Genomic DNA, 144,179 nt, shown 5'->3' on the forward strand with positions numbered 1-144,179 from the left:
AGATCATTTTATGGCTTGATACCAAAAATGAGAGGTATATAAATCACAGGTGGACCACACCACATGAAAACAATAGTGATTGGATATCCACCATTAAAATCCTCCTAAGGCCCACTGTACTGTTTATTTGACATCCAATATGTTGATTAGGTCATACAGGCTCAGATGAAGGGAAAAAAACAAAAATCAGCTTGATCCAAAGCTTTTATGGCCCCAGAATGTTTTTTAATGGTCGACGCTCATTGAACACTGTTTCCTGCAATGTGGTCCACTTAAGATTTTGGTATACCACATTTTTGGTATCATACTGTAAAATGATACGTAAAAATGGATGAATGGAACGGATGAAACACATACATCATGGTGGTCCCCACAGAGCACCAACCACCAGCCCTGTCAGCGGGTAGCCAACCCGTTTCCATAACGGGGGGGGGGGGCCATAGTGCCTGCCACCAGGGATATCCCTGCTGGTGACTGGGGTCACGAGGCGATCCGCTCCCACTTCTGCGCCCAGACCCCATACCATCCCGCCTTTTTTGTTTTCATCGTTTGAAAAGAGGCTCATCGCTTTCCATGGCTTCTGACTCTGTAAAAACTTCAAAGCCCTTTGCCCTAATTCCTTCATCTCTGCTCATTCCAAATCCTAATCCTTCTCAAATATCTCCTCCAAAACTCTAACATCTCTCTCTATGAATTGATGGAAATCACGGAAGAGCAGAGAAAGAGAGCGGAAACGAACCGCCTCGCTGCTCTTGCCAAGCTTAACCGCCCCTCTGCCAAAGCTTCCGCGAATCAAGACGTGTGGAGGCTTTTCAGATGCCGCAAGATCTCGGATCGGTTATCCGAAGCCATCCCTGTGGTTCCTTTGGAGCCTAAAAATCTCGCATCCGATATGTTCCTCATCATTCTCGAGATCTGCGCCCCCGATGCATTCTCTATCATGCCGGAGCCGTTGGAGGGTTTTGCTTACCCTGGAGAAATTGAGTGCTTGCAGAAGATCGGTGCTTGCCTTTCGTCTGTAAGCAACCTTCTCTGTTATGTGATTTTCATCGATGGTTGAAATTAGGGGTTTTTTGAATGTTCCAACAGCTTATAGACGATTAGGAGCAGTTGTTTTCTCCTGTTAGCTATTAGGACCAGTTGTTTTCACCTGTTAGCTACTGACGCAATGGAAACGGTCAGCATGTCTGGTTGGAATTTGGTGTTAAGGCCCAAGAAACAGAAGAAGTGCAGTTGACCGTGCTACCAAATGGTCGCAACTCAGAGCCATTAATGTAGCATTAATATACATCAGGCCAGATCGTCCAAATTGTGGTCCTCACCATGGATGAAGAATAACTAGGAAATCAGATTGAACGGATGTTCTTAACAACATCATTTCACTTCACCACTGAATTTTGACTGATATAATTTTATTTTTGTTGTTTAGGGAAAAATGAGATTAGAGAGCAATTGGCTCTCTAACCCAAATCTTATTAATGTAGAGTAGAAAAGCCTTGAATGAAGGGAAAGACAAGTAGGGTTAGATGTCCCCATTGTATCTCTAAGACAAAATATGCCAAATTAAACCTTAAAAAAAGCCAAATTACATAGAATATCCCTAAGTAAAGGGCAAGGGCAAAATAGGAAACATGAAAAAAAAACCCTACGAAATAACATAAAACTAATAGGCCCAGAGGCCCACGGCCCAAGCCAAGGGGCCCCAACAGCCCATATATATACATACTAGCGAAGGCATAGATACCAGCCATGGCCAACTTACCGTGAATGTGTCTTCTCACTTCGATTGAGAGGACCTTTGTGAAGATATCAATGAGTTCATTTGTAGACTTGACAAAGGGAGTAAAAAATAATGCCAGTAGTAACATCTTGAGAAAAAATGACAATCAACTTCCAAATATTTTGTGGGACAATCAACTTCCAAATATTTTGTGCGCTCATGAAAAAGAGGATTGAAAGTGAATTGCACCTTTATTGTCACGGTACATGCCTAGGAGTAGTCACCAGAAAACCTAATTCAGTGACAAAGCTTTACAACCACAAGATTTCATATGCAATATTCGCCATAACTCAATATTTAGCCTCAACATTGGATCTTGCGACAACGATTTGCTTTTTATTCTTCCATGTAACAAGATTTCCTCCAAAAAAGTACAATACCTTGTCGTAGGACAACGATCATCAGGAGAGCTTGCCTAGTTTGCATTTGGATAACCTTCAATATTCAAATGATTATTACAACTAAATAGATTGCCATGTCCTGGAGAAGTTGATGTAGCAAAGTATGTGACAAACATCTTCTAGATGTTTGGAGAGAGGTGCATGCATAGAGTGGCTTACAAGATTGATTGCATGAGATAGGTCAGGACGATTCGTAGTTAAATATATCAATCAACCAACCATTCGCTGATACATGCGAGGATCATCAAGGAGCTCCTCATTGTCAGCACTAAGTTTATTTTTATTTTTATTTTATATATATAAAAATTTATTAAGCTCTAATGTGGAATCAAGGGGTTCAACACCAAGATTGCCAGTTGAAGTCAAAAGATCAAGAGCATATTTTTGCTGAGACAAAATAATAACTTTCTTTGAACTAGAAACTTCAATGCCAAGAAAATATTTGGGCAGCCTTAAATCCTCGATGTAAAAAAGCTTGCACAGATAGAGCTTGAAGTCAGAAATCCCACTACCATCATCACTTATAACAATAATATCATTCACATACACACTGATAATACCTTGCATACGTTGTTTCATGAACACTGAGTAATCTGATTGAGTATGAGTAAATTCAATACCAATCAAGGCTCCACTAAATTGATCAAACTAAGCTTGAGGGACCGACTTCAATTCATATTTTACCTTTTGAACAACATTTCTTATTTTCCTCCCCATTTCGAGTAAAACTAGGAGGAAGCATATAAATTTCCTCAATCGAATTACCATTTAATAAGGCATTTCTTAACATCAAACTAGTGCAACGACAATTCAGATTAGCAGTAAGAGAAATGATATCATGAACTAAGTTCATCTTAGCAACATGAGGAAAAGTTTCAAAATAATCCTTATCATACGTCTATGTAGATCCTCTAACAACTAGATGAGCTTTATATCCGGCTATACTACCATTAGGATGGTATTTAAGAGCATATACCCAGCAACAACCCATCAAGGTCTTACCAACAAGTAAATTAGTAATCTCCCATGTATGAATCTTTTCAAGCGAAATCCTCTCCTCTGTGGCCTGACGCCACAAAGGAGAAGTTAGAGCCCCTTTATAATTTTTAGGAATAGCAGAAGAACACTCAAGAGTAGAAACAAAGGAATTGTGTTCAGGAGACAAGGAATGATAGGAAACAAAATGTTGAATAGGATGAATAGTACACTATCTTTTAGCTTTTCTAATAGCAATAGGCAAATTAAGAGACAAATCTAAATATGGATCAAAATAAATGGGCAATCGAGTAGGAATACAATCAGTACATGGATTTAAAGAAGTATGCCCTGTGTGGACTATGGGAAGACTGCTATTTGAACGTACCTTCTTTCATGCACCTTCGAACTAGGTCTATTTGAATTTGATCGAAGTCAAGAATAGGTACATGAAGAACCATTGACTGGTTCTCTTCATGATCTTTCAAAAAATATGGAACATTTTCAAGAAACTTGTCATCTATAGAAATATAAGGTTTTTTACTTACCAGATCAAGGCACTTATACCCTTTTTGGGAAGTTGAATATCCTAAGAAAACACATTTAATAGCCCGATATGACAATTTATCTCAATGAGGATTCGTATTGAATTTATAACAAACACACCAAAAAGCTCGTAATGAAATTTAAGGAATCGGTCATAATGCTGAGAAATATTGAATATGAGTTTGACCCTCTAGAACCGTAGTAGGCAAATGATTAATAACATGCAGTGAGGACAACATCCGACCACTGTTGTAAATAGCGTAACGTTCAATCCTCTATAGCGTGTAGCGTAAGCTACACGATACTTTATTTTTAATTAAAATAATAGAAAAATAAGGTAAATAATATAAAACAATGTCTATAGTCAGGCCATTTCCATGCAATATGCTAAAACAATGTCTTGTATGCAACAAATATATCTGAAACATGCTTATTTTATAGAGCTAACATCCCCAAGAGGGAAAAATGATAAAAAAATTGACTTTCATGCAAAAAAAAAAAAGGTCAAATAGGCAACCCAAAAAGGGAAAAAATGAAAAAAACAAAAACAAAATATACCCTAAATAAATCATTTTATCAATAAAACCGAAATAAATATAACTAATTGAAGTGAATAGTTACAAACCTTTAGTTTCTTCCAAAACAAGTAGAAATAAATAAATTTGAAGGCCCATAACCACACAAATGCAAATTGGGGGAGTTTTGATTTCTTCTCTGTTTTGGGTCCATTGGCTATGAAAATCTAGCTATAGGATCCTTTGGTCTACCCGATCCAAACCCTAAAATCTTTCTCCAGATGGATTTGTGGATTGAGAGAATTGAGCGCTCAAATTTTTTAGGGCCGGAAGCTCAAATGCTGGAGTTAGGTAGGGTTTTTGGAAACCCCGTCGAATGGCTTTTGTTTTATAAAGAGTGGATGCATTGTGATTTGTGAGTCTCATATCATTTAGAACATGTAAAAACCCCCCGCCGTACAATTCAATGCACAAACTCAGATGGTTAGGACTATCTGATGGTTGTAATAATCAAGATATAATTTATCAATGATAGGGACCACATTTTGGATGGTCCAAATTGACCCGATATAATGCGACATGGAAAGGAGATGAGTCACCACCATTTCCACACTCTTTATAGATTCGCATGTTAAAAACAACTTAAATAAAAAGTATAAGGTAGCGTATGCTACCAGGCTACATGCGACACCATTGTAGCCTACGCTATCAGCCCTATAGCGTACGTTACCAAAGAAATACGCTACCAGCATACGCTATGTAGCGTTTTAGCTATGCTATGCTACGTAGCGTGTGCTATTGAAAACACTACATCTGACTGAAGATACTTGGGAACATACATATTGATGAGAAGAGCACGAGTAATTTTTAGAAGATGACTATTTTTTCTTTTTGGTTTCAACAATACCATTTTGTTGGGGGTATATGCACAAGTGGTTTGAAAATTTATACCATGCTCATGAATATTAGAAAACATAGAATTAGAAAGATATTCTTTTACATTATCAGTATGATGGGTTTCGATATTTATATTAGATTAATTTTTAATCCAAGCATGAAACACTTTGAAGATTGAACCAGCTTCGTTGATATTTTTCATTAAATAAATCCATGTTATACGAGAAGCATTATTAATGAAGGAAATAAAATATTTAAATCCATTAGAATTATTTGGAATTGGCCCCCATACAACATCAGAATGAACCAACGAAAATTTTTTTATTTCACTTTTTTCCATAGAGGGATAAATAGACCTATAATGTTTAGCCAAAACACAGGCCTTATATTGAAAATTCTTGATATGATTAGACTTAACTGACTGATGCAACAAAAGTCGTAGGATTGAATTAGAAGAATCACCAAAACAACAATGCCAAAGATAAAGATCCTTATTATTATTATTATTTAATTTTTTTTTTAAAAATTTTTTTTTTTAATAGCAAGACACTAAATTGATTTGAAGAATTCAAATGAAGAATGTATAACCCATCCTTCTCAAGTCCACCTCTAAACTTCTTTGCCTTCAGATCCTAAAAGACACCATGATCAGGAAAAAATGTCACACTACAATTTAGATTCTTTGTAATCTGACTCATAAACAATAAATTAGAAGCAATGTTAGGGACCAATAAGACAAAAGATAAGGAGAACAATGGTGAAGCCGAAACAATATGCTTTCAATTAATAGGTGTTAAGGTACCATCTGCTAACTTCACATGACCTAAATGAGGATTTGAGGTAAACGAAGAAAAAGAAACAACTATACCTGTCATATGATCAGTACCCCCTAATCAATTATTCAAGGATTGGACTCAAAAGCAGTGTGAAGAGTAGTGAATGCATTGCCTTTTTGAGCTAAAGATGTAGATGAAGAGATCTTATTTTGGGTGGCGTTCTTTAATAAAGCATCATATTCACTTTTTGAGAGATGAACCACATCCCTTGCTGGTTGAACCATGCATGATTTTGCCAATGGAGCCATTTCACCAACAATATTTGGAAAGTCTTTATTTGTAGTAGCTGAATTAACAGAATGGCTTTGAGGTGGTCTACCATGAAGTACCCAATAATAATCAACAATATGGCTATATCGGCCACAATGAGTACACAACAATTTGCACCACGACCACACCCATGGCTTGCATCTTGACCTCCTCGACCAGTGCCTCTACCTCGTCCAGTATTGGCTTTATTAAAATTTCTAAACCCGATCACAAAAGCAGATTTCTCAAACATGGCTAGTCCCATAGTTGTATGGTGCGACACTATTTAGGGAAGGGAGAGTAGGTAAACAATCAAAACTAAGACCCGTTAACAACCCAAAGATCCTCCCCCCTCAATACTCTGTTTATACACCTCTGCATTGGTTATACAAGAAAATTGGAGATCATCTAGGAAAAATAATTCTTGGCACAAACCACACATCTTAGTATAATAATAAAAAAATTTAACACTCCCCGTGTCTCATAGTCTTAATCTCCTGGTAAATATTTTAAATCTGAGCCATACATGGTTTTGAATATCAATATCGACAAGCGTATCGGCTTGACAAAAAAATGATACGATACTACATCATGTATCGGTATCGGGCTTGTATTGGACATGATTTTTGAAGGCAAAAAAGTGCAATAAAATATTAGAAAAATAAGAAAAAATGAGATATCCAAGAATTTATCTTTTTTTTTTTTTTGGTTTTGATAATGTATTCAATGGTGTATTAGACCATTCTTCGGTAAGAATGTTGCATGTCAGGTTGACCTCTTGTAAGGTGTGATGTTGATTTTGTAGGGTATATATTGTTGATATATATCAATATATGTCACAAATTGATATCATATATTGCTAATATGACCATCTATCGACTATTGGGCTATTAACTATCAAATATCAACCATGAAGTATGAATTAAATCATAATGATAAAAGTGTAAAACAAATTTAAGACCTCAAGACTATTAGTATGAGTATATAGGGATTTTGTTGCAAAATTCCTCAAGGAATTGGATTTTACCAAATAATGCCTCTAGTAACCGATATTCTAGGGCAGTGCTTTTAAAGAGGAGAAATTACATTATTGCCCTCTACTTTTTCATTACAACAAAATATAAAATCGAAAGTTATTGGGCCTATGTGGTATGTGTCTCACATTATTATTATAGGAACCAAAAAATATGGTGGATCCAATTGTAAGTTGGGCCAATCCATAAAACATAATGTACACCATTCAAAATATCACAATTTAAGTGTAGCCCATCTGATGATCTGATTGACTTGATGTTTTGTTTGTGTTATGACCATTGTGTGGCGCATATGTTTAATGGATTGGATGTCATGAACATACCACATGGGCTCCACGAGTTTCGATCTTCACTACTTTTTAAAGAAAAAAAATAAACGAGGCCATTTTTGTATACTCATCCCACAAAAAGCACTTTCACGTAATTTCTTATCTTGGAGGCATAATTTGGTAACATATAGATTGCTCAGGAATTTTGTGGTAAATCCGAAGTATATGACATATATTGATAGTTTGATATATACTATCAACAGTATCAATTATCATGTATTCTTTTGTTGAAGACTAAGTCCAAGTATTTTACAAAAAAATCATAAAAAAATTGGTAGATCTATGTTCAAAACAAAAAGATTTACCTAGATCAAATCTATCATTCACATTATTTTCGATTTTTTTGAAGAAAATTCCCAAAAAAATAATCCTAAAATAGAAAAAGAATGTTGAAAAGTAAAAGTTTAATCAATTCATGCCCTGAATTTGTAGATCTATAGATTTAAAACACTGATCAAGCATCATTAAAGCTTCCATTTGGAAAAGTAAAAGAGAAAAAAAATCCGAAAAATACAGAAAAATCCAACGAAAATAAAAAAATAATAAAAGAAAAAACCAAATCGAGATGAAATCATGCAACATTTCATCGATTCGGTGTTATTGCACCAAATTGATCAAATTCCAGTGAAAGAAGGTTTTTAAATTATTTTTAGAAAATGCCCAAAAATTCCAACAAAAATAAAAAATAAAAATGTAAAAACACCAAATTGAGATAAAATCATGCAACATTTCGTTGATTTGGTGTTATAGCTCCAAAACTATCAAATTACAGTAAAAAAACTAACAAGTTTTTTTTTTTTTTTTTTTGAAAAATTATTTCTAGAAAATGCTGAAAAATTCTAGTAAAAATAGAAACAAATTTAAAAAAAAATGGAAAAACACCAAAATGAGATGAAATTATGCAACGTTTCATCTATTCGGTGTTATAGCACCAAATCGATCAGATTCCAGTAAAAAAACAAAAAAAAGTTTTTTATTTTTCAAAATATTTCAAAAAAATGCCCAAAAATAGAAAAATAAAAATTGCACAAAAAAAAAAATCGAGATGAAATCATGCATTATTACATCGATTTGGTCTTATATAACCAAATCAATCACATTCTAATAAAAAACATAAACGAAAAGGTTTTTAGTTATTTTCAGAAAATGCCCAAAAAGTCCAACGAAAATAGAAAAAATAAATAATGGGAAAAGCACAAAATCGAGATGAAATCACGCAACATTTCATCGAATTGGTGTTACAACACTATATTGATAAGGTTCTAGTAAAAAAACTATATATATATATATATATATATATATTTAAAAGTTATTGCCAAACAATGCCAAAAAAATACAGGGCAAATAGAACAGAATAAAAAATTTGAGAAAAACACCAATTTGAGATGAAATCGTGCAACATTTCATTGATTCGGTGTTATGGCACCAACTCAACCAAATTTTGGTAAAAAAAAACTTTTTATTTTTTTAAACTTTTCTTTTCAATTTTCCTAAAATTGGATACCAAGCTTCAAATCTTCGAATCGATGCTTTAAATGTTGTTTTGATATTTGCAAATGCTGTGGTTGTGGTCGGAAATGGGCCTTAAACAATTCCTTGCGGAAGAAATTTTGAAAGGAGAAGCAAGAAATGGAAAGGTGGAGAAAATAGTGTGATTTTGAGCCTTTTATGCCTAACACCACACTGTTTTCTCCACCTTTGTACATAAATATTGCTATCGATACGAGCAGTAATGGTTAATTAATAAGGGCCGATGCACACCGATACATTGCAGATTTTTCATAATGGGCCGATACACACCCGTATCGAGCCGACATGGATATAAGTCTACCAAATCTCATGGAGCCATATTATTCTAATTGGCATATAATTCATGAGCAGTTAACCAAATCTCATGGGCAATAGATAATAAGAAAAGGCCTTCATTAACTTTTGGTTCTATAGAATTTAGAAGTCAGGACATGACGAGAGGTTATTTGATTTCCAAGCTCCATAAGAAGGATCTAACGTTGCAGGTTCTGGTATACTATTTCTGCCATCTATATAATCTAACTTTTGTTTTCCTCCAATAAACATCTTAACTGCTTTCAACAATTGAAGATTATTAGTAGACTTAAGTTTATGAGTTGTAATACCTAGGATTTTTAGAATGAACAATAAATCTCTCAATCTTAGAGTTGATTGAATCAACTGTCTCAGACCTTGACGAAGAGGCTGTATGGAATCCAAACGATATGGATCAAAACAAAGTTAAAAATAATAGTCGAATCCCAATTCACGAAAAACCAATAAGGGAGAGGGAAGACCTTACTGCTGGATTAACAAATTTGATAAGGGTTATCATACACAAATTTCAATAATGTAGGTTGAAAGATTCAATCAACTTGCAGAGGTTTTGCTCAAAAGATTCAGAATCTTGATTGGAGAAGATTGTTCATCAAATTCTTCTCTCAAATTATGCAAGGCTCAATCAACTTGCAAATGTTCTTGAATTATGAAAGGCTCAATCAACTTGCAGAGGTTCTTGAATTATGAAAGGCTCAATCAACTTGCAGAGGTTCTTGAATTATGAAAGGCTCAATCAAATTATGAAAGGCTTAGTCAAATTATGAAGGCATCGATTTCTTCTCCTTGTAAGAAATTGATTCAACGAGATTTGAATTCTCAGGTACATATTGGTGGTGATCTATCTATTATGTCTTGAGTCTTATGCATGTCTTAGTTAGCAACGTGGTGAGTTGTGCTTTCATTCGTAAGTCTGATTTAGAAGGTGAGTAGGACCCCTTGACCGATTTGTGCATAGCTGAGTTGATTCATGCAGGAACAAAAGTTCTTTCAGATCTAGAGCTGGAAAGGACCACCTACTAAACCTATTTAATAGTTTGCCGGGCAAATATGATCAGAGTGTTTACCCTAGTAATGACTTCAATGGTGGCAGTAGATGGAAATAGCTATGGAGGTACTTATTGATGAAAGCAATAGGATTATGTGCTCCTATTCATTTGAGCCAAGACTATGAAGATAGCTACTTCTGCGTGTTCTCGAAGGCGGAGGATCGTCAATACAAGGATCTAGGGCACAATGAAGTCAATTCTTCAAAGAAAGAGCAGGAGGCTGACTAGGAATGGCCATTTATCTAGTCTCTGGTGGTTAAGCGAATTTGATCCGAGCTGGTACTTTGGGCCCAACATTGGATTAACATTCCCCTATTGGTAGTTGCCATAAAAAAATGGTGGTTGTGTTGATATTTAAGTTACTATTACGATTTCTATTGTTAAATTTCTGACTTATTTTATTTGCATAATGAAAGCATGTGAGTTTCACTTATTTAGTTATTTTATGCAATGTATGGCAAAGATTTTGTTGTTGTATGGCACAAATCTACATTCTTTTTCGGTAAGCTTCAATTTCGTCTCTTGCATTCTTAAAGAGTATTTTCTATTTTGTGGTGTGACATGGTTGTTATTGTTATTGTTTTTTTTTTTTTTTTTTTTTTGGTTGTTGATGGTGTATCTTATTTATATGTTTTGAAATTTTATTAGGTTGGGCTATTTTGCTCTATGGAAAGTCAATCCGGTGGAAGGGCTTCTGTTTATGCACTCAAGGATTATGATGTGGTGTTGAAGTGTCTAAAAAAGTTCCCAGGAATTCAATTGCAAGAGATTCCTTGGAAAACACTTGCAGTTGTCAAAAAATTTTCACATTCCTTTATGGTGAATCATTGGATACCCTGTATTCCAAGCCATTTAGCTGATGATGAAGTTGATGTATTGTATGAAAAGCTGCCTACCATGCTTCGCAATGCGTTGCTACCATTTCAACTAGATGGATTGAGATTTGGTCTACGTCGGGGTGGGCGCTGTCTCATTGCAGATGAAATGGGATTAGGAAAAACTATCCAGGTAAGGCTTAATGCAATTGAATTCTGTGTTGTTTTTGTGTAGCTTTAATAATTCTAATTATAGGTTCATGTTCCTGCCTCCTGGTTTATATGCTATGAGTTTCCGTGAGTTGTATTCATTCAAGCCTTTGATATTCTTGTTGTCTAGACTCTAGTCTTGTATTTAATGCTAATTGGTAACTTTTATGCACTTTCTATTAGACGTGTTTAGACATTTTTGTACTTCAAAGGGTTAATAAAACGATTTCTGCTATTTTGATTATTGAAGGGCCATTTGACTCATGCCCTGCGGACATTTGTCCAAATCATCGCATATGAATGGAGATAAGTTAGTACTAAATTTATTTGGTAAGAAAGGAGGTTTTGACTTGAAAAAAGATCCTGACCTCTCAACATTGAACAACCGAGAAGAAGATTCTTCCATTTTGTAAATCCATATTTCTTCACGTACAAGGTTACCGCGACTTGCCCTTTTATATGCGCTAACCTGTGCAGATCAGTTTTTGTTCCTATGCAAATTCTTTCCCGCACTTGCACAAAGTTGTAGTTTCTGCAACTTCTGGACTTTGTTTTAAGTGCAGATTGCCAGATTCACATCATTGTTCATGAGTAGATCTTGATTTGTCTCTAAGCTCTATGTATATCCATGTCTAGGTACAGATTTGTTGCTGCCCTGAACCAATATCTTTATCCAATGGCTTTTGCACAAATTAATAATAATAATAATAATAATATTATTATTATTATTATTGTTATGGGTAAAAATGGACTGACTAGATACATAGAGTTGAAGACTTTGGATTGCTTAAGGGTTGAAAAATCACTTCGGCCTCAGATACTGACCTCGGCCTCAGAAGTCGGCCTCAGATATCGACCACCACCTCGGAATATAGATATACTTATAATATATTGAGATAAGATCTTCCCGATATCTTCGCCATGGATATTGGGGAGATAACCACGGCGCATCCGGAAGAAGATCCCTTCTGTAATACGCATTCACCTTCCAAGAGGCATTGCCATATATGCCACTACCCCCAAAAACCTATAAATACACGCGTTGCCATGAGTACAGGTACACAACAATCTCGATTCTTCTACTCCTACGAAACTACCTGACTTAGGCATCGGAGGGTCCCCGGCCTTAATCGATGCCCCCAATGTCTTCTCTTGTTTTCCAATAAATCACAAGTACTCCGGCTAGCAAGAGGTAAAGAAGGATCGACCGGATTTTTGCATCACTAGTTTGGCGCCGTTTGTGGGAATGACATCAAAGCCGTTCCCATCTTATTGAGTTTCTATAATGGCGAAAGGAAGAAAGAGAGCTCTGGCCGCCATCGCTGCAACTGCTCCTGCGCCAGTGGAACAGTCCGCAGACCAAGGAGATCTGACTTCCCAACTTTAGGCTGATTCCACACCTAGAAGCCCTGTGTAGTGGTCCCGAAACCGAGGAGGTCGGCTCATCTCTCCAGAATATCAAGTTGAAGCATTGATCGGTAACATTAACTGGATAATGCAGATCTTGGAGAGACAAAACCCACCTCTCGACCATGGGATAATGCACGAGCAGCCACCGAGGTCTCTGCACCACCTCAAGCATCGGTCGACTCGTAGAGAACCAAGCAACATCCTAGGCAGCCAAGCCACGCGCTCTCCCACACCTCGGGAATTGCCACGCCCGTCGACTCCGAGTTGCGTCACACTTTGGAGAAGACGAGGCGTGGAAAGGCTCCCGAGGTGGTAGCCAAGAACGGGGGCCCCTGGAAGGCAGAACTCAAGCAATCGCGAGGTCAGATCGGTGATATCCGCCAAGCCTACCACACATAAATACCGACCTCGGTCGAGGCAATGATGGAGGAGACTGAGCCGCCTTTTACCGAAGACATTATGGGAGCCCAACCCCTGCCCAAATTCTGAATGTCGCAAATCGCCCCCTACTCCAGGTCCGGCGATCCGGCTGAGCATTTGGAATCGTTTAGGGAAAATTGTTTTGGCAATTAAAACCGAAATCCATCAGTTCGTTTGCGCAGCTCAGCAAGGCCTTCATCACTAAGTTCATCTGTGGGAAAGCCAAAAGAAAACCATCAACTTATCTTCTCACAATCACTTAGAGAGAGGATGAGCTGCTAAAAGGCTACGTAATCCATTTTAACGTTGAAGCTGTCCAAGTCGATGATTATTCCGACCGGATATCTTTGACCACCATGGTAGCCGGCTTTAAATGAGGAAAGTTCCTATTCTCTATTGGTAAGAACCCCCCGACTACCTTCGCCGACCTACTCAACCGAGCTAAAAACTATTTCAATGCCGATGAGTTCTTTAGTTCACGAAAAGCTGCTCGAGAAGGAAACAACTCGGCTAAGGATAGGAAGCGAAGGGAAGAAGGGGAGCTCTTTGCCGTTAACGCCAAAAGAAGGAAAGAGGACGACCAAGACCGAGACCATCGTACCAATCGACATCCGGAAATGCACTTCCATCGGTACACTCCCTTGAACACCAAGCCGGAGTAAGTACTTGAGGAAGTTGGGCTGGTCAAGGAAACCTGACAATCGAGCTGAACCAATCAACCGAGCTCAGTAATAAGACTCGTCGAACAACCCTGACCTACTCGACTAAGAACGACCTCCCTTTTTAAAAGGGAAAAAGGTGCTCATGATTATACTATAGTGTTTTTACTGCTTTATGGGTTCTACAATAAAAGAACTTTTCTAGGTTAGGGGGAGAAAATTCTTTTAAATGATTTCTTGACTATTCGAACTACACGACCGACTACGAGGACTTCCCTTAATGTAAGGGAAGAAAGTTCTCCACTGTGAATTCTACTATGAAAGAATCTCCCCAGGTAAGGGGAGGAGAATTTCTTTCAAATTCCGACTATCCGAGCTACGTGATTGACGACTGGGACTTCCCTTAGTTGAAGGGAAGATAAGTCCCTCCTATTAGTTCTACATCGGCCGACAACTGGGACTTCCCTCAGTTGAAGGGAAAAGAAGTCCATCTTATTAATTCTACCGTGCGCGATCTACCACTGAACAATTGATTTATCGATCTTACGATTGCTCAACCCACTAGCTTTACTCCGTCAGACCTCTCGACCTCCCGATCTCTTCGGCGCAAGGCATCATACAGTTTTAGTCGACACTAACTTCCTGAGCTCCTGAAGAATGCTCGGAAGTAGGGGGGCTACTGTTATGGGTAAAAATGGACTGAGTAATCACCATCTAAGAGGCATTGCCATATACGCCACCGCTCCAAAAGCCTATAATTACACCCGCTGCCATGAGTAAAGGTACACACAACAATCTCGATTCTTCTACTCCTGCGAAACTACCTGACTTAAGCATCGGAGGGTCCTCGGCCTTAACCGGCGCCCCCAATGTCTTCTCTTGTTTTCTAATAAATCACAGGTACTTCGGCTAGTAGGAGGTGAGGAAGGATCGACCGGATTTTTGCATCAACAATTGTTATTATGATTATGATTATGATTATGACGACGACGACGATCATGATTTGATGATGATGATGATGATTATGATTATGATTATTATTATTATTATTATTATTATTATTTGCTCCTGAGAAAATATAGAAGTCTGTCCTTGCACTAGTTGGTTAGGTTCTTGATTTTGATTTGTTTTGAAGCTAGTTCTGATCGAGTGTGAGACATATTTTGAATGAATAATTTGGGAAATGCAGTACACATCTAGTTGCCATTTACTAGATTAGCAAAGGGGTTTCATGTTTGTGTGGTGTTCTTCATGTTGTGCCTGTGACTAAATATGTTATCTTCGCAAACCATTTATGCCTTTGTTCATTACCATCGAATTTGAGGTTCATTTTCATCCTATGGAATGGATAAGCTTGAATGTCAAATCCAAGGTATTCAAAATTGCTTACATTTTGGCCGTAATGACCGATACGTAACGGTAACGGTATCAACTGTTACACGATACAGCCCCGAAACGGGGCACCTCTATTTTTTGGGTTCGTAACGGCCGTTACGAACCCAGAAAATAGAGGTGCTCCATTTCGGGGCCGTATCGCAAGACGGTTGATATCATTATCATTACGTATCGGCCATAACGGCCGTTACGGTACCGTAACAAGCGTTACAGGCCGTAACCTTAAAGTAAAATGGAAAAAAAGAAAAAAAAAACATACCTTTTTTTTTTCTTCCTTTTTCTTATTATTATTATTATTATTATTGGGCTGTGACGCTGCTGCGACTGCAGCTGCGGCGGCAGCAGTTGCTGCCCTTCTCTCTCTCTCTCTCTCTCTCTCTCTCTCTCTCTCTCTCGTTTCGGTCCCCTCTCTCTTCTTCCCTCTTTTCTTTTCATTTCCCTCTCTCTTCTTTTCTTTTTCCAGAAAAAACGAATGGACTGGCGTGGTTCACATCCATGCAGTTTTTTTTTTACTCTGTAGTGCACGCTGCATAGCCCACTTGCACTATTTTATTACATGGGGGTGGAGCCCACCTTGATTTATGTATAGTAAATCCATGCCATCCATAATTTTTCAGGTTCATTTTAAGGCATTATCCTTGAAATGTAGGGATCAAAATCTCAATTGGACTACGTAATTGGGATTGAATGCCCACAGTTAAAATCTTCTTAGGGCCCATTATAATGTTTATTTTTCATCTAACCTGTCACCTTGATGAAGGGAGAACATAAATAATAGCTTGATCCCAAAATAAAATGTGTTAAGAAATTTTTAATGGTGGGAATTAAATCCTTATTTTGTGATCCACCTAAGATTTGGATCAGCCTCATTTTTTGGTCCGTGCCCTGAAATAAGTAGGCAAAAAGGATGGACCACATGGATATACAACAAATGCATTGAGGCGGGCCCCACTTTTAAAGGCATGCTCACTAGTGGTCCACCGAAGATTTAGATCTACCTGAATTTTTGGACCATGCCTTAAAATGAGTTGGCAAAATGGATTGACGACATGGATATACAAATACATCGAGGTGGCCCACCTAGCCCGCTGGTGGTCCCCCTGAGATCTGGATTTACCTCATTTTTTCAAACGGATGGATGACATGTATATATAATACATAATCAAGTGAACCCCACATACATGGCCCTAAAAATTTATACATGAGGTATATATCAACTCAAAATTAACCTCACATTGCATGCAACGTAGCTCATGCTACATGCTATGGAGGGTTGAGCTTTACACAAACCCTACCTGATATTTAAAATGGTGAGACATTAATGGTTCCAACACAATAAGAGCATGAGTGTGGGAACCATCCACAATTTGTACATGACCTTTGGATGCAGGAAATCATGAATCAAAGTGAACTGGGAAGTCGTACTAGTCATATGATCCGAGGGATAGGTTCAATGATATAGGATCGACTGACAATAGAGGTAGACACAGTGTGTGGATGCGGATATACCTGACGGAGTAGGATTTTGTTGACGAGAGAAGTCCGAGGTTCCTTCCAAAAGAGCCAAACAATGGTGTAAAGCAGCACTTTCTTCCTTTGGAGACTGATGAGGGCCACTCAAAGACAACTGACTGTGGGACTCGTCATGGACTCCATCTAAATAGTCAATAGAAGTTGCCTAGTCCTTTCGTGGTGGTTGACCAACAAAGTTCCAACTCATGTTTTAAATATCGTTATCGCGTAATGTATCGCACCCTTGGGATACGGATACATATCAGTTATTGCATGGAATATATCGGTTGTATCGCGTAATGTATTGTCGTTGTTGGGAAATATGAGAACATTGGGAAATTGGTTGAATTTTTCAATGAAACTTGAGGGATTATTGAAAAAGACATCAATACACACTTAGAAATAAAAAATTAAAATGAAAAAAAGTGCACATAATAGGGGTTTCCTTTGTATATGTGCTTTCCAACTGAACTGATGCAAGTATATTCAAAGTCTATTCATGTAATTTATAAACGTAAGAAGACATGTATGGAAACACAAGCAATACATTCAAAAGCAAAAGAAGAATCACTAGATCATGTTACATATATGTTTATTTTTTGTGTTTGGATACAAAAAGTGCAACTGATTTGTGAAAAATTGAGAAATTTCAATTTTTCTCAATTTTCTGCAACTTGACCAATCTCCCTTAAATCTTGAAATTGAAGTTCCAAATCCATGATTTTTCATGAAAAATATGAAGAATCATAGATTTGTAACCATTTGACATTGGACGTGATTTACAACAAAAACATGGATCGAAAATCGAAAATGCTCATTGGATCGAATAGGTGGGATATATCGGCACTACCTGTGTATGTCATATCGCATAGGTGGGATACAAGATATATCATGGGATATATCGGTTGATATCGTCGATATTTAAAACAATGGTTCCAACAAGTAGCTCTTGTATGCGGGGGGGCAACCACAATGTGTATAGACTAGCATGTTACGCTCATCACTCAATACAATACTTAGGTCTTGCCTAAAAGTACAACCATGACCCCTCATATCCGCAACTATGTCTAAAATCACTAGGGCCAACACCTTAATCAGACCTCCCTTTGCCATTATCACCACAACCTTGTCCGTTGCGACTACCAGTTACTAAACTAAGAAGCGCCAATCGATCATGAAAATTGGAGGCAATATCTAACATCACTTTTTAATCACTTTCTTCTTATTGAAGCAATGCAAAGACTATCTCAATAGGAGGAAGCGGCTCCCATCCGAGAATCTGAGCGCAAATGGTCTCATATCGAGGATTGAGCTTGGCAAGATGGTAAGGATTGTCACGCCCTGAATCCGGCGCCCGGATACACATGTGACCTCGACATTGAGCTTGAAAGCGTGACTCGGGAGATTTTTTTTTTCTTTTCTTTTGTGTTGAGTACCAAGTACACAACTACTCATTTAATCGTTACAACATCAACTAATAGTAACCAACATCAACCTCATTTGATAACCATTCGCGTTTGCAAAACAATACTTGTTCCCAATGCAAATATTACAACAAATGCTTTAAAAAACAACTACGTAAAATATCCTTAGGTCCATGCTAAGCTATCGCTGCAGGTTAACTTTTCTGGAAGATTAAAAACAACAACTTGGGTGAGCTTAATAAGCCAAGTGAGTACATCTCCATGCATATGAGACAATTAAACACATCTTATTACAATTAATAACAATTAACATGTTGATTTAGGAAATGTGTATAAAGTTATGCATGTGACATTATTATGAATGCGATGTTTAAGAATGCAATAGGTCACACATCTCAGTACAATTAACTTCATCAAACAATTGGGGCCATTTTACCCTATTTGGCCAAAACTTTCCCAGCCACTATCCAACCTCGGCTGTGAGAATCTATTGCACACCCAACATGCTCACCCAACTCGGCTCGACGATAGGGAACCCCTTTCATCACAACATATGCTGTAGGCTTGTTACACCTCTTCTCCATCTAACCTCGGCAGTGGGGACCTCTTGTAACATGTGCTCACCTCACCTTGCCTGACAATAGATGTCATGACCCTAAATCTAGTGTTGCTAATCCATGATTACTATATGCTAAATTTTGGTTGATAGCCTCCGTAGAACTCCGATTTTGGGACTTCCAACTATCACATACTAAGTCCCATAAGTGGGGCTCCACAAGGAGGATTTTTGAAAGTAAAGACGACAAACACGTATCATTTCTCAAAATTTCATCATATTCAACACATATTACTGTGTACAACTGAGCACATCAAGGCAAAACCAAAACATAAACTTTGTCATATTTACTATACCTGATGTACATATTCAGGGTATTACAAAAAAATATATACATTGATATGTACAAAACAAAAAGGACAACTGGAGTCTGTAGCCTCTACTCCTGCAGCTTCCTACTCACCTGTAAAAAAATAGAAAGGAAAGCTTGAGCTACTAAGCTCAGTAAGTGCGTGTGTGCAGTGAAAATGCATGTTTCATGTCATGCTTATATAATGCACAGGAATGCACAGGCTTTCTGGATCGATAACAATAAAATAAAGATACAATACATTATGCTACTTTTTATGTTCCAAATCATTTTTATATACAGAGGTGGGACTTCTACCCACTTGTAACATACATACTCTTTCAACGTTTCCACAACTTTCCATATTTCCCAATTGGATCACCAAAGTCTGAAACAGAGATGGGACTCGCATATGATTGTTACCCACTTGCATAGACTTTTCCACTGTGGTCAACTACAGAGGTGGGACTACATAGTTCACGGGCAGAACTAGTCTAACCCACTTGTGTTTAACCTCACTATCTGCCTAACAACGAGAAGTCATAGGTCGCCTGACAAAACGATAGCGGACAATTTATGAGCTCGTCACACACAGCCTATCTTTGCGTGCCCATAAGCAGGTTAGGTCAAACCTCTCAACCAATCGACACGCGTTGGTGGGAGTCACTGCCTACTTTGGTATTCAGCATTCCAGCGCTCTGTTCTTCCACCCAGTCTAGGCATTGGTTGCTCCCAATGGTACCAATCGGGGTTTAAGGACTTTCACTTACGGACCTTTTAATCATGTCCTGTCGAATTACACATTTCCGGTGTGGTGTCCAACTCAAGTCATAACAAAGTATGTTTCATCGCATTTACAATCACCATATGCATTAGTCTACACACAAGCACAATATGTCATGGTTTTCAAGGCAAGCATATGACGACCTTCCTCATGTGGTCTCCTCATACATTTAAGTTCCTCATAAGAGTCTCATGTAATACATCCTGTATCTAGACGGTTTACATACTCATCATAGACACATCGTGTGTCGCAACACAACCCACTATGATCACCGTATCACCATATCATGATATGAATCATTCACTCTCAATCATACAATGATACAACAACTATGAATCATGCATATGATATGCACATGACTTAGCCAATCTAAATCCAATCCAGGATTTATTCTGCTAGAAGACTTCATGCCACCAGCATGCTTTTTCTCAAGAATTAATTACATCAAAAAGATGAAGGATATTTCTTTCAAACGTTTTATCAGACAAGTAGCGGGCGGACTTTGTAAGGGACAAAGAGAGAAACTGTTAGAAATACGTATGACTTTAAGCAAAACTAAATCATCTCTATCATCTAATCTTCCATTAATAACCTAATCAATTAACTCAGAAAATCCAGCCATAACCTTAAGAAAATCCAGCAATAACCTAACTAATTTAAATCAGAAAAGCTAGTCTTCTATAGGACTTTGAAAGAAAATCCAACAATAAATTAACCAACTCCATCAGAAATTCTAGCAATAACCTAACCCTAAATCAGAAAAGCTTGTCTTTTATAGGGCTTTCAAGGAAAATCCAGCAATACCTAACCCGAAATCAGAAAATTTAGCAATACCTAACCTGAAATCAGAAAATTCAGCAATACCTAACCCGAAATCAGGAAATTCAGCAATGGGGTTTTGAAGGAAACCCCAACGCATGTATATGCGTGCTCCTAATCGATGCACTCACTTGTAACTATCAGAGGATTGGCTCTCAACCTCAGCTTCTATTTTCTTTTCTTCTTCTTCTTCTTCTCAACTTCACACTCAACAAGAAAGAGTGCTGGAAAATGGAATGTTGCAAGAGGGTTTTCATATGTATGGACTTGAAAATGGTTTTAAATTGGCTTTTGTCTAAAAAAAGGAGGGTTATGGGATGTTTTGTGATGATTTTGAAAAGTTAAGCCTATAGTAGCAATATAACAATGTTATTTAAGTAATTTGAACTAACGTATTCCAAGGAGTTTAAAAACATCGAGGTCATTTGAATATATTTTCTCAAAATAGACTTGTACATATCTATGCATAACTTACAATCCAGGTGTCCTATTGACATGCCGTTTTCGCCAGTAACTCCGTAACTTGATTACGGCCACAACGGTTAGGCTCTCGGACCTAACGGATTTTGAAAACTCGATGGTGGGGCTCCGCCAGATAAAATAAGGACATAGTTGTCATTTCTCATATTGTTTAATTTTAAGTCCGTATCTTAAAATTCTGACATTGGGTTGAAATACGGCTTGCGGATCGATAACAGAACAACACGATGATCAAGTCAAAACATTCTCAGGGCCCACGGACTTACAGCCAATGGCTATCCAGTGTACGAAACAGATTTCGGGGCCTCGGGTCTTACAATGGACGTCCCAATTGGTAACAATTGGGGTTTAGGGCCTCTCGCCTGAAGTTTTTTGTAGAGAATGTAAAAAAATTGTAGAGAGAGAGAGATGGGAAATTTAGGAGCTAAAAAATATGAGAGCCCTATTCTGCCTTATTACCTTTTTATATGTACGGTTTCCCTTCTTTATAAATAACATCCTAATAAACACAAAATTATACATAAGACTGTACTTTGCGTATTTATAGATAAACCCCCACATAATGAGAAAAATATTCCAACACTCCCCCTCAAGTTGGTGTATGAATATCTGTCATACCCAATTTGCCAGACACGCAGGGTGTGCCGAATCGGTTACGTATCGGCCGTATCGGCCGATACGTAACGGTAACGGTGCGAACCGTTACCCGTTTCGGGGCCGTATCGGCCGATACGATTTTTTGTACCCGTATCGGCCGATACGGGCCCGTTACGGGGTGTAACGGCCGTAACGGGCCGTTACGGGCCCGTAACGGGCCTGTAACGGTAACTTTTTTTTTTTTTCATTTTTAGCTCATTTTTTGCTGTTTTTTTGAAACCTTTTGCTTCCAAACTGTTTTTCACTCCTTCTACTACTAATTTCGACCAACCTTAGCTAGGTATTTGAGATAAAAACACATTATATCACAGATTTTTTTGAATCAAAGCTCGGTGGGCCATTTTTCAGAAATTCGTCAAAAATAGGTATTTATAATTTTTTAATATGTTTTGCTGTTTTAATCATGTCATATGTTGTGTTAATCATAGTAGAACATGTTAATGTACATTTTACAGATTTGGGGTGCCATATCATACTTTCTTCATATATTTTTCTATTTACGCATGAATTTTGGCCCCTTTTTTTAAAATTCGAAAAATCAAATTTTAATGGTTGTTTTGCTGTTTTAATCATGCCATTTGATGTGTTAATCATAGTAGAACATGTTAATGTGCATTTTACAGATTTGGGGTGCCATTTTATATTTTTTTAATATTTTTTTCTATTTACGCATTTATTTTGGCCCTTTTTTTGAAAATTCGAAAAATCATTTTTTAATGATTCTTTTGCTGTTTTAATGACATCATATGATGTGTTAATCATAGTAGAACATGTTAATGTGCATTTTACAGATTTGGGGTGCCATTTTATATTTTTTTATATTTTTTTCTATTTACGCATTTATTTTGGCCCTTTTTTTGAAAATTCGAAAAATCATTTTTAATGATTCTTTTCCTGTTTTAATGACATCATATGATGTGTTAATCATAGTAGAACATGTTAATGTGCATTTTACAGATTTGGGGTGCCATTTTATATATTTTTATATTTTTTTCTATTTACGCATTTATTTTGGCCCTTTTTTGAAAATTCGAAAAATCATTTTTAATGATTCTTTTGCTGTTTTAATGACATCATATGATGTGCTAATCATAGTAGAAGATGTTAATGTGCATTTTACAGATTTGGGAAGCCATTTTATATATTTTTATATATAATTATATTAACGCATTTATTTCAGCAATTTTTTTGAAAATTCGAAAAATCATTTTTTAATGATTGTTTGGCTGTTTTAATGATGTCATTTGATGTGTTAATCATAGTAGAACATGTTAATGTGCAATTTACATATTTGGGGTGCCATTTTATATTTTTTTATATTTTTTTCTATTTACGCATTTATTTCGCCCGTTTTTTGAAAATTCAAAAAATCATTTTTAATGATTCTTTTGCTGTTTTAATGATGTCATATGATGTGTTAATCATAGTAGAACATGTTAATGTGCATTTTACATATTTGGGGTGCCATTTTATATTTTTTTTATATATTTTTTTCTATTTACGCATGAATTTTGGCCCTCAAAAATAATTGCAAACACTTAAATGTAAGATATTTTCATATTACATTCATTCTAATATATCTATCATTGATAGTAGATAGTTAGAAAATTAAATATATGAATTTTGTAGTCAAATTCAGGTTATCTGGTTCATAAATTCATCAGATAGTCCGATACAACTTCTCACCAAAGAGTGGACCGTTACACCACCATAAACATGTTCCAATTTATAAATGAATGCATATTTGAAATGCTTAGAATATTCCGGATTTAATCCATATTTTTTCATATTTTTTTGACAAAAAAAAAATTTTGCACCGTTACGGGCCGTTACGCCCCCGTATCACCGTTACGCCCCCGTATCCGTATCGGTTTTGGAGGTCACCGTTACGCCAACCGATACCGATACGGGACACCTTGCAGACACGTCATGTAGCATAGGAGAACTGAGAGCCTTTGTAAAGATATATGCTAGTTGTTTTGTTGATTTGACAAATAGTGTACTCAATACGCCAAAAGAAATCTTCTCTTGAATGAAGTGAATATCGACCTCAATATGCTTGGTCATCTCATGGAGAATTGAATCAAAGGCAATATGTATAACAACATGATTGTCATAATTAAGTGGGCTAACAGAGGAAATGGAGAATCCAAGTTCTACCATTATGGGTCTCAACCACAAAATTTCACATGCCCCATGGGCCATAGCCCGATATTCTGCTTCTGAACTTGATCTAGATACAACAGACTGCTTTTTTGCTTTTCCAAGTCACCAAGTTCCCTCCAACGAATGTATAATAGCTAGAGGTAGATTTTTTATCTGTTGGGCAACCTGCCCGGTCAGCATCAAAGTACCCAATAATATCAACATGTCCATAATTAGCATAGATAATGCAACGTCCTAGACATCACTTCAAATATATCAGAATACGATACACTGCATCTAGATGAGATGACCTTGGTGAATGCATGAATCTTTGTTTGAGTAATGTCTGGTCTTATGATAGTTAAATAGATCAACTTGCCAACTAACCTCTGGTACATACTCGGATCAGTCAGAATATTACCTTTAGATGCATGTAATGAGTGCTTCTGATCCATTGGAGATGAAGCAGGACGGGCTCCAAGTTTGCCAGTCTCACTCAGTAGATCAAGAGTGCTTCCTTTAAGATATGAAGATGCCCTTGGACGAACGAGCAACTTCAATCCCTAAGAAGTATTAAAGAGGACCAAGATCCTTAATGTCAAACTCCTTGCCCAACATCTGCTTGGTATGTTCAATAAATTACAAGTCATCCCCAGTGATGACAATATCATCCACATACACGAGTATGATGGTGCGACCCTCTTGCCAAGTATGAATAAACACAGTGTGATCTGACTGACATTGCTTGAATCTAAAGGAGAGAACTGCATAACTAAACCATGCAAGCCATGCTCCTAGAGATTGCTTGAGGCCATAAAGGGCCTTTTTCATCTTATACACTTTCCCTGTCTCCCCCTTAAGCTGAAAACCAGACGGAAGATCGATATACTCCTCTTTAGTACGGTCACCATGAAGAAAGACATTCTTGATGTCTAGCCAAAATAACGGCCATGAGAGATTCACCACCAAGGAAATGATTAGACGAACAAAATTTAACTTGGCAACGGGAGAGAATGTCTCAGTATAATCCATGCCATAGTTCTGAGTGTAACCCTTAGCAACCAGGCAAGCCTTGTACCTTTCAATTGAACCATCTACCCCGATAATTTATAGAGTACACCCATTTGCATCCAATGGTATGCTTTTCCACAGGTAAGGGGACAAGGTCCTAGGTGCCATTCTTATCCAACGTAGCCATTTCCGCCTCCATTGTATGCTTCCACTCAGGGACTGCAAAATAGCAGCAAGAAAGCATGATACGATGGAGAAACAGTGGCATAAGAAAGAAAATTAGAGATAGGATGCAAGGTTGGATGATGACTACGAGTGCGAGAAGCCACAAGTGATGATGGAGAAATAAGAATGAGCGAGTTACCTGAGGTAGGAAGAGAACAACCGGTGGTGGCCTCGACTTCTGGCGGACATAGGTAAGTATGTGCTTAGGTGCCGCTGCAAAAGTAACAGGGGGAGCATTAACCAAAGGCATAGGCAAAGAGACTTGTATGTCAACAACATCCACATAATCAAATACTGAAAAGAGCGGACGTTCTTAAAAAAAAGGTGATGTTCTTAGAACGTGGATCATAACACCTATAGCCTTTGTTCTGAAGAGAGTACCTAAGAAATAAACGATTGACCGGTTATCAAACTTGTCTCTCTTGGGGCCTAGTGAGTGAACGAAACAAACACAACCAAAAACCTTAGCAGGAATAAGAAAGAGAGGACAATCAGGTTTGAGTGTATAAAACAAAGTTTTACCATTTAAAACACGTGAAGGCATATGATTAATTAAGTAGCGTGATGTCAAAAGGGCAGCAAACTAGTATGACTTAGGAACCTTCATACCAATCAAAAGTGAGCGAGTCTCTTCAAGAAGATGGTGATTCTTGTGCTCAGCTACCCCATTTTGCTGGGGTGTGTAAGCACAAGAGAACTGATGAAGAATGCCATGTTCTTGAAGATAAGAGGTAAAAATTTTCGATACATACTCATCCCCATTATCAGAACGAATTGTTTGAATATTACAATCATACCGTGTTTTGATCATTTGATGGAATGATCGAAACAAGTGTGGAAGTTCATCGTGCCACTTCATCAAGTATACCCAAGTAACATGGGGAAAATCATCAATAAAGGTAACAAAATAAGAAAAGCCATCAAGAGAAATAACTAGACTAGGACCTTAAACATCAGAATGTATTAAAGCAAACATTTTATTATTACGTTGTGCAACAATAGGAAAAGTAGTTCGAACGTGTTTATTAAACTGACATTCTTCACATCGAAGAGACATCATTCAACTTATTAAATGCAGGAACTAAAAAACGTATAGTCCGAAAGGACACATGACCAAGACGTGCATGCCACAATGCAGCAGACGCCTTTCGAGACTTGAAAGTACTAGAAGCAAAAACACTATTAGCAGAAAGCTCCCCCTGATGCAAAAAGTAGAGACCACCACGCTCATAGCCTACACCGATAGTCTTTCTCATACTCAAGTCTTGAAAGAGACAATACGATGGAATGAAAATCACACAATAGTTTAAGGCTTTAGTGAGACCACTAACAAAGATTGCACTAAATTTAGGAACATAGAGGACATTGGAAAAGGTGAGAGAAGTAGAAAAAGAGGAAGAACCAATATATTCCACTGGTGTGGAGGTTCCGTCAGCAAGATGAACTAGACGATGGCAATCTGCTGAACTAGAAGGGATATGACAACTATGCTCACCAGTCAAATGATCTGAAGCTCCCTAATCAATAATCTAGGTCACAGGAGATGAAGAGGCATGAAATGCAATTCTGTGGTTGCAATGAAGGAGGAGGCAGAAGGCTATGAGGCAGAAGGTGTTGACTGGGCCTGTAGTGTCCAGAGTTGCTGAAGATCGAGAACATCAGCCCAAGTCATGGTGACAATATCTCTCTGATCTGAAGCAGGAGATGGATCAAGAGAAAGGCCACTAAGAGTATCAGATGTGGCTCCAACCTCATTAGAAGTCGCAACATGAGCAGCAAGGCGACCATGTAATTTAAAACACTTGTCCCAAGTGTGTCCATACGATTGCAATAAGTGCACATAAATCTCCTGCGGCCACGACCACGTCCTCTGCTTGAGGCCCCTCGAGTGCCCAAGCCACCACTGCGACTATCAGATGGAATAGTGGTAGATGTAAAGGCGGTCCAATCCTAGGCGAGAATTGGGGCTGTCATCACCCGTCTGCATCCCATCTCAGTATGAACAAGGTAATAGGCTGTCTGGAGTGAAGGAAATGGATGTGTAGCAACCAACTGAGTTCGCAATGCCTCGTACTCACTACTCAAGCCTGCTAAGAACTTATAAGTTTTGGCTTCATCTTCCCGTGTCTTCACGATTTTTCCACGACGATTGTCTGGTAGTTAACTTAGAGGCTGTAGGTGACTCAACTCCTCCCAATGGCCTTTCGAGGCTCCAAAATACTCAGTAACAAACATATTCTCCTGAGTGAGAGAGTAAAGTTCTGTAGTCAACTGAAAGATGCAAGGCTTATTGGAAACAGTCCCATAAGCTTCATTCAGAGACTTCCACAGATCAAATGCAGTCTCATAAAAGAAGTAAGCAGAAGCAATACTAGGCTCCATAGAATTGAGAATCCAGCCCATCACGATTGCATTCGAAGAATCCCATGCATCTATCTTTGTAGAATCAACAAATGGTGAAGTGGAAGGTCATTTGGAAGTTCCAGTGAGAAATCCAAGCGTTTCCTTCCCAACAACATACATTCGGACAGCCCGGGACCATAAAAGGAAGTTACTCCCTTTGAACTTGGTGGAAGTAATGGAGAGAGGTCCCTCATAATCATGTCCAACATCACCCGAGGGACCCCTCGATGTTCCTTTTTATTTGCTTTAGGCATTTTCAACCTAGGGGACTCAATTGTCCCTCTGAAAATTTTCCATTATTCCCAAAACATTCTTGTGATTCTAACCATCCACATGCATGGGGTACATGAGTTCACCATTCCAAACCATCTCAAGGTTCTAACTATCCACATTAGCTCACAAATCCGAACCATCTCAAGGTTCTAACTATCCACATGAGCTCACAAATCTGAACCATCTCAAGGTTCTAACTATTCACATGAGCTTACAATCCGAACCATCTCAAGGTTCTAACTATCCACATGAGTTCATGATTTCCCACCATTCCATGGTGCACATGCATGAGTTCTTATGCATGATTCAAGAGGAAGTTCTTTCAAGTTAACAAGTTATCAATAGGTTTACACTTTACACATGATTTGCTACTCTAGTAAAGGGCTAGTCTACAGATGATTCCCCATTCAATAAGAGGTCTAATTTGCACACACTTGTGGACGCACCATTGTCTAGTTTCTTGCACTTGTACACTTAGAGTCTTAACTTGTACACACACTGACACACATAATGTGCACCTCATGGGTTTAACTTGCCACACTAATACACTTAAACGTTGGCCTATCTTGCACATATGTCACATTCGAATAGTGGACTGTTTTATTCACCACCATACAGGATTGAGTGGGCTGGTATGTGCACTACTAACCAATGGTCAATTGGACCAACATAGGCACCATACACCCATGCTCAAGTGAACCAAGTCAAGCATCATTTACACATGTTCAAGTGAACTAAATCAAGCATCATTCACACATGTTCAAGTGGATTGATTTAAGCAAAATAAACACATGTTCTAGTGGACTGAATTAAGCATAGTAAACACATGTCCAAGTGGACTGATTTAAGCATCATCAACACATGTTCAAGTGGGCTGATCTTAGCATCATTACCATTTACCACACATCCGAGTGGACTGATTTAAGCATCATAAACACATGTCCAAGTGGACTGGTTTAAGCATCATAAACACATGTTCTAGTGGACTGATTTAAGCATCATAAACACATGTCCAAGTGGACTGATTTAAGCATCGTAAGCACATGTCCAAATGGACTGATTTAAGCATCGCAAACACATGTCCAAGTGGACTGATTTAAGCATCATATGCACATGTCCAAGTGGACTGATTTAAGCATCATAAGCACATGTCCAAGTGGACTGATTTAAGCATCATAAGCACATGTTCGGCTAATCTTAGCATCATTACCACACATCCAAGTGGACTGAATTAAGCATCATAAACACATGTCCAGATGGACTGATTTAAGCATTATAAATGCATGTTCTAGTGGATTGATTTAAGCATCATAAACACATGTTCTTGTGGATTGATTTAAGCATCATAAATGCATGCTCAAGTGGACTGGTTTAAGCATCATAAACACATGTTCTAGTGGGCTAATCTTAACATCATTATCACAAATCTAAGTGGACTGATTTAAGCATCACAAACACATGTTCTAGTGGATTGATTTAAATATTGTAAACACGTGTTCTTGTGGATCGATTTAAGAATCATAAAAACATGTTCTAGTGGGTTGATCTTAGCATCATTACCACACATCCGAGGAGGCTTATTTAAGCATTATAAACATAGGTTCTAGTGGACTGATTTCAGCATCATAAACGCATGTTCTGGTGGACCGATTTAAGCATCATAAACACGTTCTAGTGGGCTGATCTTAGCATCATTACCACACATCCAAGTGGACTGATTTAAGAATCATAAACATACAATGTCCAAGTGGACTGATTTGGGCCCACTAGGCCATCCTAGGTGGCTTGCCACCACTTGCCTTGGATAATGCCTTGAGAAGAAGAAAAAATGGGGAAGAGAGAGTAAGATGTGCTCACTTGTTTCCTCTTGTGCCGTGCCCCTTTGATGAATGGTTTGGGTGGCTCGAAGTGTGGCTCCTCCTCTCTCTCTTTTTTCTCTTCTTCTTCTTCTTCTTCTTCTTCTTTTTCTTCTTCTTCTTCTTCTTCTCTCTCTCTCTCTCTCTCTCTCTCTGTTTTCTCTTTTCCAAGCTTGGGTCTATGAAGGGCTAGTAATGGGGGAGTGGGCCTTGCTTATATGGAGAGAGAGGGATGAGAGGTAAGGTGTGATGTGGTAAGAGAGAGGAGAGGGATGGAGAGAGGGATGGGAGGTAAGGTGTGATGAGGTAAGAGAGGGGAGTGTTGGAGAGAGAGAGATGGGAGCTAAGGTGTGATTAGGTAAGAGATGGGGGAGATGGAGAGAGCATGGGAGAGGGATGTGAGCGGAGATGAGATAACATGGAAGGGGAGAGGGGAGCCATGGGGGTAGGTAGGAGTGGTTGGGGGTGTGAGAGGCCTTGGCCTTGTTTGGTCAAGGTCAAGGACAAGGTCAAGGGGTGAGGTGTAAAGGGGGTGATGTAGAGGTATATGTGGTATGTGGGTCCCATGGTCAAAGTCAATGGAAGACTGTATAGGTTTAGAGTGTGGGTAGTATTGTGTAATGGGGGTGTGTGTGTGTGAGTATGTGTGTTTGGCACATGGGTGAGAGTAGGTGTGTGTGGGTTGATGTACATGTGTGTGGGCAGATGCACATGTGTGGGTGAATGCACATGTGCGAAGTTATTCATGCATGGTAAAATTAAAAGTTATTAGAAAGTCATGTTGTTCTTCAATCTCGAACGGATATGGTGTTCCAACTCATACCATATCCCTCTAAGGGCTGTGTAGAAGTCTCCCAAAAGCCTCTCCCCTAGATGAAAATTTGTGATCTCCTTCGTCAATTGAAAAACACAAGAAACATTCTTTGTCTGAGAATAGGCAGCCGCAATAGACTCCCAAAACTCTTTGGCTGTCTCGTGATACATGAATGAAGCAACCTCACCATTATCATAATGTTATCTGCTTTCGAATCAACATAAGTAGGATTAGGTTTTTCAGGTTCTGGATAATCCCATCAAGGTATCCAAGCTTTTTAAAGCCTCCAATGAACATACAAGTACTTGAACTAAGCTAGATAGTTTCTACTATCAAACTTGGTGGTAGTAATTTGCCAACTACGATTATCATTCATGCCAGGTACATTTACTGCACTCAACATCATTGAGGAACTAGAGATATCACTTGCTGGTGAAGAGATGGCCTCCATAATGAATGGCAAAGCACTCCAACCATAGCACAAGTACTCAAATACACAGATAGGAGCACATGACCCCAAAGACACTCCATAATATCTCTAGATGATGGATTCAAGTAAAAAACACTGACCAAAAAGGCCTAAAAGAAGCATTGACAATCATCTCCTCCAAAAAACATCACAACTCTCTCAAATCACAACGAAATGTGACGATGTTTGTTCATAGAGGTTGTAATTAGGCAACTAGACCAAATTCAAGCAACGAATCCTAGGAAAACTCCTTAAAAAAAGGTCCAAGCAAAAAATCTAACCTTACCCTTTTTACAATTTTTTTTTCAATTTTTATAACAACACCTTTGAAAGTGTACTAGAAAATTATGAACAAATCACCATTATTTTCTAAAATCACGCTCTTTGAGATCCCATACTTTCATTCAACCATATATTAAGAGAGACCATAGGTGTAAAATGGTAGGGAGGGAGGGAGTCCATGGGTGTAAAATGGTACTCCATGGGTGTATGTAAAATAACACACACAAACATGGGGAGAGAATTGTAACTGCCAAACCCCACTTTCATGCTTATGTTCTGATTACCCATCCCATGACCAAATAAAAAAAATCAACTCATCACATGACCCTCAGGTTTGGCCTAGCATACCAAAACCCTACATATTTAACTTTGCATTGACAAAACATAACCTGAACCCGACCCATATGGGTAATGGGTCGATCGAACCCTGACTTTCTGGGTTGGGTTCAGGTTGGGTTGGCAGGCTGGGTCAAGTTTTGCCATCCGTTTTGCTGGTTAGGGCTGTCTGTGCAGTAGGTGGTACCAGCTAATGTTGCCGGTTCACTTGGTGGGCCTGGAGGTGGTTGATAACCTTTGTAATGCAGCTGGCAAGGCCAATTGGGACTACTAGTGTAGCTGGGGAGCCCGATTGTTGCTGCTGGTAGTGCCGGTGGGCCTGGATGGCCCTGTAGATGGGTGGTGTGGCTGGTAGAGGAAAAGGGAAAAGAAGAAAAAGTAAAACGAAGAGAAGACGATAAAAGCTTGAGGGAATCAAACCCTCTTTCTTTCTACACTTCTTGAACTGCTTTTACATGCTTTCTAATGCTAGTAAGTCCTCATTGATCCACAATACTCAATGGTGAATACTATTTTTGACGTTTTTAGAACCTTGACACTAATATGGCTGAAAATCGGTACCAGAGTATGGTTTTGAGAACATTTGCACACTTCAAGAGTACTTGAAGGATATTGAACATTGAATCAATGATCTTATTCCAATAAATTTTGTTTAGGTTATAGCAATCTGCAGTCTGTCCAATGTCACCAGTTCTGTTCTCCCTTTCATTTCGTCATCGTGATCAATATTCTTTGGTATATTTATGCTCCTGAATCTCTATTTAACCGTGGAATTAGTTTCTTCGATCCCTTCTCGTTGTTTTCGATTAGTTTATATTAGTTCCATTGTTAAATTATCTGTAAATTGAAATGATCTGTTGCCGGACCTCCTCTTGGTATTTATTTATCATTTTCATCTTTTGCTTTTTGTGTCAAAATCAGTATATTGTTGTATTTATGAAACTTTGCTAGCTTTATGTTTCTTTGTTTGTTGGTTTGTTCTTTTCTTTGTTTTTTCTTGGCATAGGCACTGAATTTAATTTTTGGGTTCTATTTTTCTCCTAGATATCTGAATAAATGCTATTAATGACTGAATTCCATTTGTTTTAGGCTATTGCAATTGCGAGCTGTTTTATGAATGAAGGTCCTATACTTGTTGTATGTCCTGCCATTCTGCGGTTTTCATGGGCTGAAGAATTGGAGCGGTGGCTTCCTTTCTGTTTGCCAACAGATATACATCTTGGTAGTCTAAACTGTCACCATGCTTTTATTCTGTGTGGTATTAAGGATTACTTTTTCACAGACATCATGACTTTCATTGTTTTGCCTTGTAATGTTTGAAACTCTGGGTCATTAAGTTGCTGTGACACTTCTGAAAGATGAAATTGAGTATTTTGAATTCTTTTCATAGTTTGTAGTTCGTTTTGTTGATTTGTTGTTTCCTAAAGATGTGATTATTGTCATTAAAACATTTTCCATCAATTTTTCCTATGTTTTTTAAAGAACAAACAGAGGTCGGTTTTGCATTTTTTTGACATATTATCTACTCTTGCCTAATGTTGTCAAACTAGCTATCGTATCGTAAATCGTAATCAAGGTATCCCATATCGGTATCGGTTGGCGTAACGGTGCCCTCCGATACCGATACGGATACGGGGGTGTAACGGCGATACGGGGGTGTAACGGCCCGTAACGGTACAAATTTTTTTTTTTTTAAAATATGGATTAAATCCGGAATATTTTAAGCATTCCAAATATGCATTTATTTATAAATTGGAACATGTTTATGGTGGTGTAACGGTCCACTCTTTGGTGAGAAGTTGTATTGGACTGTCTGATGAATTTATGAACTAGACAACCTGGATTTGACTGCAAAACTCATATACTTAATTTTCTAACTATCTACTATCAATGATAGATATATTAGAATGAATGTAATATGAAAATATCTTACATGTGTAGGTGTTTGCAATTATTTTTCATAATTTATTCTATATTAAGTTATTAACAATTTAACATACCTATGGCTGTGACTGTGATTCCTGTCCTGTGACCTGTCATCCTCAAGTCAAGAATATAAAAATAAAATAAAATTAGTAGTGTCTGATATACTCCCCTGCAACTTGATTAAGGATTACTTGATTGGTTGTCAGGGGGGCTATTTTAAATACAAGTTCGGCAGTGTCAAGTGTGTGCTTGGCTGCTTGCAATAATACTGCTGTGAGCTGTCTGCTGCAAATACTTACCTTAATACAAATATATACTTACAATCACAAGTCACTACAAAAATGATTTTTTTTTTTTTTTTTTTTGTGGTTGCTCGACCTCCACATCATAGTCATCATCAAGCTAAGGCTGTCCAATAGGTGGAGGCGCTGCATATCCATAATATCCAGTGCCATAAGGAAATAGTACATCAACGAAACCAGAGGATGACTGATCTTGACTAGGCAATGACTCCGACCCCGAGTAAGGATATCCACCAGTGCCCTTCGAATAGCCATACTGGTGCCCGTACTCAGGCTGTTGAGAATCTTGAGATTGAGAGTGCATCTGTTGTGATGAGTAACTTGGATTTGGTTCTGGATATCTATAATCATATGGATATGGATCGGGAGGACTACTCCAACATAAATGTGATGGAACAGGCTCAGTATAACTATAATCATAATCCGATTGGCCATAAGAATATCCATCATAATAACCAGGACCATGAGCCTACTGATGTTCCGGACCTTCCGGACCCGGTGCACCACTAGACCTACCCTCCTTCTGCTGGCTGTATCGTGACTCGGTATACTCATAAGTCCAACCTCGTGTACTACCTTGTCGATGTTTATCGGCATCGTGATCTGTAGACGGCTGTATGGTGTGTTGAGCAACAACAGAAGTGTCAACACCAGGGGCAGGGGGTCATCATCACCATCATCCGACACGGTCACGCTACCACTGCTCGTACTCTTTTGTTGATCTTGAGCCGTACTTGGCATAAAAGCTGCCCCTCTTACTGGGTCCAACACATCTGCACGACTCTCTTGTTACGTTGTGCGTATTACTGGGTCATCAATTTCCAATTCTTCACTATCCTCTTCAATTTGCTTTTCTTTTGTTTCCAACCAAGGTAGAAGCGGGTCATCCTCATCATAAATATTGTCCAAGTTTATTGGACAGTAGTCTGTGACATCGGCGGTTGTAATGCTCTTATGATGTCGTCGCATTCTTAGCTTTATATTGTAGTGCATGAAGACAAGTCTATCCAATGTCCTAGTCTGCAATCTATTCCTATTCTTTGAATGAATAAGCGCAAAATAACTCCAATTCCTTTCGCAGCTAGAAGAAGATGTTGTCTGGCTCAAAACTTTTATTGCAATTTTTTGGAGAGCCTTCGTACTCTCTCCGAAATTAATCCACCATTTGGCCGGTTGTAACCTAGATACTGCATGCTGTGCAAGAGCATCTCCAAAGCTACTTAGGCGTTTTCCAAATGATTCAATGCCTTTATTTGCATATCTAAGTCAGGCTCTAATCTCTTTATCACATTCTTTAACCCGACACGAACTTTATCATCTGCAACAAATGATTGAGCATATCTGTACTTAGGATTTAGGTAGTAACCTACTGCATGAAGATCGTGATGGAGTTGTCTTGTCCATCTCTTGTCGATCATCCTCCAATAAGACTCTTAACTTCTACAATCACGTTGAATTGCCAACCTTGCCTTATCCATAACATCGTATAGGAAGCCCATGGTAGGTGCTTCGTCGGTTTCAACAAGACGAAGTTCTCTCATTAGTGGCTCCATCACTTTTAGGATCGACTTGACCCTCTTCCAATATTTGTTGTCCCGTATGGTGTTCGCAACTCTAACCGGTGTTCCTGATGTCTTCTGCCCATGTTTTGTGTCGAGCCAACCTCGGGAAGCGAACATTTCATTCAAATCTCCCCTATGCTGGTATAAACTCTCTAATGTTATAAAGTTTGTTGCGAATCTAGTCGCCGCAGGCCTCAACAACCTCGTCCTTTCGTGAACTTCCTCATTATTGCGACTACTTGATTATGGTTGTAAATAAACGTCATCACTTCTTTTGCCGTTTCGACCATTTCCTTAACATTCTTCTTTTTCCCAATATCTTCTAATATAAGATCAATACAATGGGTAGCACATGGTGACCAAAAAAGATGTGGTCTCTTTTTCATCAACTTATGTCTTGCAAGCTTATATGATGTTTCATTATCTGTCACAATCTGCATTACATTCTCCTCTCTACTCTCTTCCACAACTTTATCCATTAGTCCAGTAATGTAATTAGAATCTTTCGTTACCTCTGAGGCATCAATTGACTTGTGGTATATAGTTCCTAAGTGCCAATACACCATGAAGTTGATTATGCTGCGTCTGGTTGGGCCAATTCAACTATCACACATGATCGTGCATCCTCTAACCTGCCATACAGGTTTAAAGGTAGCCACATATGCTTTCACATCTGCATAGTCTGCATCTGTCCATTTCCCCCTAATCTCCTTAGCCGTGGGAGCTTTAATTCCTTCACCTGCTTCTGCTGCTGCATCAATTACCACCTGCCAATATGGAGAATTGGCCGTGTTAGGAGGTATATTGGCATGTATAAATAACTTTGCTGCTGCCCTACCTAGCTTCTCAACGGAAGTTCTACTCCACATTTGTTTTATCTTCTTTTGTTTAGTTGATTCTTTCCTAAACAGGATTGGATCAATAGAGGGTCTCCTAGGTTCATTTACTTCTTCATCAAAATGTATGGGGGCATCACGTGAAAATGTCTGTCGTCGGCTCCCAATCACACGTTGTAACCCACTAAACCTACCCCCACCTTTAGAAGCAGTTGCACTCCCCCTCTCCTCCGTATCACGTATTGACCCATTCACGCCAAACATGTGGCGACGTTCTTCCTCTTCACGAGCTAGACGCAAGCTCTCTCTCCTAGCTATAGTTAATTCTCAATCTGAATCTTCGACAGAATCAATAATATCTTCATCACGAACGCTCATATATTCAGGAACAAACACCTCCTGTCGAGCTGCATCCAAAATCTCATCTTTCTTCTTTTGTCCAGCAGCACGTTTACCCTTCGACTCATCTAGATTGGCTTGCATTAAAATCATTATCTTTTTCGGTACTCTAGTACATCCCGCAACTTGACCCTTTTGATGTGCCAAATGTTGTTTGAGACGGGTAATTCCACCAGTTATTAGTCTATCACAATAGTTGCACTTCATTTGGTGCCTAGTACCACCAACACTCTGACAATGTTGCCATCTAATATCCTCACTTACTTGTTGGCCAGACCTAGACATTTCCTTAGGTGGATACTAGATATAGATTAGATATGACATATGTCTATGTAAGATTGTGAGTCTACTTGCTATTCTAAATTTATATACAGTTTTCAGAATCTAATCAATAAAGATGATTTTATCTTCTAAACCCTAAGAAGCTCCAAAACCTGTCCAATATAAGAAAATATAAACATAAAGTCACTAATTTGAAAATTGAGAAAAATATAAAATTACAACAACAATCTGTAACATGTTCTATTATGATTAACACATCATATTCTACTATTAAAACAACAAAACATTCAATAAAAAATGATTTTTCGAATTAAAAAAGGGCCGAAAATAGTGCATAAATAAAAAATGATTTTTCAAATTAAAAAAAAGGCCCCATTACGGCCCCGTATTGCGTAACAGCCACTGCCGTTACGTATCGGCCGATACGTAACCGATACGGGCTACCTTGATCGTAATAGGGGTTGAATTGTATCGTAAATTGTAAGATTTTCTTAAAAAATGGAAAATATAAATAAATCAGAAAAAAATTAAAAACTTTAACACTATCATGACACGGTATTACTTAAAAATTAAATGATTCTTATCTTTCCCTTTTCCTTTTGCTGTTCACGAAAATTTCCTTAAAAGAATACTAGGATCATTTAATAATTTATGTTCTTGTTACCTTTCGTGGATGTAGAATCGCATTGGAAAAGCGGCATTTGATTCCGTAGATTGATGAAAAAAGATATTTTGATTTCTAACCATCATTCCACAATACATACAAGACCACATGATCGTAACCATCCATAAAAACATTTCAGATGAGTCATACATCGATTTGGTTTTTTGACTAGTTAAGAAGTAAGAAATCATTAAAAAAAAAGCTCTATGGTTTAACATTGAAGAGAATATATATCATTTAATCTCTTATAAAAATAAAATAAAATAATTTACATTTTCTAAACGACTCTTTTTTTTTTTTTTTTTCTAAAAGGTTTTTTTTTTTTTCCTTTCTAAAAGGTTTTTTTTTTTTTTTTTTTTTTTCTAAAAGGTTTTTTTTTTTCTCTTCTAAATGATTCTTAAAGCCCCCACCAATTTAAAAACATAAAATGAAAGCCAAGCGAAGCTTAAAATAGCAGAAAAGAAGTATAATTTGAATCGTAAATTGCAGAATTCAAATCATGAAATCGTAGGATTCATATAAAAAGGGATTGAAAGGTGGGATTCAAATTGTTTTTGCTTAAGATTCGACTCAAATCATAAATTGTGAATTGTAAATCATAGGATTTTTGACAACATGACTTTTGCCAAATATAATATTGAATTCAGGCTTTGCAGTAACCAAATGATGCAGTTGGTGCATGATAATCAAATTGCAGGTGGTCAATGCTAGTCAACCCCAATAAATCATTGTCAACCCACTGTCAATACATGTTTGTGGACTCCACGTGTCTTAAGAAAAGGTTTGAGGATTTTAAGGTTCGAATTGAAGCATCTGGATTGTGACCAAAAACTATGGGTGGCCCAATCAAACTTGTCGCGCTCAAGTACATACCCAACTAGAGATGATGATGTGCAATACCTTGATTTTCATTACAAAAGCTCTAGGTCCTTTTGTCTGCTGAACAGTGTTAGAATGCCAAAAAAATTGGTAAGGTTAGTTAAATTGTTTTCTTTCTAGTAAGCCCAAGAGTTTGCAATCCCACAAGAATTCTGCCAGGTGTGGCCAAATGGATAGTGTACAGTGTTATAGTGAGAATTGGGGTGCCTTCATAAAATGGGAGATGCATCCAGTTGCATGTTGCATGTTACATATCACATTGGGAGACTCAGTCAATCTTGACCACAGATGTGACAGACTGACAGGTCTTGTTTTAGATGGAATCTGGTTGGACTGTGGGGTCCACATGTCTAGCACTTAATCTTTATTTGGACTTTGTACACAACTGCATGCATCTCTTGGAGTGCTTGCACAGATGTACAGTTCCATAACTCCATATGGTTGTGTACAGGATGGTATTTTATGACCTATATGTCAACTGGATGCTTTGTTGAGGCTTGCATATGCAACTGATAAGATTGTACAGGCTATACAGCCAATTGCGTAGCAACAGCAGGCCCTATGATTTAGGTCTTATATGACTGATATGGAGTTAAATGTAATTTTCGACTCTTATCTCACTTGTTTATATCTATTGGCCAGCAATTGTTTTTATGTTGATAAATTCACTATTGGGTAGCAAATTAATTGGCTGTATATACCAACTGGCTCTATATTTTGGGAATCATAGACAGCCATACAGTGTATACAGTTGTTAGAACATGTAGCAAATGTACTCTGCTTTTTTCTTTACCCCATACTGAAGCTTTGTTTATTAATTCTTTTCAGTTTTTGGCCATCAAAATAATCTCATCTATTTGACAAAATGTCCAAAAGTAGTTGTAATCTCATACACAATGCTTCATCGTCTGCGGAAGACTATGCTTGAGCGAGAATGGGCACTTATGATAGTTGATGAATCTCACAACATGAGATGTACGAAGAAAATACAAGAATCACAAGAGGTATGAAGTGCACCTATTATTTGCAAGCAAGAAACAAAAGTCATATCAATAAATTTGTTCTGCTAAAGAACTCATGCTTGTTACATTTCCAATTCAAGATCCAGTAATTTGTTTAGGCACTGTTTCATTGATGCTTCTATCGTATGGTGGAAAATTCTTGTTACTGTTATCTTATTGTCATGCTTAGGCTTTAATTATTTCACCCATTCTTACTTACAGTCTCTATTGTTTTCCCTTCCCCTTTCTTCCTTTGTTACAACTTGTCATGAAGCTGTAAAGGGCTCTCTCTGACCAGCATATCTAATGGCCTCTTTAGATATGCCTTGAAACAAAACCAACCCCGTTCTGTAGTAGTAGCAACTGGAAGCACTACCAGAGCATCATCTAGCCATCGGAAGTGTTGCCAGAATGTCATCCAGCCCACAGAAGTGCTGCCATAATGTCATCCAACCAGCAGAAGTGCTGCCATAATGTTATCTAGCCAGCAGCAGAAGTGCTGCGAGAACATCATTCAACCTTTGGAATGGTTGCCAAAATGTCCTCAGGCCACCAAAGTGCTTTTGATTCAAATCCCAATCACTGCAATCATCAGCAATGCAATCAACCTCTCCCGAAGTCTTTTGAACTAACGAAGTGCTTGGTATGTATGATATATATGCTCCAGCTCAAGTGGGAGTGTTAGAGTACATAGACTTGTGAGCACACGCGACAGTTCACAGTGTCTCCATGCTATGTAATGCACCATATATTGGTGAATATCTTGTAAGATTTGGTAGTTTCTTTGATTGGGCTTATCAATTGTAACAAATTGTCTACAAATAAAAGCTAGTAGAGGGAGAAAGACACGGAGAAAATATTCTCTTTTCTTTGATCATTTCTTCCTTTCCACATCTTACAAAATGTAGTCTCTTGAGTTTAACATTGACCAAAAGGCAAAAGCCTAATTAAAAGCTATAATGGTTGTAGAAGTTCCCAATGGGGCTACATTGTAGAGAATTCTCAGTAGTATTTCAGAAATGGAAATAATCTAAATTTAACCTAATAAGGAAATGCCATAATATACTTTAACATTCTCCGCAAACTCAATGTGTTTGGAAAAGAAGAACTTGAATTTGGTAGTGCATAAATATTTATTCCTAATAAGGGAAAAGCATACATTTATTTGTCGATATTTGATGGATAGACATTGTTTAAACAAAAACAAATGGATCAAAATGGAAAATATCTCACTGATTGAGAAATGGCCCCAAATCCAAGAAGATGTTGATTCCGGCTTGAAATTTTCGTTTTTCTCCCAAATCCTTGCACAAGATGGACTAGAATCCACCCATGACTAAGTTAGAAGGAAGAATTTTGAGGGGAAATGGGAAATTTGGGTTTTGGGGATTTTTTTAATAAAGCAAGGAAGTTTCCTGGTCGATATCATCGATATTTGATGGATATTGATGATATCGCGTGTAAAAATAAAGGAAAAACTCACGATACAATGTGATATTGCCTATATTGCATGATAAATTGCTACATCGTGGGATATATCGCACGATACGTTGGAATCCTTAAAATTTTTATGTATTCCGAGGGGGTTTTCTGCCTCTCACTTGCGATATTCATAATATTGGCTGATATTATCGACATCGTGACACTGCCGACAACAATGAAAGTAATGGGGTAGGACATGCTGTCCCTAACTCAGACACATGGTTTGAAGTGTTTTTTGCTACTATAACAAAAGAAATACATGGCGACTTGACTGACTAAGACAATACATTTTGTTTACAAGTCATGTGTTCAGAGGCTCTCAAGTTAGACCCAAGGAGCACTATCAGTCAACACAAGACAAACGGTACCTATCTGAGTAATAGAGGTTGTGGAGGATGATGCAAGAGTGGAACAGTCCTTTAGAAGTCTGGCATATCCTTCCTTGAATAGTGTAACTGTCTCACTTGAAGTATTTAGCTCAGGAATAGAGGAGTTCGGCTTGGGAACATAACCCATGGTGCCACCATCAAAGTGAACTTGATTCGTCAAAGAAGGTTTACAAACCAGATCCCAACATGTATCCACCGTGTGGTTATTGAGACCACAATGATAACACCACCGACCAAGGTATTCTGTAACAGTAACGGTGGCTGTAATGGCTACCACCATTACCTTTACTGTAAGGGTTCTAATAGCCGTTACAGTCTCTCTCTCTCTCTCTCTCTCTCTCTCTCTTAATTGAAAAGAAACTGAAAAACTTGTATTGACCTCGTAATGGACTGTTACGAGGGCCGTTATGGCATACCTTGTCTTCGACTACTCCGACCACGACCACGACTAGGGGTGCACATTTAACCGGTAGAACCGTAGAATCGGACCGGAACCGACCAAACGGTCCGGTTTGGTCCGGTTCTAGAGTGCACCGGTTCCGGTTCCGGTTCCAAAAATCAAAGAACCGGTGACATCGGTTCGGTTCTTGGTTTGGGGGTATGTAGAACCGAACCGAACCGTAAACCGATCCGTAGAACCAAACCGTGGATCCGATCCGTAGAACCGAACCGTGGAACCGAACCTTGAACCGAATCGAAATATTTTTGCATATCTTATAATTATTTTCTCTAGAATAATTATTTTCATAAATGTATTTTTGAACACCTTATACAACATCTAAACCATTCATCAAATGGACCACAACATGGATGGACATGGGCTTGCATTTGGGTTGGATTATAAAAAGCTAAGAACCGTGGAACCGATCCAGAACCGAACCGGTTTTAACGGTTCGGTTCCGGTTCGGTTCTAGGGTGCCAACGGTTCGGTTCCGGTTCCAAATTTCCTAAAACCGTTAGGAACGGTTCGGTTCCGGTTTCACCCCAAAACCGGACCAAACCGAACCGTGTGCACCCCTAACCACGACTGCCATTGAAATCTATACCGCAGCCTCTACAATTATTTCTTCCTCCCCTTGAATCTTTACCACCAAAATGGCCACCACAACCACAACCTTGACTTCCCCAATCTTCTCTACCATACGTAGAAACCAGTGTTTTAAATAGCAGTAGCGTGATGTGTAGCGCTCAGCCCTCTATAGCGTGTAGCGTAAATACGTAGCGTGTAGCGTAAGCTACACGATATTTCTATTTTTTAATTTAAAAATAGGACAAATATAATAAATAGTGGAAAAAAAATATAAAAATGCCTAAAAGATGATTCATTTTATCAATTATAAGCATGTTCAAAAAAGTTATTAGTTATCATTTATCAAAAGCCAATCCACATTCATAAGCCAAATCAAATAATTATCACATCAACAACTTCCTAAGCAAACCACTTTAATTAATAATGTCTAATTGAAACCACAAGTCACAATTATGAAAAGAAATAAAAATCCCATAGGTTAAAAGTATCAAGTACAATACAAGTGTCACATTCCTCAACATTAGAAACAAAGAAAACGTGAAAAAATAATAAAAAAACTAAAATAGTAAAAAAAAATACATTGTAGCTTATGGTACGGACGCTACGTGCTACGTAGCTGTAGCATACGCTACGACCCCTGTAGCGTGCGCTATAGGGGATTTACGCTATTTGGGACTCTACGTAGCGCTACGGCCACGCTACGCTATGTAGTGTACGCTACCGCTACGCTATGGGCGCTATTTGAAACACTGGTAGAAACAAATGCCGAATGATTTGACGAAGATGAACTCTAGACACTTATTGCGCATTGAGTATGAGCAAATGTCTCAATAGTGGAAGGAATCTCACTACCACCAACAATCTGAGCTCGGATAGGCTCGAAATCGGGGCTATGTCCAGAGAGGAATTTAGCAAGGCAAAATTCCTCTCTCTGATGTCTCATGGTTTCATAATTAGTAGTCAAAGGCTGGTATACATTTAATTATTTTCACATGCCTCGTTAGGCCGAATAATACTCTTTAATGCTCGTCTCCTTGTTGAAGAGTGAATATACTTTGAAATAACTTGTAAATTCAAATTCTTTTTACCGAATACGTTTCTCTTAGATTTTCCCACACTTCCACTACTCTTAAAAAAAGATGACATTTGTGCTAATAGGGGGCTCCATAGTATTCCATAGGAACGCTCTTATCTATGCATCCATAGCCACCCAATGTTAGCTTTCTTTTGCCTGTGAGGAATACTTTCGCCGATGTGGCCCATTGTAAGTAATTTTCTCCATTGAGTTTAATTGTTGTAATTTGAAAGCTCATCGACTTTGATGGAGACAAAATACTTGACTTCATTCTTTGTATCCATAGATTTAGAAGAAAGAAATAAATACCCAAGGGGAGGAAAATTGACTTGAACTTATGCAACATGTATATGAGAAACCGATGTATATCAATGGCGTGATCGCTTGATGTCGTTTCTTGTCTCAACTCGTCAACACACATATCGCTTCTTTAACATTTGTCATACACACTTTTAACACATACCAAACTCTTCAAATCTGATCATAGATTTGGCTACAAATGCACGGTGCTCCACTTTTATCTATCACATTGGACTTATGAGAAAACAAGGTATCCCGTATCGGTATCGGTTGGTGTAACGGTGCCCTCCGATACCGATACGGCGATACAGGGGCATAACGGTCCATAACGGTGCAAAATATTTTTTTTGCCAAAAAAATATGAAAAAATATAGATTAAATCTGGAATATTCTAAGCATTCCAAATATGCATTCATTTATAAATTGGAACATGTTTATGGTGGTGTAACGGTCCACTCTTTGGTGAGAAGTTGTATCGGACTGTCTGATGAATTTATGACCCATATAACCTGAATTTGACTACAAAATTCATATATTTAATTATTTACCTATCTACTATCAATAATAGATATATTAGAATTAATGTAATATGAAAATATCTTACATGTGTAGGTGTTTGCGATTATTTTTAAGGAATTTCTGGAACATACCTGTGGCTGTGATTGTGATTCTTGTCTATGACCTGTCATTCTACTATGATTAACACATCATATTCTACCATTAAAACAACATAACATTCAATAAAAAATGATTTTTCGAATTTAAAAAAAAGGGCCGAAAATAGTGCGTAAATAGAAAAAATTTATAAAAAAATATAAAATGAAAACAATAATTTGTAAAATGCACAGTAACATGTTCTACTATGATTAGCACATCATATTCTACCATTAAAACAGCAAAACATTCAATAAAAATTGATTTTTCGAAATTTTTAAAAAATGGCCGAAAATAGTGCGTAAATAGAAAAAAATTAAAAAAAAATATAAAATGACATCAACAATCTATAAAATGCACATTAACATGTTCTACTATGATTAACACATCATATTCTATCATTAAAACAACAAAACATTTTATAAAAATTGATTTTTCGAATTAAAAAAAGGGCCAAAAATAGTGCGTAAATAGAAAAAAATTATAAAAAGATATAAAATGACATCAACAATTTGTAAAATGCACATTAACATGTTCTACTATGATTAACACATCATATTCTACCATTAAAACAACAAAACATTCAATAAAAATTGATTTTTCAAATTTAAAAAAAAGGCCCAAAAATAGTGCGTAAATAGAAAAAAAATATAAAATGACATCAACAATCTGTAAAATTGACATTAATATCTTCTATTATGATTAACACATCATATTCTACCATTAAAACAGTAAAACATTCAATAAAAAGTATAAATACCTATTTTTGAGGAATTTCTGGAAAATGGCCCATGGAGCTTTGAATCAAGAAAATCCTTAATATAAGTTGTTTTTATTTGAAATATCAAGCTAAGAGTGGTCGAAAATAGCAATAGAATGATTTAGGAAGGGTTTGAAAGAAAGAAGTTTCAAAAAAAGTGAAAAAATAGACTTTAAAAAGCCAAAAAAAAGTGACCGTTTTCCGACTGTTACGCCCTGACCGTTACTGGGCAGTAACGGCCATTACGGCTACAAAATTGGTGGGGTGCCCGTTACGGCCCCGTATCGCGTAACGGACACGGCCGTTACTGATACGTAATGGCCGATACGCCTGTATCGTAATCGATACGGGACACCCCGTGAGAAAATGAGCATCCCACACATTTACGGAACTTGATTACACAACCCACCATATGATGGGTAAGAGGGATTCGTGTTGGTCAGCCACTGACGGTCTTAGGTTTCCTCCTCAAACTAAAAGAAAAGAAAAGGTGATGAAAACGTTGAAGATGAAGAAAATACTGATCCCAGATCCGCACACTTTGATACTAATACTATGTGCATTTGAGAGAGAGAGAGAGAGAGAGAGAGAGAGAGAGAGAGAGAGAGAGAGAGAGAGAGAGAGAGAGAGAGAGAGAGAGAGAGAGAGAGAGAGAGAGAGATTGCTATGAGTAGCAAAAGAAAAAAATCCCAAACATTTGCTACGCAAACTTATAGAGAAAAGAGTAGGTGAGTTTGGCATTGAAGAAATGTACACTAGCTGATTTGTTTTGGTAATTGTTTCTTTGTAAATAGAAGATTAGCTTTGTAATCAAGAGATTATAAATGAAGGACTCATAAGTAGGCTGTTTCTCTTTCAGTTTCAAACTGTGAACTCTGGCAGTAGGCTTTGTTCCATGAACTTGCTTGGTCACAATTCATGAGCTATGATTGTGTTGTTTCTTGGGCAAATATTCTGCATTTTACAGATTGTTAGTTTTTTTTTTTTTTTTTTTTTCATGTACTAGTCCAGTTGATTTTGTTATGCATAAATTTATTTTGTTTGTTAACCTTTCATATGCTTACGGTTTCTTGTAACTTTTTTTAAAAAAATTTTTAATTTTATTTTTCACTTTTATGAATGGTTATTAAGTTGCATAATTCCCTCTGTAAAAAAGAAATGTCTTTTTTGGTTGTCTGTCACAGACACAAGCTGTCTTGGATGTGGCTGCAAAAGTTAAACGCATAACTCTACTCTCTGGGACACCATCTTTGTCAAGGTTGTATTGGAATAGCCCCTAGAACAAATAATGATTTTTTTTTTTTTCCTTTGATGTTATTTTGGATTTGAATATCCTTTTTATAATTACTGAATTATCTCTTATGGCAGCATAATTCTTTGATGCGTTATTTGCGTTTGGGCTTTTAGCATCTCAACTTGTCTTAGGGCATGTTTGGATAACTGCTTGATGTGTTATTTGCGATTGGGTTCTATTTTCGGCCTTTAGCATCTCAGCTAGTCTTAGGCAATGTTTTAAATATCGACAATATCGACTGATATATCTTGTATCCCACCTGTGCGATACGAAACACACAAGTAGCGCCGATATATCCAGCATGTTCGCTCTGGTCGCGTTTTCAATTTTCGATCTTTTTTTTTTTTTTTTTTTGTTGAAATTATGTGAAATCAATGTCAAATGGTTATAAATCTATTGGTTATTCGTGTTTTGCATGAAAAATCACGGAATTAGAGATTTTGATATCCATTGGTTCTTCACGTTCTCCATGTTTTTTTCCAAAATTTTCCTTCAACCAGCTGTCAATTGAGACTAATTTTGAAGTATTTAGGAGTATATGATGAAATAATCATCATATACACTCAAAATTTGAAATTTGAGTGTAGGTGATCCGATTTGGGAAAAGTTGAGAAAAAATCAAAATTTCCCCAATTTCTCCCAAATTTCTTGCAATGTTACACTCCAAACATGAAATCATGCATGTATGAGGGCTGATCTACCGATTTGTTAAGTCCTTGTCAATTTTCAAAAAAATGAAAATTATTTTTTAATTCAAAATTTAATATAAAAATTATTAAAATATTAAAAAATAATAAATTGAAATTCCCTTCAACCAGCTGTCTATTGAGACTAATTTCGAAGTATTTAGAAGTGTTCGATGAAATAATCATCACATATACTCTAAATTTTATGCATTCAATTTGAATATAGTTGCATTAGTTCAGTCAGGCAACACATAACTTAGGACCCTATACAAAGAAGACCTATTATGTGCACTTCTTTTTCGAGATGTTATGATTTAAAAGTGTGTATTAAGGTCTTTTTTAACAATCTCGGAAGTTTCATTAAAAATTTCAACCATTTTCCCAATGTTTCCCTATGTTTCCCAAAAAGTGCGATAAATTACCCGATACAAATGATATATCCTTTACGATAACTGATATGTATATGTATCCCAAGGATGCGATACGTAACGCGATACCGATATTTCGAACACTGGTCTTAGGGCATGTTTGGATAACTGTTTGATGTGTTATTTGTGATTGGGTTCTATTTTGGGTTTTTAGCGTCTCAGCTTGTCTTAGGGCATGTTTGGATAACTGTTTGATGTGTTATTTGTGATTGGGTTCTATTTTGGGCTTTTAGCATCTCAGCTAGTCTTAGGGTATGTTTGGATAACTGTTTGATGTGTTATTTGTGATTGGGTTCTATTTTGGGCTTTTAGCATCTCAGCTAGTCTTAGGGCATGTTCGATATGTGGAAAGGCAAAAAGGAATTAATAATAATTATCCGATGATGGTTTCCATGAAAATTATTGAAACACATATTCCAATTTTGAGTTCTTGTCCGGGTAGTAAGTGGAATCTCATGTTTCTCTCACAATACTGGACTAGTTTCTTGTGCTAAGGATCCAAATTATAGAAAAGTGTAATGATTTCTTGGTGGAATTCACCCTTTTCTTTGCTACTGCCACATTAAAGGAAAACCCTTTTCCTTTTCCACTGTTTGGCATGGAATCCATGTTTTCCAAACATGACCTTAAATATGTTGTCTCCATTTATTTTTGACTGCACTGCTTTTGTCTTTCTTTGTTCTTGATTTGATGTTTTTGGCAAGTTAATGTGGCATTCTAATATCTTGGGTTTTCTCCTAGGTGATCATAGGCCGTATGATATTTTTCATCAGATAAATATGTTATGGCAAGTAGCTTTTCTCATTACCTTTTGATTTTTCATTCTAAAGGGTCCACAATATTGATTTAGTTATGGTATTTTATTCCTTGCTACTGTTGTCACCTTACATGACAATAAAGTTTTCTTTAGGCCTGGTTTGTTGGGGAAGGACAAATATGAATTTGCCAAGAGTTACTGCAAAGTAAAATTTTCTCGAGGGTCTCAAGGGAAGATTTTTAAGGTATCTTTGAAGAGTTTCATCAGAGATAATTTCCAAATTTGTGGTGATGCATTTCTATTATTAACTTTCCATGCATTTTTTCTAGTCATTGCAGATTGGAATCTCGGACCACAGTTTGAATTTTTCCCTTCGGGACTCATATTCATGTGATTCTGACTTTCTTTATATTGGATACTGGTGCTTGTATGTTTTCAAGTATGATGAACTGTTCGAGTCTCTGGCAATGATATTTATTTCTGCTAGGATTTCGAGCTCCTTTTGGCAACTAGGTGTCCTTTGTTTTTTCTTAGGGGTCTTACCGGAAAAATCCTATGAATTTATGATTTCCCTAAAAAAGCTATGACTTTGCATATTTACAAAATTCTCTAATTTTACAGTCATGTTTTGAAAAGACCTATTTTCTCCTATTTTAGAATGAAGAAGAACAATAAGAGGAAGGCTGGGTTTCATATAGAAATCGGTAGTCAGGACAGAAGAAATAAATGGAAGAGAACTAGCAAGAAGAATGAAAGAGGTAGAAACAGAGAAAAAGAGAGTTTTGGAGAGCTTAACCCTATAGCGCCGCCCGCCCCCCCCCACACACACACACACACACACAAACACACACACACACACACAAAATCATTCAGATAAGTAACTTTGGAAAAATTACAAATAACACCCTGCTTTCTAACCTCATTTCTCATCAAGAACAAAAAATGGAAAGTGGGATAAGCCATTCCACTTATCATATAATTACATGTAGATGAAATCTGATCATTTTATTTCCCATAAACAGAGGAGAAATGTAATCAACTTATCTCCCAAAGGTCTTCCACCGGACCCTTTTGATGGAGGGGAAGATAACTAAAGGGAGACAAAGTCCTAATGCTTCATGACACTATTAGGCAAAGTTTTAAATATCGTTATCGCGTAATGTATCGCACCCTTGGGATAAAGATACATATCGGTTATCGCATGGAATATATTGGTTGTATCGCGTAATGTATCGTTGTTGTTGGGAAACATGAGAACATTGGGAAATTGGTCAAATTTTTCAATGAAACTTGAGGGATTATTAAAAAGACATCAATACACACTTAGAAATAAAAAAATAAAATGAAAAAAAGTGCACATAATAGGGGTTTCCTTTGTATGGGGTCCTAATATATGTGCTTTCCAACTGAACTGATGCAAGTATATTCAAAGTCTATTCATGTAATTTATAAACGTAACTAAGAAGACATGTATGGAAACACAAGCAATAAATTCAAAAGCAAAAGAAGAATCATTGGATCATGTTACATATATGTTTATTTTTGTGTTTGGATACAAAAAGTGCAATTGATATGCGAGAAATTGAGAAATTTCAAATTTTCTCAATTTTCCACAACTTGACCAATCTCCCCTAAATCTCGAAATTGAAGTTCCAAATCTATGATTTTTCATGAAAAATATGAAGAATCATAGATTTGTAACCATTTGACACTGGTTTAACGTGATTTACAACAAAACATGGATCGAAAATGCTCACTGGATCGAATAGGGGGATATATCGGCACTACCTGTGTATTTCATATCACATAGGTGGGATACAAGATATATCGTGGGATATATTGGCTGATATCGTCGATATTTAAAACAATGCTATTAGGAGTGAGATTGCGTCTCCTTGACCAGTTCCTGTCATCCCATCCTCTTGTTGAAGTCCACCCTGTCCTCCCTCATCCTCTAGGATTGAATATCCACCCTTTGCTGAAGCATCAACGCTGCAAGTGAGGAAAGTAGTTGTTTGGTTAAACAGTGGGGAAAAAGAGGATGAATATGTTCCACCCTCTTCTGAGGCCTCAGAATATGTGATAAAAACAAATTAAATTGTAAAAAGAAAGTCAAGCTTTGCTAAAAGAACATGCACCATTACACACATGCTAACATGCTATGTGAGGGATGAATCTTACTTGTCCATTGGCAGGAATTCAGTTTTAACACGACTTGGCCAAAGGATCAGGTTCATTCACTCATCAAAAGGCAACACTTGAACATCATAGGGAACCGTTGGCAAGTTTTGTAACATTGTGCGTGTGGCGCACAACTGAAGTTCAACAAACTGGAGAAAGACATCGACACAGTACTAACCATCTGATGCACGACTCAGATGTATGGTACAAACTTATTGTTGGAAAGGGTGACCTTATGTAGAATTGCATGCGGATTGTGGAGATGTAGGGACTTGTGTAGACTTAGCAATTTTTGTTTTCTCACCAGTTGTATTTTGTGAATGTGAAGCTCATGATTGATGATAGAAAAAGTGTTTGTATTATAGCTTCACCATGGATGGGACAACCATTACATATAAAAAACTTGAAGATCTTGACCCTTTGATATTCTTGCCTACAAATACTCGGTTGATATAAACAAATACAACAACGATCCATATTATCGAACACCTACCCTCAAATCTCGAAATTAGAGTGTGATGATGAGTTCCTCAAACACTCCTACATGATCTAAAATTGGGGCTAATTGACCGCTGATAGAAGTGAAATTTTGAACAAAAATATTTTTTAATTAATTAATTATTATTATTATTATTTTTTCGAAACATTGCAAAAACTGCATGAATCAGTAGATCAGGCCTCATACATGTGTGATTTCGAGTTTGGACAGTAAGATTGCAACTAATTTAGGAGAAATTAGGGAAAATTTGAAATTTCTCCAATTAAGCCCACATCGGATCACCTACCCTCAGCTCTCGAAATCGAAGGCTCAAATAATTGATTTTCCATGCAAAACATGAAGACTCAAGTATTTCTAATAGTTTAGCACTGATTTGGTATGATTTAGACAACAAAAATTGGATTGAGATGCAAAAACACTCACTTAACGAAAATTGGCCCCAAATCTACAAAAATGTTGATTTCCGGCTCCAAATGTTTGTTTTTCTCCCAATAGATTGAAAAGGAAGGACCGAAATCCACCTTAAATGTGAGGTAGAGGATAAAGAATCAAAGAAAATGAGAAAAAAAATAAAATTGATTTTTGGGTTTTTTTTTTTTTCACTTAGCAACAGACTCCTTGTCGCTATTGATACATTATGTTGATATCCTTGGGTGTCGACGATACCTAGGAAAAGTTCAACAACGAAAAGTGAAAAATATCGTGATATCGCATGATATTTGTGGTACATAGCGATATTTGATGATACGTTATGATATTTTTGGCGATACGAAGGAAAACAAATACTACATATCCGTTTCGTATCGTAAGTGTACAACCGATAATAATGGCCGATCTTATCGTTACTATAATCAATGATCACTCACTTGGGAACATGCCACTACATTTTCTGGGTTCGAGCTCGGTGATGTTTCGCTCAAAACACACCTCCCCAATATGCCTTCCTACAAAAATTACATTTTAGATGGAGATTATTGTTCTAATCCATATTTAAACAATAATCCCATGTAAGGTAATTATCCTTGGACTCCTACTTCTTTCCCATTTCCAAGGCCTCTACAAGAATCAATACACAAGCTTACATATTGAGAAAAAAGAACTATTTAAGCTAATATAAACATAAAAGATTATAAATAATTACAAAAATGATAAAACTCTTGAAATAAATGAAAAACAAATGGAAGACATACAAAATGCATATTTTACCAAAAAAATGGAAGAAAAGAAAAATAAAAGATTAAAGAATTATTTTATATTTGTTCTTGCCTATTTTGATGTAGAAATCAAATGAAACAAGTGGTGTTCGATTCCGTTGACCGGCAAAAAAGATATGACAACTTCTTTCTCTAAGTTTTTTGTGTGCCACAAACTCCAAATCTCTCCACTCTCTCTCGAAAGAAGAAAAAGATGTGATATTCTAATGTGGGTGGGCTCTAAATGAGTTTTAGAAGAAAAAGCCCAAAAAAAATTCAGAAAAATCAGCAAAAAAAATGCAAATATAGATTTCTTTTGTTCGAAAAATGCATATTGTAACCTAAAAATGAAATAGAAAAGATTAAAGGACTATGTTTTATGTATTCATACGTATTTTGATGTAGAAATCAAATGAAACAAGTGGCATTCAATTCTGTTGAGCGATGTAAAAGATATATCAACTCTCTCTAAGTTTTCTTGATCCCTATAGGGCGTGGTCAGCGAGAATTAATTATGGCCCATGATCTCCAAAAGTCTCCATACTCTCTCGAAAGAAGAAAATGAAGTGATATTCTAATGTATGTGGGCCCTAAATAGGCTTTAAAAACAAAAGCCCTAAAAAAATGTGAAAAACTGAAAAAAATAAAAAAAAATGGATTTTTTATCGGAAAATTTCGGTTTTCTGCGCAAAAACTCAAATCGTAAAATTCAATCCGATTCACGATTAATTATATGATTCAGATTTGAATTGTACAATTATCCCCAATTTGCGATTCAGCCGTATGATTTGTATTGCATGACCGTACAATACGATTCAAATTGTACGATTTGAATCGTATATCGTATACGCTTTATTTACTTCAGGCTGCATTTGTAAGTATCCCTGGCCGTGTTTCCAGCGAAAACACTTTTGAGGGCATCCACAGATGAAAAGGCTTTGTCTCTAGAGCATGGAAAACAGATCCAGCATTGAGTAGGCTATTTGTTTTGTCAAACTAACCTGAAACATGGATTGTCTGTTTCTACAAAGAGTAGAAGCAATCAGGTCCTCTGGTTTATTTATGTCAGATTTTGTATTAAATCAGTCCCACCCAACCTTAATTTCAAGACACAGCTTTTGTTTTTTCATTTCCATGACTCGAAATCTAAAACGAAAATTTCTTTGTTGCAGGATTTCTCAAGTGGCATTCGATTGGAGGAGTTAAATGTGCTACTGAAGCAAACTGTGATGGTCTGCTCTTGACTTTTCTATTAAGTTTGACACAATTATAAACACTAAAGATTTTGTCTAATGCATTACACCTTGAACAATGAGATATCCATTCTGATTCTTTCCCTACTGTTTCCTGATGAATGAGTTGCATGGACTTCCCTACATCCAATTGACTCGTACCTCCAAGCACCGCCTCCAAGATCACATTCAATAGATCCAACCAATTTCTAGACTAGATAGGGTTTGTACCCCACTTATATTGCTCCACTAGCATCAGAGGTCAAGAATTCAATATAGAATGGCATCATAGCTCTCCCATATTGTACAAACAATGAAGTGGGTGAGTGTATGGTAGAGTGACTGCCCGATGTATGGAACTAAAGCACAGGGCTTCCCATAAGGACAAGCTTGAGCGTGAGTTTCTCAGGACCAAAAGAGCTACTATTTACCTCACCCCTCTTGATTGCAACATGTTCAATTAATTAAGCTTTGGTTGATTCCATTCATTGGCCTTTTGAAATCTATCTTTTCATGATTGTGGTGTGTGCTAATCAAACCTATATCATTCCATGCACTTTTAAAACTTTGTTGCATAAATACGATTTAAAAGATTATTATTCTGTTACAAGAACATGATAAATACTACTCTTGTACCTGTATCTCAATGCACCTGTTATATCTACAGCACAAGATGGACTATTTTCTCAATTTTTATTAGTCAAATTTAAATAATCATTTGGAAGGTCTCATGATGACAAGCCATATATGAAAGTGTCTTTCGAGAGATGCTTTAATACTTGGTTTACAGTTTTTGGTTGAAATTTTCTCTTTTCTCTTGGGAAGATGACAACAATTTTACGTGAAAAAGAAAAAAACAGTAAACAAAGGGAAGGAATTCAAAATAAAAGGAGAAGGAATTCAAAATAAAAGGAGAAGGCTGACGAACACCCTCCGTGGCCTACACATCTGCTACATCTTTTGTCTCTTCCCACATGGTGAAACACAATTTTTGGCCTTTGGGAGATGTAACAAGTTTTGAGGATATGAATGGTACCTTCCATTCCCAACAGTGCCTTTTGGACACCCATGAGAGGACAATTGTTAGTGGTTGGTCCTCCTTAAATGATCAATGGTCTTAAGAGACTATTGGGAAATTTTCTTTTAAGGATTTTGTCATTTTCTGATTTAGCCACATATCAAATATAGTTGATTTAGCTACATATTAAATGCAGTTTGAGGTTGAATTTGTTCATATCTTAATTTTGCTACATGTTAAATGCATAAAGAAACATCTCGATAGTTAGAATGAAGAGTACACAATTTAGTTCTTCCATTTTCTTCTGAAAGTAGTAAAATATCAACGTTTCAATGCACATAATTGTTCTATATTTAAACCTTATATTTATAGAAAAACACTAAATGCCATGCTGGTGTTTCTTATGTTAGATAAGACGTTTAAAGGAGCACGTGTTAGTACAATTGCCCCCTAAACGTCGTCAGGTCATAAGGTTGATGCTGAATGCTATAGATATTACCTTAGCAACAACTATGTCTGGGGCGCTTGGCGTTCTTTGCATGGATAGAGGACGCAAGAGAAGATCCCTGATGAATCCTTGCAATTGCCAAAATGACTTTTGTGGAGATGGGGAGGATTTCCATGATACCAATGGTATGTTCTAGCTTCATAATGCATAACTCATGTGCTTAACGTTGCATATCTAAAAAGGTTTACATGCATTTTTTGTTGGGGGACTGTGGAAGGACACAAGATGAATCAAGCAAAGTATTCCAATCGCACAACCAAGTCTAATCACAAATACTCCGAATTTAACGTTGAAAAGCCCTTGTCGGAAAAAACCACGGCACAAAGCGACAATAATGCACTACGAAAGCATAAAATTACAAGAGATAGAGATTACCTGATTCGAACAAGCCTCGAATCTCCCTTGCAAGCCCTGGAAACCCTTTGGAACAAATTAGAAAACCTAGAATACCTCTATATATCTCCCAAATCCCGATTACACCCACCCACCCACACACACACACACACACACACACACATGTATATATAGTCTCTATGAGAATCACAATTAAAATAGGAAACAAATTCTGCACTTACGCAACTCTGCACGATTGTTCGATGGCACTTCAATGTCAGTTTGATGGCATCGAACAACCTTCGATGCCATTGAACTAAATACCAAAACGTTCCAGCGACTAAATATGTATTTTTTCGGATTTTTCCGATGGCATCGAGTAGCCTTTGATGGCATCGAAGTTTGCTCGATGGCATCGAGCTTTCATTGACATGTTGATTTACAGATTTAAGACATCAATCAACAATCTCCACCATGTCTTCAATCGCCATTCTTCATAGCTCATTTTTCCTCATCTCTAATTCCGCCTTGCATCACAGCTCCATCATCGCTTCTCGTGCACACTCTGTCTTCCATTTATGTCTTCACCAGGCCTAGAGAAGTTGCATATAACTTGAACTTCTTTATGGGAACCACCATAGTAAGCATGTCTGCCGGATTGATGCTGGTGTGAATCTTCTCTAGAGTCGCCTCCTTCCTCAAGCATCCGTCGTATAAAAGGTGACGAACACCAATGTGCTTAGTACGTGAGTGATAAACAAAGGTTTTAGCCAAATTGATAGCGCTTTCGTTATCACAACTAACCGGCACAAACTCCTGCTGAAGTCTCAACTGATTTATCATCCCTCTCAACCAAACACCTTTCTTGAATGCCTCCATCACTGCCATTTACTTAGTTTCGGTTGTGGAAAGAGCCACCACAGACTGAAGCTTCGACATCCAACTGATTGCTCCACTCGCGAGCACAAACGAGTAACCAGAAGTCGACCTTCTAGTATCCACACTGCCTGCGTAATTAGAATCCACGTAACCTACTAACTTGACCCCTAATTTTTCAAATGATAAAACGTAGTCTTACGTACCTCGAATGTATCGAAGTAGCCATTTCACTGTTTCCTAATGTTGCTTTCTGGGGTTAGACATTTATCTGCTAACAACACCCATCACATGTGAAATATCTGGTTTCATACAGATCATGACATACATCAAGCTGCCAACCGCATTCGAATAAGGTATATGAGACATATCCTGCTTTTCTTCATTGGTTTTAGGACACTGGTCAGAAGAAAACTAAAAATGAGTCGCGTGAAGAACGCTGACAGGCTTTGCCTTGCCCATCCTGTACTTTACTAATACCTTCTCAAGGTATTCCTTTTGAGATAACCAAAGTCAGCTTCTTTTCCTATCTTTATGTATATCAATGCCAAGAACCCTCTTTGCAGCCCCTAGATTTTTCATCTTAAATGTCCCTGATAATTGAGTCTTCAGTAAGTTGATCTCAGACATGCTATGACTGACGATCAACATGTCATCAACATACAAAACCAGGATAATGAACTCTCCATCACTCAGTGTCTTGAAATAGACACAATGATCATATTCACTCCTGATAAATTTTTAGCTCACCATGAAAGAATCAAACTTTTTATACCACTGCCTAGGCGACTGTTTTAGGTCGAATAATGACCTCTTTAACCTGTAAACCTTGTTCTCTATCCCTTTTATTTCAAAGTCTTCTGGTTGCTTCATGTAGATCTGGTCTTCTAATTCCCCATGTAGAAAGGCAGTCTTTATATCCATTTGCTCCAGCTCGAGATCGTATTGGGCAACCAACGCCAACACGAATCTGATAGATACTTGCTTCACAATCGGCGCGAATATCTCAGTGTAATTGACACCTTCCCTCTGAGCATATCCCTTCGCTACCAATCTTGCCTTGTACCTATCCTGTTTCTTCTTGAAGATCCACTTGCACCTGATCGCTTTTCGGCTAACGGGAAGCTCCACCAACTCCCACGTCTCGTTCTTGTACAAGGAGCCCATCTCATCATCCGTTACAACTTTCCACCTTTCGGCATCTGGCTCATCAAGAGCTTCCTGAAGAGTAGACGGATCTCCCTTATTTGTAATGAGGGCATATGTGATATTAGATTCATCCCTGTATCTCGCAGGTAACCTGCGATCCCGTGGCGGATTCCTTCTCACAGGTGGCTGCTCCACCTGCTCCTGTACTTCTGTCTACGTCTTTGTCTCAACATGTGTCTCGTCTCTGTCTAACTGAACGTCCAACACAACTTTTCCGGTTCTTCGTGCTCATCCTTATGGAATGAGGATCCTTCGTCGAATTTGACGTCACGGCTAATGATGATTTTTCATGTGACCCGGTCATACAACCTGTACCCCTTCACACCACCACCATAGCCAACAAAGATGTATTTCTTGGCTCTTTGGTCCAACTTATCTCTCTCAACTAACGGTATATGAGAGTAAGCGTTACAACTAAATACATGCAGTTCTGAGTAGTCTACTTGCTGACCACTCTACACTTCCTCTTGAATTTTAAATTTAATGGCTGTAAAAGGGGATTGATTCACTAAGTAACAAGCCGTGTTAACGGCCTCAGTCCGCTTGTCATTGCCCAACCCAACATTACTGATCATGCTGGGGCCCTCTCCAAGAGAGTCTGATTCATCCGCTTAACCACACTGTTTTGCTTTGGTTTGTGGCGCATTGTGTGTGCCTCACGATCCCTTAATCTTTGTAATACTGATTGAATTCCCTAGAAGTGAATTCCCCACCATTATCTGTCCTCGATACCTTCACCTTTCGCCTTGACTGTTTTTCCACCATCATATTCCACTACTTGAAGTTGGTGAAAACATTGGATTTATTTTTCATAAAATAAACTCATACTTTCCTGTAATAGTCGTCAATGAACATAACGAACCATAACGACCCTCTACCAGAAATCACGGGCGATGGCCCCCATACATCAAAATGCACATAATCAAGAATACCCTTACATGTTTTCTAGATTTAAAAGATAATTTACCATATATACAATGCTCGTATATACTTAAATCAAACCTTTTAAAAGCTGGAATTAAACAACCGTCAGAAAGTACCTTCATTCATCGCTTGCTCATGTGGCCTAAGTGTGCATGCCACATACGTGCAGACGTGGAATCTGCTACAGAAACTGTAGCTCCACTCGATGAAGTGCTCCTGATCAACCTGTAGATGTTCCTGTTCCTCTATGCCTTTATGACTATGAGTGCTCCCTTTAAAACTTTAAGGACACGATCAAAACCGATGAATTTGCACTTAAGTGTCTTGAGTGCTCCAATAGATATCAAGCTCTTCCTCATATTAGGAACGTGTCTCACCTCGGTTAAGGTACACTCCATGCCATCAAACATCTTGATGCGCACCGATCCAACACCCACCATAGTATAGGCATTGCCATTGCCCATAGATTCTTGGCCACCATTGCATTCTCTATAACTGGTGAATTGACTTTGATGGGGAGTCATGTGATATGATGCCCCAATATCTAAAATCCACTCGTCGTTATGTTCATCGTATTAGTGTCCAACCATGGACACTGACAACACATCATAACCACTTGTACCTACATCAGACTATGCAGTGTTGGCCTCCTTGGAAGAAGCCTCTGAGTTCTCTTTTCTTGCCTCAGGATTTGTGCAATCCTTCTTCATGTGCCCAAACATCCCACAATTCTAGCACTTTAACTTCCCTTTGCCCTTCCCCTTGGATTTGGACCTCGATCGAGAAGATCCACTGTCCAGCTCAAAATTCCGTCCCCTCATAACCAATGCATCAGTAGAGTTACCCACGGCACCGCTTTTCTTTCTCATTACCTTTCCTTGAAGGGCTGAGATAATGGTATTGACACCAATGGTCAATCTATCGGTGCACAACGAGTCCTTGAATGACTTATACGAAGCCAGGAGAGAGTTCAACAGGATACATGCATGATCCTCATCTTTCATCGTTTCCTCCACATCCAGCAATTTGCAAATTATCTTGTTTAAGTTACTAATGTGGGCCTCAACGTTGGCCCCCTCTTTCATATTCAGATCGAACAATCGAAGCTTCAAGTACTGGCGATTCTCAAGAGATTTCTTCGTTGTGATATATTCTAATTTCGCCCATGTACTTGCTGCAGTTTTCTCTCTCATGACATTGTAGAGGACCTCATCCGTTAGACACAATTGGATAGAGGTTTTCGCTTTCTTATCCATTTTGTTCCATTCATCATCTGTCATAGATTCCAGCCATTTCTCAAGGAGTGCATCATCCAATCCTTGCTAAACTAGGAGACCGATCATCTTGACCTTTCATAGTTCAAAATTATTTTTCCTGGAATATTTCTCAACATCGAACTTAGGATTAGGAGCCATTGATACTATGCTTTCAGATTCAATCTACGCCCCAACGTTATCTTTAATACCACTTGTTGGGGGACCACGAAAGCACACAGAGATGAATCAAGCAAAGTATTCCAATTGCACAAATAAGTTCAATCACAAACACTCCGAATTTAACATAGAAAAACCCTTGCTGATAAAAACCACGCACAAAGCGACAATAATGCACATGAAAGCAAAAAATTACAAGAGATAGAGATTACCCGATTTGAACAAGCCTCAAATCTCCCTTACAAGCCCTTAAAACCCTTTGGAACAAATTAGAAAGCCTAGAACACCTCTATGTATCTACCAAATCCCGATTACACCCATATATATATATACAGTCCTTATGAGAATCACAATCGAAATAGGAAACAAATCCCGCACTTACGCAACTCTGCATAACCTTGCGCGATCGTTTGATGATGCTTCGATGTCAGTTCGATGTCATCGAACTAAACACCAAAAGGTTCCAGCGACTAAACATGTATTTTTCGGATTTTTCCGATGACATTGAGCAGCCTTCGATGACATCGAAGTCTACTCAATGGCATCAAGCTGTCATGGACAGACATGTTGATTTACAAATTTAAGACATCAATCAACATTTTCTTGATCACTAATGCTACTGTGTGCAACTGAAGATGACTCCTCAATGTCACTCATCTTTTGGATCTTGGTCATTTTTATGGTAATTAGATGATGCTATAATGTACCAAAGTATCTGCTCCCCTGAACTGATTATTTAAAAACATTCTGTCCTCACTCCTCAATAGTGTTTATGTGGTCCAATTAATGATTATATTGTTTATAGAGTTGCCAAATGTAGATGGCCAAAGGATTCATGTAACAGAAGGATCTATCTTGGCTATTTTTGCTATTCCTGCATGTACATGGTCTTTCATGTTCACCTTTATTTCGTGTTTCCCTTGTTTTCAGATAACAAGGGTTGTCATCGAACTGCAAGGCAGCTTTCCTATCAAGAACTTGGTATTGCAAAGCTTTCTGGATTTCGTGAGTGGCTCTCCAATCATTCGATCATTACAGAGTCGGAAAGCGGAAAAGATTTGGATGCAAATATTAGCTCCAAGAAAATGATAATTTTTGCTCATCACCTAAAGGTTCTCGATGGAGTTCAGGTAGTCAAATATTTTATTATCTTTCTACGTTGGTACGATTTTCTACTTTTGGTCTTCATAATTCTAATCAAGTGCCAGATTTCTATACATTTTCTTCGAGAAAGGCTTGCATTGCCCTCAGCATAACTTTTGATGTTAATTTTTATTATTATTATTTTTCTTTCCTGTGGTTAAATTATGAAAATTGAATCTTGCTTGACCTGAACATGATTCCATGCACATCATGATTTTGAGTACCTGATTTTGTATGTTACTTCTTCTCATTTACGAAATACTTAGGAGTTCGCATCCGAGAAAGGAATTGGATTTGTCCGCATTGATGGGAGCACACTTCCCAGAGATAGGCAAGCTGCTGTCCAAACTTTCAAATCATCAACGGAGGTTCATGTCTTTTTTAGTCCTCCAATGCCTTCATTTAGTTGATTTGGTTATGAGCATGTATGAATTGTAAAGATTGTGTCATGGTTTTTCTATCACATGAATTTAGACCAATCAGTGTCATAGTCCACAGAACTTGATTGCCTCAAGTTCTGTGTAGAAGGTCATAACTTGCTTCTTTTGGACACATTCATCATTGCAACACATTAATCTGTTATGTTGATAGCTGACTGTGATTGCTTGACTTATTTTTATACATTAACATCTTCAGGTTAGTATCGCAATAATTGGAATAACTGCTGGGGGTGTTGGGCTTGACTTTTCATCAGCTCAAAGTGTTGTGTTCTTGGAGCTGCCTAAATCTGCGTCAGAAATGCTTCAGGTGATTGATTTCTTGTTTATTATGTCTAGAGTTGAAGCCCAACATAGTATAAATGTTTCTTCTGGTCTCCAACCTGATCATTTACTTTATCTCTAAAGAATGTAAGAAAATTAAGGGGAACATAATGGATGAATGAACATGTCGGTCAAGGCTCATTGAGTCAAACTACATTGCAAGGTTCTGAAAATTGGTTTCAGGAGCATATCACCAGGCCCAAAACCTATACAATACGGGTCTACTTATACCTATATTGGTTCATTTTTTTTTTCTAAAACAATTTCAAAAAATATATAAAAGGAAAAAAATGTGAGAACATGCCACTATTCAGGGGAAAAATGTTTTATATTCCCACAAAATCCACGTAATCAAACAACCCCTGAAGTACAACAAAAAGAATAAACAAAAAATGAAAAAGAGTTGATGACTAATCAAAATGGTCCATTCCCCTTTGATTTGTTGAATCCTACTCAAACTTGTGTTTAGATCTACAAAATAGAGCTAGATGCCTAGATCTAGTCAAAAGTGGGTTCCAAGATGTTTCGAAGGTTGAAATGATGAAAAAGGGAAAAAAATGTAATGGGCCTTTATAACCGTACTTGCCCGCAACCAATCCGAGGTGGCTACATTGGTGCCGATATGGTCCATATCTCAGTTGATCTGGCTGCTGATTTTTGGACCAAGCCATTTCAGATTCGTATCATGTTTCGAAGCTTACCTATATAGATATGATAAGGCCATATTGGTTGATCTAGTATGGATATTCAATACCCTGAGCACACAACTTATGAAGTTGTACTCAAGGTCACAATGATGCTTAAGTTAGTACAGGATTTGATCTTGTTTGAGAGTGTCCTTAGGCTATATATGACTTAGGCTATATATGACTAGTGGACCTTAGTCAATTCAAAACTAGCTTGCCAAGTTTTAGGATGGACTTTCATACTAACATAACTTGGATCGTTTGTTTGGTGGGTTATGAAGGACCCTTGCCTAGTAATTAGAAAAGGAAGGAGGGAAGATTTCAGGTTCTAAGGGAAATGGATTACAATTTGGCATCCAAACACATTCAAACACACAAAAACAAGATCTCTCTTCTCAAATCTCTTTCAATTTCTATTATGAAAGCCAATGCTGCAGGACAGTGGTTGTTATCACTAACTACAACTTCCCCAATAAATCACTTAACTCTACACTAACTAGTCATGTTTACTACTTACTAGTAGCTAACAATTAGTCGGCAAGAAACCAATAATAATTCTAACAACCTTTGCAACTCCCTAGCTACCAACTAACAACCCAAGTGGCAATAACAAAGAAATTGCAAAATGCTCCTTTTAAACAAAAATGACCGAAATTACCCTTGGCCTACATTAAGTTCCCTTGTTGGAGAAAAGTCCTTGAGTTTTCATCGTCATCACTTGTAGAGTCACCAATTTGGGTATCCTACATGTCAGGGTGTTTAGACGGAGACATAGGCCCATGGGGCCCATGACGGAAGGCTCCAACATCCTCTGGGATTGAGCACAACACTTTGTTGAATCTTTGGAGGTTAACTGCCCAGTGGGCCACGGTTGTGACATCGATAAAGGTGAATGGCGATATGATGTTGTTTCCATCCAACATCCTCCTCTCTCGGTTGAAAATGTATCATTCTCAAGCCGTAATCAAAAGACAGATCCTACTCAACCATGATCTCCCTTGCAATCATATAGTAAAACCTCACCATTTTCGCTACACCACTTAATCATCCAATGGCTCAATTGCCTTTGTTGATGGCATGAGGATCACATGATCTTGCACCATGCCGAACTGTTCACTTCCCTTCATTGACGGTGTGGGGACCAAGCTATTTGCACTGTACCAAATGGTACACTTGGCACTATGCCGAATGGCTCACTTGCTTTCGTTAGCTTTGCTAGGATCGGACGCACTCACAATCTGCTGAATGACATGCGCTTGAGTGCCTGAACGCCTTGTATATGACTTGACACATCTTTAGCCACGTGTGAAATTCATGCTTCCCATGATGCTCTCGTCTATGATGGATTTCTTTCACCATACCAGCATTTGTCTCTTTGTCAGAGAGGTCACATTCGACAAGTTGATTTTCCAATAGTTCATTGTGATCGACCACTCGCTCAATGGCGTCAAACCACTCTACGAGATCTTCGACATAGAGCCTTCCATAGACAAAAGATTCATGAACTTTGCTCCCTGATAGATCTTCCTCCTCACATGCCTTATGTAATGGCATGCAGTGAAGAGAGAGAACATCCAAATCATATGATGTTTCCAGACTTACGGTTCCACAAATGACGTTTCCACGATCTTGAATTGTTGTTGGAGAAGCTTGATCTCCACACTCTTCTTCCTTTCTTCCTTTTCTAATTTCAAGGGAAATTGTGATTAGTTAGGAATTTGTTGTATAGGGTTTATAAATAGATTGTAATAAGCATTTAAATGCAGCTTTGGCTATTGTAATAAAAATTGAGAAGAGATGGCTTATTTTTGTGTGTTTTGATGCTTAATTGCATCCCATTTCCCTTGGATCTCTAAATACTCCTTCCTTTCTTCCTTTTCTAATTATAAGGCTACTCTCCTCTACATCTCACCAAAGCAAGCGATTCACATTGCATTAGGTGCTCATTTTGAAGGAGCCTTGCCTTGTAATTAGGATAGGAAGGAAGATTTGTGGATCTAAGAGGAATGGAATGCAATTTGGCATTCAAACACAAAAAAAGGCCCTCTTCACAATTTCTATTACAAAAGTCAAAGCTACATTGCAATGTATGTATAGATCCTTACAATAAATTCCTAACCGCAATTTCCACAACTAATCACGTAAGTATCTATGCTTAACACTAACTAATGATGGTGACTAGTTGCTAATCACAACTAAGTCCAAACAAAAAATAACTCTTAATAACGTTTGTATCATTTTTAATTGCCAACTAAAAACCAAACCAAAATAAGGAATTACAAAAACACCCTCAAATCAACATCGATACAAAAATTACTAAAAATACTCTTGGTTGGCCTCTATCATATACTTGCAAAATATTTGATAGGAGGTGCTGACAATGCTCCCCGCTTCTGCTTCATCATGTGATGATCCAAACCTTTTATCTAGAAATTCCTAGTATAGATGTTCTTCTAGAGAAGATCTCACTCTAACAAAGTCTCTTTGTTAAAGCCAAGTAACTTAAAAACAAGTTCTAAAGAGAAATTTCTAACTTGCCTTGGCATGAATGGTGATGATCTCATTGCAGTGTGATTCTTTCCATGTTGATCATGTACTTTTAAGATATTCTAGATGCAAGAGATGGATTTCAAGTGGTGGGGCATTATAGGGGAGCCTCTAGGATAGAGCCTTGCTAGGAAACATCATTTGATAGTATTGTATGCCTGCTCCATGAAGGGTAAATACACCATCCTTTCTACTTTTGTCATATGCAATGTTCGAATTATCTCTGATATCATCTTTATCTCCACCTTAGCGATACCGATAACACTGATAGTGATACCAATAGTGCTGGTAGTATCGGAAATTCTAGGTATTAGCAATGTATAACTAATTATCGCGAACGTATCAATATCGCTAATGTAATCACCAATATTTTCAACTACGTAAATTCTTGGTGTCGCTTGTATTGCCAATGCATCAATATCGCCAATGTATTGCCAATATTTTTTGATTATGTAAATTCTAGGTAATGCTTATATCATAAGTGTATCGACGATATTTTAATAATATTGCCAACGTATTGATATCATCAAATTTTTTTTTTATTAGAAAAAAAATTATTTTAATATTTTTTATTGGCACATGGTTGTATGTAGTGTTTAATTTGTCATTGATAATGTTGATAATATCTTGATATTATTGATATTGTAGCATGCACGATATTGAAACCACAATCTTTCATTTCCTTTCCAATTGTTGATGATTTGTTGGTGAAATATCATGTGTTGTTGATATTTTTCAACATCGATGGATGTTTGGATGGAAGGCTGCATGATTAAATAGGCTGGATGGTTGGACTGATTTCTTATAACAGCACATGCTTTTAAGGCCCCATTAAATGAAAACTTGTTATGTATGCATTCTTTTTGCAACTTTTTTATTTCTAAATATGCAAATATATACATTTTAACATCTCCTAAAGTTTTGCCGAAAATTCCACCATTTTTCCCATGTTTTTTCACATTTCCGGTTATCAGTGATATTATCAGCAATACCGATATTGTTTCCGTATCCTTGGCCAGCGAACCTTGTAGCAATACCGACACTTCGAACACTGGTCATACGTCGCAAAGCAAGGGTGTATTTACAAGTCCTGATGGGTTTTTTTAATCGTGTCAACTTTGTGGTATAATGAAATGTAATATAGTGTATGGGAAATCTAACTTGTACTGATCGAACGATTTATCTATCCCTTGCTGTGACCAAAAAACATGGGGCACAAAGATCCCATGATATGGATGTTAGTGTGTAAGACACCGTGAGAGGTCATGGGTTTTCATTGAAAAGACAATCTTTTAATCGTTTTACTAGTTAGATTGTAACAGAAATGGAGGATATAAATTAATATTGAGCAATAAAATATAGTTCTCTGTCCACAATAAAATCATTTCGCTTAGCTAATATGATTATGTTTTATTATATTGTATAAACATTATATCCTTTGATGATGATGATATTGTATACAATGTTTGGAGTATTAGTATTACACTATGTATTGCACCATTGGGATATTGAAATATTGTTGGAAACATTGGCAATATCACGTGTATTGCATAATGTATTGAAATATGACGGAAATATTGGGGAAAGTTTAGGAAAATGGTGGAAAATTTCAGTAACACTTCAAGAGATGTTAAATGACACATGATTCACACTTAGAAGTCAAGACATTACAAAAATAAAAATAAAAATAGTATGCATGATAGTTTTCCATTGTTTAAGGGATAAAAATGCAAAATGTCAGCTATAAATGATGCAATTACATCCAAAATGTATTCATCTCAATCAAATGTCAAACAAATACAATACAAGCAATAAAAACAGAAACAATACAACCACGTTAGCACAAAGAGGAGTGCTGTTGTGCTAAGTTTGAGTGGCATCATCTTATGAGTACAAGGTATGTAGTAGGAAACAAACCACAAATAACAGGGATAGAATGTTGTATATCAGATGGTCTATTCGGAGAAACAATAGGCAAGTCGAAGACTGAATAGAGACCTGACAATTAAGAGGGCTATCTCTAGGTAAGTAAAGGAACAAAATCTTCAAATGAAGAAGACAGGACAATGGAGTTATACTATTCATTTCCATGATTGAAAGATACAAAGAAGTTGAGATGTCAAGTAAAGAAGATTAATCAAGAGAAACCAATTTCATTTTGTTCTCTAATTCGAAGATACAAGAAGAAATATAGGAGATATCATGGGAAATATCATACACATCTGCAACTATCACAGTTGTATTAAATAATGCAGATATTGCAATAGATCATGTATCAACGATATTTTTGTCGATGAATTTTTACATCCAGGATGGTATAGTATCACTCCAAGCTATCTGAAGATCTTCAATATTTGGACAACTGATTGTATATACCTTATATATTAAAGACTGTAACGACAATATATATTGTTACAGAATTACAGTCCATGTTAAATTATTCTAAATATGATGTATATAAACTGTAATATATGTTTCCACGAAGGCAAGGTAATGTGGAACTTTCATGTTGTGGAATAGCTAATGTTATATTAAATAACATCTAATGCATCATATACAAATTCGACTTGCTGTACTATGCTATGAAATTTTCTTTTACCATAATTAGATCTTTTATTTAGGGCTTGAGCCCTAGCTCAATGGTAGACATGGAGCATTTTATCATTTAGGTCTCATGTTCGAACCCAACTCACCTTTGAAACATAATAATTATAATAAATAAATCGTATTAAATTTTGTCAATCAATCATGAGAATTCCTATTTGAATCTTGCAATTGGTGCGAGAGATTTTTAAAGACAACTCCAATTGCTGGTACAAGTCAATGGTGATATAATGATGATTTTTTTTTTCCTTTACCAAATACCCTTCCATCTCAAGTTGAAAATTATATAATTTAATATACAGTAGAGTATGATACTCAAATGTACAATATGCTTGACAACTATTATAACATATTTATCCTGTCTCTCCTTTAAATTGATTGCTGGAAGTTCTAATGGATTTCCTAAACTTTTTTTTTGGATTGGTGACTTTGTCAACCATTTCCATTTGTTTCTAGATAATGATTGCATTTTTAAAACCATCTTACTTCGTGAAGGCTGCCCCAATTCTTTGTTGTTGGCTTGATGCAAATGTTTGTCTGATACTGAATTTATGCGATTTTAAAGGCTGAAGATAGAGCACATAGACGAGGACAAACCAATGCTGTGAACATTTATCTCTTCTGTGCGAAGGTTCTTATTTTCTTTTGTAAGTGTTTATCTAGTAGTTGTGCTACATATATTTATTTCATAAGTTTTCAAAGTCTGTCTTCACGTTTCAGGATTCTTTAGATGAATCACATTGGCGGCATTTAAACATGAGTCTGTTCCGTGTTTCATCTATGATGAATGGAAAGGTTGATGCCATACCAGAGATAGAGGTGACAGTTTGCATCTACCTTTCGGTTGGGTTATTTTTGTCATATTATTTAATTTCTTCACTTGTATGCATTTCTTGGTAGTAACATAAGGATTTTTCAATGGAAATTTAAGTCATTTAAAGTATTCTGGGCTTGTTGTTTCTTTCCCACACTGACATTTGGCTGCACTAAATAAGGGATAGACTTTCTTTTACATTTTTAAGTCTTATGCTTTTACACAAGGAAACACAACAAGTTGTACAACTTACATTGCAATACCTTTAACTTCTTTTGCTGTAATATAGTTAAATAAAGTTGTTCTAGTGAAAGGACTGTTGCATTTGACTCCAACCCCCACAATGTTGCCCTTTTCAACAATTGCCGTTTTTTGTCTATCTGACTTGGATAGAAAAATGCATCGGATTGAGCACAAATGTATGTTGTCAGAAACATAAATTCTGTACAATTGCGTCATTTACTAGAGCCACACTTCGTGAAATGTTCCGATCTTGAACAAATGCTCCCTGGTCCTCAGAGATGATGTTTGGAAGGATGCAGCCTAGCCTATATTAATAATTTTGTTGCCTTATTCCATTCAACACCTGTTTTGGTTTGTAAATACTATGGTCATGACTTAAAGAGTCCAAATTGTTGAATGCTTGAATAATGCAGGGGCATTTTCACACCGGGCTCGAGTGGGGTCGCCTGTGGGATGCAGGGGCACACTCGGGGTGGGTGACCCATGTGATTTGGGGCCCACGGGGGAGGTCTCGTGTTCGAGACTCCTCACCGGGGGTGATTAATGTGCATTTCACACCGGGCTTGAGTGGGGTAGCCTGTGGGATGCGGGGACACACTCGGGGTGGGTGGCCCATGTGATTTGGGGTCCACGAAGGGGGTTCGGCCGAGGTCCTAAACCCATGAGATGTGGGGCCTGGGCTATGAGATGAAGGGATTAATTCGCCATAATCTAACAGTTCGAGCTTTTAGAGCAAGTGGTTAATTGTCCTGCATCATTGAAAGGTTTAAAGATGGTTTTTGGTTAATTATTAGCCTTGGTTTGAAACCTGCACTGCACCTTATTTTGTTTTTTGCCCTCCTGCCATTGGAATTTCAGTCTACCTAGATATCTGTGACAAAAAGTTGGCATTTCTTTTCTAAATATATCTTACCAAAGCCTGTGTTGCGATTTTAGTGATTTTACTATAATATCTGTGCCATTTTCTTTGGTTGGAGTAATGTTTTTTTCCCCCCACATTAATGCCTTTTGGTATGGTCTCAGTGATTTATATTGGAATACTGGAGCTGTTATTTTTTTTAAAATTATTTTTTCTTTCTTTTGTTTGCTTAAGAACTCTATTGAATTGACAGGCCGACAGAGTTTTTGATCTAGATCTGGCTGGAGACTTTTCTCACTGTATAAATTCAGAAAGCAGCTCTGCTAATGATTTGGAAGTTGAAACTTCATATCGAGATACTATCAGTGAATCTGATGGCAACATTGACGAAAATGGTTTGTCGGACTATACAATATCTGATGCAATTTCCTTCTCAAAATTAGAATCAACAAGTTCTACCAATGCTGCAGTTAATTACAAAAAGGAGGCTGTTGCTGAGAAATGTGAATCTGGTGAACTAAGAACTAATGAGCAAATGGAATCTTGTACAAGTAATTTGATCCAAACAGTTGCACCCCAATTTGAGGTAGAATAATCTACTCTGTTACCTTTATCCAGTATTCGTTGTCATCATCTAAGCTTTATCCCAACTAATTGGGGTCGGCTACATGAATCCTTTTCTGCCATTCCACTCTATCAGAGGTCATTACTTCAGTTAGGTCATAGGTCAACCTCTATCCAGCATTAACCTTGAAATTTGGTTCTCGCATCACACCCATGCTTGTATGTACAGTTTTCAGGGTTTTTTCAGGGTTAGGTGCATTAGTCATTTTCTTTTGTTATGCTCAAAACTGTATTTTGACAGGTTGACAAGACTAGTGTTTCAGAGATGGTGCTGGTAGAGGGTTCTGCTCCAGGTCGAAATGTAGATGGCAATGCTTTAGATGTCAGTAAAGCGGGAAGTGCTGGCGTAATTTCTATACGTAAAATAGATAAGGCTGATGACAGGGATGAAGTGTTAGAGAATATAAAGCACAAAAATATTTCTTTCTCAAATACAAATTCAACAATACAATCTGATGAAAAGTGTGATTTAAAGTCCGAAGAAGTCGAAGGTGAAGCTGCGGAGCTGATTCATGCAGATACTGACAGTTCAATTCAAGCAGATTCACTCCGCTTTGAGGTAGAACCATAGTGTTAACATTATCTTCAACCTGCTACTTGCCATATACATTGGTAGCACATTCTACACAGTTCCACATTCAACTAACCAAGTGCTCAAAATTGCTAATAATTGATGTTGTCAAAATTGTTATCGTATTGGAAATTGTAATAGGGATTGAATCGTATTGAATCGCGAATTGTATCGTAAATCATAAGATTTTTATTTTCTGATTTCCTTAAGAAGTCAAAAATATATATCTAAAAATTATAAATAAATTAGAAAAATATTTAAAAGATCATCAATCATCCATCTTCCATCAATATACACCAAGAAAAGTAATACATATCACGATATTGGCAATTGAGAACTTGTATACGGTAACGTAACATATCATGATAATGTCAAAGGATTCTTGTCTTTCCTTTATATGTTGTCTTTCAAGAAATTTACCTTTAAAACCTTTGAGAACCCTTTAATATTTGATGTTCTTTCTACCTTTCTTGAGTGTAGATTGGACATAGCAGCAGTCTATTATGTTGAGCAACAAATAAAGATATTTTAATTTATTTGTTTTGGGTTGTTGAATGTTAAATTCACCAAATCTCGTCTCTTTGTCAAAAGGCAAATATGGGGATTTTTAATAGGGGATGGCCTTTTACATGGTTTAAAAGCAAAAGGTAAAAGACCAGAAGAAAAACCACTATACAAGTGTTTGTTTTATTTTTTAATGTAATTTGGTCATGGGATTTTGTGGTGGACCCAACTTCAAAAGAACCTCAATCTCATTGGATAAAAAAGTTGGAGAGATGGAAGGTGAAGGATGTGATATGGTAAAAGTTATCGCCCTTTAATTACAAGCAAGAATCCTATCAAAAGTTCCATCACTTCGAGCAAAAGTATCTACATGGAGTTCTATTGCCACATGATCTGGAATGACCTCAGTGAAATGACATATCAATTGGTAGCAAGGTATGTTAGCGGGTTGGATTGCAGATCCAATGGAAGATTTTGCTGATAAGGGTTTATTCCCTAAACAAGGCTTACCAACAAGCATTGAAAGTCGAAGAACACATAAGAAAGAAGGATGTAAGTCAAAATCCTCTCACAAGTTTGTGAAAGGAACTTGAGATGAGTTTCTTTCAAACCCACCATATCCTAAACGAGGCAATGGAGGAAAGGAAAAGGGAGTGGATCAATAGCGACATGATCAAAGGTCACTAATAAAAATCAAACAAGGTGCTACAAGTGTTTCAAATTTGGGCACATTCCTTTTGGGTGTTCGAAAAGGAAATTTAAAGACCAAGTTCAATTGGCAGAGAATAACAAAGATGATGCATGTGACAAATGAAAGTTAGGAGTCAGCTATTAATAGAGTATTTAGAGGAATCTGTACCAGAAGATGGAATGCCAAGTCTTCTTGCTCCTTCATGACAACTTGCACAATGCAAGGGAGAGCTTGCAAGTTGGTGATCGAAAACGACAGTTTTGAGAATTATGTGTCAAAGATGATGGCGGAAGAATCAAAGATAATGTCTAGATGTTTTTTCAACATCACTAAGTGGTTTTGGTTTTAGGATGGCAATGAAGTAAGGTAAGACATTATTTCTTTATTTCTTTTCTTATAGATGACATGTATCACATTCAGGTTTGGTGCATTGTGGTGCTAATGGATGTGCGCGATTTATTACTGAAAAGGTTGTGGCTTTACATTCCAAAATGTATTATTTTTGGCAAAGAAAATTCCTAAACAATTAAGAATGATGAAAAGACATCTGTATTGCATCTTGAGGTGATTGAAGGAGTATATTGGATATCAGAGCAAGACTAGAGCAAGTTGTTGAAGTTACGTAAGGAAAAGAAAAAAAATGACAAAGGTCGAATTTCTTCTTTCCATTGAACAATGATGCAAGCATGAAAGATTGCGAGAAGCTTGTGATGAAGATGTCCAACCGTTGGATATAAGGTTTCAATATTGGTAATGGTGGCCGTAACGGTCACTGCCATTACCATTACAATACAGGTTGTAACAGCTGTTAGCCCATTACAACATTCTAAAAAAAACTTGTATTGGGCCCATAATAGCTATTACAAGGCCCCCATTACGCGTTATGGGACCATAATAGCTGTTACAAGCCATTTTTTCTACAATGGCCATTACAACCTTGTAACATGTAATGGTTCCCATTGTTACAATCGTTACGTAACCATTTTTTAATACCTTGATTAGACATGCATTAAGTTTAATAAAACCATTTTTAATGGCAAAAATAAAAGATCAATAGTTAAAAATATTTGGGAAAACATTTAATATCAGTGTCAGAACTAACTACTTGATGGGCAGTCTAGATACCAAGACTTAATCAACTAAAGCATTCTTTGGTGAACCAATGGATCCCATGTGAGTACATATAGACGTCAACCACATCCTAAATGCATGCAGCCAACCACAGTCATATGTCATTCACAATTGTCACCTCAAAGGATGAGCCAAAGCACACAACCCTAGGACCTTGAAATCTCTCTACATCCTTAGGTCTAAGGATTAGTCAGAGCTAGTGCATGATCAAGTCAATCTAATCCGGATATGATGAGCCTCCCTGATTAAAGACTTGATGTGATCAAGGTATTTCGTAACGGTAACAGTGGTCATAACGGTCACCATTGTTACCTTTACGATATGGGTCATATTGGCTGTTATGGCCTTCGTAATGGCCGTTACGATCTCTCTCTTTTTTTTTTTTTTGAAAAAAAAAAAAAACGAAAATCCCATATTTGCCCACATTAAAAAAAATTATCTGAAAAGCCTATATCTACCTCGTAATAGACGATCATTACGGGGCTGCTATGATCAATGTTCGAAATATCGGTATCGTGTTACGTATCGCATCCTCAGGATACAGATACGTATCGTTTATCGCATGGTATATATTGTTTGTATCAGGTAATTTATCGCACTTTTTGAGAAACATGGGGAAACATTGGGAAAATGGTTGACTTTTTCAATGAAACTTCAGGGATTGTTAGAAAAGACCTTAATATACACTTTTAGATCATAACATCTCAAAAAAGAAGTGCACATAATAGGTTTTCTTTGTATAGGGTCCTTAGCTATGCACTGTCTGACTGAACTAATGCAACTATATTCAAATTGAATGCATTACATTTAGAGTGTATGTATTATCATTTCATCAAACACTCCTAAATATTTAGAAATTAGTCTCAATTGATAGCTGGCTAAAGGGAAATTTTGAAAAAAAATAATATTTAATTAAAAATGTTTTTTATTTTTAAAAACTTGACAAGGACTTAACAAATCAGTAGATCAGCCCTCATACATGCTTGATTTCATGTTTGAAGTGTAAACATTGTAAGCAATTTGGGAGAAATTGGGAAAATTTTTGAATTTTCCTCAAAATTTCCATATCGGACCACCTACACTCGAATTTTGAAATTAGAGTGTACGTCATTATCATTTCTTCAAATACTTTGAAATTAGTCTCAATTGACAACTTGTTGAAGGAAAATTTTGAAAAAAAAATGGAGAACATGAAGAACCGATGGATATCGAAATCAAACCTCCAACTCCAAGATTTATCATGTAAAATATGAAGAACCAATGTATTTATTACCATTTGACACTGATTTAACATAATTTCAACAAAAAAGGGGATCGAAATTTGAAAATGCTCACCGGATCAAACATGTGGGATATATCGGCACTACCTACGCGTTTCGTATCGCACAGGTGAGATGTAAGATATATCGGCTGATATCATCAATATTTAAGACATTGGTTACGACCTTTACATGGGGCATAACGGGCTGTTAATAGTAGTTATAGGTCATTTTTCCCATAATGGTCGTTATAACCATTACGACCCCACAACATGTAACGGTTGCTACCGTTACCTTTACGTAACGGCCTTTACGGCCTCATAACGGCCTTTACGGCACACCATGGATGCGATCCTCCTTGCAAGTATCCAATCAAGCTTAAATACAACAAACATGTTGAGCACTCACTCCTATGTAGGGTAGGGCGAAGGCACAAGAAGCCCGATGGTGGAGACAGTCCATTTCAACTCAGCGTTGGTTTCCATCATGCAGGATGACCACAAAACATGATCACAGCCTTCACAGGTAGCCTAAACCTGCTAAAGTGGTTATGGACATTTACAGTATTCGAGATCCATGGACCACAACTCTCTCTTGGTCAATTGCCAGTGTTCACTCTCTTCTTCCCACCAATGGAATCCCTCTCTGAAACCCTGATAATCATAAATAGTAAAGTTTCCCTCGTATTAAGTATGGCATTTCTAACATATTCTAAGGCACACTAAGCCAACAATATTAACATCTTGGGAGACTTTAGTAACGTAGGAAAGAGATAATTATAAGAGAATAAAAGGAAAAGATATAGGTCCATATATGTGTGCTATTTCTGGATTCTTTTCTTAATTTTGAATAATTGTTTTTCTACACATAGACAGATATGTGTGTGTGTGTGTGTGTGTGTGTGTGTGTGTGTGTGTGTGTGTGTGTGTGTGTGTGTGTGTTTGTGTGTGTGTGCTGTCTTTGTAGATGCCATATGGTAATGAGATGGGAATGAAAAAAGGGCAAGTTTGGGGAGAAAACATTCTCTTGCGATGAAACCTAAAAGATCAAAATCTTTGAATTGTGTGGGTTATGCAAAAATATGTTCCTCTCCTTTTCTTATTTTCTTCTATCCATCTGGCATCACTCAATAATGGGATAAGAGGCCTTTAACTATGATCAATATTTTGAGTATCATATTTTACATGTATCAATGATCAAGAAATGGAGACATGTATGGATATCATCGATATTATTGTCTATACTTGGAAAAATATCCCTGACTAAGGGGAACATTGGGAAAAAAAGGTGTATTTTTCATTGAAACTTCAAGAGAGGTTAAAAGACATGTTTACACATTTAGGATTTTTTTTTTTTTAAATATAAATTTAAAGAAAAGAAAAGAAAAGAAAAGAAACAACAACAACAACAACTTTACAGAATAAATTTCCGTTTTAGGGAGCCTAAACCATGTATTGTTGAAAAATGCAGTGCAATTATATCCAAAATTAGTTTAAATCATTCAAATACATCTAGAACCTAAAGAGAATGAAAATAATATCTTTGGCTTGAACCCACATGGAGTTATAAAGTGGCTCGAAGTTATGCATCCATGCATACATACATGCATCCATGCATACAAACATACATTCATGGTACATGCATCCATCCATTGATGCGTACATCCTATTCACATCATGCATCATGCATGATAAATTAATGAGTCAACTTAATTACTTTCTATAAAGTAAATAGAATTTTTTCTATTTTCCTAATTTAAAGTAATAACAATATATTTTTACTTCAAAAAATGAAAATTTGTGCCCAATTGATAGAACAAACAACACCCAAGAATATATAAAATTTCCACATTAATTAACAATGACAAATATATATTTTCCAATTAAACTTATTTATGCTTTTTTATTTTTACATAATTAAAAACAATTCTTTTTCGAAGACATGTTTACATATTTACGTATCAGTAGTGTTCATAGCATTGGTAACGTCACATGTACCGATGATCGAGGATACAGAAACATATATCACCGATACTCGAAAAAATATCGTTGTCTAAGGAAAACAGTGGGGAAACATTGGGAAAAAAGGTGGAATTTTTTAGTGAAACTTCAGGAGATGTTAAAAGAAATTACACATGTAGGATCAAAATATTGCATAAAACAAAATATACATAATCATTTTCCATTTTATAGGCGCCTAACCATGTGTTGTCTAAAAATCAGTATAAACTAAATATAAAAATTGTAGCCAATCAATAGATTGGCCAACACTCGTTAATAAATAAATTTCCACATTAATTAATAGTGGAAGCACATTTTCCAATATAGAAATGGTAAAGCATAATTTCCTCCATTTTCACTATGTTAGTTTTTCGCTGCAAATCCATCTATTGCTTTAGAATTGTGCATAGACATGGACTTCCATCGCAATCCATGCTAACATTTTTTTTTTTTTTTTTCAAATGAAGTTTTTATGGATTTTTTGTGACCTTTAAGATCTGGACCGTCTTCGTTTCGAGTATAAATTTCCTCCCAAATACACTCTTGATTCCATGGAAACCAAGTGTGATCGGAATCACCTAAGAACAAATTTTCAAGAGAAAAAAAACCCAAAAAATGGAGATTTTTTGGGTTTTCGCCTATTTACAAATGTTTCCCTAGTATCATGGATATTATCACTGGCATCGAGGATATTATTGATAGTATCACCAATGGTAGGAAACATTCATTAGTGATTATTCTCAAAGTATCGCTTGTATCGATAATATTGCTAAGTATCGCCGATATTCTAAAAAATATCGCCAATATGTGAAATGTTTTACACTTCCAGTAGTTTTGGTATCACTGACCTGGCAATATTGATAATATTGCCGTTATTATTGATAATTTCATCGATGTTTGGAACATTGGGTATCGGCAATGCCAGAGAACTTTAATAGTGTCTAGAGACCAAAATATCACGGATGATATTGAAATTATCAATGATATATTACTTGGCGTTTCGGTATCATTGACCCAACAACACAAATAATATCAACGATATTGTCGATAATGTTGAATATTGGGAACATTGACCATGACCACACACAAGAACACCAACGACAGTGTTGTTGGCACCCCGTTGTCTCCACTGTTGCTTCTGTCATCTCCAGTTTCATCTTTGCTAGACGGGGACAAAGTATCATCATCCTTAGACTCAACCCACTAACCCCCACGTGACTTTGATGTGGCAACCCTAGATGCCACACACGTGGGCTCCTAATTAACTCATCAAACAATTCTTCTTGCTAAGACCTCACTTTAATATCCAGAAATTCATTGATGTCAATGCCCACGCTTTTTTTGGATCCTTACTCTTGCTCGGGTGGTTAGACTCTCAGGAGTTTCAACACCCGGCCAAAGGTTCGAGTATCCATAGGTGGTGAAATCCCATTGCGGCGTGAGTGTGTGGGGGTGTGTGTGTGTGTGTGTAAAAATAAATAAATAAATGCCCACGCTTTTAGTGGTTTTGCCTATCATGGGATCACAGTGTCCATCTATCCTGTCCAAGTTTGACTGGATTAACCCACTTGCAAGTGGGTTTTCTCTCTCAACAGAAAATGCATCTATACTGACAACCATCAAGTCCAAGGGGCATGCTTGGGCTCCTCCCACTACTTGCCTACAATTGTCACATTCACAGGTTCATGTGTAGTGATAGAAGACGAGCTTTTGGAACTTTTTGTACCCTATTTTATTCCTTTTATTCATGTGGATTAGGAAAAAGGTGCCTCAATTTCACTCATATGGTTGACGGTACTTTCTGGGCCAGTACACGGACTGGCAATACCTAGAAGGTTGGGCAGACATGTACATCAGTCACCACTTGAATGCCAATTTGTCACGTATAGTTGTTAATTCAGTTACATTAGTAACAGTTTCATAAACCAACTTTTAGGTATACTCACATGCCATTATAATCGACCTTGATGCAACTTGAATGGTATTCTCGGATTATCCTCATGTGTCTCTGAAGTGCAGTATGTTTAGTACTATGTGTCATTTGTAAACTAGATATATTAGTATATCACATACAAAATAAACCAGAGAATGAGACACATTACCTCATTTCCAAACTGACTATTCCTATTTGATTTGGAGAGTAGTTTGGATAAACATCATGTAGGGCCATCATTAAATCATTCCCAACACCAGTCTATGGTTATACTGGTAGTTGGGCTTCAGAAAATATGTTGAAACGCAATTCAGAAAAGATGCATGCGAAATCATGAATATGACATGGAGGCTATGGGGTGCTAATCCCAATTTCGTGTGATTCGCAATCCAACCAGAGGCTTATGTTTTCCAGTGTTGTTCCTCAACTTCATAATCATATTTAGCCAAACGTTCAATGGTAATCTCATTTATAATAACCTATTAACCTAAAGAATTTGTGTGTTAAACATTTACGTTCATAAAACTGTGAAGAATGTGAATTCTCCTGTTATGCTATTGATTTCATTTTTGTAATACGTGGTAGACTTTCAAGTTGCTCATTAGGTTTTATTAGCCATATCTTTTTCCCTTTTTTTTTTTTTTTTTTTTTTTTTTTTTTTTTTTTTTTTTCTTTTTTAAATTGATTTTATTAGCTATATCTCACGCCTCAAAATACTGAATCATATTCTGCTTGTCATTATGTGGATCCCGTAGCAACTGCACAGTTGGTCATCTTTTCTAACAGTTTAATCTATATTTGCAGGTAAGCCAGTATACTGGGCGAATTCATTTGTATGCTTGCATCCCAGGAAAGGATTCAAGACCAAGACCATTGTTTGAAAATTTTCGACCAGAGGAACTGGAGTCAATGGTTTTTTGTGCTACTGATATGAACAAAGAAACAGCTCCAAAACTCATGAAGGAAAATCCAGGATGCCGGGATGTTTGTATGGCATTTATCAGGGAGTGGAACGATCTAAGGCCCATTGAACGTAATAAATTGCAAGGGAAGCCTTTACAACTACCCCTGAGCCTTGAGCTCTACTATCTGAAGGAAAATATTAACCATGGATGCGAGGTATGTCTGGTGAAGGAAATTATCTGCTTCTCTGAACAAGATCATATATTATATCATCTTGCATTAACGAAGATTTTATTACAATATCAAAATTCATCTAACCAAAGGTATGGATAGGTGTGACAGAAATATGTGATTTAACTTTGACATTTAGGTATTGGTTTGGGTTATGTGTCATCTCTATGAGCTCATATAGTTTATGGATATAAATCATGCTGGTCCATCTAGGAATTACTCATGTTATATACATCTTATTTTGATATTGCTTCAATCATTGATGCATCCACATATCTGGTCTTTACTGACTTGTCTCTCGTTGCCATTACATTAGGAACAATATTATACTGTTGAATTGTCAGCTAGCTCATTTCTTTCCTACCTGTAAATCTTTTCTTCTAATTGCTTCAATCATTGATGCACACCATGCACCCACATACCTGGTTGTTACTGACTTTTCTCTCATTGCCATTATATTTGGAGCATTATTTTACTGCTGAATTGTCAGCTAGATCATTTCTTTCCTACCCAGAAAGGAGCTGCCTATGGCCATTAGTGTACAGGTCCACTATGGCCATTAGTGTTTCCCCAAGAGTAGACCTTGCAACAGTCAACTCACGGCCCCTTTGTGGATGAGGATGTTCTAGGGATCTCTACACAATTCTAATCTTATCTGGAAATTTCTACACTCTGTGTACAAAGCCTCATGGTGTACAAGGAGAGCAGCAAATAGCCAAGTCCATGAGATGAGGTGTAAAAATGTTTTGTCAGTGACAAGAAGCTGGCTTGGAAAGAAATACCTTGATGACTTCTCTTATGATTGATCAGCAGCTGGGTGGCCATGCAAGTTATACTGTATATGTGTGTGGACTTGGTTTTTCACTAATCTGGTTAGGTAAGATCCAATAATTTTACCATGGCAGGGTTTGCTGAAAGGTGGAAGCAAGCGACGGGTTACTCCTTTGTCTGATATAAGCTGTCCCTTACCACTGAATGCTGTCTGGAAGAAGATCTCCCTTCACAGTGGTTGTGCTAAGAAAGAAAAAGAATACACTCAGGGTTGGACCATGTCTGATGAACCACTCTGTAAACTCTGTCAAAAACCTTGCAAGTGAGTTTCCATTTTATTATCAGTGGCAATCAGTGTTCTAAATAGCAGTAGCGTGTTGCGTAGCGTTCAACCTCTGCAGCTGTAGCGTGAACTGCACGATGCTTCTTCTTCTTCTTCTTCTTCTGTTTTTTTTAAAATTTTTTTTTTTTTAAAATAAAAATTTAAAAATAAGAAAAACATGATAAATAATAAGCAAAAAGCATATATATATATATGCCTAAAAGATGATTCATTTTTCAAGTATAAGCATGTTCAAAAAAGTTATTAATTATTACTTATCAAAAGCCAATCTAGATATATAAAGTTATAAACCAAATCAAATAATCATCATGTCTACAACATTCTAAGCCAAGGTATTCCGTATCGGTAACGGTCACCACCATTACCGATATGGGTATCGGTTGTAATGGTTGATACGGGGACATAACAACCGTTACGACCATCGTAACGGTTGAAAATTTTCTTTTGCCCAAGAAATTCTGAAAAAATATTTAGAAAATCAGATTAATGTAAATATTCCAAATATGTCTTCGTTTTTTGATTCGAACATGTTTATGGTAGTGTCACGGTCCACTCTTTGGTGAGAGTGTTGTATCGGGTTGTCTAGTGAATTTGTGAAAATGATTATATGTATCTAATGTTTACACATCACAATCAAACATTAAAACTAGAAATAAGAAAAAAGGCATAAATACTACTTTTTCAATATTTTGAAAAAAAAGAGGCCATCGGAGCTTCTATGCACTCAAATCACTTCAATCTACGATTTTAATATTAAAAACTATAGTAAGAGTGGTCAAAATCTATTGTAAAATGATCTAGGAGAGTTTTTGGAATGAAAAAAGTAAAGATAGAAAAAAGTTGCCATTTTTTGACCGTTATGAGGGTAACGGTCGTTATGCCCCGTAACAACCTTTACGGCCAATATGGTCTCAAAAAACCAGCTGCCCCATTTCACCCCCGTATCACGTAACGGTCATGGCCGTCACCTATATGTATCGGCCTTTACGGGCCTATCATAATGGATACGGAACACCTTGTTCTAGGCAGGCCACTTTAATTAATAGTCTAATTGAAACTAAAAGTCACAACTCACAGGTATGAAGAAGAAATAAAAATCCCACAGATTAAGAATATTAAGTACAATACAAATGTCATCAATACAAAGAGGGATTTTCAAAAACCCTCTTTCGAAACCCTTTCTCTTCTTAAGTTTAGTTTTTAATGTGTGAGTTTCACACCAACTTTAACAAAGGATCACCACCATTTTAAGTGAAAGTAAACAAACAAAGGGTTTGATTTTAACTTCACATTTTAAGTTTTTCATGATGTGAGTTTTACACCATTTTTAACAAATAAAAGCTTTAAAAAAAAAAAAAAAAAACATTGTAGTGTATGCTACATGCTACATAGCTTTAGCGTACGCTATAAGGGATTTACGCTATTTAGCTACGCTTCGTAGTGCTACGGTTACGCTATGCTACGTAGTGTATGCTACAAGTGCTATTTGAAACACTGGTGGTAATACTTACCTTGAACGTGTTGTCTATCTAATGTACTATTTTGACAGTGGCAAGCTTGCCAAGTCACCTGAATTCTTTGAGGATCTGTTCTGTGATTTGAGCTGCTTCGAAGAATATCGAATAAGAACAAGTCAAAGATCACTGCGTGCGGTGAGCACATGAATCTTGTATTATTGCTAAATTTATGCATTAAGCAAACTGTTTCAGCCAAGCCATATTTGCACTGGGAAAATTTCATAATGAAAAGTCGTACTGTATGTATTCGACATTTACTAATGCAATAATTTATATATTATTCTGTCTTGTTACCTCACTCTGTTTGTCAGCCACTATGTACAACTGAACAACACACTGTTTCGGTTCAGGCACTTTTCCAAATAGAACATGGTGTTTGTACTCAGTGCAAACTAGACTGCCATAAGCTCGTAGAATGCATAAGACCCTTATCTGTTGCAAGGCGACGTGAGCACATTGAAAAGGTAGCTCCTAAGGTGGCAAGCAACAAGAACTTGTAAGTCTCTCATGATGGTGGGTTTTATTTATTATTTATTAGTTTTTACTTATCAATGACATCTGAACTGAAGTGATGGCAATTTATTTATAGTATATGTAGGTATTTTCTTTCAGGAACTAAATAGAACATAATTCTAGATCAGGAAGATGTCATTCAGTTAGTAATGGAAAAGAAATCAATATGAGGAATAGCATCCACTTCACCTCTTTTATTATCATTATTGTTACTTTCTATTGGCTGTTTAGAAAAAGTTTAAGGTCTGTTTAGGAAGATGGTACTTTCATGAAACTCAAAATTGCTGATTGCATAAGAACTCCATCAGATCCCAGCATATACCCGATAACTTGGTTATTTTCATACAATGTATATGATAGACCCCCTTTTATGCTGCTTTTCCTGTTCTCTCCAGTATTTGGTAAAATGGTACAATACAGTTCACTCAAATGGAAATGCCTTGATTTCATGAATAATTATTCCATGTTTTGAAGAGGAATGGGATTCATTTGCAGGTACTATTAAGGAAAACCTTATGACACTGCCTAATTGTTCTGGATGGTTTATACAGTATTGTTGAAATTAAACGGAATGTTGTTACTCAGTAGAAGTTTAATGCAGCATCATACAGTATGGATGCCTTGGCATTGTAATTTCCTCCTATTTTGAAATATTATTCTATAAAAATATTAAAAAGAATATTATGGTTAACAATCCAGTGTCATAATTTAATTAATTCTGACCTCATGATTTTCTGGCGTAGACAATCCTCAGCCAAGAGATTGTACAGTACCATTTGGGTCTTCAGTTTGAAAAAGTTGGGCCTATTGTCTAATTAATGTTGATATTACAGGTGGAAGTATGAATGGTCCATGCACCAAAAGTCTCTCAGATGGAAAACCCTAAACTTTTCAATAGGGGGCCAACTAGGAGACGGTTAAGAAAGAAAGTACTGATGGTTCCCATTCACTAACAAACGGTCAAACGTTATATGGTTGAGAACTTGACATTTTCCAATCTACTTTATTTATTTATTTATTTTTGTGCATGGGCCATCCATGGTGACTTGGTGAGTTTTGGGGTTTGCTGTATCAATGTTTTGGATCACTGAACCATGGGCCCCACTTGTATAAAACGAGGGCCCCAACACCTTGTAGAATCTCCTGGCCCAAATATTATAACTCTTTTCTGACCAGACATCGTTCAGACCAAAGCCGGGGGTGATACCCAGTAAAATTAGTGATACCCAGTAAAATTATGAAAACATTTTAAGAAAGAGGCAAATGTCTCTAACGTAACAAGAGTGGCATTAGCTTATATGGTTCCTGTTATTTCTATCATGATACTCTCCAATGATAAATGGTTTATGTTAATGTTGTCTTAATATTTCTATCATAACACTCTCCATATGAGAATTGTTCTGGCCTCAGGATGGTGTGCTGTTATTGTTCCATACTTTGCAGGTTTGATAAGCTTGTATATGAACCAAATGAGGGTAATGCATGGCATGCGGACCATATAGTACCTGTCTACAAAGGAGGAGGTGTGAAACCCAAGCACATATTCAAATGAACGTTCAATAACTCAGGCTGACTTGAAAATCTTTCTTTTGGTTTCCATGTTTGAGTAGGATGAGAAATAGCAAGGACACGTGAGAGTAGGGACTAGCAGAAATTCATGTGCACACATGTCAACTAGGCATGTGCGTGTAAGATCCAGTGCGTTCAACCAGTGGGACCCACTGCGAACATGCCCTAGCCCAAAGATCAGGCAGGTCTGCGTATCAAATGGGCCACATGAGTGCATAATTAACCATTGGATTTTTATTTTTTATTTTACTGTCCATTTTCTCATACATTTGTGGCCCACCTGATGAGAAGACCAGCCTTACTTTTGGGCAAGGCTGTTCAAGGTGGGTTCCACATGATAAATGTACTGGATCTCAAATGATTGGCTCTTTTGCATGTATGCCATGAATTGCTGTTTCAGTCTCTCATGTGAATCACTTTAGCCTTTCTCAGAAGAACCTTGCTTTTTCATCGAACTAGCTGTGGTTGACATTTTCTCTTGTACGAGTGGATTTCACAAGTTTTTGAACATCCATTCACATACAAAGAAAAAAAACAGAAACAAACTAAAGCATCATGGTTTGCTTGCGGATGGCATTGTTGTGTGTACTTCCATCACAGTTTTGCTTATGGTCTTAAAACTTTGCTAGGGGAGTGCAAACTGGAGAACATGAGAACTCTCTGTGTGGCCTGTCATTCTGAGGTGACCGCAGAACAACGGACAGATCGGCGCTTAACAAGGATCAAGGCAAAAGAACAGCTCAAACTCGTCATGAGGGAGCTTAAAGATGGAAGCAGGAGTGAACAGATGGAGGTTGCTGAGGTAAGTTTTATTATTTTGCAAGTCAAAACTCATTCTGAAGGGACTAACTTCCAGGAAAAAAGAAGAAGAAGGTAACGTGCCAAATTGTAGAGCCTAACCTGTTTGATCAGCTGATCAGCTGGTGTGTCCCACTTTGGGTGTGACAATGCAAAAAAATCTACAGACTGGACAATCTGGCGTGCCAAACCATGGTTTGCACGCTGACAGTGTAGATTGCAAGTGCCTTTTTAAAATTGTCCATTTCCAAGGGCATCCACGGTTGTCAGATTAGTGTACCATGGCTCATACATGGTGTGGCCCATCCTACCAATTGAATGGAATGTTGTTGGCAGGTGATCTACCATTTGGGAAGGTTGGGTGAGAAACTAAAATGTATGGTGCCAACAGGTTGGCTTTGGGTCCGGTACTGGTGTCCCGAAATTTGGACTTGTCTAAGGAATTGGCTTTGGGTCTGGTACTGGTGTACCGAAATTTGGACTTGTCTAAGGAATTGGCTTTGGGTCATATTGGGTTCAGATACGGGTACCATGTATGGTTTCAGATCTGAATTTGATCATTCTGGTGTCCCAATTGAGTTCTGTCAAGGGTAATTTTGAGTGGGAATTATGATTTGGGATGGGGTTTGAATCAGATATCGTTTCTAGAATTGTCTCTGGATCCAGATTTGGGTTCATACAAGAGTATGATTTCAGCATAATAAAAATAATTAAGGTAGAAAAAAAAATCATGTATCTGGATACCTGACCTGACCCACAGTTTCCTAATTGGATCTGAATCTGACTCAGTTATTGGCTGGGCCCAAAATCCAGATCTAACTCTACTTTAATCAGTTACTTTGAGTATTCGCAGATCTGGGTACCCATTGACAGCCCTACTAAAATGGTCATAATTTTCTTTACAGTTGAGTGTTTCTTCCTTGAGCTCCTGACACAAGCTCAAATTAGATTGGGTAGTTTGATACTAGGATGGGTTACCTCCTAGGAAGTCCTGATGCTGCACCCCTTGCTTATTTGTTTTTTTTTTTTTTTTGGGGGGGGGGGGGGGGGGGTGTGTGTGTTTGTTTCCAAGGTCATAGAGCTTTCTTTTATTTTGAAGGTTTTGAGGTTCATTGTGAGTCAAACTTCAAATGGCCTCCTTACACATGGCTATACAAATCAGTGGGGACTGGATGATCAGAGAGCTTTTCATCCTTTTTTTCCAAAGTCGTGGAGCTTTCTTTTATTTTGAAAGTTTGAGAAGGTTTTAGGGTTCATTGTGATGAACCCATGCCAGTCTTCAAATGACCTCCTTACACATGGCTATACAAGTCAGTGCATCTAGATTGTCCATCTGCTCCGCCCTTGATGAACAGTGATATGAAACTACACTGATTAGAGGATCCTAGCCTTTTGATTAGTAGACTTTGCCTTTTGGACCAATGTAACCTTTTTTTATTTTTACCATACATTTTGAAAGCAACAAATAGGATATTGTGGATTTCTTGGTATTATGGCTTTCCTACGATGGGCTATCCCTGCTAGGGACCACCAAATGGACAACGTCATTTGCAAGGTATTCCATATCGGTAACGGTGGCCGTAATGGTCACCACTATTACCAATACAAGTATCAGTCGTAACGGTCGATATAGGGGCGTAATGACCGCTACGACCCCCCGTAATGGTTAAAAAAATTTCCTTGAAAAATTCTAGAAAAATATCTAGAAAATCTAAAATAATGTAAATATTCCAAATCTATAATAATTTTTTGTTTTGAACATGTTTATGGTAGCGTAACAGTCCACTCTTTGGTGAGAGTGTTGTATTGGGTTGTTTGATAAATTTATGAACATGGTTGTGTAAGAAATCGAAAAAAATGTATGTATACCACTTTTTTCAATTTTTTGAAAAAATGGCCTTCGGAGCTTCTATTCTCCCCGCTTTTATCTACTATTTTAATAATAAAAGCTATAGTACGAGTGGTGGAGTTTTGTTTTAGAATGATATAGGAAAGTTTTTGGAATGAGAAAAGTGGAAAAACAAGGAAAAATGAATTTATATAGAAAAAAAAAGTGGTCGTTTTTCAACCGTTACCCCTGTAACGGCCGATACGGTCCCAAAAAAAAAAACCTACCCCGTTTCACCTTCATATCGCGTAACAGTCACGGCTGTTACCTATACGTAATGGCCTTTAAGGTCGTATCATAATGGATATAAAGCACCTTTCTCATTTGACTATATAATACTACCACTCATACAATGGTGAGTCACAATGAACCAACCATGGTTATCTGGATCGTGGGTCACTCCGCTATGGTATGGGAATAGGAATACAATACACTACTTCAATATGTGGTATGCTATGAGTAAATGGTCATAATTTTCTTTACAGTTGAGTGTTTCTTCCTTGAGCTCCTGACACAAGCTCAAATTAGATTGGGTAGTTTGATACTAGGATGGGTTACCTCCTGGGAAGTCCTTATGCTGCACCCCTTTCTTATTATTATTATTATTATTATTTTTTTTGGGGGTGTTGTTTCCAAGGTCATAGAGCTTTCTATTATTTTGAAAGTTTGAGAAGGTTTTGGGGTTCATTGTGATGAACCCATGTCAAACTTCAAATGGCCTCCTTACACATGGCTATACAGGTCAGTGGGGACTGGATGATCAGAGAGCTTTTCATCCTTTTTTTCCAAGGTCGTGGAGCTTTCTTTTATTTTGAAAGTTTGAGAAGGTTTTAGGGTTCATTGTGATGAACCCATGCCTGTCTTCAAATGGCCTCCTTACACATGGCTATACAAGTCAGTGCATCTAGATTGTCCATCTGCTCCGCCCTTGATGAACAGTGGTATGAAACTGCACTGATTAGAGGATCCTAGCCTTTTGATTAGTAGACTTTGCCTTTTGGACCAATTTAACCTTTTTTTATTTTTACCATACATTTTGAAAGCAACAAATAGGATATTGTGGATTTCTTGGTATTATGGCTTTCCTACGATGGGTTATCCCTGCTAGGGACCACCAAATGGACAACGTCATTTGCAAGGTATTCCATATCGGTAACGGTGGCCGTAATGGTCACCACTATTACCAATATGAGTATCAGTCATAACGGTCGATATAGGGGCGTAATGACCGCTACGACGCCCCATAATGGTTAAAAAAATTTGCTCAAAAAATTCTAGAAAAATATCTAAAAAATCTAAAATAATGTAAATATTCCAAATCTATAATAATTTTTTGTTTTGAACATGTTTATGGTAGCGTAACAGTCCACTCTTTGGTGAGAGTGTTGTATTGGGTTGTTTGATAAATTTATGAACATGGTTGTGTAAGAAATCGAAAAAAATGTATGTATACCACTTTTTTCAATTTTTTGAAAAAATGGCCTTCGGAGCTTCTATTCTCCCCGCTTTTATCTACTATTTTAATAATAAAAGCTATAGTACGAGTGGTGGAGATTTGTTTTAGAATGATATAGGAAAGTTTTTGGAATGAGAAAAGTGGAAAAACAAGGAAAAATGAATTTATATAGAAAAAAAAAAGTGGTCGTTTTTCAACCGTTAACCCTGTAACGGCCGATACGGTCCCCAAAAAAAAAACCTACCCCGTTTCACCTTCATATCGCGTAACAGTCACGGCTGTTACCTATACGTAATGGCCTTTAAGGTCGTATCATAATGGATACAAAGCACCTTTGTCATTTGACTATATAATACTACCACTCATACAATGGTGAGTCACAATGAACCAGCCATGGTTATCTGGATCGTGGGTCAATCCGCTATGGTATGGGAATAGGAATACAATACACTACTTCAATATGTGGTATGCTATGAGTAGGATCACATTGGCCATTCCGGGACATGCGGTAAGTACATCTGATATGGTGTTATATAATTGTGAATTATATATATATATATATATATATATCTATATATATATATATATATATATATATATATATATATATATATATATATATATATATATGAGGGAATTTTACAAATTACTACCTCGTTTTAGGTATTTACATCCTGGTACCTTTTTCAAAAAGGGTTTCAATAAGCTACTCCATTAAATCAAGTTTTATCATTGGAGTGCATCCCATTGGATTTCTTTAATGGAAATTGGGTTTGGTGTGCGAGCAAAGGGTGGGTAGCTTGGGTGATGTCTATATAAAATCAACTCCGACCAGAATATGTGTCACCTCATGTTAGGCCTAGGGCCCAAAAATCAGCCCCATCCATGGTTTAAATGGACCACACAAATGGAAACAGTGTACGGGGCAACGCTTACCCTCCACATTGTTTTCCTTATTGTAGCGCACCAAAATCACAAATAGGTCTGATTTTTGGGCCCTAGGCATAAATTTTGGTCTGGAATCTAATTGTTGGAGTGGATTTCATATAATCATCACAATGAGCCCTGTAAAAATCAAGGTTGGACTTCTCTCTCCCAAGTCCTAACTATTTCCTTTGGTGTGGCCTACTTGAAATCACGGATCAACATGATTATTATTTTTATCAACATGATTATTATTTTTTAAATCCTAAGCCAAAAGAGGGATTGCACATCTAATGGTCAGAGTGGATTTCACATATCCATCACGGTGGAATCCTTAAAAAATGAATGGCGGGAGACCATCTCTCAACCATTCATAAAATTTGGGTCATTAGAAAAAGAGAAGGTTGCACGTCCAACTAGTTGGACCACAAATTTAGTCCATCCAAAAGATGCCTTTCAACCTTTTATATGCATGCAACATCCAACCCAGCCAATAGATCAGAATCTCCATGGTGTTTTCCTCATGCGAAAATCAGTCACATTTACTCATTTACTAGACCTCACTTGTATTTTACTATTTATCAATGGTTGAAACTGTTTTCTATGGTCTTGCCAACCAGATGATTAGATGGGGCTGATTTTGCATAAGGTGATCCTTAATGTGAGTGATGTTGATTCGATCAGTAGGTTGGAAGTTATCCCATGACCATAACTGGTTGGACTTGACACATTCTCTTAAAAAAATTACCGGACTGCCACCCTCGATTTTTGATGGGTCCCACCTAGATGTGTATGAGAGATCCACTGTAACGAGTAGACATGTAATCCCACATTAGTTCCAAGGATAAAAAAATCAGGCTGACATGTGATTCAGGTGGGCCACACCAAAGGAAGTAGTTAGGGGAGACATGTCCACCCTTGATTTTTATAGGGTCCACCATGATGATTATAAGAAATTCACTCTAACCATTGGATTCCAAACCAAATTCAGGTCTACAGCCCAAAAATCAGACCTATCCATGATTTAGGTGGGCTACACCAAGGGAGACAATGTGGTGGGTGAGTGTTGCCCTGTAAATTGTTTCCAATCGTGTGGTCCACAGCTGATTGTTGGGCCCTGGGCCTAACATGGGGTGACATGTGGTGGTCGGAGTGGATTTCATATAAACATCACAATGGGACCCACTGTAGCCACTGACTCCTTGCTCGAATGGCAAAGCCCAACTTCTGTTAAAAAATTCTAACGGAAGTTAATCAAATGATAGTCACTTGAATTAATGGGGTAGCTTATTGAAAACCTTTTTGAAAAGGTACTGGCATGTAAATACCTAATTAATGAGGTAGTAATTTGTAAAATTCCCTGTATGAGATGATGAATGTTATTATCATAAATGCCATATGCATAATACTAAATTATATGCGTGATATTCCATAAATCAAAGAATAAATGCTTACCTTTTAAATAGAAATTTCTATAATAAACTCTAAGAGAATAGAACCAAATTTCAGTCCGCAAGAAAAATAAATAAATAAAAATGAACTGGGTTGAAAATGACCCACAATTTGAATCACATGATTCAGAGCAGAAGATGTAGGGTATGATGTAAGACGAGTTCATCGTAATAAAGATGTGCTTTTTGACAATGATGCCTAGTTAATCATACAAACACAGATGGGTATGGCAATCAGAGGTGAGACTCATGTTTTTGGAAGTATAAGATATGGATAAAGGATAGAGGTGTATCATCCACATTTTTTGGAAATTTAGGATATTGGTAAAGGACACAGGTAGCCATCCAATACTAGAATAGCATGGAAAAAACTCTTCAAGTTTAGAATATTATTAGTCAATATCTTACAGCAGTATCCAATGCTTGTATCAGTATAAACAACATCCTATTATACTGTTATTCCATATTTAGGTATCTTGACTCTTTGAGTTTCTAAGACAATCCGAATTACCCCCTGGGCCACATTAATGGTCTACGATGTAGTGGACTTCATCCTGATAACCATACATGTTGAACATGCGCATGCTTACTGGTTCTCACATATTGTGGCCCCTCAGTTGATGGATCATAACAGTAAATTGCACTGCAGATGATCCCAAGCATCACACAGTCAATAAAACTATTTTTCTTGAAATTCAAGATTTGAAAACTAATATATTAAAAACATTTAAAAATATTAAAAGCAGTTTTAATTAGAAAAAAATGAGGGAAGGAGGATGAGGAGACCCAGGTAGTTTAGAAGGAACATGTCAACATTCTACAGATCAGTGGCCATAATTACCTAAAGATGGGCCCCATAGTCATTCAGGAGACTAACAGTCCACATTTCATGTATGAAGAGATTCAATCATATAAAGAAGAGAAATGAGAGGTCTTTGTCAAGTTTTCTGAGTTGACTTGACTGAGTTTTTGACTCTTCCCCGCGTCAGTTTTCCACATGACTTGACTTATTATCTGAGTCTTGATGAATCAAGTGTTCCCTTCGAGCCAGCCCCTCCCCAGTCCAGACAAATAAACACAACTTCTTAAGTTAAGATCAGTGCACTCTTTGTGCGAATGTAACCCCCTTAACAGCATCCCTTGCAGTTTGAATTGATAGGCATTTGCCAAATCTACAGTGGGGATGGTCAACAACAACACATCCTACATCATCCCTCTTTTAACTACTGGTAAACTTGATTTTTCTTGAGCATTACTCAGCTTAATAGAGGCTTAATACCCTTATGATTCAGGTGCATGCCTGTTCAGGTGTGGGAGAGGCTACAGAAGATGACGAACTGTTACTCACAGTCCCTGGAAGTTCATACACCAGAGGAAAAAGCACAGTATCCGAAAATAAAGAACCTGAAAATGACTATACTTAGATCAAAGCGAGGACTTCGAGAAACGAGCTGCCAAAATCCTCTTGTTTCAACAATATCATCCACCACATTGGCCTCTGGCTGTGACACCTGTTGTATTTTTGATGTTCCTGTTGTATGCCTTGAAGTTTCAAAGTCACAGAAAATTCTATTGTTCAGAGAGAAAAATAAAAAGTGTATGCCAATTTCCATTATTTAATTAAATGAAATTAGGGTTTTTCCTTTCGTTGCTTCCCATCCAGCTTATCATGAATGGCTTCGACTCCTTTGAGACGTTTATCTGTTACTTTGTTTCTAATTCCATTCAGCTGGAAATTTCTAGCTAACAGAAAAACTATTTGTTTTGTGCTTGCGTGGATGAGACAAGTATACCTCATTCGACAACATTGGAAATGATACGGTAAGTCATGACCTACCAGAATAGAGTACTAGACCAATTAGGAGCAAGTGGAGTTTAAAATCACTTATCCAAAATGTTCTCCAGATTTTTACCCAGAAAGTGCTTTACAGATATTCCACTTGCCCCTCTGATTGGTCTGGTACCCTATTACAGTAATTCATGTTCTACTATATCATTTCTCAAGAGCATATGTAATTTCTACAGCAAGATGCTGGTTTTCCTCACATGATTTGAGTTCCATACCCTTGAAGTGGTGCTAGTCAGAGCAGCAAACTGAGCAGAATTTTCTAGTCATCAAGAATGCTCATCTGACTGCTGCTATTTCCAGTCTGGGGATAATACATGGTATCTGTGGGCTTGGAGTTCCAAAAGTGGAGCCACCACTAGCAACGCAGATGGTGGGTCCAGGGACCTGTGTCCAAAAATCTCCCTGACCTGTTGACATGTTGAACATAGACAGTGTATTTGTGGGCAATCAGGAGTCATGCTTAGAAGCGAGAGAGTGATTAGAGGGGATAATGTATAAAGCCCTGTCATTATCACCCTTAACCTCCTTAATCCTCTCTCTAATTTCTTTATTAATAGGATGTCTATTGGAAATAGATATGTAGCAACCCTTTGTACCAGAGAAAGGAGTGGAGAGTAGGTTGTACACATTTTCATTGGCTCATATCTGATGATCCGAACTGTTGATTGTATCTATTGGGCCATTTTGACTGTGAATTAGAGGGGTGGAGTCCTTTTTCTGCTCTTGATAGTAGATTTGTCAGACCATCCAGTCGGAATCATGTGATTCGTTGGTTCTTGCAAGCTTTTATTCATTGGACACACCAACGGCCTGCAAAGTGGTATTAGAGCGGCAATAGCCAATCTCGTCGATAACCCATCTTTGGCCTATGTGGATCAACAGCGATAGTTGAATTGAGGGAGGTTGCTCTTTTCTCTTGTAGATCCAATATTCTTGTATGATATTATTTTTAGCTGATAATCCACTATCGTCATCTACTGCCCGGTTCTATGTCCTTGCTCGTTGATCACTTCCCAGATGCCACCAGCCACTTCCAACACCATCAGTAGCAGCCACTGTTCTTGGCCAGCAACAGCTGATGGCTCCATTGTCTTGGCTGTTGTTGCCACTGACCGGCCTGACAATTAGACCATTGCTTAGCCCTTGTTGTCAGGCCATTCACCAGCACGACAGATTAATTGCATAAACGATGGATTAGCAAGTTAAGGGAAAGTTCAAGATACCATGTTTTGTGGCTTGGCCAATGGCATCTTGTGTCAAGTTCGCCTTGGTTTACATTGATCATATGTTGTTTACGGAAATTTAGATTCATTGATTAGCGGATTAAGTGACTCGGACTTTGAAGATGATCCAACTGAGAGAAATTCAACAAGTAGATACATTTTTACGATGAATGGTGGTGCTATCAGCCAGCTTAGAAAAAAGTAGAAGTGCATTGCAGACACGACTATTGAGTCCGAGTATATACCTGCAAGTGAGGCAACCAAGGAAGTCGTTGTGCTATGGAAACTTGCTACAGAACTTTATATTGTCGCAATGGTTGATAAACTGCTTCAGTTCTATTTGTGATAACACTAGCGAAGAGCTCAGGAATCGGAGAGGAGCTACGCATATTGATAGGAAGTACTACCTAGTTCTTAACTATGTGAAGAACAAAGAAATAGAGGTTCTAAAGATTGCCTCTGCAGATAACTTAGCAGATGCTCTTAAGAAGGCTTTGGCTACAAAGCCCTTGATGAGTCATGTATTTAATTTGGGATTGATACATATGTTATTGGGTTCGGATGCACTTAAAAAGGAATCCACTTATCACGTAGGACTAAGTTTGGTAGCCAGATCTCACCAATAAGATGGTCCATTGGACTCAAGCTAACTAGCCCACATCATTGAATGTTTTCGAAAGGTTTTATGATAAATGTCAATCATCGTTTGTTTTCACCATGGCGTTTTCTTATCAAGCTTGAAAATTTGTTGGTTAGGTCTTTTATTTACCATTTTAGAGTCTTAAATTAGTTTTAAAGAGGCCTTGGATCCCACAATAAAGTGGAAGAACATTTGTCTATTTAGGTGTATGATTTAGGCACGAGTATGGACTTTTGATGATATAGGGCGTATACTGAAGTTCATATGGTGGAAGAGTACTAAAATATATTCTTTACCTGAGCTCCTCACCATGGATGTGTGCATGTGTGGGTGCCCCACTCTCTTCACTTGCAATTCGGTGGTGGGGTTGAGATGAATTGTAAATGGTACGAGTTAACTTGGAGTCACCACTAGCCAAATGAATTCGAATTCTACGACCAACTAGATACCATAGAAGCATAACGTGACAAGAAATTGGAGATTGAAAGTGCCTTGATTTGTTAATTAGTGTGAGTGTTGAGTCAGTCAAACTGCAGAGCCGCATAGAAAGATCAATTCAAAGCGTCTGCCTCAACTGGATGTGTGCAAGCTTACCATAGGTAAATCTAAAGCCTCACATCCTATATTCCAAAACACCAGGTGAATAAAACCCTTAAAACAAGTTAGAGCATTATAGGATTTTTAAGTAGGAAAACTTTTTTGAAAATCAGAAAATCTCTTAAGTTTTCTTGCTTTGTCGATTTTGTCGATACACATCTCGATATGATCGATCTTCTCTGTCGATGTCCACGATGCCTAAAACGATATCATCGAAAAGAGGACAAAAAGTGTCCAGTAATCGCATATATCTCTGGACTGATTTATCGATGTATCGATCCACATATCGACATATCGATATTTGAATCTCGAGTCCATCGAAGGTGACTCGATAATATCGACAGACAGATTTCTGGCGCCCCTGTTTTTTCCTTAAGAATATCATATATGCATCGATATATCGAAGCCTCCTCGATACCATCGAAATTCAAATCTCGATAATATTGGAAGGCTCTCGATGAGATCGGTCTAGGGTGCTAAGTTCTTCTAGCAAAATATTTCAGGATGGTTTATCTATGATCGGGGGTCTCTCGATAGAATTGATATTCAAATATCGATAGTATCGGTACCAGGTCGATTGCATCGAACAAAGACATAAACTGTCCAGCAAGCTTAGTGAGAAAGCTACTGGATTTATCGATGCCTCGACTTTGATATCGATATCATCGATATTCAAATTCCGATGATCTCGATGGTCCATCGATCATTCTTGAAAACCTGAAATATTTCATGTCAAGTCTCTCTTGCTTTCAAGTATCGAGAATCGAATCTCTCATCGATGAAATCGGAGTTCGAAATCCGATGACATCGACAAGTGTTTCGATTCCATCGACCAATTGGCTAAAGGTTTCAAAAGCATATGACATTGAGTTTTTATCATCGAGTGGACCATCGATGCTATCGAGAGTATACGCTCGATGATATCGAACCTGCTCGATGATATCGAACTCTGTCAAAAATGTGACCATTTTATATCCGTTGGAACCTTTTGCCTATTTAAAGAGAGCTTGTCTATTGTTGCTGGTAGAGAAAGAAGAGAGTGCTTTTGAGTGTTTTACCTTAGATCATATACCCAAAGCCCTTTCTCTCAGGGAAGTTCATCCTCCAATCTACCCTCATCATTGACATTCAATAGAGTAGATTGGGGAATGAACTTCCGCATTCAAGGATCCTCCAGCTACTACCTTAATGGCATATCATTAAGCTGGTATGCCTTGAATGCAGAGATGATTGGAATCACTCTATCTCCTTTATAGAAAAATATTTGTGAGTAAGATTCCATCATAACTTTGACCCAACCCGTCGCCATATATCGATATATCTTCTGAGTTGCGGTTCAAGGGAGCAGAAGACTCTTCATCAATAAAGGAGGAGATCTTCATCAGCGTACTGAATAAGACTCATCCACTTATCTGTAAGTTATCAGAGTCTAGAGGACCCTTTGATCATTCCTTTGTAGGATTAGGTCTAAGGTGTTTCTCATCCTTGCAAGTCCTCTAGGAAGCCTCTGGCGGGAGTGTACGTGGTGGGTGCGTTGTGTGGACCCTTGCTCTGTGAAGAGCATAAAAATCTGGTTAAACGTGAACCAGTCAAAACCTTGGATTTCAGGTGAACTGTGTAAAACCTCCGTTAGAGTCTTGTGGAAGATCCTTGGCTAGTGTGCCTAAAAGTGGGTGCAATGTGTGGACCCTTATTCATGAGAGCATAAACAGTCAGCCTTAGTGTAGGTTGTAAAGGTTGAAGGTGAACCTGATTTAAAACCTTAGGTTTGAGGTGAACCGCTGTGAAACCTCCGTAGTGAAATCCGGTATACTCAAGGGTTGAGTGCAGTTACCGGGAGTGGAGTAGATAAGTAGTCAAACCACTATAAAAATGACTGTGTTTGAGATTGTTATTCTTTTGATCGTGTAATTTACTTTAATACTTTCATATTTGAGATCATATCTCACACAAATACACAGTCATATCCATCATAAATTAGTTTGCATATTGTTCATTTCTTAAATAGTTTGTGATTGGATCCTCTACCGGGCTTGGAATCCAGTAGAGTTAATTTTGAGTAATCCTGATAAGTATCGTCTGTTAGGATTAGTGTAATAGGATTTCTAATAAATCATAAAAACTTTAAAAAGTCCTATTCACCCCCTCTAGGACATGTTGGCATATTCCTACTTCAACTAAAGCGGTCCTCACCACAATTTCAGAGATTTCCCAACTTAGATACTCTTACGATTCGTCATCGTCTAAAGATTCCAAGCAAGGGCTTCAATGATAGAGAAGAAAGGGATTAGAAACTCCTCTACTATACTTTATAGAGATTTAGGAATTTTTGTAGATTATTCAGATCTATAGATTATTACTCAACTCCAATTGTGACCATGGAGATGATGCACGTGGTGTTGATCACGATTGATGAGATCTTTATTGCTCCAAAAATAAAGGAAAGAAAAGATAAATTGATGCTTGGCTTTTAGTTAGTTAGAATCCATCAGTTCAGTAAGGCACAGAACAGACATAAGTTAAGATTAAATGTAAGCAAGGGGGTATATAAGAGAGGGATGTCGCAATGTAAAAGTGAATGCGGTAATGAGCCGTGAGAGAATCACATGGGGTGGCCGCGCACGTCGCAAATGTGAGAGGGGAATGAAAAACCTCGATAATCTTCTTAGTGAAAATCTAATTAGGGTCTTTGATCCCAACCCTGCTTCGCTTAATCTGGATCGTCTAGATGATTTAAGTTGGCTAAGTGTATGGTTGGTTGATGGGTTGGGTATTTCCTTCTTTTTCCATTCCTCTCTCTCCTACCACCACCCAAAACCCTCTTAACCACTTCCTTTTAAATGGAGAAGGGGGGCTTCCTTTTGTAGAGGTACTAGCAAAAAATCAATTTTCACTATATGCCTTGGTAGTTTATTCAATCATTGAGACATCTTTGGGATGTTATTGTGCTAAGGATGTCCAGATTCGATTGAACATATGGCAGTGGAAATTGAATTTATGTTGTCCTACTCAACTCAATCCCCAAGGCATCGTTGACATTCTACATCGTGGGAGGCCATGTGTTAGCTTGTAATTGGAGAAAAGATTCGTGCAAACATCCAATTTTTTCTTATGTAAAGAGGTCATTTTGGTTGTATATTGGTGTTTGGATGAACTTGATGAAGCCTTGGTTCAGTTTTGATTAGGTCAGAGGAGTTTCCCGTGGACTTGTAGGGACTAATGCGATCTTACATGAAGTTATGAGGTTATGGGTTTTGGGGTTTCTAATTTTAGTATTGGGTGAAGATTCGGGCTAAGGTTATAGCTCCAAACTTAGGTTCAAGTTGTAGTTTGTTCCGGGTTTAGGTTCAGTCTAAATATTGATTTTTGTGTGTGGCTTCATGTCGAAGTTTTGGTTCCGGGTTAGAGTTGAAATCCAAATATCACGCAAGCGGCTACCCTATTTTGAATGAAGTATTTACAAATGCTCCTCCTTGGCAGAAGTTTTTTAGTAGGTAAGGAAAGAGACTCTTTTATTATCGACCAATGATAAAAGCCTAAGGATACAAAGAATAGAGAAACTGAAGCCTCAACATAAGAAAAGGAGAAGGAAAAAAATAAAAAGAAAAAAAGAATGTTTATTTATGCATGGAACCAATAAGAATGTTTCTAGTTGTTTTATTATTTTTCTTCCACTTTTTATACTCTCTCTACTCAAATTTTAACTTCTTTGTAGAAATCCTCATTTTCTATCTGAGGGTTTTCTTTTTTTATATTGGCCGTAAGTGTATACCACGCCTTTTTCGTCTAACAAAATTCTAATAACCCTCTGCCAGTCATCAAAATTATTTTCATTAAAATTTTCTCCTTTCTAGAGGTCGACCACAATTGATTTAGACATTATTTTATCACTGCGTCAGGTGAGAGAGGGTCTTATATTAGTCAATCGAAAAATACATCCAAGACAGTATTTTAATCTTAATTTTATTCAATGTAATTGTCATCAATGGTATAAAAAAAACAACAACATTACCTAAATAAATTGATGCAAGGGCAATCCAGTCATTGTCAATCTGGCACAAAAGTTCCACTTAGCCAATTGGGCATAGCAGAAATAATCAAAGGTGAAAGAACAATAAAGGAATCCCTCTGCGGCAATAGCAAGGTGATACCCATAATAAATTATCAAAATTACAAAATTAGTACAATGCCAAATAAATTTATTCAACTAATATGCAGTCGTGGACCACCATTAAGTGATGCTACACAAGAAAAAATATTATTTTTTATTTTATTTTATTATTATTATTTGTTGTGTCACGCCCCAAACTCAGAAACTGGGCTCACAAAATTCCCGATCGTCGAATCCGGCACTTACAGCCTCCGTAGTACCCCATTCTCGACTCCTGGCACCCATATATCAGGTTCCAATCCTAGGATCCTACAATGAGGATTTTCGATATAAATTTGTTTCATAATAAGCATAACCACAAGCATAACCCACGAACAATAACCAGAACATCATCACAAAATCCACTATGATCAAAACTTTAAGGTACAATGCATAAAAGGAAATACAAGATAATATTAGAACTCAAAAATCTCGGCTGCATGCTCCTGCTCCTGCTCAACTACGGCTGCATCCTGACGTCACCTGTACACATCTATCATGCATAAGCTTATAGAAAGCTTAGAGGGTGGTGTAAGTGTGTACGCAAGGTAAGCGTGCTCAGAATACAATATCAGAGCAATGTGAAAACATGCTGATAAGTCCATGAATGCTATCAGCCGTACCTAGGCTATGCGATGCAAGGCATGAATGCTATCTGTCATACCAAGGCTATGCTATGCAAGACATGAATGCTATCGGCTACACCAAGGCTATACGGTGCGATGTAAGGCCTACATAGGCAATGTCTGCAAGATACAGGTCAAGCATACCAATCCACATATCAATCCAGCTCATCTCTAGAGCCTCATATATCAGTACAGTTCTCTCTAGAGAATCACCAGGGTCTAGTACACTTCAAATGGCACTACCCCTCCCCCAGGCGCGCAGTCCAAGTGAGTGCAAGAGACCTCACTATCGCCTGTCCAATAGCCTGCCAATACCTATCTGGCACATCGATAGCGGATCCATTTATAAGCTAGTCAAACTCAACCTAGAAATTACCCCTACCCTCGAGCGGGTAAGGCCACACCTCCTTCCAACCGACCACGACATAGTGGGAGACACGACCTCCTAGTATTCGGCCCTCATACGCTCATACATCCACTCGGTCTAAGCATTAAAGCATCCTCCATGGTACCATAAGGGTTTGGAGACTTTCACCCCGGGACATCCTTCGCTATATCTGCGGAGGCTACAACCTTGATCTCGTTAGGACGTACAATAATCATAATCACACAATATAAGGTGCATGAGTCACGCAGTCCAATCATGCATCAATCATGCGCATACCATGCGTTTATGTGGGACAACTCCGCCTATCAGGGAGTCCCATAAATAACATGCCTGATGACATATGCAATGGTCAACCACATCTCATAACAAGCATGCAGATGATACTTATGGGCATGTAACATGATGCTATGCTATCACATACTCATAATCGGCATCGATAATCAGCCTATATACAAGGCGGGGTCCATAGAAGGACAGCCGATATAAACCATAGCATAAAGATCGGTCCTTAACTGTGGATATACCAAATCCGATAGCACAGATCCCTTCATCTACGGTGATGATGAACTCTCCTCATATCAAGGTTGAGCCTAGATGGCCTATTTATATCATAAGGATCTGGAACGGGCTTCCTTCACCATATTATCATATGACCCACTAGATGCCCTAGGGGGCCCAAATAAGTCCTAGATGGACTCCAAGATTAAAATAGCCTCACTAGCAACCAATGGGGGCCCAACATTTTAGGTTAGCCCAATAAGAATAGATGGATCATGCAATTATCAATGGGGCCCAATGATTAGGGTCAACCCACTTAGAGAAGGATGAGAATGGGCCTAACAAAGGCTTAAGGGAAGGTCATAATGTGGACGTTTAACTATCATTGTCTATTAATGTGGACATTTAACTAACATTACTCCCAAGGAGTGGCTCACATAGAGCTAAACATATAGTGGGGCTCATGACCTCACATAAGGGCCTCACATACAACATATGGGCCTCACACAAGAGCCCAATATACATCACAATGGGCCTCACACAAAAGCCCAATATACGTCACAATGGGCCTCACACAAGGGCCTAATATACTTCTCAATGGGCCTCATCATATGGGCCTCATATACATCACATCGGGTCTTATCATATGAGCCTCATATACATCACATCGGGCCTCATCATATGGGCCTCATATACATCACATCGGGCCTCATCACATGGGCCAAATATTCATCACAATGGGCCTCATACATGGGCCATATATACATCACAATGGGCCTCACTCATGGGCTACATATGCATCACATTAGGCCTCACACATGGGCCACTATACATCACATCGGGCCTCATCATATGGGTCTCATATACATCACATCGGGCCTCACCATATGGGCCTTTCATACATCACATCAGGCCTCATCAAAGGCCACAAACACATCACAATGGGGTGGGCCTTGCACATTTCAAATGGGCCCCACTAGATGGACAACTTGGATCAAACACGTAAATCACGTGGGGGCCACGTGGATGGACGGTGTGAATATACAACACATCACAAGGTGGGCCCCACCCATCTAGTAAACGGACGGCGTGAAGATACAACACATATATTGCGGTGGCCTCACGGATGCATGGTGTGGATCTACAACACATGCATCATGGCAGGCCTCACATCCAGGCCTTGGATGGATGTCAGGACCTGAGGCACATACATCATTGGGGTGGGTCCCACCATCCAAAGGGTTGGACAGTGTGGATATAAGACCCATACATCACAGCTGGCCCCACGGCACCATCCAGAGACGGACAGTGTAGATACAGAATACATACATCAAGGTGGGCCCCACCCCCACACATGCAACACATGTGGGGTTGGCCCCATGCGTTGCAATGGAGGCGGTGTGGAGAAACATTACATTAAGGTGGGTTCCCACTGTCCCATGTCCAGGAATGGACGGTGGGGATAAAACCCATACATCATGTGGGGTCCACACATCCCACATGGACGGACGGTTGGGTATAACATATACCTCATGATCAGACCCCCAGAACTGCTGATGTCAATACAGTAGCATATAGCTGCGTGGGACCCACCGTCCAGGGTCTGGACGATGTGGATCCAGCACATGCATCAAGGAGGGTCCATACGTGTGGGACCCACCAGCTATACATCAAGCTAATATTTATTTTCTCTTCATCCTGTCTGGCCCAAAAATGGGCAACAAGGTGGGCCCCATTCGCTGGATGTCCAGAAAATCTGGTCAGTCCAAATTGTTGGACACATTAGATGGCCCACACACATCATCACCAGAAAAAAATGAAATGAGGAGGGAGGGAGGGAGGGAGAGAGAGAGATAGAGAGAGAGAGAGAGTGTAACGCCCTGAAATTCGGGGGTCGAGCATAACTCAGCTCCCGAGTTCCAAAACATCACTTATGCAACATATTTAATGATGGATGTATGTTGACTGTATTAGTGCATAAAACATGGAATAGATTAAGCCAAAACACAGATATGATTCAGGGATAAGTGAATAAAGCAAGCGGAAGACTTATAGAAAAGTATGTGTACAAGTGTAAATCCCTGAAATACATATACAAGCCAGATCGTATGAAAGTGTTATTTAACAAAGTTATAAGTATCAAATTACATCATTTAGATTCCCAAAAATAATCCCAGAGATCCCGCGTATCAGACCGAGGCTCGCTAGAACCCGTCTGAAAACTGCATATAGGAGAAGGCGGCCTCATCATCATCCAGCTCCCGCTCTGCCTCAGAAGTCGCATCCACATCTGCAACATCAGAGCCTAAGACAGAGTCTGGTGGGTGTTTAACACCGCCCCAGAAACGTGGGAGTGAGTGATCAACTCAGTGGAACAATAAGGCACTGGTTAACATGTTATCAGTTCAATCAAACAGTAATGATAAAGCAGAACAATTAAATAAATCCTAAGTACTCTTGTTAATGTAAGGATGTATGCAAAATGATGCGTGCCCTCACGCGTACACCCTCAGCGTCTTCATCTTACGTTACGCATGCCATCGCCTCAAAGTGCGCCACATCTACAAAGCACATGCAAATGCGGTGCATGGATATGATTACTAAGTTGTTATTAGTCCATTTCACACAGCCGGATTGGGAAGCTAAGATACCTTCCTCGTATCACCATCCAAACAGTGATCCATTCTAGGGTCGTCAATCCTAGACATCTCATACGATCATATGTTTGAGGTCATAGCAAAGGGCTCGTCACCAATCAATGCACGCCTTTCATGCCTTTACTACCATAATTCGGCTCGTCACCTCCTTGCGGTATCTAGGTATGCTCGAGGTCACTACAAAGGGCTCGTCACCAATCAATGTAGGCCGACAGCACGAATATAGTGTCCCATACCACCATAATCGGCTCACGAGTTTGATTGCTCACTGGTCACTACGGGGAGGCTCGTCACCCCAGCGTAGGCCGACAGCTCGACCACGGTGTCCCATACCACCATGTCCGGCTCATGAGTCTTAGCGGATCAAGTACCATAGTTAATAGAATTTCACTGGTAAGTTCGGTACCCTAGATTCAAATAATAGCGTCCAATACATGGTGAACATACATCGGACAATCGGGTTACTTGACGAACTCGACTAGCACGAGCGCACGTTGAATTGAATGACATAGAGTGCGCAAACACTCCGCGTGGCCAAACCACTGCCGCCAACTCTAATACGGCTCGGGTTCGTCTAATACGTCCTATGTGGCGAAAGCAATCTCAACCACGATCATAGAGTCGATTACCGATTTCCTGGACTAATGCATAGTCCCAAACATCTTACACTACTACAGATACTCATATGGATTGTAGAACAGTAATGAAACAACAACTCAAATCATGGTACATAAGCACTTGAGGAATATCAACTTAACATAAATGTAAGCATAGGAGATGCTTGAATTTAAAGAACTTGGAATGTAACTTGCATAAAAGAAATCATGCGCATCAATAGGAGTGTTGAGAATCACTTCTCAACGCCCACAATTAGTGTAATAAGTTACACTTTAGATCATTCATGCATTTCTACAAACACTTAGCATACATGGAACAACATATATGACGTATGTTGAAATACATGCATTTAGACAATTCCTTTTACCAAGGAGTTATCATACATGCATCTAGCATACATACATGACAAATAATCATGGCAAACACAAGTGCATATTTTATACGTATACGGTACTTTATAAATACACATAGAATACACAAATCTCAATATAGCACATGCATATCAGGAAAGCAACGTAAACACAACATTTGGCATGCGAAATCTCATCCATAACAAGAATAAATCACTAACTGGCATTGAAAGCCTTGAAAACCATAACCTATACACTTAAAGTCCGCACCTTAAGCCAGAAAAGAAACACCGAACTGATTTAGACGAGTTGTCTTCGTCAACGGCGTTAGGATACCCTAAAACAAGGATAGAAATGAGATACAACAACACCAAGACTAATCTAAGCTCTAACACAGGTTAGGGTTAGGTTAACTTACCCCAAATTGAACTCAGAATCGTCAGAAGAACGATTTAAAGTGAAGGTTCAAAGATGAAGAAGAACAAAGAAGAATCCAAGATGATTCACCAACTTATCTCTCTCACTTTCTCTCTCTTTTCCACTCTCTTTCCAAGCTAGGGTTAGAGAAAATTCGTATGGAAAAGAGGGCTAGGGTTTAAGGACTATAAATAGGCCTCAACTTGACGAAAATAACCCTAGGGACAAGGTATACTTAGGTTATAACCAAAGCATGCCTTTCTTGATCCAACAAAGCACTTCTGGTGGGCCTAAAACCACGAAAGGTCGGACTTAAGCTCCTTGACCATGGATCTAGGTCAAGCTGAGTTTTCATACCGACCGGCTCTTCAGATCAACCGTGGCGGACCACACTCAATTCAACGGTCACGGAATCTCGATCAGGTCCACAAGCACTAGGATATGCCTGGGCCAACTATCCTGATCAGAGGGTGAAATTGGGTCAGAATCCAACGGTCAGATAGCTTAAAATCGTCGCGCAAGCGACACGACTCAGATTTCATAAAAAACTTATAAATATCCAACCGTTCTCACACTCTTCACTCCGAACTCAATCAAATCGACCCAGAACATCACATGGACTTGATTTTCGAGGTGATGGTCAAGCCCAACTCGGTGACCGCAACAGCCTAAGATCATCGCCATCGGACTTTCGACGCGCGGTCCAGGTCCGATCCAGATCTTTCAAAAATTTCCCAGAACAACTGGATTTAACGATGGATCCCAGGTTTCAGAGTAACGTAGCGCTAACTAATCTACAAGTTTAGAGCCATGCAGATACAATTTAAAGTGATTGATGCGAATTCCACAAGCAATCGAGTATAGCGCTAATTACCCCAAAAACAACTACTTAAGGAAAGATTAGCACAAAAAAAATCCAAGGTCGTTACAGAGAGAGAGAGAGAGAGAGAGAGAGAGAGAGACGTGCAATGGAGGGGCCCTGCCACTATGGGCCCCTCTAATACATCACCAATACATACATCAAGATGGGTCCCATGCCTGCATGGGCCCATCATAATAAAATAAAAATCTGAGGTGGGGATGCCATCCCCACCATGCAAATGAGGGGTGTAGATGACCCTTAGAAGGCATGGATTAGAGTAGAAATCATTATAGTGGGGTCTATGGAGAATGGACCCACCATGGGTCATGCACGCAAGAAGATGGGCCAAAGGCCAAATCAAGGGGATCATGGAGGATCTCCACCATGGATTGGTGGGTCCTTCAAGTCTTCATGCAAATGAAAGAAAGAAATCTAATAGAGAGGATGAAATCTAGTTCTAGAGAGCACCCACCTAAGCTTCTTCTACTCAATTTTCCACCTTGGGTCTTCTTAGCTTCAAAGGAGGAATTTTAATGGTTGAGATGGGGTTTGGAGGGCTGGATAAGAGGTTGTAGAAGAATGCAAGGGTTGAAAATTTGGGAGCTTGCTTGGACGGTTGGAGGTTGCCAGGAATGGAAATGAAGAAGAGAGAGAGGGAGAGAGTTAAGGGAGAGAGAAGTAATAATGGCTTTGTAAGGCCATCATTAGTTTCTTAGTAAGGGGGGTGTTGACTTATGGGAAAAGGAGAGGAAATGATTACCTAGCATGGGGTGATGATACCACCCCATGATGGCCTAGGAAATTGTGCCATTGGGATAGGTGGGTCCTCCAACGTGCGGTTCACGACCATTATAGTGTGCGGGCCACATCTTATGATCTAAGTGTCGCATTGACGCATGGGACGCAGCGTTGGAACTGCGGCGACGATGAGGTCACAATGGTATAGGTCTCGAGTTAAGTCGACTCGGGTTTACAGGACGCGACTCAAGGTCATGCGCAAATGCAATCTACGAGTCACGGATCGCCGAAATTTGATGGGGTGGACCTCGGGATCCTAAGAAATGAAATGTCACTTGGACATGGGCCTGACATGCTTTGTATTCCCATGTGGTGTGATTTGTGAGAGAAGGAAAATTACAATTTCCTTTATCGGAATCATGTTGTTTGTATTGATTGTAGATATGATACTGTTGTTGGGTATTGGCAGACAGTGTAGTGGGTTACGTCCATTAATATAATTTGGGATCAAACAACATGATTATACAATAAAAATTAGGAGCCGAGACATGGAAATTGGTGGCTTGCTCAAATCAACTACACAGAGAAGACGAGCCAATTCGCTTACCGGATCCGACAACGACAATGGTATGCCAATGCACTCGACCTCGAACAATTAAAGGAGCAGACCTTTCTCTATATTGTAGTGCATACACCATGTGTCGCACATACACCACGTCCACACTGTGCAATGCACACACATTGTCTTCCTCATGCATAAATTCTATATATATATATATATATTTGTGTGTGTGCATGCGCGCGCTTCTATGTTATTTATCCAACACCCCCCTTTCCATAAAATAGGGAGAGAATGGGCAATGTGTTTGGTGGGCTAACAAACCCCTTTTGTTATTTATCTAACACCCCCTTAATGCAGACTCCATTACTCTTAAAAAAACCCACATGCTTTTCCATTAACAATGAGAAAGAAAGAATGATAAACAATACAAACTTTTACCCATTCAATCCATTGATTAGAAAAATTAAGAGCTTCAAGGGACTTAAAGAGAAAATCTCAACTTACATTATCAAAAGCCTTACATAGATTAATATTAATACACATTCTAGTGAGCTCACTATTTAGATGAATTATACAAACTAAGTCATAGCTAAGAAGAATATTATTTGAAATATCCTTATGATTTGAGGCATAATAGATTTCATTCTGCCCATAAGGATTCCAACAATAATCTTATAAAGCTCATTAGTTGGAGATATGAGCTTAAGTTTATTAATACTATCAATTTTATCAATTTTAGGGATAAGTGCAATGAGAGTATTCTTAACTTGATTAAGAAGAGAAGCTGGTGAATATAAACTAGATATAGTTGTTAAGAGATGTTTTAAATATGTACATGTAAATGGGGTTCAATCGATCGTCCACCCTGGTCGATCAATCGAGTGAGCCTCGAATTATACAGATTGGTCTCTGGACAATTTTGGATAATCTTGATCGATCAAAGTCTTGGCTCGATCGATTAACGATATTCAAAAATTACTCGTAAACTCTTTGGGCAGTTTTAAGCATATTCAATCGCTCGCTCGATCGATCCTTAGATCGACAATGCACATAATTTTATAGAATTATGTAGTTTGTTTTTTATTTCAAATGTGACACTATATATGTGGGTGTAATTACGGGATTAGGGCATGCTAATCAAGGGCTAATCATTTCTAGGGTTTGAAGAGGTGAAAATGAGGGTTTTCGTAGCATTGTAAGTGATTCCATCTCATGTACTTTTGCTTTCATAGTGATTAATTGTCACTTTAAGCAGTGGTTTTTTCCCACAGGGGATTTTTCCTATAAAATTCATGTGTGCTTTTGATTGCTTTGTTTACATTTACTTAATCTCATGTGATCCAACTTCGGGGTTTTCTTCCTTAGATTCCTAAAAAGTGGTATCAGAGCAAACGTTGGGATTCGAGTTTGGATTTGCATCATAACGATTAAGGGATTAAATGTAAAGTATGAAATAGAGAAGTTCATTGGTAAAAATAACTTCAAACTATGGAAGGTGAAGATGAGAGGCCTCCTAGTTCAGTAAGGGTTGCAACACATACTCCTTGGTATTGAAAAATGCATAACGTATATGAGCGATGAAGATTTTGAATAGTTGGATGAGAGAGTGAAAACCTTGATCCAATTATGTTTAGAGGACGATGTCCTTTACAATGTCCTAGTTTAAAATACTACTATAGGATTTTGGAAGAAGTTAGATAGCATATACATGACAAAATCGTTGTCGAATCATCTGTATCTGAAGAAGAAATTCTATAATTCGAAGATGATCGAAGAAGATCAAGGCCTAATTATGTTGAATTCTTTTTGAAAGTCTTACGATAGCTTCGTAAACACAATATGCCATAGTAGAGAGACCATTGATGTTGAGAATGTCATTTTAGACCTTTACTTAAGGGTGTTAAGAAAGAAGGACATAAACACAGGTTCTTCTACGGATACATTGGTAGCTAGGGGAAAGAATTCAGAGCAGGAGAAGAAAAAAATCATCGCATTCACGATCCAAGTGTAAGTGTAAAGAAAAGATGAAGTGTTGGAACTGTATAAGACAAGAGCATATGAAAAAGAATTGTCAGAATTCTAAAGCCCAAAATGGAGATAACCATATGAAGCGCTTAAGAAGGCCAACGCAGTGGAATCGAGTAAGAATGTGGACATTAGTGATGTTCTGACTGAATCCAAATTTAGCTATTTCAGTGATGGGTAGATTTTAGATATGAGGGCGTCATGCCACATGACCTTACATCAGGATTCGTTCACCACATACAATGAACGTGATGGTGGATAAGTGTTTCTGCGTAATGATATTGCTTGTAAGGTCGTTTGGAATTGGATCAGTGCAAATCAAGATATCTGATGGGATAGAACATATTCTGACAGATGTGAGACACGTTCTTGACCTACAAAAGAATTTGATTTCTCTGGGTGCTCTTGAGGCACTTGGGTGTAAATTCATTGATTTTTATCGTGTCTTGAAGGTTTCTAAGGAGACACTTATAGCAATGATGGTACAACGAATGGTAACCTTTACAGGTTGATCGGGAATACCGTATCGGATAGAGTTGTAGCATCTATGCAGACTCCACATCGTCACATTTGTGGCATGTATATTAAGATACATGAGCGAGCGCGACATGGAGGTACTTTCTAATCGTTCATTAATTCCTACGTTTAAAAGCGTTAATTTTGTTATATGCGAGCATTGTATATATGATAAACAGTCACGGTTATATTTTAAATTATGTAAACATGTTTATAAGGGTATTCTCGATTATATGCATTCTGATGTATGGGGTTTGTCACTCGTAACTTCTGAAGGGGGTCATCATTCTTTGTATTATTCATAGATAACTACTCTAGAAAAGTTTGGGTGTACTTTATGAAGTACAAATATAATATTTTCACCACATTCAAAGTATGAAAGGTGATGGTTAAAAAATAATCAGGGTAGAAGTTGAAAGTTTTGAGAACAAATAATGGAAGTGAATTCACTTTGAAGGAATTTAACCAATTTTGTAAAGATGAGGGGATCGTATGGCATAACACACTCAGGCATACACTAGAGTAGAATGGTGTAGCGTAACAGATGAATCAGACTCACTTAGAGAGAGCACGAAGCATGTTGAGCAACCCTAGGTTAGGCAATGAGGTGTGGACTGAGACCATTAACACAACTTATTACTTAGTGAATTGGTCCCTGTCTATACTGATTAGTTGTAAAACTCCAAAAGAAGTGTGGAGTAATCATGAAGTGATTACTCGAGGCTGTGAGTATCTGGTTGTGATGCTTACTCTCACATACCGTCCATTGAGAGAGATCAGTTAGACCAAAGGGTGAAGAAGTGTATCTTTGTTGGATATGGTGATGGTGTGAAGGGATATGGGTTATATAACTAAGTCACATGGAAGATCACGATTAGCTGTGACGTTAGGTTTGATGAGGAGTCTTTATTCTGTAAAGAAGAACACAAAGAACCAAAAAAATTAGCGGTAATGGATGTTGAAATTGACAAGGGTGAAACAGAGGTTAAAGTTGAGCCACAACAACAAGTACATGAGTATGTGGAGTAACAACCTCTTAAGAGAAATCCACCTATAGATCACAAATTATCAGCGAGATACAAAGATGACTTGAATATTGCATTCACCCTCATTACAGATGAGGGGGATCCTTCTACCTTCCAGGAAGCACTGGATGACCCAAATGCTGAGAAATGGATGGTGGCGATGCAAGATGAGATGAACTCTCTCTATGAGAACAAGATGTGGGAGTTAGTGGAGCTTCTCGTTGGGTGTAAAAGTGATCGAGTCCAAGTGGATTTATAAGAAGAAATATGATAGATACAAGGCAAGATTGGTTCATGAGGAACTAAAAGAGCAGATTTACATGAAAAACTTAGAGGGGTTCGAAGAAAATGGATTAAAGAATAAGGCTTGTAGGTTGAGGAGATCATTGTATGGCTTGAAATAGTTACCTAGGTAGTAGTATAAGAAATTTAATACTTTCATGGTGAGTCAGTGGTTGACTAGGAGTAAATATAATCACTGTGTCTACTTCAAGACACTAAGTGATGGAGGATTCATTCTATTGGTATGATATGTTAATGACATAATTATCATTAGTTAAAGCTGCCTGAGATTAATATATTAAAAGGCTCATCTGTCAAAGACATTTGAAATGAAAAATCCAGGGGTTGCAAAAAATATTCTTAGCATATATATACACAGAGATAGAGAGAGGAGCATATTACAATTATCTCAGGCAGAGTACCTTAAGAATGTATTGGAAAAGTTTGGGATGAATAAGGCTAAGCCAGTTACCACACCCCATGTTGCTCACTTCAAGCTTTCTTTAGAGTAATGTCCCATTACAGATGAAGGAAAGTGGGGTATGTCTTGTGTGCCCTATTCAAGCACGGTTGATAATTTGATGTATGTCATTGTCTCTATGAGATTGAATATTTCACATGTAGTCAGTGTTGTGAGTAAATACATGTCGCACTCCAACGAACAACATTAAGAGGCAGTAAAATGACTACTTCATTATCAATGAGGTACAACAAAGTATGTCTTGACATTTCGGAAATCAGAAGGTATGTTATTATCAGAGCATAACTTGGGAATACCTGAGAATAACATCACATATCTGCCAATGGTCTTAGAATAATTACCCTTCACTGTATGACTATTTTGAACTTAGAATGATTAGGTCCCCGAGCTCGAATACTTAGAAACTCACCTTAAGATCCATTTTCAAACTTAGTTTAAAATAGGATTCACAGATGCAAACTTAGAAACCTTCAGATATAACTCCCTAACGTGTGTACATTCGAGAGTACTCAAGGCTAAAAGGTCTCTTGTTTCTTCTTATAGGACATGGCACCCAAGAGGCCGAGGAGAGGGGCTCACGCATCCCAGACAGGTGCAGCCCCAGTTGTATCAGTGAGTGTAGACCAGCTTCAGCAGATGTCGCATGTGATGACCTCTATGCTACAGAGGTAGGGTAGGTAACCCACTGATACACTAGTCCAGACAGAGCAGGAGCGCGCAAGCTCCCTTCTGCGTGACTTTAGATGGCTTGATCCCCCACATTTCTAGGGCGAGCCTAATCCGACGACAGCGGAGCGATGGAGATCGGAGGTAAAAGATCTTCGGCACGATGAGATGTACGACGGAGCAGCGAGTCCCTTTGGCAATATTCCTTCTGCGAGGTGAGGGTTTGTCAGTGTTGACGCCCTTAGGGAAGACTACAGTATTAGGTTGGTTTTGCTCGTCTTACCTCGTTCTGGTAGGGGAGACCTTTTTGCGATGTCCGAATTTGATGTTATCTTGGGCATGGATTGGTTTGCCGAGTACCATGCCATATTAAACTGCTTTGTGAGGACAGTCATGTTTTGTATACCCGATGTGTCACAGTTTCAATTTGTAGTCAATCCCAGAGGTGAGCAGCTCTTTTGCCTTATGTCATATGTTGTAGAGGAGCTAGTTGTCTTGAGCATTGACTAGCTGCCGATCGTTTGTGATTTTTTGAATGTATTTTAGGAGATTTTGGGGTTGCCACCTCGTCGGCATACTGAGTTCCAAATTGATCTCGTGCTCGATATCATGTCTATTTCAAAGGCCTTGTATCGTATGGCACTATTGGAGTTAAGGGACCTGCAAAAACAATTGGACAAGTTGTGCGAGTTGGGCTTTATCCGTCTGAGCAGTTCATCGTGGGGAGCACCGGTACTCTTCATGAAGAAGAAGGATGGCTCGTTGAGGCTTTGTGTGGATTACCGCGAGCTCAACAAGGTCATGATTAAGAATAAGTACCCCTTCCAAGGATTGATGATTTATTCGACCAGCTGCAAGAGGTGCAGTTCTTTCGAAGATAGACCTGAGGTCCGGTTATCATCAGGTTCGTGTTCGGGAGGAGGATATCTCAAAGACAACATTTAGGATGTGCTACGGTCATTTTGAGTTTCAGGTCATGTCCTTTGGACTGACCAATGCGCCCGTAGTGTTTATGCAGTTGATGAACAAGATCTTCCATCCATATCTTGATCAGTTTGTTGTGGTATTCTCACGACAAATTGATCAAGATATAGATGAAACTTTCTAGGTCACGTGGTGATGAGGTAGGGTGTAGTATTGACGAGGCAGGGCGTAGTAGTAAACCCTTCGAAGATTAATGCTGTGCGTCAGTGGGGTCAGCCCATGAACGCGTTCGAGATCCGTAGTTTCCTTGGGTTAGTGGGATACTATCGACGTTTCATTGAGGGATTCTCACATATTGCAGCCCTGTTAACCAGGTTAACCTGGAAGGGTGCTGAGTTCATTTGGAGTGACTCATATGAGTGAGCATTTGTAGAGCTGAAGGACTGTCTTACATCCACATCAGTCCTCACTCTCTCCTCTGGGAGTGAAGGACTCATTATTTTTGCAGATACTTCGCAAGTTGGGTTGGGTGTTGTCTTGATGTAACACAAAGCCTGTAGCCTTTGCATCTCGCGAGCTCAAGGTTCTTAAGTAGAACTACCCCACACATGATCTGGAATTGGCTGCAGTTGTCTTTGCACTGAAAGTGTGGAGGCACTACCTTTATTAGGTTAGGTTTGAGCTCTTCTCTGACCATAAGAGCTTGAAGTATCTCTTCTCGCAGTTTAAGTTGAACATGAGACAAAGGCAATGGATGAAGCTCCTGAAGGACTATGATTTCTATCTTCAGTATCACCCTGGCAAGACAAACGTGGTGACGGATTCCCTTAGCTGTCAGCCATGGGGCTTGGTGGCACATATGATGGTCCAAGAGTGGAGAATGCTCGAGGATGTTGTTGAGTATAACTTCAAGTTGAGTCTGCAGTCTTCCATCATTCAATTATCGAGCTTGTGGATTTAACCCTCCCTTATCGCAAGGGTGATCGAGGCTCAATAGGCAGACTAGACATTGCAGGATTACCGAGCAGAGGCCACATTTGAGGGTCAGTCAGATTGGCAGATTGGGTCCGATGGTGGACTTCGTTTCAGAGGCCGATTGTGTGTTCTGGATATTCCAGAGTTGCATCGAGATCTTATGACCAAGGCATACTGATTGAGGTTTATTATCTACCCCAGCTTTACTAAGATGTATCGCGATATGAGGAGATAATATATTTGGGCAGGGATGAAGTGCCAGATCCCTAGTTTTGTGATCCAGTGTGACACCTGCTAGCGTGTCAAGGCCGATCATCAGCGACCTCTAGGTCTCTTGTAGCTGTTGAGCGTCCTATTATGGACGTGGGAGCACGTGACCATAAACTTTATCATAGGCTTGTCGAGGACTCAGTGCGGCCATGACGCCATTTGGGTTGTTGTTGATCATCTGACGAAGTCGGCACACTTTCTTGCGATATGTGTGACCTGACCTTTGGACCATCTTGCTGGATTGTTCATCGATGAGATTGTGAGACTGCACGGTGTTCCAGTTTCGATCATTTTTGATCGAGATCTGAGATTCACGTCTCAGTTTTAGAGAAGTTTCTAGAAGGCGATGGGGCCTGCCTTTAAGTTTGACACTGCTTATCATCCGCATACCGATTGTAAGGCCTATATCCTAGGCCGTACTATTCCGTTGGCTTTCGCGGTCCTCCCAGTTGAATTCTGGCTACTCGCGTTCTGTAATCGGCAGTTGCGCACGACCCTGAGTCATATCCCATTTTCCAGAGTCGGCTTGACCCGCCTATACCCTTGCGACCACGTCGTCTCCATGGTTCTGACGTCACGTCTCGCTCGCTGAGGCGATACCAGTGTCAGGATATGTGGGCCCGCGTTCAGTTCGAGGAGAATGCTGCACATTGTAATCCCGAGAATCCATCACATCAATCCCATTAATCCCATCAATCAAAGTACACATCACACTCCATCACTCACCTATCCCCAAGTACAACCACCCCTCCCCTAAAGTCAACTCTCTCTTACACAAGTACACATCACACCCATCACACCCATCTCTCTCTCTTACACCTCTCTCTCTCATCTCTCTCATTCTCTAAGCAAGCATCCCACGTCTAAGTAAGCTTCCATGCGAGAGCTTGTGTGGCCCACCTTCCTACCACCCAATCCAACCCTTGGACCATCATCTCAACTGCTGAAATTGTCCCCTTGGAGCTCTAGATTGCATAGGCGAAAGGAGTTGATCTAGAGGTGGGTGCTTCTATTAGGCCTAGATTTGATTTTTTTTTTATGAAGGGCCAAGTGAGGCCTACCGATTGATGGTATGGATCTCACTTTGGACCCTAGTTGTGGTCGATGGCCCACCTTGATCCTCATGATCATTCCATGATGAGGCCATTCTCCATGGACCCTATCATGATGTTTATATTTCCTTGCACGAAAAGAGGTCATCTAGATCGTCCATTTTGGGTGGAGAAGGAATCTCCACCGTTGATCTTTGATTTGGTGGGCCCACATGTATTGGGACCCACTTGATGTATGATTGAATGCAAGGGAGGGCTCATAGTGGCGGAGCTCTCCATCACACGTGTCCTTCTCTCTCTCTCTCTCCCTCTCTTTTTTTCTTTCTATTGTACGTGATGATGTGGCCGTGTGGCCCACTTTTATGGACCCCACTTTGATGTATGTATTTCCCATGCCCTCCAACCCCTTCTTCGGTGGCCCACATCCATAGGTGGGGCCCACCTCAATGAATGTATTATGTTTAGACTGTCCAGCGTCCAGGGACACTGGACGTTGAATGGAAAACACAAATATGAGCTTGGTTTAAGACATATTGGGGTGGGCCACTTGTATAGGCCCCACCTTAATGTATGTATTCAATCCACGCCATCTATCTTATTTACCCACTCATTTTAGGCGTTGAGCCAAAAAATGAAGCTGATCCAACTTTTAGGCAGGTTACACCTTAGAAAACAATGATTTTCACCATTTAAATGCACTTAAATTTTTCTATGCTCCGAAAGATGCCCAATATTGGGCTTGATAGATTGCTTATGGAGTATGGGACCCATTGGGTGGGGTGGATGCTTCCGACGCCGGCCTCACACGTGAAAAACCTCAGAGATTTATTTTTTTTAAAAAAGGAACATATGCAGCAGGTGCAGGCAGCGCCTGCGTCATTACGGGCGGGCGGAAGGCAGGGACCCACGGCCCCTACCGTGGGCCCCACCATGATGTATATTTGATATCCACACCGTTCATCGGGTGGGCCACTCCCTGAAGTGGACCCACTCCAAAAATCAGACTGATCTAAGACTCAGGTGGTCCACATTGGAACCCTTTTTGGGTCACCACAGAAGTTTTGGGTGAATAGGAAATTTGTTTTTCCTTCCATCCAGGTCAGTGTGACCTTATCAATAGGTTGGACGACATTTAAACATTATGGTGGGCCCCACGTGGAACCACCAGTGATGTATGTGTTTTACTCACACCGTCCACACCTGGACGGTGGGACCCACCATGATGCGTGTGCTGCATCCGAACCATCCAGCTACTTGGAATGCTCATTTTATGGCACGGGCATAAAGAATGAGTCAGATCCATAGTTCAAGTGGACCCCACCATTTAAAGTAGTGGATAATGATGTCCACCGTTCAAAATTTCTAAGGGGCCATAGTAGTTTCCTAATAAGCTGATATTTGCTTCCACTTCATCTATCACCATGTTAGTTTACGAATAGGTTGGATGGGAAATAAATGTTATCGTGGACCTTGGGAATTTTAATGGTGGAAATCATTTTCACCACTTATAATTTGGGTGTGGCCCATTTGATATACCTGGGGCCCATTTGTGTGGCCGTTTGTTGAGGCCCACCTTGATATTTATAAGGCCCATTTGAGGAGGCCCACCTTGATATTTATGAGGCCCATTTGAGGAGGCCCACCTTGATGTATTTGTGGTCCGTTGTTGAGGCCCACCTTGATATTTATGGGGGCTCATTTGATGAGGCCGAGGCCCACCTTGATATTTATAGGGGCCCATTTGATGAGGCCGATTTGATATATTTGAGGCCCACTTGATAAGGCCCGATATGATGTATTTTAAGCCCACGTGATGTATATATTTTGTATCTAGGCCCCCCGTCCAGGGCTGGGCGCTGGTCAGATATAATGATAGTATTATTATTATTATTATTATTATTATATATTATAGTTCATATATACATGTATATGTTGTGGGACCCACGTGGGGACCACAATGATGTATTTGTTTCATCCACACCGTCCAGATGATCTGGGCAGTGCTGGACATGCTTGGACGGTGCTGAATAGTGTTTGGGCGGTGCTACGGACCCCACCTCGATGTATGCTTCGTATCCACACCGTTCAGAGTGTTTGGATGGTGCTGGGAAATGTCTAGAAGGTGTTGATTCACATGGGTAAATTTTGGACAATGCTGATTACCATTAGTGAGCCATGTACCCCCATAGAGTGATTGTGTACAGTGATGCACATGTTGCACCTACAACTATTGAAATGATTTTAGATGTAATCCTAGCTCTCATCATGATCTACAAACCCTCCACCTTCCTGGGAGACCCATATCATAGTGGGACCCACCGTGATATATATGTTGTATATTCACATCGTCCATTCATGTGACCCCCACGTAATTTATGTATTTAAGGCCCAGATGGCGAGGCCCAATGTGATATATTTATGGCCCATGTTCGAGGCCTAATATGATGTATACCTGGTCCAGGTGTTGGGGCCCATTGGGATGTATCTAAGGCCCGTGTATTGCGACCCACATGATGTATGTGAGGCCCATGGGTTACAGGCCATTGCGATGTATATTGAGGCCCATGGTTATGGCCGTTTGAGGCCCATGGTTGTGGCCTGTTATGATATGTTAGAGGCCCATAGTTGAGGCCCATTAGGATGTCTTTATGGCCCATTTGGTAAGGCCCACTGAGATGTATTTTCGGCCCATGGGTCGAGGCCCATTGTGACATATTTTCGGCCCATATGTCGTGGCCCATTGTGATATGTTTCCAGCCCAGTTATCGAGGCCCAACTTGATGTGTATAAGGCCCATTAGTGCGGCTCTTTGATGCGGCCCACTTGTTGGATATGAGGCCCATTGGTGCGACCCAATGATGCGACCCACCGTGATATGTATATTAGGCCAATGGTGCGGCCCAATGTATCAACCCGCCGTGATGTGTAGGCCCACATGCTGCATGTGTAAGGCCCACCTGTGATGACTATTTGAGGCCACTTGTTGGGTATTTGGGCCCACCTTTTGTTTGACTCTATGTGGACCACTGCTTGGGAATAATGTTGGTTGAATGTCCATATTTTTGGGTAATGATGGTTAAACGCCCATATGGTGACCTTTCCTTTGGCCAAGTTAGGCCCATTCTCATCGATATCGATTGTATAGGCCGATTCTAATTGCCGAGGCTGAGTATCGAGGTCGGCTCTGAGTGGTGAATCCGATTGTTAAGGTCGATTTCGATTGTTAAGGCCTATTGTTGATACTTATATATGTATATGCGACCCGTAGTTGAGGCCCATTGTGATGTATTTGAGGCCCATGGGCATAGCCCATTGTGATGTATTCGTGGTGTATGGGCAAGGCCCATTGTGATATGCATTAGGCCCATGATGCATGACCCATTTGATGTATTTGAGACCCATGTGTAGGGCCCACATGTCATGTATTTGAGGCCCATGAGCAGGACCCACCTATTGTGTATATGTGGCCCTTAAGTAAGGCCCATTGTGTTGTATATTAGGCTTTTATGTGGGGCCATGGGCCCATTATATGTTTGGCTTTATATGAGCCATTCCTTGGGGGCAATGTTGGTTAAATGTCCACATTGTCGAGGCCGATCGTTGATACCGATTATGAGTATGTGACAACATAGCATCATGATACATGCCCATACGCATCATCTGCATGTTTGTTATGAGATATGGTTGATCATTGCATATGTCATTAAGCATGTTGTTATGAGACTCCCTGATAGGCAGAGGTTATCTCACATGAGTGCACGGTATGCACAGGATTGATACATGACTGGATTGTATGACTCATGCATCTTGCATTATGATTACTGTACGCCCTAGTGACATCAGGGCCGTAGCCTCCACAGGCATATCGTGGATGCCCAGACGGGGCACTGAAAATTTGTTCTAGCATCAGGCTGCCATAGATAGCCCTAGGTGAAAATTCCTAAACCCTCTTGGTACCAGAGGACGTCCCAATGTCGAGATCGAGTGGATACATATGAGCGCCTGAGTGCCGAATACCAAGAGGCCGCGTCTCTGTAAGTGCTATGGTCTCATGCTCCTTTGATTGTCAAATTTTGTTGTGCCAAAACCTCTATCTGTGTCTTGTGTTTGTATGTTGATATGTATATGATCAAGACATTGCATCACAATGGTTCAAGACATGTACGGTGCTTTGCTTCAAGAAATGTAAAGTCATGTACTTTAAGTATCTATGTTCAGAGATACATCGATAAGAAGAGTACATTTCAAAACTCAAGTACATTTCAAGACTCAAGTACAACTAAAGATGAAGTTTAAGTTCAAGCTTTCAAAGATCTCAAGATCAAGCTATATCAAGATAGGGATCTCAAGCTTCATAAGGTTCAAAGGTCAACCTACATCTGAAAGGATGAAGTTCAATGTTCATACTTCATGTCCCAGGTATGATAGACCTTAGATTGACCTTAGGGTAGGTCATTTTGTATACATAATTCAAAATGAATCTATTTATATGACTTGGTCTGTTCTAAGACTAGTCCTGGACCTTGTTCGACTAGTCCTAGCACTGGTTTGACTAGTCCAAGAAATTCCACGACTAGTCCTAAGTTGTTGAAGATTTTTAAAATTTTTTGGTTACTCTACGACTAGTCCTGGAGACTGTTCGACCGGTCGTAGGGAGGTCACGACTCGACCTTCGACCAGTCCTAGAACTACTACTCAAACTCCAGCAACTAAGCCTGGTTGTCTATGACTAGTCCTAGGTCAGCTACGACCGGTTGTAGGTGGTCCACGACCAGTCGTAGACTCCCTATGACCAGTCGTAGAACGATTTTTAAGATCGTGCTTAAAAATTTCAAACTGTCGTTGGTTCTACGAGCAGTCGAAGGGTCCCTAAGACCAGTCGTAGATGTGATCTTTTCATCTATAAATTGAACACGAATTTCAGAGTTTTTTCAGCAATTAATTTTTAAGAAAATTCAAGCCTCCACTCTGAGATAAGTTTGTTCATTTTAAGCTACGCTGTGCATATTTAATTATATTTTTGTTAGTTTTTCTTATTTGATTTTATTCCTATATTCCAATCTTATTTGAAAAGAGGAATTGTTGTATTCCTTCTTCTTGGAATCAAAATCAAATAGAGCTATGCCCATTTGATTTAATTTAAAATCAATTAGAACTTAGAACCATTGTAAAGTGAGTATTGGACATTGAACGTTGATTCGAACATCTACTCTGATTGGTTCTACCGGGCTACTACAAAAAGGAGAAATCCAGGTATTCTACATTTATGTAAATTTTCTATTCTTTTGGTTTTTGTTTGAGATTCGCCAGAAAAATCTCATTGTGTGGTTATTTGAGGAGAGCCAGAAAACTCAGACTGTGTGGGTTTTTGGATTGTGTTACCCCAAGTTAAAAAGACACAATTGTGAAGGTTTTAGGTGAACCTGTGAAACCTATTTTGTTAGTGAACGCTAATATCCCCTATTGAGGATATTAGGAGTGGAGTAGCATTCTGTGTGGTTGTTGTTGAACAGTTGCTGTACACATAGGCGAACCATTATAATTCTTTGTCTTATGGTTTGAATGCTTGCTTAAGTTTTATGTCTTTTATCATTCAGATTTGTGGAATATATGTGTGGATGTGAATGTTGTAAAATTTACATTTCAGGCATAGTGGAAATATTGTAATAATTTAAATTTAAATTCCTACAATTTATTTCAATTTCTTGCTATTTATTTTTTTCTCTTCGGTTTGAGTTTTTGATACAAAGGACGTTCTAGAAATAAGGTTATCCTGCCATAAACCCTTAGTTTTTATGGTGTAAGGTTGTCTTTAGAACTGAATTCGTATCAACCTCTCAATTCTTGTTTATTGAGGTTGCTTTTATTTCAGCATTGTGAATTGATTTATTTTATTTGGTTATCATATTCGTTTATTCCGCTGTTAAAGTTTTATTTTGGCATCGTCCTAAAACCCCCCCCCCCCCCCCCCCCTCTAGGACATATAGCTAGGCCATTTCAAGTGGTATTAGAGCCTAATAGCTCGTTTTTAAATTCTTTATTTTTGGATTCATAATTTCCTTAGCTAACGGTCTAGGCTATCTTTAAGATGCCAAATTTTGATAGCCTTTCAGTCACTAGGCCTCTACCCTTTGATGGCTCCAACTATGCCTATTGGAAAGCCAGGATGAGGATCTTCCTCAAATCAATGGATGAGAGCATGTGGCAAGCCACAGTGACTGAATGGAACCCACCTACCACTGAAGTGACTGGTATCAATGGTTCAAAATTGATAAAAATTTCACCTTATTTCTCTTGGACCACACTTCAGAAAAGTGAGAGTAGTGCCAATGCAAAAGCACTAAACGCAATCACTTGCGCACTATCATCTGATGAATTCAAAAGAATTATATCCTGTGACACTGCAAAGCAAGCATGGGATATATTAGAAATGACACACGAGGGTACATCAATTGTAAAAAAATCTAAAGTCCAACTCCTCACAACCAAATTTGAAGAAATTCATATGGAGGAAAATGAAATGTTTATGGACTTTTTTATAAGATTAAATGACATTGTAAACTCTATGTGGGGTCTTGGCAACAAAATCTCAGAAAGTAAAGTATGTGCAAAGATACTACGCTCACTCCCTAAACGGTTCAACTCTAAGGTAACCGCGATCCAGGAACTTCGTGATACGGATAATATGAGGGTTGAAGAACTAGTTGGTTCTTTACAAACCTATAAGTAAAACTTTAAAGCTCCTAAAGGTAAATCTATTGCTCTTAAATCTTCTAAATGTATTTTTCAAGAAAAATCTGATTCTGAAGATAATATGGCTCTTTTAGCGAAAAAGTTTTACAAGATTTTCAAGAGTAAAAAGAGGGTTGGTTTTCAAAAATCAAATGATAAGAAAAGATCAAAACCTAAATCTAAAACTTGGAAGTCTTTGAAAGATAGTCAATGTTACAATTGCCAAGAATATGGGCATTTAGCAAACAAATGCCCTAAAAAGGACAAATCTAAAACGAAAGGAATGTTGGCTACTTGGGATGAATCTTCTGGCGCTGAAGCCTCTTCTGAATCAGAAGATTCTGAAATTGAGTCGGGCAATGAAGTTAAAGCCCTTATGACTCTAGCCAAGTTCACTTTTTCAGATCATGATGATTCAACTAGTGAAGAAAATCTGAATAGTGATCATGAAAATGAAGAAGATCTTCAAGATGCTTACAATGCCCTATACAAGGAAAGTTGTAAAATTGCCGTAAAACTGAAACTTTAAAAAGAAAAGTTTTTAAAACTCAAAGAAAATTTTAATTCACTTGTTTTAGAAAAATCGCTTATTTTAGATTGTTTTGAGAAGACAAAAAGTGATTTAGAATTCAAAACCTCTCAGATTGAAAATCTTAAATCTGAAAATGATAAACTTAAGCTTGATAACTCTTCACTTTTGAGTTTAAAGGATACATGGAGGTATGCCCAAGGAGATCGAAAGTTTGAAAAACTTTTATCCGGATTTAGAAAATGTGGCAATAGATCCGGGTTGGGCTATGATAAGAATAGACCTTCTAAACAAAAGAATACACCTCCTAAGTTTGTAAGAAGAGAAACTTCAAAATCAAAAGGGAAAAGTATTAATCAAAGTTTTTCTAAAAATGTTAAATCTTTTCAAAAACCTAAAAGCAACTATGTCAACTATAAAAATCAGAACCAAAACCCTTTAGCGGAAAAAATAGTTGATTTGCTTAAGGAGCTCTTAAAATCTAACTCAGGGGGTCATTCTTACAATTACAAAAACAAAAAGACCAATTATACTCCTAAACCCAAAACAGTTCTGAAATGGGTTCCTAAGGTTGCCTGCTTGGTTGCCCACACCGCTTTCAAAGCTACAAGTCATTCAAAGTGGTACCTAGATAGTGGATGCTCCAGGCATATGACAGGCGACATGACTTTATTCACCGATTTTAAAGATATGACTGATGGGTCAGTTACTTTTGGTGATGGAAGTAATTGCAAGATAATTGGCCAAGGTACGGTTCAACTCTATAATTTTCCCTTATTTAAAAACGTTTTATATGTTGAGGGGCTAAAACACAACCTGTTAAGCATATCCCAAATATACGATAACAACCATAGTGTGAAATTTTCCAATCAAGGTTGTGAAATCATAAACAAAATGGGTTCTGTAATATTAACTGGTCGCAGAACTTCTAAAAACTGCTATATTGTAAGTGATGGTAGCTCATCTAATCAACACTGCTACATGATCCATACCGATGATACAGAATTATGACATAAATGCCTTGGACATGTACACTATCGGAATTTATACAGATTGAGCTAAGGAGAATTAATAAGAGGTCTACCTAAATTACAAAAAGTAGACAAAATATGTGGTGAATGCCAGTATGGCAAGCAAACAAGGAGCTCTCACAAAAAGGTGAACTCTAATGCCACATTAAAACCACTTAAGCTACTCCACATGGATCTTATAAGACCTATAAGGACGGAGAGTCGAGGTGGCAAAAAATACATCCTGGTAATTGTGGATGATTTTACAAGATTCACTTGGGTAGCTTTCTTAAGAGATAAATTAGAAACCCTTGATGAAGTGAAAAGGATTATCAAATGGATCCAGACTGAAAAAAGTTCTCAAGTTTATAAGATCCGTAGTGATCATGGATCTGAGTTCGAGAATAGCAATTTTGAAAAGTTCTGTAGAGATCAGGGAATAATGCATGAATTCTTTGCGCCCAAAACACCAAAACAAAATGGAATTGTGGAGAGGAAAAATAGAGTGCTTTAAGAAATGGGAAACGTAATGTTAAATAGTATGAAGCTCTATAGAAATCTTTGGGCTGAAGCAGTGAATACCGCCTACTATTATTAACTGGGTTTATACTTGTAAATCTAATAATGAAATAGCTTACGAACTTTGGTTTGGTAAGAAGCCTAATGTTAAATACTTTCAAGTTTTTGGCAGCAAGTGCTATATTTTACGTGACCGTGAAAATTTGAGAAAGTTTGACACTAAGAGTGATGAAGGGATCTTTTTAGGATACTCTTTAAACAGTCGTGCATATCATGTACTAAACAACATGACCGGTGTGATTCAAGAGCCTATTAATGTGGTCATTGATGATTAATTGAATACACCTGCCCCAAGTTCAGATAATGATGAAGTTCTTTTAATTGACAAACCAGATACTTCATCAAATCAAGAAAACTCTGAACTGAGGACTGTCAAAGATCATCCAACCACTCAAATTCTTGGAAACCCTCTCACTGGTGTGCGCACTCATAGACAATTAGAAGACATGTGTAATTACATGTGCTTTACTTCCCAGATAGAACTAGTGAACGTAAAAGAAGCTCTTTCTAACAAAACTGGATAGTTGCCATGCAGGAAGAACTTAATCAATTTGTTCGTAATGATGTCTGGTATCTCGTTCCTAGACCTAAAAATAAACACATTATCGGAACAAAATAGATTTTCAAAAATAAGTCTGATGAACTTGGAAATATAATTCAAAACAAGGCAAGACTGGTTGTACAAGGGTACACTCAAATTGAAGGCATCGATTACAATGAAACCTTTGCCCCAGTTACTCGCCTTGAATCAATCAAACTTTTTATATCCATTGCATGCTATAGAAAATTTAAGATTTATCAAATGGATGTAAAGAGTGCTTTTTTGAATGACAATTTACATGAAGAGGTATATGTTGAACAACCTACAGGATTTGAAGACCCTAAGTTTACTGATCATGTATACCGTCTTAAAAAGGCTTTCTATGATCTAAAACAAGCTCCCAGAGCATGGTATGAGAAATTGACTAAGTTTTTACTCAGTTATAATTTTTAAATGGGCAGTGTAGATAAGACGCTTTTTGTTAAGAAAAACAACAATGATGTTTTAATGGTTCAGATCTATGTTGATGATATTATTTATGGATCAACATGTATTGACATGACTATTGAGTTTGCTGATTTAAAGAAATCTAAGTTCGAAATGAGTATGGTTAGGGAGTTGAACTATTTCCTAAGGTTGCAAGTAAAACAACAACCTGATGGAATTTTTATTTCTCAAACCAAGTATGCTTTGAACTTGATTAAAAGGTTCGGATTTGAGAATGGTAAGAATTTTGATACTCCCATGAGTACATCTTTAAGACTCTCAAAAAACTCTACAGGTAAAGATGTAGATCCTAAATTGTATCATAGCATGATTGATAGTTTGCTTTATTTAACTGCTAGTAGACCTGATATAGCTTTCAGTGTTGGTATTTGTGCTAGATATCAGTCTAATCCTAAAGAATCTCATTTAACTGCTGTTAAGCGGATTATTTGATATGTCGGAAGTTCTGCTAATTTAGGTCTTTGGTATCCATATGATACTAGTGTCCAGTTGGCCGAGTATTCAAATGCTGATTGGGCTGGTAATATTGTTGATAGAAAATCAACTAGTGGTGGTTGTTTTTATATTGAAAATTGCTTGGTTTCTTGGTTTAGTAAGAAGCAAAGTTCTATATCACTCTCAACTGCTGAGGCTGAATACATTGCAGCTGGAAATGCATGTACTCAGCTTGTTTGGATGAAACGTATATTAAGTGATTATGGAATTACACAGGACTCAATGGTTTTATATTGCGATAATTCCAGTGCAATAAATATTTCTAAAAACCTAATCCAGCATTCATGTACCAAGCACATTGACATTAGGTATCATTACATTAGTGAATTAGTGGAAGAAAAAATAATATCTTTGGAATATATTCCTACCGAGACTCAACTTGCTTATATTTTCACTAAACCACTTGACAAAAGTAGGTTTAATAAATTAAAGTTTGATCTTGGTATGTACAATTTAAATTGAATATTCTTGCATTATTGTATCATATTATATATATGTTTATTTATCTTTTTGGTTGAATTTTAAAATTAGTTATAAAATGTAATTTTTGGCCTGTACTCAACCAGTCGTGAGTATACATGACTAGTCTTGGTACGACCGGTCGTGTATATCCATAACCAGTCGTGGAACTCATGAAATCTCTTTAAATTGGAAAAAAGCTTCTTTCTCTTTATTTCCATTTCACTCTCCAACGAGCCTAAGCCCGACCGGTCAAACCCACCATCATTTTCCTTCAAGGGTAGTGGTTCTTTTGTATTTTTCTTATAGAATCTTGCTTATTGTATCTCATTTTTCACTCTTGTGCACTTTATTTGGTCTTTCAGTGCAAGATTGGGGTTCTTCTTTTTAAAAATCTGATCTATCAAAACCCATTCCATATTTTTTGAATCTAGTTGTTTTCTTGTATCTGGTATTGCAAATGGATCCCAGAGGGAAAAAGAAATCTTTCCATGGTCCATCTTCTTCTAGATCAACTCCTATCACACAACGCTATCTTCGGTCTCCCGAAAATGATCCATCCGATGTACAGGATTTGAGTATGCATAATGTCATTGTTGAACGTCCAGTTGATCTTAACCACATTGCTTAATTTGGTATCCTACCTCTACTCTAATCTGTAAGTTGGGATAACATCTTACATTGGGGTGGGCCTGCATACCAGTCTATTGCTCAATCCATGTTAGCATGCATCTCTAATTTTTTATATGAGAATTTAACGTTTAAAATTGATACTAGAGAAGGTCTATTTGAAGTAGATTGACATTTAATAGCTGGTCTCATGGAAATTCCTGTTAATGATGAGGGTATTCCCATTCATACATTATCTGAAAAACCCTCTGAATCAAAAAAATAGATGCTCACTAAAGATTTATGCAATATGGAAGTGCAATGGACCCATAAAGGAAATGTGCTCCCCTTAAGGTATTTGTTAACCAGATACAGGGTTCTTTATAGAATCTTTATCTCAAATCTGTATCCGCGGTCTGGCAACAAAACAGAACTAACTGCCTTTCTGGTTTGTGTTTTGCATTGTGTCATTACTGGTGTAAAGATCTGTCTACCTTCTTTAATTTGTCATTTCATCATTCAGTTTCGAATCCATCCTGGTCATAGTGATCTTCCATTTACCTATCTTATGACTGTTTTAGCTACTCACATGCTCGTGGCTATGCCTGTTGGAGAGGCCCCTATTCATCATCTTATTTTTAACAATACAAATATTAATAAGATGAAATTGGGATTGGCTCTTGGCCAAGTGGATGTTGGTGGTAGTGGTACTGAAGCTGGGAATGAAGCGGAAGATGCTGGCAATCTTCCTGATAATGTTGATATGAATGATATTTTCGATGAACTTGATTCGGATTCTCGAAATGATTCTAACTATGAGCCATCTGAGTTTGATGCTCGTCTTCGTGCTCTAAAGGAGAAGGTAGAGATTATGAATGTTGCTCATGATCTTCAGTTTAAATATATGCGCAAGTATCTTAGGCGCTTGAACAAAGGGATGCATAAACTTGATCCTACCATTCCTGCTCCATCTTCAGGATCTGATTGAGTGATTTTAATTCTTGGTTTGTATTAACTTTCATACTTATGTTGGATTGTGCACTTTAGTTGGTTTGTTGACTTTTTAGTTAAACTGGTAAATGGATTGTGAACTTTTATTTGCTTATATATTGTCGATTAAATCCATCTATTACTCCATCTTTTAATCCTTTACATTGTTTCTTCCTTTGTCATTTTGTGACAAAAAGGGGGAGAAGGCTTTTGGAAGCTCTTTTAGAAGCATTTGGTTTGATTGCTTATGGATATGAGTAGTACTATAATATGTGTAGCAATCATCATTATATTTTTCATATGTGTGCTACTACTCAGGGGGAGTAAGTATAGATGAATGTTGTGTGCTTGCTAGTTTATGTTAGCTGGTGCATGATTCTTTATTATGCATGTGGTGCTTCTCTTATTTTTATATGAGTGTGTTTTGTCACAAATTTGACAAAGGAGGAGATTGTAAGTGCTATGGTCTCATGCTCATTTGATTGTTAAATTTTGTTGTGCCAAGACCTCTATCTGTGTCTTATGTTTGTATGTTGATATGTATGTGATCAAGATACTGCATCACAATGGTTCAAGACATGTATGGTGCTTTGCTTCAAGAAATGTAAAGTCATGTACTTTAAGCATCTATGTTCAGAGCTACATCGATAAGAAGAGTACATTTAAAAACTCAAGTACATTTCAAGACTCAAGTACAACTAAAGATAAAGTTTAAGTTCAAGCTTTCAAAGATCTCAAGATCAAGCTATATCAAGATAGAGATCTCAAGCTTCATAAGGTTCAAAGGTCAACCTACATCTGAAAGGATGAAGTTCAATGTTCATACTTCATGTCCCAGGTATGATAGACCTTAGATTGACCTTAGGGTAGGTCATTTTATATACATAATTGAAAATAAATCTATTTATATGAATTAGTCTGTTCTAAGACTAGTCCTGGACCTTGTTTGACTAATCCTAGCATTGGTTCGACCAGTCCAAGAAATTCCACGACTAGTCTTGAGTTGTTGAAGATTTTTAGAATTTTTTGGTTACTCTATGACTAGTCCCGGAGACTATTCGACCGGTCGTAAGGAGTTCATGATTCGACCTTTGACCAGTCCTAGATTTACAACTCAAACTCCAGCAACCAAGCCTAGTTATCTACGACCAGTCCTGGGTCTGCTACGACTGGTCGTAGGTGGTTCAAGACTAGTCATAGAAATCCTAGGACCAGTCGTAGAACGGTTTTTAAGATCACGATCAAAAATTTCAAAATGCCGTTGGTTCTACGACTAGTCGAAGGGTTCCTAAGACCAGTCGTAGACATGATCTTTTCATCTATAAATTGAACACGAATTTCAGAGTTTTTTCATCGATTAATTTTCAAGAAAATTCAAGCCTCCACTTTGAGATAAGTTTGTTCATTTTAAGCTACGCTGTGCATATTTAATATTATTTTTGTTAGCTTTTCTTATTTGATTTTATTCCTATATTCCAATCTTATTTGAAAAGAAGAATTGCTGTATTCCTTCTTCTTGGAATCAAAATTAAATAGAGCTATGCCCATTTGATATAATTTAAAATTAATTAGAACTTAAAACCATTGTAAAGTGAGTATTGGACATTAAACGTTAATTCGAACATCTACTCTGATTGGTTCTACCGGGCTACTACAAAAAGGAGAAATTTATGTATTTTACGTTTATGTAAAATTTCTATTCTTTTGGTTTTTATTTGAGATTCGCCAGAAAAATCTCATTGTGTGGTTATCTGAGGAGAGCCAGAAAACTTAGACAGTGTGGGTTTTTAGATTGTGTAAACCCAAGTTAAAAAGACACAATTGTGAAGGTTTTAGGTGAACTTGTCAAACCTATTTTGTTAGTGAACGCTAATATCCCCTGTGTGAGGATATTAGGAGTGGAGTAGCATTCTGTGTGGCTGTTGTTGAACAGTTTTGTAGACACAGGCAAACCACTATAATTCTTTGTCTTATGGTTTGAATGCTTGCTTAAGTTTTATATTTTTTATCATTCAGATTTGTGGAATGTATGTGTGGATGTGAATGTTGTAAAATTTACATTTCAAGCATAGTGGGAATGTTGTAATAATTTAGATTTAAATTCCTGCAATTTATTTTAATTCCTTGCTATTTATTTTTTTCATCTTCTGTTTGAGTTTTTGATACAAAGGATGTTCTAGAAATAAGGTTGTCCTACCATAAACCCTTGGTTTTTATGGTGTAAGGTTATCTTTAGAACTGAATTCGTATCAACCTCTCCATTCTTGTTTGTTGAGGTCGCTTTTATTTCAATATTGTGAATTGATTTATTTTATTTGGTTATCATATTCGTTTATTCCGTCGTTAAAGTTTTATTTTGGCATCGTCCTATTCACCCCCCTTCTAGGATATATAACTAAAAAATTTCAGTCTCCCACTCTGCCGTGGTCAGTTGGGAGGGAGTGTGGCCTTACCCACCCGAGAGTAGGGGACATTACTAGGTTGAGTTTAACCAGCTCATGAATGGGTCTGCTATCGATGTGCCGAATAGGTATTGGCAAACTGTTGGCCAGGTGGATAGTGAGGTTTCTTATGCTCAGTTGGACTGTGCGGCTGGGAGAGCGGCAGTGCCATTTGGAGTGTACTAAACCCCAGTGATGATCCCAGAGATAAACTGTACTGATATGTGGACTTATTGGGCAGGAGTTGCATATTCATTCATTCATTCATTTACTATCCACTCGGGCTGGTGGTGTACAACTATTTGTTACGTGTACCTTCGTAATGACTAGGATTTCGGTTAGGGCGCACCACTAACCTAAGATCAGGAGTTTACCACATCGAGTCTGACTATCCAAATTTAAGTATGGGACTGGTTTGGATAGAAGTCCCTTGTGATAGACCCCATAGCCTGTGATACTATGTACTATCACCCTGACTTTACACTCCAGCAGGGTCATTACATTCACACCGCATATCACATTACATCCGCTGCATATGACATTTTGGATTACTATGTTTCTGCATTTATATGGTTTAGATATGACATCTGATATTTGACTCTTTATGACTCCTCATTTATATAGTTGATCTATATTACGCATTCTGATATTGCTTGACTCATGGACTTGTCAGTATTTTCGCTTACTCTGATAACATATTATTCATGACCTTGCGCCTATTTCGACATTATATGATTATGACATTGCATTGAATACTTGACACTTACCTTGTGCACACACTTACACCACCCTCTAAGCTTTCTATAAGCTTATGCATGATAGATGCGTGCAGGTGATGTTAGGTTGTAGCAGTGTTGAGCTTGGAGCGTGCAGCGGTCTTATAGAGCTTGACTTTCGATTTATGTATTTTCCTTTCAGCATTATACTCAAATGATTATATTAGTGGATATATGATGATGATGTTGCCTTTGTGAATTGAGTAATCTTGTGGTTATACTTATTACAAGTTAAATGTACAAAAAAATCCTCCTTATATGATCCCAGGATTGGAATCTGGCGTATGGACGTTAGGAGCCGAGAATGGGGTACTACGGAGGCTGTCGGAGCTGGATTCGGTGATCGGGATTCCTATGAATCTGATTTTCGGGTTTGGTGTATGACACCGATGGGCAGACTAAAAGGGTCAAACAGATCCTTGAGGATATGCTTCGGGCTTGCGTAATGAATTTCTTAGGTAGCTGGGATGATCACCTGCGTTTGGCTGAGTTCACGTATAATAACAGCTATCAGGCAACTATTGGCATGGCTCCCTTTGAGGCGTTGTATGGCAAACCTTGCAGATCCTCGAGTTGTTAGACCGAGGTTGGAGAGCGCTGTCTCCTAGGTCCCGAGCTTATGCAGAGGACATCAGAGGCTATCGATATCATTAGGTATTAGATGCGTACAACTTAGAGCTGGCAAAAAAGTTTTGCAGATCGTCGGCGTCGTCCCTTGGAGTTTGCCGTTGGGGACCATGTGTATCTCAACGTCTTACCCATGAAGGGTGTAGTTTATTTTGGAGCGAAGGGGAAGCTTGCCCCGAGGTTTATTGGACCTTTTAAGATCACTGGGCGCATTGGCGCTGTGGCCTATCAGCTTGCCTTGCCACTTCAATTGTCTGGTGTCCACAACGTCTTTCATGTTTTTATGTTACAGAAGTATGAGTTCGATGTCTTTCCCATGATAGATTGACAACCTTTAGAGGTTCGTGAGGACACTTCTTATATCGAGCAACCAGTTCGTATTCTTGATCGAAAGGAGTAAGTCCTACGAACCAAGGTCATCCCTTTGGTGAAAGTTCAGTGGGGTCATTATAGTGTGGATGAGGCATTTTGGGAGCAAGAAGTTGAGATTCGCGAGAGTTATCCATATCTCTTAACGAGTTTTGATCGTTACCTTACTTTTGTACCACAATATCCTAAGACTTATACCTTAGTGACCGCACGGGCGCTACAATTCCAATGCCGTGTGACACGCCGCATTTCAACCCTTAGATTCGAAGTTACAATTTTGGCACAATATAATATCGGCCATACAATGCACACGGGCCCCACTTGCACAAATCCCCATGTTGTCAAATCAATCAATCCATCATTCCATCAACCCATCCATCAATCAAGTCATCCATCACTCATGTCACTCTCTTCCCATTAGTCAAACAAACCCATGCCATTCTCATGCAACCCATAACCCTACCTATGCTAGCCATCATTCTCTTATTCTTTTTTTCCCATTTTACCCCTCCATCTTCCCCTTATTCGCTCCCTATCCTAAAATCTCTACCACAATAACTCTCCAACTCCCTCTCATTTTTTCCATTTCCTAGAAAGAGTAGAGAGGGATTAAGAGAGAGAAATATTAGAAATATTAGGGAGAAATTAAGAGAGAAAGAGAGAGAAGAAATAAAGATTAGAGAGAGATTAAGTGAAAAGAAAGAGAGCTTGTAAGAGCATTATGAAAGTTCAAGAGAGAAAGAGTAAGAGAATAGAGAAAAGTGAGATTAAAGAAGATTAGGAGTGAAGAGGAGCTTGGTGGGCCATCTGATTGCCGATCCGAGACGATCCAACTGTCCATCCTTCTAAGTGAGTGCATGGGAGGGTCAAAACCCTCCCATTCTTTGTGATTTCTCTATTTTGGTTGGCCCATAAGGGTGGGACTGACCTTGATCATTATTGAGTATGTGGTGGACCTCATAGTGGTGGGGGGCCACCCCGATGGCCGGATCTATTTTCCTTCCTTTCCCTTTCTTTTCTTATTCTCATGGTGTTGTGGGACCCACAAGTGGGCCACGATATTGGAGAATGTGTCCCGCACGCTATCATAGCATGGACCACCGTGTGTGGCCTACTATGATGTTTAATTTCTATTTAAACCACTTGATTATGTAAGCACACTTTGATGGTGAGAATACACCAAAAATTGATGTGATGCAAAGCTTCTTGGCCCCACCATGAGTTGGACATCAAATAGATGGAGTGAATATCTTAGGTGGGCCCTACCTCACCCTTAAAACACAAAAGAGGGAGGGGGGGTAGTGGCACCATGTCCCTAGACACAATAACATCCAGAGGCATGTCTATGTCTTTACCACCGTTCACCTTCTAAAGCCACCATGTAGGCTTATCTCGTGGGCACCATCATGATGTGTATGTGTGTATATATATATATATCATCCACACTGTCCATCCGATTTCCCTTCTCATTTTAGGCGTTGAGCTAAAAAATGAAAATAATCTTAATCCTAGGTGGGCCATACCACAAGTGCTAAGGGGTTGGGTTACCCATGTCATTTCTTACTTTGCATGGATGTTAATTTTGATTGAGTTTTCACTCGTGGGAGCCATATTGATGTATTTCTTAGATCCACACCATCCATCCATCTGTTGACTCATTTTAACCATAGAGCCCGAAAATCTAACTGATCTAACCATCAAGTGTACCCTACCACGACTGATGATGAGAGTGGAAGCACCCCCACACGTCAACCATGTGGACGTGGGGTGGGGGCATCCTAACCATGGACCCCACCTTGATGTATTTGTTTAATCCATGCCACCCACCACCTTTCTCATGTCGTTTTAGGCTATGAGACTAAAAATGAGATAAATCTGAGTTCCTAGTGGACCGTACTGAGGGAAACAAAGTCCCACCGTTAAAACTTTCTAAGGCTGACTGTTGTGTGTGTGTGGTGTACCTACCCATCACTGGACTTCTTTGGTCTATAGAGATCTGGCCGATATAATGTATGGAATGGATTATCCACTAGTGGACCCCACACAGTAGAAAATAATATATATATATATATATATATATATATATTTAAAGGAAGAAAGAAAAATAATGAAAACACATCACCGGACCTTATTGCTAGTCACGCGAGGGGCGAAAGACCATTTGGGCTGCCCCCACATGTGGACCCCACCGTGATGACTTTTTTTAACCCACACCGTTCACCATATTCTCCATATAATTTTAGGTCATGTGCTAAATCTTGAGGCAAATATAAGTCTCGAGTGGGCCATACTAAGGGGAACAGTGCCCATCTGTCGAAATCTTCTACGGCCCACTTTGGAGTCCCTGATCATCCGAACCAGTCATAGTCAGAGTCTATTTGACCTCATTTGAGGTGGTGAAGATGGTGAACAGATTAGATCATCCATTTGGGGCCCACATTAATAGTGTATACAAAACATACAACTAACCATGCACGTGGGAGTTAACCCATTCTTGGCAAATTTTGGGATTCACAAGTGGGACCCTTTTTTGATGTTTATATTGAATCCACACCATCCACCGTATTTGCAAGATCATTTTAGGCCTTAGTTATACTTGCCATCTTGGATTCAAATCATTAAATTAGTTAGTGTGTGAATGCTGGAACTATGGTTCTATTAAATCCATTTAAGCATATACTTTGCCTGAACTGATAAAATCCCAAGATTCGGATGGGCCATGAGCATATGATCACATCCTAGTGACTAATCAATGATATGTAACTGTTAATTTACATTAGTAACGATTAGACGGTGCAGATCATTCTACTAAAGTAATTATAGTGATGTCTTTGATAATCTGATTATTTTGGAACATCATTGGTGGGCCATATGCCCAAATGGATTGGTAACCTAGTGACACACGTGTTGTACATGTAGGTATCCATCCGGGTCACTTGCAGTGGACCCCACCTTGTTATATATATTCTATTCATGCCTTGCAGGCTACATGAGAAGCTAATGTTAGTCTAACGTGGGCCATACCACATAGACTTCTATATTTCTAGTGGGGCATGTCGTTCAATTCCCACTCTTTGTATATGATGTGCCGATTAAGGCCAATTATTGTCTGATATGTCTGGTAACATGCTAGCATACTTAGCCTCGTAGGACACTCTAAGAACATGCTTAGTATAATGACATCATGTCTAGACATATGCCCATACGCATCATTTGTATGCATGATGTGGGTGGTGATTGATCATAGCACATGCCATTGGGTTGAGACACTTAGGAGATTCCATATGAGACAGGGTTGCCCCCATGATCACGCTGTACGCGCAAGTTTGATGCGTGACTTGGATGGTATGACTCATGCATTTCACATCTTATATGTCACGATCACTTTGCGCCCCTCCACATGCATATCGTAGATGACCAGATTGGATACCAAAAATATCTGTTCTAACATTAGGGCGATATATATGTCTTTAGGTGAAAGTCTTTAAACCCTTATGGTACCAGTAGGATGCTTCAACGTCGAGATTGAGTGGATAACATGAGCGCTCGAGTGCTGAATACCAGTAAGCCGCGTCTCCTACTGTGTTGTGGTCGGTTGAAAAGGGGAGTGACCTTATCCGCCCAAGGATAGGGGGCTGTAAGTTAGGTTAAGTTTGACCAACTCATAAATGGGTCCGCTATCGACGAGCCGGGTGGGCATTGACATACCACTGGCAAGGTGAATAGTGAGGTCTCTTCCACTCACTTGGTCATGCATGCGATGGGGCAACAACCAGTGTTGGAGTGTACTAGACCCCGGTGATGTTTCCAGTGACAAACCGTACTGATACGTGGACTAGTTGAGGATTGACATGCTTGCATTGCATCTCTAGCATATGACATTCGACCATGTAGGCCTTGCATTGCATAGCTTGGTATGGCTAACATCATTTATGGACTTGCCAGTTTATCCTTCCATCATTTTCGTTTACTCTGACATTTGTATGCATAGCACATGCATTGTGCACACACGCATGCACTCTCTAAGCTTCGTAGTAAGCTTATGCACATCCGTTACATGCAGGTTATGCTAGACCGCAGCAGCATTGTGGCAGGAGGATGTGCCCGATCTTTTAGAATTTTGTTAAATGATGTATTTCCCTTTCAGCATTGTACTCAATAATTATATTAGTGGATATGTGGTGATGATGTTTTGGTGACTTAGGTACACTTATTATTATGCTCATTTACAAAAAAATCACCCTAAAAATCCTCCTTATAGGATCCTAGGATCAGAACTTGGCGGATGGGAGCTAGGAGCTGAGAATGGGGTACTACGGGGGCTATCGGCACCAAATTCGGTGGCTGAGAATTTTGTGAGCCCGGTTCTAGATTTTGGGGCGTGACAGGTAGGCTATATGGATTCAGATTACATAAGGAATGTGGACAATTGAAGATCGACTTCTGGCTACTCGTTTATATTAGCAAGTGGAGCAGTCAGTTGGATGTCGAAGCTTCAGTTTGTGGTTGTTCTTTCCAAAAGAAGCTGAGTAGATGGTGGTGACAGAAGCATTCAAGGAAGGTGTTTACTTGTGATGAATGATGAACAAACTTGGGCTTCATCGGGAGGTTGTTCCAGTTAATTGTGATAGTGAAAGCGTGATCAATTTAGTGAATAATTCTGTTTACCATTCTTATAGTAAACATATTAATGTTCATAATCATTTTATCCGACAAGTGCTTGAAGAAGGTGGTGTCACTCTCAAGAAGATCCATACGAAATTGAATCCAGTGGACATGCTAACAAAGGTAGTTCCCGCAGAGAAGTTTTGATTATGTTCTACTTCTCCGGGTCTGGTAAAAGGATGATGAAGACAGAGTGTGCTTGAAAAGCGATGGTGATGGAGAAGTGATGATATTGTGTAAGTGCTATGGGTTCTTACTCCTTTGATTGTCAAATTTTGTTGTGCCAAAATCACAATATGTGTCTTGTGTGGCACATTCATATATCTATTCAAGGCAATGTATCACACGTACAAGGATAATGCTTCAGGTCAAGAACAAAGATCTACTTCAAGAAATGCAAGATCAAGTACATTAATTCACCTTTAAGCTTCAAAGTTCAATAATTTTAAAGTGACATCAAGACTCAAAGTGAAGTGCGATTTAAGTATTACAAAGTCAAGCTTCAAAAGATCTCAAGTACAAGCGTTATGAACTTTTACGATTGTCCATCATCTGAAGAAAAGAAGGTTCAATGTTCATACTTCATGGTGAAGGTATAAAAGACCTTAGATTGACCTTAAGGTAGGTCATTTCGGATACATAAGTTAATTGCTTATTTTATAAGTGTTTAGTCTGTTCTTCGACTAGTCCTGGACTCTGTTCGACTAGTCCTAGCACTGGCTCGACCAGTCCAAGAAATTCCACGACCAGTCCTAAGTTGTTGCAAATTTTTAAAATTTTTTGGTTGACCTACGACCAGTCCTGGAGTCTACTCAACCGGTCATGTGAATAGTGCACACTCATTCACAACCAGTCTTACAGCTAAGAATCAAACTCCAGCAACTATTCCTGGCTCCTCACGACTAGTCATGGGTAGGTCACGACCAGTCGTGGAAGCCTCACGACCGGTCATGAAGTGCCTATGACCAGTCGTGAAATGATTTCATTTGATCGTGCTTAAAATTTCAAAAATCAATTCGTTCTACGACCAGTCTAGTGTCTACAGGACCAGTCGTAGACGTAATTTCTTCATTTATAAATAGAGCACAAATTTCAAAGTTTGATATACAATTCAAGTAAAATCAAGGCATCACTCTGAGAAATAAGTTAGTATTCATTTTAAGATAAATTGTGCTCATTTGATATTCTCTTTTTATTAGCTTTTCATATTTGATTTTGTTTCTACATTCCAATCTGATTTGAAAGAGGAATTGTGATATTCCACTTCTTGGAATCAAAATCAAATAGAGCTAGCCTAACTTGATTTAATTTAAAATCAATTAGAACCTAAAACCATTTCAAACTGAGTCTTGGATATTGAACTTTTATATTCGAACTTCTACTCCGACTTAGTTCTTCCGGGCTGCAATAAAAATAGAAATCCAGGTATTTTACATTTGTGTAAATCTTCTATTTTTGGTTTCTTTTAAGATTGAGCCAGAACAATCTCATTGTTTGGTTTATCTAAGGTGATCTAGAAAACTCAGAGTGGGAGTTTTTTTATTGTGTAAGCCCATTAGAAAGACACAATTGTGAGGGTTTTAGGTGAACTTAAGAAAAACTTATTTCATAGTGAACGCTAATATCTACTATGTGAGGATATTAGGAGTGGAGTAGCAAGCTGTGTAGCTGTTGTTTAATAGTTTGTGTACACACAGGCGAACCACTATAATTCTTTGTGTTTGGATGTATGATTTATTTTCTATATCTTTTATCATTCAATATTGTGGGATGTATGTGTGGATGTGAATGTTGTAATCTTTTACATTTCAAGCATTGTGGGGAATCTTGTAATAGATTAGATTTCATTTCCTTACTATTTATTCCTCAGTATCTAGTTTGAGGTTTTGATACAAAGACCTTTCTAGGAATCAGGTTGTCCTACCATAAACCTTGGTTTTTGGTGTAAGGTTGTCCTTAGAACAACATTTGTATCAATCTCTTAATACTCATTCATTTGAGGTTGCTTTACATTTCAGTATTGTAGTTTGTTTAAAGTACTATCTTTCATTCATTTGTTTATAAGGCTATCTTATAATTTAAATTCCGCTGTTATTAATTTAAATTTGGCATAGTCCTATTCACCCCCCTCTAGGACATATAGCTTGGCCTTTTCAAGTGGTATCAAAGCCTAATAGCTCATTCTAATTGTTATATATTTGGATTTATTTTCTGAGTTAATCGATCTAAGCTATTTATAAGATGTCAAATTTTGATAGCCTTTCAGTCACTAGACCTTCATCATTTGATTGCATCAATTATGCTTATTAGAAAGCCAGAATGAGGATTTTCTTAAAATCCATGGATGAGAGCGTGTGGCAAGCCACAGTGACTGAATGGAACCCTCCTACCATTGAAGTAACTGGTATCGATGGATCCAAATCTGTGAAAATCTCATCTTATTTTTCTTGGACCACTCTTCAGAAAAGTGAGAGTAGTGCAAATGTAAAAGCACTAAATGTAATCACTTGCGTACTATCACTAGATGAATTCAAAAGAATTAATTATATCCTCTGATACTGCAAAGCAAGCCTGAGATATTTTAGAAATGACACACGAGGGAACATTAATTGTCAAGAAATCTAAAGTCCAAATCCTCACAACCAAATTTGAGGAAATACGTATGGAAGAAAATGAAATGTTCATGGACTTCTATATATGATTGAATGACATTGTGAGCTCTATGTGGGGTCTTGGTGATAAAATCTCAGAAAGTAAAGTGTGTACAAAAATACTACGCTCACTTCCTGAATGGTTCAATTCTAAGGTAACTGTGATCCAAGAACTCCGTGATACGGATAATATGAGGGTAGAAGAATTAGTTGGGTCTTTACAGACTTATGAGTTAACTTTTAAAGCTCCTAAAGGTAAATCTATCGCACTTAAATCTTCTAAAAATGTTTTTCAAGAAAATAATAGCAATTCTGATTTAGAAAACTCTGAAGATGATATGGCCCTTTTAGGGAAAAAGTTTTACAAAATTTTCAAAAGTAAAAAGAGGGTTGATTTTCAAAAATCTAATGATAAGAAATCTAAACCTAAAACTCAAAAATCTTTAAAAGACAGTCAGTGTTACAACTGCCATGAATATGGGCGTTTAGCAAACAGGTATCCTAAAAAGGACAAACCTAAAAAGAAAGGAATGTTGGCTACTTGGGATGAATCTTCTGGCTTTGAAGCCTCGTCTAAATCAGAAGATTCTGAAAATAAGTCGGGCAGCGAAGTTAAAGCCCTTATGACTCTAGCCAAGTTCACTTTTTCATATCATGATGATTCAACTAGTGAAGAAAATCTGAATAGTGATCATGAAAATGAAGAAGATCTTTAAGATGCTTATAATGCCCTTTACAAGGAAAGTTGTAAAATTGCTGTTAAACTAAAACTACAAAAAGAAAATTTTTTAAAGCTTAAACAAAATTTTAATTCTCTTATTTTAGAAAAATCCCACATTTCAGTTTGTTTTGAAAAATCGAAATGCGATTTAAATTTCAAAACTTCACTGATTGAAAATCTTAAATCTGAAAATGAAAAACTAAAACTTGAAGTCTCTTCACTTTTGAGTTTGAAAGATACTTGGAGTTATGCCCAAGGTGATCCAAAGTTATAAAAAACTTTTATCTGGATCAAGAAAATGTGGCGATCGATCCGGTTTGGGCTATAATAGAAATATTCCTTCTAAATAGAAGAATACTCCTCCTAAGTTTGTGAAAGGAGAGTCTTCAAACTCAAAAAGAAATAGTTCAAATCAAAACTTTTCTAAAAATGCTAAAACTAATCAATCTTTCAAACCTAAAAGTAATCATATCAACTATAAAAATCAGAATCAAAACTCTTTAACTGAGAAGATAGTTGATTTGCTTAAGGAGCTCTTAAAATCTAACTCAGTAGGTTATTCTTACAACAACTACAAATACATGAAGACCAACTATACTTCTAAACCCAAAATAGTTATGAAATGGGTTCCTAAGGTTATTAGCTTGGTTGCCCACACTGCTTTCAAAGCTTTAAGCCATTCAAAGTGGTACTTAGACAGTGGATGCTCAAGGCATATGACTGGTGATAAAGGTCTATTCATCGATCTTAAAGACATGGCTGATGGTTCAGTCACATTTGGTGATGGTAGCAACTGTAGGATTATTGGCCAAGGTACGGTTCAACTTTCTAACCTCCCTTTATTTGAAAATGTTTTTTTATGTAGAAGGTTTAAAACATAACTTGTTAAGCATTTCTCAAATATGCGATAAAAATCACATCGTAAAATTTACTAATCAAGGTTGTGAAATTTTAAACAAAAAGGGTTTTATAATATTAACTGGTAGCAGAACTTCTGAAAACTGCTATATTGTAAGTGATTCTAGCTCATCTAATCAAACGTGTTACATGGTCCATACTGATGAGACCGAGTTATGGCATAAACGCATTGGACATGTACATTACAGCAAGTTGTATAGATTAAGCAAAAGAGAACTGATAAGAGGTCTACCTAAATTACAGAATATAGATAAAATTTGTGATGAATGCCAGATTGGCAAGTAAATTAGGAGTACTTACAAAAAGGTGAACTCCAATGCCACATCCAAACCGCTCGAACTTCTCCACTTGGATCTTATAGGACCAACCAGGACGAAGAGTTGAGGTGAGAAAAAATACATACTGGTAATCGTGGATGATTTTACCAGATTCACTTGGGTAGCTTTCTTAAGGGATAAGTAAAAAACCCTTGATGAAGTAAAAAGAGTTATCAAATGAATCCAAACTGAAAAAGTTTCTCAAGTCTGTAAGATCTGTAGTGATCAAGGATCAGAATTTGAGCATAGCAGTTTTGAGAAATTCTGTTGCGATCAGGGAATATCACATGAATTCTCTATGCCCAAAACACCACAACAAAATGAAATTGTTGAAAGAAAAAATAGAGTGCTTCAAGAAATGGCAAATGTAATGTTGAATAGTATGAAGCTTCCTAAAAATCTTTGGGCTGAAGCAGAAATATTGCCTGCTATATAATCAACTGGGTTTATACAATTATGTCAAATAATAAAACGGCCTATGAAATGTGGTTTGATAAAAAACCTACTGTCAAATACTTTCGAGTTTTTGGTTGTAAGTGCTATATTTTACATGACCGTGAAAATTTGAGTAAGTTTGACACCAAAAGTGATGAAGGGATCTTTTTAGGATATGCTTTAAACAGTAGAGCATATCGAGTACTAAATAAGAGAACAGGTGTTATTCAAGAGTCCATCAATGTGGTCATTGACGATCATTTGAATACACATGCCTCAAGTTCAGATAAAGATGAAGTTCTTCTAATTGACAAACCAGATACTTCATCAAGTTAAAATAACTCTGAACTAAGGACTGTTAAAGATCATCCAACCACTCAGATTCTTAGAAACCCTCTTACTGGTGTGCTCACTCGTAGACAACTAGAGGATATATGTAATTACGTATGCTTTATATCTCAGACAAAACCGATTAATGTAAAAGAAGCTCTTACTGACAAAAACTAGATTGTTGCGATGCAAGAAGAGCTTAATCAATTTGTTAGAAATGATGTTTAGTATCTTGTTCTTAGACCTAAAGATAAACATATTATCAGAACTAAGTGGATTTTCAAAAATAAGTCTAATGAACTTGGTAATATAATTCGAAATAAGGCTAGACTGGTTGTACAAGGGTACACTCAAATTGAAGGCATCGATTATGATGAAACCTTTACCCTAGTAGCTCGACTTGAATCAATTAGACTATTTATATCCATTGCTTACTTTAGAAAATTCAAAATTTATCAAATGGATATAAAGAGTGCTTTCTTAAATGGCGATCTGCACGAATAAGTTTATGTTGAACAACCAACGGGCTTTGAAGACCCTAAGAATGCTGATCATGTCTATCGCTTAAAAAAGGCTCTCTACGGTTTAAAACAAGCTCCCAGGGCATGGTACAAAAAATTGACTAAGTTTCTACTAAGTCATAATTTTCAAATGGAAAGTGTATATAAGACTCTTTTTGTTAAGAAACATAACGATCATATCTTAATAGTGTAGATCTATGTTGATGATATTATTTATGGATCTACTTGTGTTAACATGACTGTTGAGTTTATAGATCTTATGAAATCTAAGTTTAAAATGAGCATGGTTGGGGAATTGAATCATTTCCTAAGGTTGCAAGTAAAACAACAACCTGATGGTATCTTCATTTCTCAAACCAAATATGCTTTAAACTTAGTAAAAAAGTTCAGATTTGAGAATAAGAAAATTTTTTATACTCCTATGAGTACAACATTACGACTCTCAAAGGACTCTACAGGTAAAAGTATAGATCCTAAATTATATCACAGTATGATAGGGAGTTTGCTGTATTTAACTGCAAGTAGACTTGATATTGCTTTTAGCATTGGAATTTGTGCTAGATATCAATCTGACCCTAAAGAGTCACATTTAATTGCTGTTAAGCAGATTATAAGATATGTCGTAAGTTTTGCTAATCTGGGTCTTTGGTATCCACATGATACAAATGTTCAATTAGCTAGGTACACTGATGTTGATTGGGCTAGTAATGTTGATGATAGGAAATCAACTAGTGGTGGTTGTTTCTATATTAGGAACTGTTTAGTTTCTTGGCAAAGTAAGAAACAAAGTTCCGTATTGCTCTCAACTGCTGAGGCTAAATACATTGCAGCTGGAAATGTATGTATTCAACTTGTATGGATGAATAGAATGTTAAGCGATTACGAAATTATACAAAATTTAATGGTTTTATATTGTGATAATTCTAGTGCAATAAATATATCTAAAAACCCAATCCAGGATTCACGAACCAAGCACATTGACATTAGATATAACTACATTTGTGAATTAGTGGAAGAAAAGATAATTTCATTGGAATACATTCCGACCGAGAATTAACTTGCTGACATTTTCACTAAACCACTCGACAAAAGTAGGTTTAATAAATTAAAATTTGATCTTGGTATGTGCAATTTAAATTAATTATTCATGCATTTCTATATTATAGTTTATATATTTATTAAATTATAATTTTATATTTTAAAATTATGTGAAGAATGCATGTTTTTGTCTTTGCACGACCAGTTGAGGACGTACTCGACCAGTCATGGCATGACCAGTCGAGGACGTCTCATGACTAGTCGTGTAGCGTGCTGGATCTTTTAATTTAGGGAAAAACCCTTTCTTCCTCATTTCTTCTTTTTTCTCCAACGGGCTGTAGCACAACTGGTCGTACCTAACTTCTTGATTCTTCAAGGTTAGTCCATTATTTTGATTTTCCTCTTAGATTCAAGTGTTTATCACTTCATTTTCTTACTTGGGATGATTTATTTCATATTTTCTTAAAGTTTTTGGGGTTTTCTTCTCCAAAATCCGTTTTTAAAGAAACCCACTCTACATCTTTTACAACTTCTTGATTCCTTCATTTCTTTATTGTAAATGGATGCTAGAGGTAAAAAGAAAACTACCCATGGTGCTTCCTCATTTAGATCGACACCTTTAATAAGGTGCCATCTTCAGTCACCCGAAGATGATCCCTCCTATGTGCGAGATTTACGATTGCGCAAGGTTATTATTGAGCGACCTGTAGATATTGATAATATTTCTCCATTTAAACTCCTTCCACTTCTCCAATCCGTAGGATGGGCTAACATTCTACATTGGGGTGGGCCAGCATACCAGTCTATTGCATAAGCTATGTTTGTGTGTATTTCTGAATTTTTGACTGAGGATTTAACGTTTTCAATAGCGACTAGGGAAGGTCCATTTGAAATAGACCGTCATTTAATTTTAGCTCTAATA

At 38.1% G+C, this 144,179-nt stretch overlaps 1 protein-coding gene across 3 annotated transcripts; it reads left to right on the plus strand.

Annotated features, from left to right (window-relative positions):
- The first annotated feature begins 464 nt into the window (after positions 1–464).
- Positions 465–92,262, plus strand: LOC131219229 (uncharacterized). 3 transcript variants are annotated; one of them, XM_058214271.1, is made up of 24 exons: positions 465–1,018; positions 11,105–11,464; positions 32,850–32,982; positions 39,439–39,614; positions 46,486–46,559; positions 48,461–48,496; positions 48,620–48,710; positions 53,512–53,571; positions 55,000–55,222; positions 60,803–61,002; positions 61,282–61,383; positions 61,652–61,762; positions 68,179–68,244; positions 68,334–68,432; positions 69,783–69,924; positions 70,000–70,115; positions 70,395–70,712; positions 79,047–79,361; positions 80,282–80,469; positions 82,040–82,142; positions 82,358–82,503; positions 83,964–84,043; positions 84,719–84,891; positions 91,915–92,262. In XM_058214271.1, exons 1-24 carry the CDS (start codon positions 698–700, stop codon positions 92,224–92,226), a joined length of 3,945 nt encoding a protein of 1,314 aa, XP_058070254.1. In that variant the 5' UTR covers positions 465–697; the 3' UTR covers positions 92,227–92,262. The 3 variants fall into 3 exon arrangements, with proteins under 3 accessions (XP_058070254.1, XP_058070253.1, XP_058070255.1); XM_058214270.1 differs by having other exon boundaries at positions 69,783–70,115; XM_058214272.1 differs by having other exon boundaries at positions 468–1,018; positions 69,783–70,115; positions 91,899–92,262.
- Positions 92,263–144,179: the final 51,917 nt, after the last annotated feature.

Source organism: Magnolia sinica, chromosome 11 (assembly GCF_029962835.1).
Source record: "Magnolia sinica isolate HGM2019 chromosome 11, MsV1, whole genome shotgun sequence".
Classification (NCBI taxonomy): domain Eukaryota; kingdom Viridiplantae; phylum Streptophyta; class Magnoliopsida; order Magnoliales; family Magnoliaceae; genus Magnolia; species Magnolia sinica.

Excerpts from the sequence above, each read along its gene's own strand:
- LOC131219229 (XM_058214270.1), top strand. The coding sequence starts at position 698 with ATGGAAATCACGGAAGAGCAGAGAAAGAGAGCGGAAACGAACCGCCTC. Across the intron at positions 70,116-70,394 it reads CAGTTGCACCCCAATTTGAG|GTTGACAAGACTAGTGTTTC; the intron begins GTAGAATAATCT and ends GTATTTTGACAG. Across the intron at positions 84,892-91,914 it reads AACAGATGGAGGTTGCTGAG|GTGTGGGAGAGGCTACAGAA; the intron begins GTAAGTTTTATT and ends ATGCCTGTTCAG.